This window comes from Rattus rattus, chromosome 5 (genome assembly GCF_011064425.1).
Source record: "Rattus rattus isolate New Zealand chromosome 5, Rrattus_CSIRO_v1, whole genome shotgun sequence".
Classification (NCBI taxonomy): Eukaryota; Metazoa; Chordata; class Mammalia; order Rodentia; family Muridae; genus Rattus; species Rattus rattus.
Window position 1 is genome coordinate 1985168 of NC_046158.1, and position 142988 is coordinate 2128155.

General features: G+C 52.0%; 1 protein-coding gene and 1 non-coding gene across 4 annotated transcripts; both read left to right on the plus strand.

Annotated features, from left to right (window-relative positions):
- The first annotated feature begins 9702 nt into the window (after window positions 1-9702).
- On the plus strand, window positions 9703-87854 carry Lmx1b (LIM homeobox transcription factor 1 beta). 3 transcript variants are annotated; one of them, XM_032901835.1, is made up of 8 exons: window positions 9703-9902; window positions 10667-10853; window positions 82178-82410; window positions 84122-84303; window positions 84494-84571; window positions 84732-84798; window positions 86428-86592; window positions 86869-87854. In XM_032901835.1, the coding sequence occupies exons 1-8, from the start codon at window positions 9833-9835 to the stop codon at window positions 87024-87026; spliced, it is 1140 nt and encodes a 379-aa protein (XP_032757726.1). In that variant the 5' UTR covers window positions 9703-9832; the 3' UTR covers window positions 87027-87854. The 3 variants fall into 3 exon arrangements, with proteins under 3 accessions (XP_032757726.1, XP_032757728.1, XP_032757729.1); XM_032901837.1 differs by having other exon boundaries at window positions 9818-9902; window positions 84732-84826; window positions 86411-86571; window positions 86869-87026; XM_032901838.1 differs by having other exon boundaries at window positions 9818-9902; window positions 86428-86571; window positions 86869-87026.
- An 8368-nt stretch (window positions 87855-96222) lies between these two features.
- Window positions 96223-96368, plus strand: LOC116902550. Its single transcript, XR_004388151.1, has one exon. It is a non-coding gene; the product is annotated as a small nucleolar RNA SNORA48 (small nucleolar RNA).
- The last annotated feature ends 46620 nt before the right edge of the window (window positions 96369-142988 follow it).

A 142988-nucleotide genomic window follows, 5' to 3' on the forward strand; every position in this document is an offset into this window, starting at 1 on the left:
ACATACAGGTTCAAATCTCAGGTTTTCCATCCTATCCGTGGGACCCAGGCATGTGCCGTCCCCTGCCTATGCCTCCTTTTCCCATCACTAGGGGTGAGACAGACGGGAGTAAGAACCTTCACAATTGACCTGACAGCAGGCTGTGACAGGGCAACATCTGGGGACTGTTACTGGTCTGTCAGATAACCAAATACATATAGTACCCCTCCCCTCCCCTCCACCAGTTCTTCCCCGCCATTTCTGTGTTTCCCTCAAAGCTGTAAAGAAGCAGAGAGGAGGTGAAAGAGATTTATGACTCGCTTACACAGGAAGGATCTACAAGGACACTGAGAACAAGCTGAACACAGTCTGGCCTGTCAGAATGTGAAAGAGGGCTTCCAGGAAGAGGTGACATTTACAGAGACACACAAAAGATGCATAGGACTGAGCTAAACAAACAAACAAACAAAAATAAATAAATAAAAAGGACGGAGTTCAGCTATATGCACTGAGGGAGCAGCCTAGCCAAGTCTGAGAAGCTGAAATAAGGCCAAAAGTGGTGGTGAGGTGAAGCCATGCAGAGACAGAGGGGGAGGGAGGCAGAGACCAGGCCAAGAAGAGGCCATCAGAAGACTTCTGTACTTGGAGGCTTGTCCTAGGCTTAGAGAAGCCTGACTCGCTAAGCTCTTCCAGGGAGCATACTGTGTGGGCATACTGTGTGGGATAGAAGCGGAGGTGGAACGAGGATGCACAAATGGAATTGTCTGGCTTTTCCACATGCTGTGGAACAGTTGCAGGGCTTTTGGGATCTCTGCAAGCTCAAAGACCAATCAGGCGCATGCACGAACACGCGTGTGCATACACATGCACACACACACACACACACACACACACACACACACACACACACACACACACTGATGTTGCCTGCTGCCCAGAGATGTGAAGTAGAAGCAGTGACTTCGGTCAAGGTGCTTCACTGGGTGAGCCTCATCATCTTCCTGCTGGATTCACTGGGCAACCATGACAGCTAGCTTACAAGGTCATTTCAGGCTTCCGCGAGGTCACTGATGTCAGGAGCGGAACCAGGACCATTCGGCGAGCCCCCACAGTGCTTAGTAGCAAGAACCGCACCAGACACAGCTTTGACTGTGGGGACAGACATTACAGAGCGTTCTGCATCTTGTACTCACAGGAGCCCCTCCTTCTGTGGAGGGTCCAGCAGGGGTTGCTTGGGGGCCGCATTCCAGAAAGAACAGCTCTGTGTAACATGAAACCCTGACTCTGGAAACACAACCTCTATGGGAAATTGGAGGATAAGGCCTGCTCTGCGAACTTCTTGCCCAGCCTCATTGCATACAAAGGGGATATTGAAACCCAATGCCCAGTCCCTTGGCCTCTGGCCTAGAGGGCTTGCCCTTCACTGCAGCCAGAGATTGTCCTGAGCAACACACTTGACCATGGTGTATTGAAACCCTTCCAGGCTTCCTGGCTCTCAAGTGCAAGTCCGCCCTCCTTTTCTCGACCTACGTGACTCCTTATCGTGACACAGCTTTGCTGAGACCAGCCACATGGACATCCCCCTGCTCCAGCACCTTTCTGCCTCAGGGCCTTTGCACATCCTCTAACAGGAGGAACTGACATTCCGAATTGTTACAGAGTCTAAAGATCATGGGGGGTTGGGGGAGGTTGGGAAGGTGTTTCATTCTTTTGGATCCCCAGAACCTCTGGAAAAAAAAACAAAAAACTAACAAATATAAATAACAACAAAAACAAAACAGTAATCCCAGCACTCAGGAGACAGAAATGGGGGATTCCCTGTGACAAAATGGCTAGCAAGACAAGCCAGAATCCACAGCAGCATGAGACTCAGCCTTGGTAGATTTAGTAGAGAGTGATTAAGACTCTCCCCATCAGCTTTGGGCATCTCATGAGCGCGCGCGCGCACACACACACACACACACACACACACACACACACACACACACACACGGAGGTGCATTCCCTGCACACACGTGCTCACACATATACAAACAAATGACCACAGACCTTGTTAAACTCCCCAGTAGTAAGGTAAAGCATCGAAATCCTTCGCTTCCAAATGAGAGATGCAAGGCTGGGAGAAGAGCCAAGGGCCCTTGCAGCTCAGCTCCACCCACTTACCCCCAGACTCCCAGTCCTTTGAGCTGAGCTTCAAGCAAAACAGGGAGGTGAGAGTGGATCAGATCAGAGTCGAGGACGAAATATGTTCAAGGCAAAGCAGCTGCAACCTAGTTCAGGCTCCAAGAAGCTGGTGGGCTGAGGGAGGACGGTGGACCTCTCTCTCGGGCTCAGTTTCCTCATCTGTGGGTTGGGACTGAACAACTGAGTTTCAGGAATGAAGCATTGGGTGCCAGCATTGGCTGAATGCTCAGTGAATGGCATGATGTCTCCTCCCTGGTGACATGAAGCATCTAGGGAGACTGGACCAGTCCAGACCAAACCAGCTCCATCCATTAAGCAGCTGGAGCCTGGGAAACCGTCCTGCCCTGTTTGCTGTTTGGGGTTTTGTGTTTCCCAGCGTTTCCTTTGGAAAAAGTCCAGCTTCCTCCCTGCTGGAAGAGGACTCTGTTCACGCCTAGGCCTGGATACCCAGGGGAGCCATGTGGAGAGGTGACAAGAGCCTGGGGTTTGGAGTTAGGCCAGTTGGGGTTTGAATCCAGGTTCTGACCCTTTCAAGGCTGTGTGACCTCTCACGAGGGACTTCACCTCTCTGAGGTGCTGATTTTGTTGCTAGCTGTCTCAGAGGACTCTAGATGTGGACGAGGGGCTGAGATGAAAGAAAATACCGGGTACATTTCCCCAGTATACAGGGTGTTCCTTTGGGGGAATTCTAGCTTGGGGTGGGGAGGGGGTGGTTCTAGGCCTCCAGCAAGATCATCAATGCAAATCCCGGGGGAGGGGGGTGAAACCGATTCTGAATGGACAGGATAAGATTTGAGATGTGAGTGGGTTAAACTCCAGAAAATCAGCCCCTTGAGGGGATGGGAGTCCCAAGTAGTCAATCCCCTGATGGTCCATCAGAGAGAAGCGACTTTTCCTACAAAACCCCGTGATTACGTACAGGAAGGAAAATGTGCTCTATGATGTCATTTAGATAAACGTTCAAAACCAACTAAACTGAGACTAGAACTGGAGAGAGCAAGCTGGTGGAGGGAGGCAGTGTTTTTTGGGAAACCAGAGGCATCCTCTGTCTTCATCTAGGATTACTGGCATGGGAGTGTCCCTTTATAATTTCACACTCTGTACACGCATCTATATGCACATTATAGTTCAGTAAAAGTTCTATAATCAGTTCAAAGGAACACATCAAGGTTGCAGGGCTGGGAGGAGAGAATTCTAGTGCGGGCTCCACAAAATACCTTCCAACTGTGCTCAAAGGTCATGTGAAGAACGGCAGAACCATGACGTTCCCTGTGACCGTGACTGGTGTGGAGGCTTTTTCCAAAGGGGACGAGGCAGCCAGTGTGCCTCTCTTATCTGCACTGTCTTCCAGGGGGGATCTAGTGAGCTCACACAGGCAACAATGGAACTCCCCCATTCACCCTGACTTAGCCTTCTTTTGACTTTGCCATAGCACCCTGCAGGGAGGGAAGAATGGGTGAGCCTTGATTTGTTTCCAAAAGAACCTTAAGAAAAAAGAAAGAAAGAAAGAAAGAAAAAAAAACCAGCAAGTCACCAAGACCATTCCCCAACCCTGATCATCCCCACAGAGCACCCAAAGGTTTGAGGCTCCACTGACGCGTTCTTGTTCTTCCACTGGCCCTTGAGGCCCTTGAGCCGAGGGCAGCAGAGGACCAGCCCAAGCTCCTCCCCTCCGCCTGACTGATGCAAGGGTCCCCGGTTTATTTTTATTCGCTTGTGCCTTGCTCTTTTCCCCTCCGAGGGCCAGCGCGCGATGCACACATCTCCAGCATCACGTGAAGCAGCAGAGCCAAACAAGCGCACATCGTCAGATGCATTTGTTTGCACAGACACTCATAAAAACTTTACTAGACACCAAATAATTACAGGAAGGGGCCAGCCTCCAATCCGGCTGAGCCGCGGCGTTTTGAAGTGGATTTAAGATAGAGATCAAATAAGAGAGGCACCCGCCCTGCCCTGGCTCACACCCACCCCCACCCCCACCCCCTTCCCCAGCCGTGGACCCTCAGGGTGGAGACCAATGAAGTCCCTGGCTTTTGTGAATTTGTGTCCGATTCTGTGAGTTAGTCTTAAGTTCGTAATGAGGCTTTTATAGCTCTAAATACGGTCCTTCACCCTCTCTTTGTTCTGGTTCCTGTCCTGGATTGGGGAACCCCTCATTCTTAAAGACACATCCATTTGGCAAGAAACGCAGAGATTCTTAAGGAAAGTGCTTGGTCAAAGCAAACACAACACAATACATACATCGCAAGGTGGGGTGGGGGGGACCCTTCATTCCATTGCCTCTCAAAGCCCTCACTGTCAGTGCTAGTCACTTACAGCCTCGTTTTATGGAAAAGTGAGAAGGCTGAGCTGTCCCTGCTGGGTTCCCAGGCACTGGCCATAGTCTCATATGGCCAGTCCACAGTAGCCTGTCCGGGGACTTAACCTGTCCAGGAGGGAAGAAAGAGACCAGACAGGACTGAATTTGAAACAAGTCTGTTTTCCTTCTGTCTCTAGGAAAGCAAAATGAAGGAGGGAGAGAGTCCTCTATGCCTAAGAAGCAGCTCTCCTCCCATACAATTATTCATCAAATAGAAAGTCTAGAGCCCTAGAGTGAGTGAGCCGGCCACAGCGAACACTTCCATGTGACCCTCCCAGCAACTCTGTAAGATCGGCGCTTCTTTTATGCCCACTGCACAGAGAGGGACTTTGAAGTACAAAGGGGCAGGTCTTCTACCCTGGTGTCTCCTAACCAGACCCTGAGACAAAATCAAGATGTTTCCCCAAACCTGCCATTCTCCCATCCCTCACCTTTCTATAGCCAGTAGGAGACCTCAGCTCTGGGCCACCCAGTCCTGGGAGGGTCTTCTCTGAACCTTCCTAAGGGCTACCGACAGCCTTTGGATCTGAGGGAGCAAGCCCACGACTAATGCTCCAGAGTAAAGGCCAGAGTGGGAGTTGTTGGAGGTCTGAGGGATTTGGCTGTGAACGTTCATCTCCGGCTCTGGACAGCCTAACACACACTGGCCACCAGCGAACCCTGGCACCCCTCTCTCATCAGCCTCAAAAACCTCCCAGTGCAGAATGAGAAGCACCCCAGGAGACCCTCTCCAGTCTAGCTTTCCACCAACACGGGGAGGTCTCAGACGCCCTTTCTAGGCAGTAGAAAGTGGGTCGTCCAATGCTTTGACTGTCGTGTTGGGATGAAGACCAGTTAGGATGCTTGGAAGGGTACCTGGATGCTCGGGAGTAGGATTACCAACGATCGATCGACCTCTGCTGAGCCTTGGGCGTACCCTTGCTCCATTTCTGTGGTCTTCGGGTTCTTCATCATCGAGGACCTGGGCTACACTTAGTTTCCTGGGGAGCAGCTCCCGACTTGGCCCATGGCTTGGAACAGCTTTAATTCTGTGCGGCGGAGCCTCATAGATCTTAAGGCTCCATTAGCCTGGGGCAGCATGGGGTGGGCCTAGGTTCTCCCTGGCCTCGATGCTCGGTGGTTTCAGTGCTCCATGGCCTCGGCTCTTGAGGCAAAGCAGGAAGGACGGTTTCTGGTATTTTCCTTCTTGCTCCAAGGCTGTGTCTGGTCCTCCTCCTGCTAGGACCTGATATTCCAGCCTGTGGTTCTAAACCTGGAGGGAGGGTCCCCTCTCTCTCCCCGACTCTGGTCAGAAGCACCAAACGGTTGAGTTATCGCTGGTGTAGCCCTACCCCCTCCCACCGCCCCCCAACCCCGCTCATACGCTCGCACGAGACGGGTCGGGTCGCTGCCGAGTGAGGTTGCGAGGTCCTAAAGGAGAAGAGTCAGAGACCAAGTTAGGGCTCAGGAGCTGCGTATCTCTGGGATAAGAAGAGCCCGGGTCTCTCCCGGTTTTGTTTTTTGCGATTCCAGCTGTGCCTGCAGTCCGCCTTCTCTGTCTTTGCTCAAGTGGAAACAATCCCGAGCGGATTCTGCAGCAGACGTCGGAGGCCGCAAGCATCCCGCGTTGGACGGCGTGCGCTGGAGTGATCGGTCACCAGCCAGCGTTGTGAGTCTCACAGCTGGGGATGGACATCAGCTTGTACAGAAGAGACAAGAGGCGCCAGGAACTTGAGGCCGGGAAGGAAGTGGGTTTCAGGCCTTGGCCGGTGTCCTGTCCAGTCGTATTATTCTTCCTCAGAGGCAAAGGATGGGAGACCAAGACCTCTAAGGATGCTTCGGAGACACATGAACAACTATGCGGGGCGATGTGAAGACGGGATAGTCGACTCAGGTTGAGAAAGTTAGGACAAAGAACAAGGACCAAGGCCTGCAGGTCGAAGAGAATGAACAGAGACAGGCGTGCAAAGGGATCAAGGTTGTGAACGGAGCATCCTCAATCAGTCTAGAGACAATCCTAGTTTCACTGTTCACCAAGGGAGCGCTGGACTCAGTTGCAGACGGTTCCAGCAGCCTGACCCTAGTGGGCCCGGTAACGGTAACGGGGAGGGGAGAAGCTGCGGCTCGAACAGGGGCTCAGGGAGAGACCCCAAAAACTCTGCACCTTGGAAAACACACCAGCCATGCATCAAATGGTGGGCTACAGGTGTGCCCTTGGCGCTGGGATCTGGCTTCAAGCACTGCAGAACGCGCAGAAACACAGCCAAAGATCCAGACCGGGTCTTGGTCACCAGCCAGAGGATCAAGGAAGCCTCAGAGGCCGAACCACGGGGGCCTTCATCCAGCCAAAGAGAAACGGAGAGGGATGGAGTAGAAATGGCCAGGCACAGGGAGCGTGGGAGAAATGGGACGGTGATGGGATGGGGGTGGAACACTGCGCGGATTGCTTAGAGTCCGAGGTGCGTCTTTAGGGCTTGAGACGGAGAAGATACTTAGATTCAGCCTGAAGGAGATGGCGAAGGTCCGGGCCTGGAACCAGGGCTTTCGGTGCCCAGCAGTGGTTGCAGGGGCACACGATGGCCAGCAGAGGGCAGAGTGCACCCGGTCGGCCCGCTGCCTGGGCGCGCGGTTCGGCGCCTCCCGGCTCTGCACGCCCCAGCCTTACCCGCTCGGCTTCTTCCCGCAGCGACGCGCCGGGGCCCAGATACCCAGAGAAGGCGGCCCAGGCCCAGGCCTCTGCCCAACCTCAAGGCTCAAGGCCTTAGATTTCCCACACTGGGTAAAGACAAGGGGACGAAGGGTGGGTGAAGAAAACTCTACATCCACATACCCATGCTCCCGGATACAGAAACACAAAGGCGCGGAGAAATGCTCTGAGCACAAAGCCACAAACACAAAAACCTCCGGGCGACACGGAACAATTCAGGAGCTCGGGGGCAAACAGAAACACAAAGGTAACTCGGAGACACACTTATAGAGAAAAATCTACCAGACGCGCTACAGGGGCCGAGGCGCGTACAAAGGCGTAGACATCTTCACTGTGACAGACACGAGGACACACACAAAGACGTGCAAAAACATGACATAGAAGCACGAGAAGGGTCCGCAGACGTGCGTGCAACACACAGACATTCACTGCCTGGAAAGTCGCAAGGACACACAAACACAAAATGTATGTGCACAGGAACACGGGTGCACACGAACTCAATAGCCTCTGAGCCCAGAGCGCCGACACGCACAGACACACTCGGATACCCACCGACACACACGCAGGTACTGGGGTGGGGCGGTGACCGCTAATCCTCCACAAAGCCGGGCCCCTCCGGGGGGCCCCCCCCGAAGCACAGGGGGCCACTTCTGACCAAGCCTCCCGCAGGTTCCAAATCCGATCCGCCCTCTCGCCTCCAGCGGGGTCAGGGGACCCGCCCTCCGAGCCCTCCATCCCCGCCCGGCTCCGCGCCGCTGCTCCACAGCCCGAGGGGCCAGAGCCGCCCAGCAGCGACTCAAGGGGGCAGCTAGCTCCGGCCCTGGGACCGCACCATCCCTCCTGCTATTCCACGACGAAATTCGCGCGGGAGTGGTGGGGCCGAAGGTACCCTGTGTCCGGACGCGATGTCTTCTAGTTTCCTCGGTGGCGTCTGGCCGGATGCACCCAGGAGTCGCCAGCTGCATGCCGCGGGCCTTGCGTTGCCCGCTGTCGAGGCCCACGTTGCCCAGGCTGGCCAGCGCTCAGTCTCTAACCCCAGCCAGGCCCCTTAACCACGATGAAAAGGCACGATTTCAGAGGTCACACGGAATACCTTAGAACGACCGTACGCCGTTCCAGGCCTCCACCCCTACCTAGATCTTGGGGGCCACCATTTCTTACCTACTTACCTACCTCTCGTACTCCAAACCCTGGGAGGCCCAGCCTTCGCCCACTGACCCTGCCCAGGAACTAGATTCCTTTACGAGCCCTGTTGACCCTCTTAACACTGTCTTGGTTTCAAGCCGGGCCTGACCGTCCTCGTTCACCCAATGTCTCCCATTCTGGATCTGGGAGCCCTTCAGCTCACTCCTCTTCATGACAGGCCTGTACTTTTCGGGACCTCTCACTCAAACTACAGCCCTTGCAACCCCCTGCCCCCCCCCGTTGGGGCTCTTTCTGGCGAGTTCGGGGCCAGCGGTCCTCGCTCACATATGATGTTCCTCATCCCTCTCTGCGCACCAGGCTGCCCGGTGCAGGCCCCGCCTCCCGATGGGACACCAACTCAGACCCTGCGACCTACCTTGGCTTACAAGTCCGGGTTTGGGGCAACCGCTCCCTCCTGGAGCCGTCCCCTGGAGAAGCCGCTACGTTCCCCGCCGTCCGCACAATCTGGCCTCACTCGGGGCCACTCCTCTGAGCGCTGGAGCTTAAAAAAAAAACCAAAATATTAATAATAAAAAAGGCAGGAAAGAAAAAAAAGAAAGCCTGATGATTTCCCCAACTCCCAAATCAATTTTTCAAGAGGGGTGGGGAACAGGATTTGCTCCGATGGTTATCCAAACTTCTGCCAAGGGTGGGCAGGATGGCCGGCCGGGTTCAGGGCGCGGCACGGGGTGCAGGCCGGGGGCTCAGGGAGCCCTCCCGCAGGGAGGGGGGAGGCGACGGCACTATTTGACGTGGAGCAGCCGGCTCATCCCGGCGCAGTGATACGAGGCGCACCAATGAGTTCAAATGTCAGGAAGTTTGAGGAGGGGTGAGGCGGCTCCGGGCCGGAGTATCCCTCCGCCGCCAGCCTCAGCTCTAAACCGAGCGGCTCCTCCGGCGCACCATGGCACTGGAGTAGTGCGGGAGCGCGCCTGGAGCCCTGCGGCCCGCTGCGCCCGCCCGGGACCCTGCTGCGTCGCCCGCGCCCCCCAGCCCGCGGGGGCCGCCCTGCACCCCGCCCCCCCCCCCCCCGCCGCCGCCGCCGCCGCCGCCTCCTCCTCCGGGCGGCTCCGCGTGCCGCCCGCCGCCGCAGCCGGGACCCGGGGCTGACAAGCAGGTGACAGGCGAGCAGCGGGTGCGCGTGGCTGCGAGTAGCCGGGAGAGCGCGGCGCGCGGGGCTGCCAGCCGCCGGGCCCTCCCGCACGACGCCGGGGCCAGGGGCCAGCGCGCCGCCGCTCCACGCTCGCCCTGGGCAGCGGGCGGCCCCGACCCCGCGGGCGCCGCGCCTCCCCGGCTGCAGCGGAGCGGGGCGGACGGACCGGAGGGCGAGCGGCCCAGCCGGCGGGGTCCGCAGCGCGCCTGGCGTCCCATGGATAGCAACAGGTCCTGAGTCGCTGGAGAGGTGCTTCCCTCGCGGGCAGACGGACTGCGCCAAGATGTTGGACGGCATCAAGATGGAGGAGCACGCCCTACGCCCCGGGCCCGCCACCCTGGGTGTGCTGCTGGGTGAGTGCTGGGTCGCAACGCCCGAATAGTCCAGGTCAGGGAGTAGGGCTGTCCGTGGTGCCGCTGTGGACACCGGCGTGAGGGCCAAAGAATAAAGAAAATAGGTTTTCAGGACGTGGGGATGGGGTCCGGACCCCTGGAATGACCAGCAGAGGGGCAACAAGCACACCTAGACAGCTCCCTGAGGGGACAGCGTTCAGGGACGTCACCTAGACAGGGCACTGAACAGCCTCCGCCGTCACTCACACCATCCTCTCCGGGTCTGGGTTCTAGTACTGCTACACTGGACCGGGCTGGGGTGGGAAGCGGTTGGCGGGGATGCTGGAGAACCAAGCTGTCTCCTTAGAGCTCGGGAGAGATGCCAGGTCACTTGGGGAAGGGGAGCTTCTAGAAGAGAAAAATATCCCCGGGTCTATCCAAACCGCGGGTCTTAGGGCAGAAGGTTCCATCAGCATCGTGGGGCGTGTCAGCCAGCGAGTGTCCTGGCCTCACCTCGCTGGTTGGGTTCCAGCCGGCCACCCCGCGCGGAGCTCCTTCTCGTTGGTAATAACACCATACGCTGGATCTCCGCGAGCGGGGAGAGCGCAGCACCCAGCCAAGGCTGCAGGCCCTCGGCCTCTCGGCGCCCCGGCTTACGGAAAGGAACGTGCTGTCTAGGGCTGCCGGGTATTTGGCGCGCCGGCTGGGGTCCTCAGGCGACGGGTGGCGCTCCGGGGCTGGGCCAGGCGGCGCTGACGGCCCGGCTCTCGCCCTGTGCGCTGCAGGCTCCGACTGCCCGCATCCCGCCGTCTGCGAGGGCTGCCAGCGGCCCATCTCCGACCGCTTCCTGATGCGAGTCAACGAGTCGTCCTGGCACGAGGAGTGTTTGCAGTGCGCGGCATGTCAGCAAGCCCTCACCACCAGCTGCTACTTCCGGGATCGGAAACTGTACTGCAAACAAGACTACCAACAGTAAGCGCCTCTCGCCCTCCTCTCTTTCCCCGCCACGGACCAGCACTCCAGCCCGGCCGGTCCCTGCCGGGAAGGGCCCGCGCCGCCCTGCGGCCGGCTCTGCGCTCCACTGGGCCCGGCAGCACCGAGGGCTCAAAGGGCTGCGTGTCTCCGGGCTGGGGCGAATCATCTCATTCCAGCAGACAGTGGTGGGGTGCCCCTAGGTGCCATCTGTTGTCCCGGAAACCTGCGCAGAGTGACTGAATTGGGGTACAAGACAAAGCCCTGGGCGGACTGGTGGATACGATGCTTGTCCTGGGAGAGAGGGCTTGGCCCCTCTAAGGCCTGAAGTGGGGACCAAGAATTTATTTTCCAAGAAAGGCATTGCTTTAGAGAGCCAAGCCTGACTGTGTTGCCCCAGTTCAAGAGCATCTGGGATTCCAGGAGCAGGGAGGTGGGTGCTGAGCCCTGGCTGCGGTACAGGCGGGAGATCCCCACGCTGCCTGGCTCCTTGCCGCACTTTTATTCTCTGGTAAAGAGAGATTGGTGTCCTTCTTCCTAAACCGTTCCATACGGGAAATTTGTCCTTACAATTTTTTTCTCAGCTAGAGAATCAACCTGTCTAGGAAGCTGCAGCCTAGGGATCTTAGTTGGAGTGGCTGACTGAAGGAGTCAGGCCTCCCCAGACAGCCGCCTTTCTTGCAGCGTGCTGGGAAAAGGTTGATGCTACAGATGTGGTTTGAGCCTTACCTGCTGGCTTCTATGCTAAGCGGGTGGCACTGTGGACTTGTTTGGCTGGAGGCTGGGGAGAGGTGGAGGAAGATGCAGAGTTTTCCTTATGACCTGCCGGGGTCATCTACCTGGATGTGTGTTGGGGGTGGGGGGGTGTGCCATGAGGAGCCTCAGTGGGAAGAAGGGTGTGGGGAACTTGGGAATGGAGTTGCAGAGACAAGCGTGAACCTGTGGAAGTTCTAAGTGGTGCTCTGAAAGGCTTCTTGGACGGGGCTACTCAGGTGCTTTGGGCTGGAGAGGTCTCTGAGTGCCAAAGCCCTTGGAGAAAAAAGCAGGGCTATGTGAGCCGAGCTGTGAGTGCAGCCAAAGTATTGCTTCGAAATCCAGGGTCCGGCTTGAAAAGCGGCAGCTGAACTCTTTGACTGGAGTCTGGCAACTGAGGCTGCAGGCCAGAGCCCTGCAGAGAGGGCCTTGGTGGCTGGCTGCTTTAGTGTCCCCAGGAACTGGGAATCGCTCAGGGATTGCTTTTTGCACCATGCTCTTTTGGTGGCTGGGATAGGGTGGGGCTTTCTATGGGCAAGATTTGGGGTGGGCTTCGAAGATTCTTCTTTTGTTGGTCCTATAACACAGTGTTCCCCAGGTTTAGGCACATCATTGATGTCCATCCCCGTGTCTGTGCCATGGAACTCTAGTTTCTGGGGAAAATGGCACCAGGCAAGTTTGCCCAGAGCTGTGCATACAGCAACATGAACAAAACGAGGTAGCAATGGTTGGGGACTTGGGGTGACTCAGGCAGCCCCTCTCTGGGAAGTACTCGAGACTAGGCACCAGCAGTACCCCTTACACCCGACTTAGCCACTAACCTCGGCAGCTGGGTCTTCTAAGAGGCCGGGGAAAGTAGAAATGTGCCTCCGAAAGTTTGGGGTGTTTTTTTTTTTTTAAATTAACACTGTAAAGTCTTTGCAACCTTTTGTACGTAGTTGCCGCTGGGGTCTTTAATGGAACAGAGCAAAGACACCTCCCAGGTCCTTCTGGCTCGGCTCTAAAATAGTAATAGGAGCTAGGTGAGTGACCAGCCTCCCTAGTTTACAAAACAATTAAACATTTGCAGCTGCTTTGTCCCACTGATATTTGTTTTTGAAAGAAAAGAAAAACAGCCCGGTTGAGCTGGCTTTTACCCGAGGTGCAAACTCCAGGTGCTTGGAAGGAATTTAGTCCCCTGAGCTTCCCAGGAAAAGGATGGTCAGCCTCATCCTCTCCTCTCCCCCTGCCCTCCCCCATCACTCCTTCCTAACAATAACGACAATTAAGTATCTACTATAGGCGGGCCTCCTGGTGTGCTTGGGCGGAGTAGTGGTTATCAAGACAATCTTTGGGACAAATCCCCAGGGTCTCCTGGCAGCCTTTGCAGGGAGCAGGAGATCAACCAGGCCCACAAGAACTCACACGGAAACAATGTTCTTTTACACAATAAAAAAATATTTTTTATTCATGATTTTTCCCCTTTGAGAACCCCAGATACATATTTATATCATGTGTGCACAAATGCTTTTCAGACGGGAATTAAGGCAAACGGGTTCAGAGACGTGCTTTCTTGATTTTGAGTGTGTGTCTCCTCAGGACTGGGAAATTTGCAACACACACACACACACACACACACACACACACACACACACACACTTTTATAAAAAGAACTTTTCATAAAAAGCATGGCTCACCAGCCTGAGCGGAATGGCAGAGTAGGTCCTTTTAAAGAGGTGCTATGGTTCTTGGTGTGTCTTCTTCCTTTCGGTTTGCTCCCAACGATTGCAGGCACCCAGGAGCGCGAAGTTGTTCTACGCACCACAGGGGTGATTAGTTGACTATTGGGCACATAGAGGACAATTGATAAAATCCACTCACAGGCCTGGCAGAGCAAAGAAAATGCGGGCCCTGGAACTGAGATGTTTTTGTTTGGACCCTGAAAACTCTCCTTCCCGCCCTGCCCCATCCTTATGTGGATTTCGGGGACTCCTTCAAAGGAGGGGGAGGAAAAACCCAAGACCTCGGCACTCTTTTCAATAGAAAACCGGGTTAGAAACCGGAAAGCGCTCGGTCTCCACAAAATCGCGAACACCGCTCCGTATCTTCCCCCGGAGAAACTGTGAGGGAAAGAAATTGACGACCTCCCTCCCCAATATATGCTGTTTTTCTTGGCAGTTTGGGGAAATCGAATTATGTAACTCCCCTTTCTTGCGGGCTGTCGCTCACTCGCCCCGATCGCTTGTCTGGAAAAGGTTTCTGTCTTGAGGTGGCAGATTCCTGGAGGAGGCTCCGGAAGTGAAAAGGGTAGGTGGGAGAGTCCAAAAATCTGTCACACAATGGAGTCTGATGGCTTGTAGAGCAGCTTGTGTAGGGGTCTGGGGAGCATTAGGTGAACGCGCGGGAGCCTTTGTGCTCTCGGGATGCGGGGCTCCTGCCCGGCGCTCTTCCACCCGCTTGTAAGGAGCCTGCCCAGGCGTCCAAAGCCTCGGATCCTACAACCTCTCTCGCTCTGCTGAGAACACTGGGGGTGCCTTGGTCTTGTTCCCTACCCCATCCTCCCACCCCACCCCACCCCAACCCCAGGTAGGGGAACCCTCTGAGGCAGGAGAGAGCATCCAGGCTTGACAAAAAGCTTTCTGCGTACTGGGCTGGTTTTTAAAGCATTTCTCCGTAAGTGGCTCCGCCAGGCTCTTTCCAGCACATTCGTTTCCTAGGAAGTCTTTGCCTGGGGAAAAGGCTTTCCTGGGTCAAGAGGCTCACCTTGGCCTCGGGAACAGCGACGGCTTCTGTCAGTGTAGCATCCCAGGCTCCCTGCCCTGTTTGGCGTCTGGGTTTCGTTTCCCGGCTTGGAAGGCCTTTTCTTTGGATGTTCTGGTGTCGCACTCGCTATTATCCCCCACTTAATGATGGAAACCCCAGCCTGCAAGTATCACTCCTGAATCAAACTAGTTCAGGGTTGCAGACACTGTAACCCACTGCTTGGGGTACTGGGTCTCTTCCAGGAACCTGATTAGAAAAAGAAGCCAATCTTTTGCCTTATGAAAGGGCCTGAGGGTGTTCTCTGCACTCCCTCGAGCTAAAGGGCTCCCACTGCCAGTGCCAGTCTGAGGATGGCTAGTCCCTTGGAGGGAGCCTGTATATTTAACCCCAGTATCTCCTCTGTGGGTTGGAGGTGAGGGAAAGCCTGCCTGTCGTGCAGGCGTCTGGGGCTGAAGGAAAACATTATTCAGTGCCCGACTCCTGGCTCACCCTCTATTCCCAAGGCTCCTGGCTGCTGTGGCCTTATTTGTTTGCAGTATTTTTCTCAAGTGGAGGAAAGCAGCCCCTAGGATCTGCTCTATAGTATGTGATTGGAGGGTCCATCCCTTCTTGCCCTCGTGCCAAGCTCAGGAACACACAGCTACCAGGCACCTACCTCACCTTCTGCCTACCTGGGACAGTATTCTTATACACTCTACATTAGATGCCCCAAGGATTTGGTATCTTGGCCAGTTGTGTCGTTACATTTTGTAAGCTATTGTCGTTGAGCCTGGTGTGTTGTTACATTTTGTAAGTTATTGTTGACCTCAGGGCTGTGGTTGCAGGGAACGGTCTCCTGTCTCCAAAGATACCCTTCAGACTGCAGACAGGTTTCTTGCCCATGTCGGGCTGGCCAGGAGCCTCTCTCTAAACAAACACATCAGCATCATCTCCCCCGGCCCCCCACACACACCCAGGAAAGCATCCCCCTGACAGGAGGACACTGTGCCTTTACTACCTCCTTCTGCCATAAACAGAGTTTTAGACACCAGGTTAGCCCCAGCACTTAGCTAAGCTCTGGGCTCTCCAGTGCACGGTGACATCACCTCTCACTGTAGCTTCCAGGATTCCAAGAGACACCTGGTGGGGCTTCAGTCAATGTTCCCTTCTGAAGGCATCCTTTATCCTCTGCTCCAGTGTTGGAGGAACTTCTGATTGGGAGAGCCGGTGACTGCGTTAGCATCTTGGGCTGGTGGGTGGCTCTGTTCCTCCTGGGACCATGTGTTAGCCCAAAGAAGCTGTATTTCCACTGAGGAAACAATGGGCACCCCCAGTGTCTGCATATTGCTTGGAAGAGCATACTCAATGCTGTCATCTCATAGTTGGAGAACCGTCCTAGCTTATTGTTTGACTCAAATGCCAGGCAAAAAACACTCAACCTCCATGTGCAAGGCTGATCTAGAGGGTATGGAGAAGAGATCCAGGGACTTAAAAGGAAGACAGACTTAAAGGTGGAAGAACATTCCAGAAGGTTAGAACACACACACACACACACACACACACACACACACACACACACACACACCAGTTTTGGCTCTGTGACCCTGTGAGGTTTCTATCTGGGATGGCATAACTTCCCAGGGTACTGTCTTGTGACTATGCAAGTTTTTGAGAGAGATAGACAGAGTAGGGGAGAAGGAGAGGGAGGAGGAGCAGAGGGGGAGGAGGAGGAGAGAGAGAAATATAAACTGATACAGTCCATCGCTTAGGACAGAGGATACTCAATTTGTTGGACACCACAGTCAGTCCTTGGTTGGCTTGGCCTACGGAGGCAGGGAGGATGGTCCACAGGTCCCACCCCAGGGCTGTGTGAGCTTTTAGCCAGCCCTGAGGTGACCAGGACTCCAGGTCCTTGGCTGTCTGACTGGCCCAGCCAGAAGACTTTTAGCACTCTACAGTTCCCAGATTTTGTGTTAATGGCAGCAAAGAGCAAAATCCAAATTATATATATTTATTACCGCTGCGGTCAGAAGTGAAGAGGTGGTGGTAAGAGGGGAGGGGTGAGGAGGGGAGGGCTGAAAAAGTTGATTCCGAAGGCAGGGGAAGTGAGGTGGCAGACGCTGCCTCTCCATCAGCCTCTGGTGTTCTCCATTCATATCATAAATGTCTCCTGTCATTCGATGCCAAAAGCAACATGATTTGGTTCCCTGGTGGCCTATAGGGTTTTCCTCCTCCTCTTCTTCTTTTCCCCCTGCAGTAAATGTTTATCTGTTAATAATATACTTTAAACAGCCCAGCCTTGACCTCAAGTCTCCTGAAGCATCCATCTTCTTCTAGAAAAATGTTTCAAAGTTTGTGTAATTTGGGGGGAAGGTGTAAGTGACGGGCAGTGAAGGGCCTGTGTTTGCTCTAACTACCGCTGTGGCACAGAGTGCCGGGGCACTAGGGCTGGTGTGCTCCCAGTGGTATCTTTCCTGGGTTTCAGGCCTGGCTGACAGCACTTCCTCGATGGCCTTTACCTTTTGCTTGGCCCAGACCAGTACAAATAAATTCTCCCGTGAGCCCTTCCTTTGTTATGCTCAGGGCAGTAGGTATCTCCATCTCGGTTGCTGACCCTGGGGGCCCTGAAGGAGGATTCAAGTTGTGTGGACTTATGGAGGGAACAGGACCTCAGGGAGTGCCTGGCCCCCTAGGCTCCAGTAGTGGTTGATGGCAGGGCACCTGGCTGGCCTGGTGCTTGATGTATGGAAAAGGAGGGGAAAACTCATTCCTAGAGTCTGGTTCTATAAGAAACAAAGGTGTTTGCTTCCTGTGGGGCCTGTGCTAAAAAGTCTCCTACACACACACACACACACACACACACACACACACACACACACACAACTGTAGAGAGATTGCTGGCTGAGGAGGGAAGGATGGCAGGGCTGTCCCACCAGGGCAGGAGCAAACTGTTTAAATGAACTACTATGCAGGAAAGATGAGGTTACCCCAACACTGGGCCTCCATCTCTCTGTTGCCTCGTGGGTGCTTCCGAAGCCCGGAAAGGAGGGGCAGTGCTGACCTGGAATGTGGCTGGCTGGTTGTGACTGTGTGTCCCTCTTCCATTACCTGTCAGTTGTAGAGGAGAGCCTTCTAGAGTAGCACAGAACTTGCTGCAGTTACTTGGGCCGTCGAATGTAGACCCTAGCTCGGGCCAGGGTGGAACTGTGATGTTGAAGGGTAACCTAAGCTCTGAATGGAGCACTGTGGTCTTAAACCTAAGAGAAAAGGAGAAAGGGGGGCGGGGGTGCTGGCAAGTGCAGCTTTGAGATACAGACCCTAACCATCTCCTGCTGACTGGGGCCAGAGTCTGAGCCTTGGTGTCCTCCTCTGTGAAATGGGGACGACACGACGGCTCCCCACCTTAGGTTGTGACAAAGTGAAGCAAGCTCAGAGGTGTGCCAGCCTGGATGGCGCACTCCGTGCCAGAGTGTATTTTCTTCCTTCCTGCCGGGAAGTAAGCCGGTGTCAGGAACACGTTGTCTGTCTACCCTGCGTGGGAGGCTGAAGAAGTGCAGCTACTCTTCCGCTGGATCCCTTGAGAAGGAAATATGCATGTACCCCCCACCCCAACCCCCGGTAACAACGGATGGCCGCCATGACCGGCAAGCTCGATGGGACCATTTTCTCTAAAACTCTGGGGCTTGACCAATGCGTGTAAACTTGCAAGAGCAGAGTGGGCTGGGCGCAATGGGCCTGAGGTAGCATTGCTTCTAGAAAAGAACGTTGTTTGTTGAGTGCCTGCGGAGTACGCTGACTTTATGCCCCAAGCTGGACCTGTGGGTGAGGGAACAGGCTCCGGAGGGCCTCCCTTCCTTCCTGGGATCCCTAGATCGCCTTGTCCTGACTTGCTGAAGCCCTAGATGCTAGCATCTAGAAACCTCTCTTCAGAGCTCGGGCCTGGAAGGTTGGTGCGGGGGGAGGTGGAGGGGGAGCGGCGAGTGCTCCTGAGAGGCCAACTCTGACCAGAGGACAGAAAGGTTAGAATAACTCCTCCGCAGAGGGGAGAGCCCCCTTTGCCAGCGGGACTGGCAAGGCGGCTCGTCGCAGCCTGGGTCTGCGCAGTGTTCCAGGCATTCCTCTCAGCGGTTCGAGCCGGGATTCTCTTTTCCCGGGAGTGGGGCAGCTAGGGTGTGCAGGCTCCTGGGCTCCTCCGTAGACGGAGCAGGGGCCTTGGCGGAGGTTGATGAATTTCAGTGTCACCAGGGGTTTAGCCTGGATTTGGGAACCGCGCGCTCTAATACGCGCACACGGTCCTGCCCTTTCTAACGCGCACCCCTTTCACCCGGCCGCTGATTTATGAAGGAATTCGATCCGATCCGGGACGGGCTGGGCTGGGCTAGAGCCCGGAACCCGGGGCCCCGCCACAGACCTTGGGTTCCTTCACAGTTAAGGGATCTTCGGAAGCTCGGAGGCTCGTCCGGGCTGGAGTCCGGGTGCCCGGGCGGATGGAGCACCCACACGGGAGTCCGGAAGCGGCACCCCTTGGAACCACTAAAGGGGGCAACTGCAGGGAGCAGGCTGGTGGGGAGACCAGGCTTTAAGATTCTCATCCCAGTCCTCCAGCCCACTCCTTTGGGCAAGCACGGAAGCAAGTCGGGGAGAGTTGTTGATCTAGGGAGTAGAACATTGAAGGAACGCCTGTAAGATCTTTTCCCGCCTGAGAAATGTCCCAAGGGCCTCTGCTCCTAGAGCTGGCGAAGGGGCCCGCAACAGAGTCCTCAGCACGGCTGCATGCGCAGGCAGAATCCCCCCCCCACGCCCCCGTGTACCAGCACCGTGGCTGGACGGTTTTTTCCCCTTGCAGATTTGGTTTGCAGGGGTGGGGGTGTGGTTGTATCAATCCACAAATATTTACCCTTAACAGACTTGTATCTGTGGAGATTTCGAACAAAGACAGTTTAGGGGGATTACAAAAACCCTAAACCCCGTTTTTCTCCCGGACTTGGTACTTTAAATGCCAATTACAGGCGAGCCATATCCAACAGCAACGGGGAAGGCGGGAAGGGTCTGGGAGGGTGTGGGGGACGAGTGCAGCCATTAAATGTAACTTTTCATTATGAAAAGGATTTCTCTGGTTTTATCTTCTAATAAGATTATGTCAGAAACACAAGTACCTAGCCTGGTGCTGAGTGACAGGCTCTGGCGTTTAATCAGAAGCTGACCGCTCAAACCGCGGGGCTCTTTGTCCCACCGAGTGACCGACGGAAACCTGCCGCCCTAATCCCCTTATTCATGTCAAGCAGAGAAAAGAGGCTGAACACCTTACAACCGTGTCCCCTCCACCCCTTCCGAGGGCGACCGGAGGAGGGGGGGCCTCGGAGGGCCCCAAAGTCCCCACTACTAGCTTTTCCTTTGGGAGTGGATAGGGTCTCTTGAGCCTAAGAGGGCCAGCAGAGGAAAGAAAAACCGGAAGCCTCTGCGGCAGCATCTGGTAAATGGGGACATAGTCCCACAAGCAGAAGGTCCCTTAGAGTCGGGTATTTGGGGCTTCCAGTAAGGAAGCCCATGTAACTACCACCCTGGTCAAGGCAAGTCTGGTAATAGCCAAAACAGAGTTGCAGTGGAGACTAGGGTCCTCTGAGGGGCAGATTTCGTTAGGTTCTAGGGAGTGTGCCGTAGTCCCGAAACTCCTGCAGGTCTGGAGCTGGCATTCCCAGCTGTGAGCTCAGCCCCTTTCTTCAGAGGCCAAATTCCTTTGTTCGACCCCCGCAGAAACCCGCTCCTCAGCCAGGCCACTGGCGCCTTTTATTTCTCCTTTGCAGTTTCCACTCCTTCATCTCCCCCATCAACCATTCCTGTGCAGACTCAGCCCGTCCTTGTTGCCACCGTGTAGGAGCCCCCAGATGCCTGCGTGGACTAGTCCAACCCACTGGTGTCACGGGCCAGCTAGAGTGCAGGTCACAGGACTTCCAGGCACAGTAGGGAGCCCGGAGCCTCGGAGAAGCAGTCGGGCGGGCAAGCATGATTCTGGGGCCATGCATCTATTGAAAGAAAAAAAAAATAGAAGAAGAAAGAAAAAGAAAAAAGAAAGAAGGAAAACAAAAACAAAACAAAACAAACAAACAAACAAAAAGTAAAGCTCATGCCTAGCAAGTAAAAATGCTGTGCTCCCTGAAGAAGTCTGCTTTGTCCTGCTCTAGGAACACCACCCACAGCTCCCAGGGTTTCCAGGGTTTCAGCCCCAAGGCCTCAGAGTCATAAGAGCAGGAAGAGGAATTTTGTGTCTCATACCAGGATGCCTGGTCTCTTTCCTAAGCTCCTTGGCTGTGCCAGGAACTCACGCATCCTAGCAGGGCTGGGTACTCCCGGTTCCTTCTCCTCTCCTGCCTGAGCCCAGCCTCGGGTCACTGAAAAGAACAGTGAGCGTAGGATATCAACCTCCCCCCACCCCAAAAGGGACAGTCTAGGACTGTTTTTATGGAGTGGGAGGAGGGCAGGAGTAATGCCCCCAGCTCTGGCTGCACTGGGACCCAGAGATTCATTGGAGAAGGGAGCTGGATCCCAGAGGAAGGGGACCACAGGAGTATAGGGTCTGGCCAGTAGGATATGTGGCAATTAGGGCCTGATGATAACTTAAATATCCTTTCCCTGAGCCCCTCTGCAATCCCTGGCTCAGCCGAGTGGCAGGCCCTTCTTCTTGGTAAGGGGTGGGGGCTTCGGGGGAGACTTTCTCCCTCGAAACACTTGATACCAACTTTTATTGTTTTGGCAAGAAAAAAAACTAAGGCTTGTTTGGAAAGGGAGGGGGCATCAGGCACAGAGGGAAGGAGTGAGCCTGCGGCATGGCAAACTTTGTGGATTAGGTTTCAGCGCCTCCGCCCCACCCCCAGCCCCTTCGGTGGTGATTTGTGTGCGGGGGTCTGTGACCCTGCGAGCATCAAACGGCCCGCGGGAACCGGCCGAGTTCAGAGGGACAGTGGGCAGAGGGGCAGCCTAAGACAACGCAGATGGTTCCTATCAGCCAGCCTGCCAGCCGCACCCTGTGCTCACAGTGTCTGCCCCCTGGCCCGGAGCTCCTCCACTGGAAAGGGACAAGAGGCCTTGGGTCTTGAGGGAGGCCACTGCAAGAGCTCTAATAGGGGGTCAGAAAGTAGTGGTCATCAGCCAGAGGCCTAGGACAGTGTTGCTCTACCAGGCCAGACTGGCTCAGGAAAAAGCCTGGGCTTGCTGTTTGCACTAAGTGGCTCAGGGACCATGCAGAGAGGGAAAACCTCTGACACCTCACTAGAGGCTGGATTACCCCACTATTGGCAGTGGTCAGTTCAGGTACAATACCCCTCCCAGACATGAATCTCTTCATCTTCCTCCTCCTCTCCCTTCCCTCCCCTCTTCTTCCCATTCCTCTTCCTCCTCCTCCTCCCCTTTCTCCTCCTCCTCTTCCTCTTCCTCTTCCTCTTCCTCCTCCTCCTCTTCCTCTTCCTCTTCCTCCTCTTTCTCCTCTTCTTCCTCTTTCCCTTCCTCCTCCTCTTTCCCTTCCTCCTCCTCTTTCCCCCTCCTCCCCTCCTCTCCTCTTCCTCTTCCTCCTCTTCCTTCTCTTCCTTCTCTTCCTCCTCCTCCTCTTTCCCCCTCCTCCCCTCCTCCTCCTCTTTCTTCTTTCCTCCTCCTCCTTCTCCTCCTCCTCCTCTTCCTCCTCCTCCTCCTCCTCCTCCTCCTCCTCCTCCCTCCTCCTCCTCCTCCTCCTCCTCCTCCTCCTCCTCCTCCTCCTCCTCCTCCTCCTCTTCTTCTTCTTCTTCTTCTTCTTCTTCTTCTTCTTCTTCTTCTAACAGGGTTTCTCTGTGTAGCCCTGGCTGTCCTAGAACTCGCTCCTATGAACCAGGCTGGCCTCAAACTCAGTGATCTGCCTGCCTCTGCCTCCCAAGTGCTGGGATTACAGGCACGTACCAGCCACCACTGCCTGGCTCATCCATTCACTCTTTACTGGGGCTGGACAGTCTGCCCTCCCTCCCTGCTTGATCTACCATGGCAGTAGGTTATAGCCTGGCTTGTAGTCAGGATGGGAGCTCTGAGCCCTAGCTGGGGTTCTCTACCTCAGCAGACCTAGGATCTGAAGGCCCTGATCATATGGCATATAGACCGACCATATCTTCGGGGTCTTTGGACTGCTGCGTACCGTTCCAGCTGAAATCTCTTTTAAGAGCCTTGAGAAGCCAGGTGGTGGTGGTGCACACTTTTAATATGAGCGCTTGGGAGGCAGGGGCAGGTGAGTCTTTGAGTTCAAAGCCAGCCTGGTCTATAGAGCAAGTTCCAGGACAGCCAGGTCTACACAAACAAACCCTGTCTCAACGCCCATCCCCCTCTCCCCCCCTCCCCCCTCCCCCAAAATAAAACAATCCTTGAAGCAAAAGGAGAACTGAGGCCAGGTGCAGCCAGAGCCTGGCTAAGTTTCCTGCCTTCTAATGCCTGAATGGAAGCCAGGCCTGCACAGGCCTATATAGGAGTTAGCGCTCGACAGTCCGTACAGCAGGCTCTAGCATGGATATTTAACCGATGTCTTAGTTCTCCTGGCTCCTGCGAGGGAGCTGGTGACCACGGCCTGGAGAGTAGAATGATGTTGGGAGTTGTCTGAGAAGTGGAGAAGGTTGTTAAAGGATAAGTGGCAGTTGAGCATGGTGCCTCTTTCTGCTATCCTTGTGTATGACTCCCAGACACCCTGCACTTGGCCCCTTATTCCCACAGTGGGTCACAGAGAGGCCAACAGCCTGGCTAGTAGACTGGGCCAGTACACTGCCAAGACCTCTCTAAGCTCCATCTTTCAGGGTCCCTGCCTCAGGGGAACAGCCGACTAGGTCATCTGTGCATGGAAAATACATCTGTCCTCCACATGTTGGACACCGAGCTGAGGACATGTGGTTTCAGACGTGTTATCTTAATCATATTTATTAGCCAATCCTGGAAAAAAAGAGAGAGTTTGATATTGTTACAATTTAGAAGGGATCCCCCAATCTGCCCGACGACAGATCAGGAGAGGGACAGGCAGCAAAGCCAGGCTTCAGCCGAGCTCCGGACGTAAGTCCGGAAGTCCTCTGGGCTGTTCCACGGGATGAGCCCCTCTCTGCTGTGAGATGACACTCCCCCTTTCCACTTCCCCACGCAGAGATCTGAAGCAGCATTAATTACCCCGCCCTGACTGATAGTTGGCTGCTGGAGTGTTTCTAATCCTTATTAACAGTCTCTAAAGTCAGGCATGAAATATGACTTCTGCACCACACTCTCCGGCATGTGTTTTTCTTTTCCAGGATATTTTTCAGGCTACCTCCGAGCCCCACTGTTGTTCGTGATTTTCTGCCATAGGTCCAAAGCTGCCAGCCTGAAATCCAGTCTTGCAGGGAGCTCAGTCAGGGAGGGGAGGCGGCGCGTGACACATCTCCCCGAACAACACAAATTGCTTCTGATTATTGAGCTTTTGAATATTTCCCTCCATCGTGTTTTTATTAAGAATGCCAGCATATTTACGCTTGATAGTGTCTTCAATTAGGTTAAAAAAAAAAAAAAGCAGGGGGTTCCCCTTCCATAGCAGTATGTAAAGAAAATAGTTGTCATGACCGCAAAATTACCATCCAAGCCTGGTTCGAGTCAAGCCAGCCCTGCTTTGACAAGCCCAGCAGGGCTGGGCGCTTTTTCTACACTTTCCAGCTGGTAGGGAAACCTGAGGGGAGGCTCCTCGGCAGCCTGCGATCTGCAGGGCGCTCAGGATGCCTCTCAGTAGCTGACACTTCACAAGTCTGAGAGGCAGAAGGGCGTCCAGCTGCACAGGCTTCTAGCGGGCAGGCCAGGACCTAGAGAGCCTGCTGCTGCGGCTGCAGTAATCATGGGGCAAAAACCCAGAGAACCTGCAGCAGCAACAGTAGCAGTGACCACAGGGCAAGACCCAGAGAGCCTGCAGCTGCAGCAGCAGTGACCACAGGGCAGAACGGGAAGAACTTACAGCTGCTTACAGCAGCCACAGCCACAATTGTATGCTTGCCCAGAGCTGGTGGCCCCAGAGGCACAGCTCTGAGCAATTTTCATTCTTCAATGACATTCTGACATGGGTGCTACCTTGTTTTCATTTTCAGATAAGATAGAAGACACAGAGAAGTTGAATAATTTGCCTAAGGTCACACAGCCAGCCTGTGGAACTGAAAGTGGAACCCTGGCATTGTGTCACTGGAGAATTTTTCCGAGATCCTTTGGGAAGGTGGATTTTCTGACTCCTTGCTGGGTTTGGTGCCCTGGTAGCAGCCTGGCATAGGAGTGCAGTGTATGCTGACTAGGTGGCTCCTGATAAACGTCCTGTGTTTCCTCTGTAGTGCTAGGGCCGTGACTTGGAGGGCGGTTATCTTATCCAGTCTTTCCTTTGGGGTGCACTTGAGCTAGTGGGCTCCTGGACTAAGCCTCCCTTCAGTCTCACTGGGGCTGCTATAGCAGTAGTCAGGGCATGCTTCAGCCCTAATGGAGTTTATCTGTGCCCTGTCTGCTTCCATTGGGTGTGATGTCATTCCGTCTTAGCCTTCTATGACTCTCAAGAAACAAGCTTAAGGAACTTCCAAGAGTGACTCTCCCTGGGTCATAGGGGTGGGAAGCAGCTGGTGGGAGGCATACTCAAGTGTCCTGGAGTCTGAGGTGGGGTTTCTCCTTAGCATCCTTGGGCATTCTCTGAGGATCCTTAGTATGCTCTGCAAATGAACAAGAACGGGCAGATCCAGAGCAGGAAAGCAATTCCCAGGATTATACGGCAAGACGTCTGCAGCCAGGATAGCGGAGACCCAGCAAGCATGGGCAGGGGGCACAGCCAGACCTCCCAGGGCCATCTTTACCCCTGCATCGCCTTCCTGGCTCCGGACTGCTGCTACAGCAACTGGAGGCAGGCTGTGTCTGCCCTTTGAAGGGACAGCCGCCTGAGCATGTCACTTTGAACTGCAAGGGGCCTGTGGTGAAGCTCAGCCCCCTCCCACGTGCCCCCGTCTGTCCACCCCTCCAGGTCTGGTTCCAGCCGGCAGGCCTGGAGCCGGAGGGGGCGGGCAGGGCAGCTGCCCCCTGAGGGACATCAGACTGATAAGTGAACAGTGACAGACCCCTGGAGAAGGACAGAGCTGGCCTCGCACTGGTCTGGCTGGCCTACAAGGCAAGAGTTCAGGAAGTTCACTTAGGTGCCACAAGCGTGCTCTCTTGGACGCAGAGACACCGCTCACATTCAAATGTAAATAGCAGTCCTGGTGGAGATGAAGTTAGCAAAATGGACATCTTGTCTTTGGGACTAGGGACCCAGTGCATACTCAGCCTGGCAAGCGTCCTAGAGGGAGTCTTTGCAGGAAGAGTTCAGTGAGCCTGCGGCCAGCCTAGATGGCTGGTCCTCACCAGCCCAGCGGAAGACCGCGGGCTGCTCATCTTCCTTGGCCAGAGTTTTTAGTAGGACTTCGTGGAGTCCTGTGGAAAGTTCTGCTGCTTTCTGACTGTGACCTTGGGCTAGACTTTGTCTCTGCATCTCAGTTCTGGCAAAGTCTGCTGAGACCTCTAAACGCTTGCCTCAGGGGGCAGTAATGCCCTTCAAAGAACAGGCCTCTGGGCAGGAGCCAGGCTCTTGAAGATTCCCTGATGGCTTCCCCTGAAGGTCTTTGTGTTTGGGCCCCAGCAGGTGTGTGTGGCTTGCTTCTGTGTGTCAGGCCTCAGCTGCAGCAGTAATGCTCAGTCAGTATGGGGCAGGAGCCAGACTGTTTTGGTCTGGGGTCCTGACATAAATTCTCCTCAGCCTCTCTCTGTCTTGTTGTTTCACCAAAAAATGTTAGGAATCAGAGATCCTACCCAGCCCTCGGGGTGGTCCAGAGATGTTAAACGCATGATGTGCGTGAAGAGCAGCATCAGTCAGTGCGAGCGACTTCCGTCACGGGAAGAACCTCTGGCTAGTGCTCTGATAAAACACCAAGAATCTGTGTGTCTGGAAGCTTGGGGCTGTGTGAGATGGCTCAGCAGGTAAAGGTATGGCCAGCCCCGATCACATGGGTTGAACCCTTAGAACCCACAGTGGGAGGGGAAAACTTGTGCTAATTTGTGTTGTGTTCTGACCTCCACAACGTGTTCTTACACATGCTTACACAACCTCCCCACACCGAGTAATAATAAAATAGTTTTCTAAAAAGCCCACGCAAGAGACAGGGGGTAGAGCTTCACCAGAACAGTGTTGCCCAGCATGTGAGAGGTCCGGGGTTTGATCCAGGCACTGACTAAAGAAGCTGCAGGGACACACGCCTCTGGGAAGAGCATGAGGATCTGGAGTATACAAGGGGCTCTGTGTGTCGGTGAGCAGGTTCCTGGGAGACTGAGGCTGGGCAGACTGGAGACAGTGTCTCGGGGAAGCTCTGCAAACAGAGCTATTTAGAGTTAAATCTGGATCTGTAAGGATGGTCTGGGACAGTAAGTCTGGCTGAAGAGGCTGCCTCGGGACACTGGGACAGGAGGCTGCAAAGAGGGCATTAGCCAATCGCTGGGCTTAGATTTGATCCTGCGGGCAGGAGGGAGCCATTGAAGGTTATTGGACAGGGGAGTGACAGGAACCAGGGAGGCACTTTATGAAGATGAGCCAGCGGCCTGTGAACAGGATTAGAGAGAGACTGGCAAAGGCGCCTGCCGGCCCTGGGAAGGGAGGTCATGAAGTAAATGGCAGAGGGTATGAGTGGAAACCAACATCAGGTTATGGTTCTGAGTGTAGGCAGAGGAGTCTGGAGCTGGAACCTCGGGTCCCAGCTGCCTGATTGGCATCTAGGACCTAGGTGCTCTGGCCTGCTCCAAGCAAGGCTGACCAACTTGACCATGTTTCTGGACAGATTTTAGGCTCCATGAGCATATGCAGTCACCAGGCCTCCAATATGTATGGTTGAGTTAACTATTCAGCTCCCCAATTGGTGAGCATCTGAGCTTTGACCAGACATTTGGTTTCCTGTTGGACCTATAGGCCAGCCCACATCTGAGAGTTTCCTAGCCATGTCCTCTGGCTTCTGGAAATGGCATCCACCTCCAAAAGCCTAACACATATGTCACAGTTTCATGGGGAGGGGTCTCCCAGGCTGTGTTCTGACCCACAACCAACCTGGGCACATCCTGAGGTGCTTGTTAAACCTGCAGATTCCCAGGCCTGTGGAAAGACTCAAGCTTTTAGGAGAAAGCCCAAGTATGAACATCCCAGCTTGCCCAAGGGATGCTTCTGCATACAGACATGTGGGAACCCCAGCTTGGCATCTGTGCCTGGGGATGGTGTCATTTCAGATGCATAAACGAGGTGTGGCTGACTGGCTATGCTGGTGTGCCCCTCTCCCTGGGTCTGGTCCTTTTCTTAGCCTGAAAGTGATGGTGTGGGAAAGCTGATGTGGGAAGAAGAACAGAGGTAGAGAGGCAATGGCTGGGAGAGGAAGCAAGCTAAGAGAGGGCAGAGCAAAATTAGCATCCTCCGGGAAGCAGGAAGAGGCAAAAGCCATGGAGTTCCCCAGAGTATCCTCTCTGGGTTCTCTTCATGACTACGAGGGCTGAATTCTCCCAGCCTTGATCTCCCTGCACATGGAGATGAGCTATGCTTTGTATGTATAGAATTTGCGACGTGCAGATACTGACTCCCAGCACCTCATTAAATCTCAAGGTCACCGGGGTTGTGGTAGTGTAGCTGGTTACAGGCTACACTGCCTGGTTACTGCACTACCCAGATTAGAGAAAGGCACGTGCAATTTAATCCAGGCACTCAGGGGGTAGAGGCAGACAGATCTTAGAGATCAAGAAAGCCTGGTCTACAGTGTGAGTTCCAGGACTACCAGAACTACACAGAGACCCTGTCTCAGTAAAACAAAACAAAACAAAACAAAACAAACAATAGCAACAAAAGACAAATTCTTAGGGCCTGCAAGTGACATCTGTGTGATTCCCCCATTTCAGAGATGTGCAAACTGAGGAACAGGACAGACCATCAGTCTCTAAGATAACAAAGCTCGTCACCATCTCCCATCAGCCTTCGGTGCCTGGGATGCTCCAGGAACATAGGAGATGCCCGGACAGTGTTTGAGGAAGGTGAAAAGAAGGAAGTTTAAATCCTTCGAGGAGAATCCCTGCTATGAGAAGACACCAGGGAGACAGGAGCAGCCCAGCCAGACAACCTGGGAGCAAACAGAGACAAAATAGTGATCAAGGAGGACGAGAGAGGAAGCATCAGATAGCTCCAAGAAGGAGGCTGAGGCCCAGAGGCTTCCTTGCCCAGAAGCAGCAAGAGTGCCACCGCAGGGCCATGGGTGGGCCAGTCTTCAAACACCACATCCCATTTCATGCGAGTGGCCTGGCACTGTCTCTCCCCACCCATGCCAGGCCCTGCCAGGAGGCCTGGAGGAGCTAGAGCCATGGAGACCCTACCCTAAGACAGGTAGATCCTTGGTGCTGAGTAGCACAGCTCCATGCAAGCAAGGGACAACAGATGCCGAGAGTAGGCCTGGCCTGGCATGTAGTAGGTACTCAGAGCTACAGCAGCACTGTTATCCCCTGACTACTGAGCTTTGGCCATCCTTTAATGTAGTGTCAGTCTGTAAGTTGAACTTTGACCTCCCTGAGTCCCAAGTCCTTATCTGTGAAATGGGTACAAACTGCAGGGATAACAAGAAGACCTTTAAGTCTCCTAACACAGTGCTTATCACTGCAAAAATTGAAGGGCAGTGGGCAGTTTGTGGTCGCCACTCCCGTGTGTATGTTTGTGTTTCTGTGTGCATATGTTTGTGTGTATGTATGTCTTTGTGTGTGTGTGCAAATGTTTGTGTGTGTCCAGTCAGTGCTGGGGACAGAGTCCGAGGCTTTACTCATGCTAGGTAAGTGTTCCAGCCTGAGCCCCACCCCAGTCCTTCTGTTATCAATGAATAATCAAAAAAGCCAAAGGAGTCTTGGCCACAGACTCTCCCCTTTGTTCTCTGGGTCAGCTCCCCACCCAACAGGAAGAAAGAGACAGTGGTGGTTTAACTGGTCCCAATCCTGCTGATCTCAGAAGTTCACAGGACACGAGACCACAGAGAGCAGGGATGGTGAAGACAGTCTTGGGTGGCAGCTGTGACCCCAGGGAGGGTCCTTGGTGATGGGCACCTAGAGGAAGGGAAGCTGCTGCTGTAAGAAGAACAGAAAGACCTTTCCCAGGTGCTTGTTAAACCTGCAGATTCCCAGGCCTGTGGAAAGACTCAAGCTTTTAGGAGAAAGCCCAAGTATGAACATCCTAGCTTGCCCAAGGGATGCTTCTGCACACAGACATGTGGGAACCCCAGCTTGGCATCCGTGCCTGGGGATGGTGTCTGGATCCCTCGCAAGTGACCCTGGACAGGGCCAGCAGGTGAAGAGGTGGATTGCCCAGGGGGTAATGCAGCTCTTGGGAGCAGCAAGAAGAGCATGTGTCTGCTGAGTGCCAGGCACACACACCATTTGATGCCCACCTCCTTGATAAGTGTAAGTGACTGAGACAGCACTACACAACATGGGGGTGTCAGTCCCTGAGCTCCACCTGACCAGCCCACTGTCTGTCTTCACTAGGTCACCGCCCTTCTCTGTCCCCTGCACCCCATCTCCAGCATTATCTCCCCAGCACTGCCTTCAAGACCCCAGGATTTGATCTCTCTAGGCTCCTCTGTGTTTGTCTCTGCCTGGAAGCTGCTCTTTCCCCTGCTTTTCCTTGGCTTGGATGGCTTCAGGAAGCTCCACCCCCCTCCTCCATACCCTCTGTAGGCTGGGTAAGGAGCCCTATCCTTTAATAGAGACCTTGACGCCCTAAGTGAGAGCAAGCAGGACTTCTGGGGTCTCCCATTAAGGCTGACACACTGGGGAGTTGGAACCAGCATGCAGAAGAGGCCAAGTGAACGCTTGGGAAAGCCTGTGGCCAGCAGGAGACACTTGGCCAGGGTCTGGGCTGGCAGTTCTGTGCACACAACTGATGTCACAGTCTCAGGTAGGACCTTAGTGGCTCCAAGGAGTGAGGGTGCACTTCGGAGGCTAGTAATCCACCTGGCTCTGTCACTTGCTGCCTCCAGCCTTAGCTCTCATACAAGTGTGAGTGTGTGCCCGCACTCGCACATGTGTGTGCATGTACAAGTGTGTGGTATGTGTGCATGTGCATGCGAGTGTGCGTGTGTGTGCATGTGTGCATGTGTGCATGCGTGTGTGTGTGTACATGTGTGTGGTATGTGTGCATGTGCATGCGTGTGTGTGTGTGTGTGTGTACATGTGTGCGTGTGTGTGTGTACAGGATCTTCTGCATCCCAGGTGGCTTTAAACTCACTATGTAGCCAAGAAGACTGAACCACTGGTTCCTCCCTCTCCCTCCTCAGTGCTAAGATTACAGGTGTGTTCCACAGTGCTCAGTTTATGCAGCCTTGGGAACCAAACTCAGGGCTTCATGCACGCTAAACATTCAGTCTATCAAGTGAGCCCCCGGGTTCCTAAATGGGAATTCAAAACAACCATCAGGATTTCAGCAAATAAAGAACTAACAGATGCTGCCTTACCATTGTTCCATCTCACAGATTGCTGCTGAGGAAAGAGCTTGCTCGGGTTGAGGCCGTACTAAGTCTCCCGGGGAAAGAACGTGGCTTGGGTTGGGCCTGTGAGAAGCCCTGAGGGTTGTCTGTCTCTAGCAGAAGAGAGAAAAGTAGAGCCTGAGGTCACAGGGTCTGAGTCAGTGCTGCCCTATGACCTGTCAGCCCTTCAGTGAGGACCGGGAAGCATCCCACTCCCAGGGCTCAGGAAGGGGCACTGGGGACAATGATTGACAAGAGAGGCAGCTTCCTCCTACCAAAGGGAAGCTTGATGACCCCATAGCTGCCTATGTCCTTCCTACCAGGGCCCTCTTGCAATGACCTTTCTGCCAACCTCTCTGTAGGCCTGAACTGGCTAGGACCCCTCTAGAAGCTTCCTATTCCTACCTTCCAAGTATTTGTCAAGGCCTTGAGTACCTCACCCCTGATTCTCCAGACACAGGCTACCCTACCCTAAAGAATCTCTGACCCATGGGAGACTGGAAAGCGGGCCTGGGGTAAATAGCACAGCTTGGGCTCTGGTAGACGTAACACGAGGCATTGTTGTACTTGGAGACAGGACAGGGTTCTTCACAGGGCCAAGAGGCAGGGAAGAGGGCTTCCTGGAGGAAGAACGTCCAAGCCAATGCAAATTATCCAGGGAAGACAGCAGTTCAAGGGTGGACTGGGTATTAGTTCTAGGCAGGTTTCAGCCAGGCAACAGTCATGTGCAGACGCTATGCACAGGTACAGAGAGAGCTCACCATGGCAATCTAGAAGGCACCGCTACCAAGGCAGGACTTTACTACTGGGGTCATATACCATGATTCCAAGCCATGTCAGAAAAGGTTCTGACTGCTGTGTGAGTTGCAGGGAAGATTGCTTGGGGGGTGGGTGTCACAGAGAAGAGGCCTCCCCTGGGGCATGGCAAGTACTGTGAGCATGGGAGGAAGGTCCCAGAAGGTAGTATTCACAGCTGTACCCTCATGTGGCCAGGATGTCAGCTGACTGGGGCTCTGTGAGATCCTGACCTTGACCTTGTATTCTGAGTCAGGCCTCCTACTTAACACCTAGGGCAGGACTGGGCCTATAGTGGAGACTCAGTGGATCTGTGTGTAGATATTAGTGAGCCCAGGTACTCAAAGGCGTGCCACATGCTTGAGTATTCGCGTACGAGCCCAGCTGATGGCAGCGGTGTGACCTGTGCGTCTCCAGAGAAGTGTGTACACAGGGCTTGGTGGCTTAGACTTTGAAGGACTGTGCTTCAAAAGCTGACCTTGACCTTGATGCTAGCACTCTTTGCCTTTGAACTCACTCTCTTCACCTCTATAATGGGCGTTCTTGGCAGGGAGATCCCAGCGAAGTGAGAAATTGTAATTCCTCCATTATTATTGTTCAAATCTGGATCCAAGCCAGGGAGCCTTGGGTGAGAGGGCAGACAGCTGGTAGTCTGTCTGGAGTAACCATCTTGTCTTGACACCCAGCATGCAGCCAGAAGCCACCAGTATTCCAGTCACCTAGCTGGCTAAGGGGTCCCCCCCACTGTCGCTGTCCTTGTTTAGGCTGCAGTACCTCCCCAGCCACATACGATTCCAGTACATATAGCATCTGAAGAGGCCGTCTGTGTGCCTCTGTGGGGACCCCGGCTTATGCCTGCATGCCACTGCTCACAGCCAGGCAGACAGCACAGAGGGCGGTGCCTGTCATGAGCTGGCACAGGCTCAGGGTGTCGGTACAGGCAAATATGTCTGGTGAATGTTATTCCTGAGTGAGTGGATTGATGTTTCCCATGGTATGTGTCCTCTGTGTCTGCAATGGGGACACTGTGAGTCTTGACGTCAGCATGTGGTGTTGTCCATGGAGGGTTCTGTCAGGACAGAGAAGACTTCACTTGTGTCCACGGGGCCCTGCAGAGGTGATGTGTGGACAGACACAGGTGGGCATGACGGGTGGAACAGTGACGGCCCAGGCAAAGCCTGATTGTGGATGACAAGCTCTAGGGGGTGAGAACATTATGTGTGTGTGTGGGTGTGGGTGTGTGTGGGTGTGGGTATGTGTGTGCCTTACCTACCTCTGTTCGTCCTTCCAACTCCCTTCTTTGGTTGTGGGACCAGACTAAAGTTTCTGGGCCACAGGGATAGATGGCCAGGTCTAGCACAAGTCTCGAGAGGAAGGAGGGGGTAGACACTCTATCCAGAATCTGCTCAGGCTGGGGTCTCAGGGTCTGTAGGTGCCATGGCTTTGGAGGCATGAGAAAGGAAGCCAGATGGTGGCCATGTTGGAGTTTGGAGGAGTGGGAGCCCGGGAACAAGTTCTTGGAACTCTAAGGAGTTCCCAACCAAAATGATCCTCCGCCTTGCTGGTGTCCCTGGCAGGTGGGTCATGACAGGTGTGCTCTAGTAGGGCGTGCCCTGGCTGGTATGTTCTCACAGGTGTGCCCACCGTGTCCCCCAACAGGTGTGCCCTGACAGGTGTGCCCTGACAGGAGTTTCTCTGGGAGAAGCTGGGTCTCTGGCTGCCAGCAGCCTGTGCGCCCGCCCCCAACCCAAGAGGCCAGTGCCCTCCTCTCCACTGCTGCCTCTCCTGCCCACGGCCTTGCCACCCTGGAGAGCTGACCCTGACCCCGGCCGGCCCCCCACGTCCCAGCTCAAGGGGCTCACAAAGAAAGAGGAGGGAAGAGAAAAAATCGCGGAGATTTGTCTTGTGTCGGGCTGACAGCGGAGCGAGTGATTGCCAGGCCCGCTTGGCAGTTTTTAATCATTTTATCTCTGTTCTCGGCTCTCCGGGGAGACAGCCAGTGCTTAGCAGTCTGCTCAGAAAGACCTCGGGGCGCATGGCGCAGCGGCGGCTCCGAGCTCCCATTATTAGCTGTGCTCTTCGGAGCGCGCTGCGATCTCTCCCAGGGGAGCCGGTGAAAAATTAACACGGGCCGGCGGCGCGGGCGCCCGATGTAACTGTAATTACTCCATTGATATTCCTCACACAATAGCGCTGTCATCAGTCATTTACATAAACTTTACTCCGCCAAGGCGGGCGGAGGTGCCTAATCCTATTGGTGCTTCCAGCGCATGCATTATACATGGCCGCAGCTCCTAGGTGAGCACGGAGGGGAGGGCGTAATTGGGAAGGAGAATGGGAGAGGAGAGAGAAGGGGAGGAGAGAGGAGGAAATGGGTGGAGAGCTGGGAAGGAGACTGGGTGAGGCCTGGGAGGAGAGGTGGGGAGACGGGAACGGGAAGAAGAGGAGGCGCTGGGGAGGGCCGTGTAGATAAAAATCCATTCCTAGCGAAGGGGCTCGTGTAGGTTGGGACCCAGTGGGGGCTGGGGTTCCACCTTGGTGACCAACGCCGAGCAAAACCCGGACGCCTCCAGGGCTGAGCACCGATTCCGGCCAGCCAGGCATCCATCTATCCTGAAGCAGGTGAATTCAGTCTCCAGGGACTTGGAGCCAAGCCCAGCCTCTTCTCCTGGGCCGCCCCGCTCATTTCCAGCCGGTGGGCTGACCCCAGGGCCCTTCGGGGAATCTGAGACTGAGCTGGAGGCTCTTTGGCCGCTAAGGAGTTAAAGCCTCCCTGGAAATTACCCTGTAATGACCTAATTAAAGACTTCGGAGGGCCACGCACTCCTGGGTGAGAACTAATAACACCCGCCCAGCAATAATAACCCCAGTGGAGCCCCTGTTATTACTGCCTCCCCTCCCTCCCCACCACCCTCCCGAACCCCCTCCCCTCACCCTGCCTGTGCAAGCTATGGGGACAAGAGTTAGGGGAGCGCAGGGACTGAGCCCCCAGCTGGGGCCAAGGGGAGGAAGCCTGGATAGTCAAATTTCCATAGCTGAATATTTAATGAGGCCTGCCGGTTTATTTGGTTGGCCTGTCGATTTTTATTCTTCTGTCAATAGCTCCTCATATGTGGGGCCGTGGTGATCTTTAGCAGCGCCTCTCCAGGGACGGCTGCCACTAAATGCAATTATGGATTTTATACCTCAATGTGTTTGATATTTCCACTGATCTAATTTGCAGCCTGGTAGTTTATTGTTTGGCATTTTAATGGCGTTCAAATGCTATGGGAAATTTGATTTCTCTTTATAATTCCTCCTTAACACAGTTAATGTGAGTGGCGGGATGGCCCAGATTTTAGAGTCCAATGTATAGAAAGAAGGTGGGGGGGGGAGCACACGCTTTGATATACTTAAAGATGTGTCCATTGGAGAGGAACTCCTAGCTGCTGGTGGTAGCTAAAAGCCTACTAGTGGCCTTTTGCTCTAACTATCCTAAGGTCTGTAGACCTTGTCACAGGACCTCTCCCAGTGGCTCCAGGTCATTGCCCTGCCAAAGATAGGAGCAGCTCGAGAGACAGAGAGGTCAACTTTTCCACTGTTGTGACCCGAATCCCACTGTAAGAACAGCAATCATGGGTGCTTGTCCTCTGTGACAGGTCCAGTGGGGCCTCACCACACTCACTAACTGTGCTCTCCTAAGTTCCGGGTCAGAGCATTCTCTCTGCAGTTGCCTGCCTCTCCTCTTCCCCTCTCGGTCTCTCTGGGACAGGTAAATAACAGGCAAGATCTGGGCTGAGCAGTGCCCCATGCCTAACTTCCTGGAGGCCAGAGCATCATCCCTTTAGGCTAGTATGAGAGCAGAGAAGGTGCCCTATACCTTCTTGGGGCAACATCTCCAAGCTGGGCCACCTGTTCTGGTGACAGTAGCCAGAGGTGGCTCTGCCCTTGGTTAGCAAGCATGGGTGATTCTCTGAGAGCCTCTCCTTGGAGGAGGAAATTGCCAGTCACTGTTGCTGACCCACAGAACATCTTCTCAGGGAAAGAGTCCAGAGAAGCTCAGGGGGCTCATCCAAGTGACCTACCTCGAAAAAAGACAAGGGGAACCTGGCGAGAGGCAGGTGCACTGTATCTGTCTGTCCAAGGCACTAGGGCTCCTTAGGGCAGTGCAGGCCATGGGGTCTGGGGTCTGATGAGAGAGCTCTGGTGGGCACAGTCAGGCCTCCAGGGTCCTTGTAAGCTCCTATGATCCAGGATGTCTTTTTCTTAGAGTGTGGAGAACCAGGGCCCAGGTCTTACAGAGACAAAGTGAGGCTCTGAAAGTTTTGTCACCTGTCCGAGATCACAGCTGAGGGGCTGGGCAGGATGTGAAGCCAGGCGTTCTGGGCCCAGGTACAATAGTATGGTCTTCCCAAGGCAGGTGAGGAATGATAGGATTGCCTCTACCTCCCCTTCTTCCTCTTCCCTTCCTTCTCTCCTTCCTCCTCCTCCCCTTTCTGCTCCTCCCCCCTCCCCTTCCTCCTCCTCCTCTTCCCTTTCCTCCTTTGGTCTTCAGTATCCTAGCCAGAGTTTCTGTCCTGGGTTCAGACCTATACCATACACTAACCCATGTGTGTGTAGAGCAGGGGTGGGTGTGGGGATAGAATTCTGTACTCACAGGACCAATCTCCCCATCTTCAAGGACTTTCATGTCATCAACCCTCCTAGGTTTCTCCTGTGTCCACCCAGAATGTGGTCTGATTTCCCCGTGTTTCTGCCCACACTACAGCTCCAACTGCTACTCCAACCAAGTTGGTCTGCTACTCTCTTACGTGTAGGCATGACAGCATCGGGACTCCAGCCCTGCTCCAGAGCAGACCCTGGGCAAGCACTCTACATATATTCTTTTTTTTCCATAATTTATTTTTTATTCTCATTACATCTCAATTGCAACCCTCTCCTTCCTGTCCCCCCAGTCCCGCCCTTACAAACCCCTTCCCTATTACTTCCTCATCTTCTCCTCAGAGAAGGGGAAGCCCCCTCCCCACCTCACCCTGGGACATCTAATTCCAGCAGGACTAACCATCTCCTCTCCTCCCACTGAGGCCCAACCAGGCAGGCCATGTAGGGGAAGGGGATCCAATGGCAGGGAACAGAGTCAGAAGTAGACTCTGTTCCAATTGTTAGGGGACCACGCAACAACAGCCACGCTGCACATCTGCTGCAAATGTGGAGGGGGCGCAGCCCCTGCATTCTCTTTAGTTGGTGTTTCAGTCTCTGTGAGGCCCCAGTATACATATTCTTGTTCATGCCCCACCTCAGATAAGAAACTGAGGTGCAGAGAGGACATGGCATCCCTGTGAGGAAAGAGACCAGTCACTGAGGCTCACCACATCCTTGGCTGCCTCACCCCCTCACTCTCTGTATCATGGTATCTGACACCACCTCAGTGGGGTTCAGGTATGTGTCCCAACTGGCTGAGGAGGCCAGATGGGATGGAAGTTGGGTCTGTCCACACACGGTCTCTCACACAACAGGAGTAAACAACCTTAGACCCCAGGAAGATCCCTGGGCACTGTACAGAGAGAGTGTGTAAGAGCAGATGAAGCAGAGAGAGTGGCTGGATGTGGCACAGGCTTAGGAGCCCCGAATCTCTTTGCCCTCAGCTTCCCCCATGAAAAGAGGTGCTGTCTGGACACCAGATGACCTGTCTCAGGAACCCACCATCAGCACGCAGTACCCCCTCAAGTTCCCTTCCCCTGGACCTGCCACTCCTCTCACCTCTGTGACAATCTAACACCAAAAAGGTGACTTCCTTCTTCTGGTTGAGTCAAGCTGACCCCACCTCTCTCGCACAGCCCCCACCTGCCTGGGACAGCAATGCCAGCTGGTGATAGATAGTCAGCCCTCCCCCTACTCACCCTGCCTCTAGGTGTTAAGTGGCTGCTCCACCCCCACCCCCCAATCCGGAGTGAAATCAGAGATGAGTATCTGATGTTCCACTTAGGAAAGAAAACAGGATTCCCCCGGCTGATGAGGAGCTGCCTACAGTGCAGAGGCAGCCTCCAGCCTCCAAGCCTCTGATAAAAATCTCAGCTTGTTTTTCCTGGGTCTTGACCTCTAGTGTGCACAGCTGGGGAGGGGGGAGGTGATTTGCAGGTAGCTGGCCAGCTCTCACTGACCTCCAAGTCCAGTGAAAGGATGTATGTTTTTGGAGACAGTTACAGAAGAAACAAAAACCCCTTGGCTCTGTCTGCCTGGGAGAGGCCAGAGCGCCTCAGCGAGCTGGATGGGTGGATGGGGACAGTGCAGTAAAGCCAGGATCCGTGTGACCCCAAACGTTGCCACTTTCGGCTGTGTGTTCCTAGGCAAGTCAGATACCCTTTCTGAACCCCACTTGCCTGTCTATAACTGGGGAACACATCTCTACTCTTGGATTGTTGACAAGGCTTAGAGGTAACCTATCCATCCCTGGCAGAACCGAGCAGCTCAATCATCAGTGACTACATCTTTCTTATTCAAGAGAGATGCTTGCAGAGCCAAAGAAGATGTGAATTCATGTGGGCACAGCACACCCGCACACACAATAGTCCCTGGCATTGTGGTTCCGATCTCCCTCTCAGTAAAGGGTTCCTCTACAATCCACAGACCCGGTAGATCAAGCAGTGTCAAGAATCCCTCTTCCTTTGCTTCTGATTTGCTGTATAAATGGCTCTTTGGGTGGGGAGTCCCTTGGAGATGATATTTGGGGCCCTTTTGAAGCACTTATTGTGTGTCAGGTAGTGTGTTGACATTGAAATGTCACAGTGTCCCTTGAAAGTGGACCACTGGTCCTCTAGAAACAGGGACTATAAGAGACTTGACGAATGAGTGCCCAGGAAGGGGTGAAGCCGTGGCACAGGCAGAGCTACAGACTAACCACTGTAAACTATTACCCCCTCTGTGTCCCAGCAGCTGACAGAGGGCCATCTGGAGGCCAGGTGGGAGTCATCTCACCCTGCCAGGTAACCAAGCCCGCGTGTGTCCTCCACACAGCTGTGTTCTCCCAGGCTGGAGAGTCTCTCCTATCAGCTCCACAGCTGTCAGGTTTAAAGAATGAGACAGGCAGAGAAATCTATAAGCCAGTTCTGAAAAAACCTGTTTGCAGGCTATTGATCCAATCCCCCCCACCGGGGAAGGCGCTTCTCGGGTCCCCTACACCCTTCAGCTTCATACTACAGAGATGGTGGGAGAGGAAAGGTGAACTTAACACCCTCCCCTAGGAGGTGTTCCCACCCCTTGGGGAAGCCACACTCACTCACCACTGAAGGCTCTGGTGGCTGTCTTTGAGGATCAGCTGTTCTGGAAACCAATGCTTTCTAACCCCCCCCCACAAGCCTGCGCCCCCAAATGGTGGGATGACCATGTGAATGTTGAGAGGGGCCCCTCACTAAGGCCACACAGAAAATGGCCATCCCCTCCACACTGTCCTAAGGGAGGATCCTTCTTTGTCACTTCCTACTCACGGTACTCGGTCTGTCCATCCCTGACCTTCAGCTTCCTGCCCTGTGAGCCAGGACCCATTCACTCCTCTTCCCCACGGGGTGGGAGGCTGGGTGGATGAATGCCAACGTTGTCCCTGGTTGGATCTGCCTGAGTCAGGTGTGAGGTGCGGCTGGAGGCCAGTGTGTTTCGCTGGAGTTTCTCTCAAGCAAGACAGGTCCTTTCAGCACTAATGTGGAGTTCCTCAGAACCCCTGCCAAGCGCTGACAGGGACAGAGGGCCTGGGGCTCCTCCTGCCATCAGTCTCCCTGCAAAATGGCTGTCTGCTCTCGGCTCCCCACCTGGCCAGCAGCACCCTGGGGGGGGCTGTATATGCTCATCTGACTGGCTAGGCATGTCCCGCTGGAGGGCCCTGCGAAGACTCTCAGAACAAGGAATTAACCTCCCCAAAGCGAGTAGACAGCTTTCTCCAAGCTGCACATGGCCACCACCATATTCCTCAGTATCCCCCACTGGGCCTGTTCAGCACTGTGAGAGACTCACACCTGGGCCTTGTTGCCAGGGAACACTTAGACTAATAAGGGAGACAGACAGGGATATCAATATTACCGGATCCAGCTGGTATTATATTAGTATTAGCTGCGTTGTGAGGGGTGCTCTAGAGCCCAGCAGGGTTCTGGACCATCTCTAACACCGCCCCAGGAGGGAAACACAGTTAACTGAGCTCAAAAATTTGAGTCACTTATGCTTCTGAGACTTTTATTCTGCGATCAACATCCACTAACGTATTGAATGACCCAAAGGGGGTAGGGTTCACAAAGAAGATGAAGACAGTTGCCTAGATCCTTAAAGCGGGATGGAACTGGTAATATGAAGGGCAGCAGACCTACCCTCTGCAACCCTTGAGGACACAAGGAGAGAGGATTTGGTGTTGCTGCGGAAGCACTTCCCAGGAGACCTAGAACTGGCACTTGTCCTCAGAGTCCATGTTTGAGTTCACCGTAGAGTCCCAAGGGAGTGCTGCAGAGGCTAGAATGGAGGGGGTAACAGTGGATGTCCCCATGCCTCCTGGAGGACAAGTTGTGAGGGACACTGATGAGAGGGAGACGGGAGAAACAGCCCCACTGGACCCCTGGAATAGAAGCGGGGGTGAAGCTGAGTCCGCTCAGAAACCAGCCATTCGCCCCCCTGCGATAGATAGATCATGGTATTCCAGGGCATCGTGAGTGATAGGAAGGGCGTCAGTGTGAAGAAAAGCAGAAAGGTGTGCTGACTCCTCCTGTTTTCAGTCTTCTACCTGTCCGTCCATCTATCCATCTTCACATTCTACTCCCATTCATCTGACCACACACTCATCCATCCACAGTCTAACCACCCATTTGTTCCATGTGCTCACTCCCTCAGCCAGCTTCTGTCATCCATCATCCACCTGTCCATCCATCTTCCCACCCATCCATCCAGCTGTCCCTTCATCTACCCTCTTATCCATCCACCCATCATCTGCCCACTCACCCACCCATCCATTCATCTATCCACCTACCCATCCATCCATCTTCCCATCCATCCATCCATCCATCCGTCATCTGCCCACCCATCCATTTTCCCATCCACCATCCATCCTTTCATCTATCCATCCATCCACCCACCCATCCATCCTATCCATCCATCCATCCATCCATCCATCCACCCATCCATCTACCCAGTGTTTATTGAACTCTCATGGTATACAGATATGTTAAGCTAATGAAGATAACACAATGGTAAAACCCGCAAGGAAAACCTACTCATGGCAGGCCCATGTCCACAGTGGCTGGCAAAGCATGCTATCTCCTGCACGGTCAGAGCTGATTGGCACATCTGTAAGACAAGTACCTTGGCCCCAGGGTTCATCTTCTGTCAGATGAGCAGGGCCTGGCACTTAAAGACAGGAGCGTCTCCTTGAAATAAACTCGGAGTCCAGTCACCAAATCTTTCTTGAGCTCTCCTGTGCCCAACCCTTCCTCTCTGCTAGGGCACAGCAGACAAGTCCTGCCCACCTCCGGCTCCATAGATGCCAAGGTAAGCTAAGCACCCAGTTTCTAAATTTGAGGTCATGGTCTGATGGGCACATGGTGAACACTGCAGAGCTTTGGAGGCGCTCAGCCCACGTGAAATCACTTGGCTTTATTGGATCAGGAAGGTTTTCTGTAAGAAAATGTGTGGGTGCTAACTCTTTTGGACAAACAACTTTTTAAAAACTCTGCAGAAGCAGAGCATGGTCTGGCACAGTGGCTCAGCGAGTAAAAGCGCCCACTGCCAGAGCCTGATGACCTGAGTTCAATTCCCGGGACCTCTAGCGGAAGAACTGACTCCTCCCCAAGGTTCGCCTCTGACTACCACACTCAAGCTGTGCACATGCACGTCCAAACTCATATACAATGATAATACATCAAACAAATTTAATGTAAACGCAAGTTATTAGCAAAGGAAAAACCCAAACACCAAGTATCTGAACACAGTAAAAGCCCTCCCCGCCACAAGACCAGTACCCAGAAATCAGCTCCACACCCCAATCCCTCAGCCCTGTGCTTTTCTTCTCGCAAAGCACTGTAGGAAATGGGTGGGTGGCTGTATGTCCTTTACTGCACAGTTCCTTCCACAGGCCTGCACCCCACTCTCACTCTCCACCAGCTCCCATATTTAACCTGTCCCCACCAGCTCCCATATTCAATCTAATGGGTAGTAGTGCTCTCAACTGGCTCTTTGGCCCTTTGCTTGACATTCAGATCGGCCCACTTTGGGGAGTGGATGGTGGCTCAGGCCTGCTGCAGTAATTGGGCACCCCATCATTCCTTCCCTTCAGGAAACCTTTCTGGGAGGCTATGATGGCCTTTGTCCCTTCTGTCTAGGCTGAATAGTGTCTTGGTCCATGTGTGAGACCACACTGTGCCCTTTTGTCCTGTGGAGAATTTTTAGCTCAGGAGTAGCCAAACAAGATAGCCATGATGGCACACACAGCGCTCCAAGGCCAAGACATAACCGTCTGTCTGAGACCAGCCTGGGCTACATAGCAAGACCCTGACTCAAAAAAAATTTAGCAAAATGAAAAAGCAGTTCACAGGGGCACAGACTTTCTTCCCCAGAGACTTGGCATTTGCCCCTGCCTCCTGTCCTCCTGTCCCCAGGGAGCAGCCATCATCGCCATCCCCTCCTGCTCTGCTGACCCCAGCAACTCCCTCCCTGGGTGATGGGAAGGGCTGCCCTCCAGCACATGAACTCCACACGGTTTGCATTTTTATTTTATTTTTATTTTTTTTAGCACATTGTGAAATTCATAACACCCCATAATGACTTCCTCACAGTCCTGGGTAAAGAGAAAGGGGGAACCTGGAAGAAAAATGAACCACGGCAGGCGTGGACTCCATTTGTAACAATATGGAAATTGATTGTTGAGGCGGAGGAATATTTTGTAGTTTGCTTAGCTGTGCTCAGCACTAATAGCCAGGAGCATTAGTGAACCCAGAGAATGAGTTATAGGCACATTAAGGAGGCCTCGAGCCTCCAGGGCCTCCCTTGAAGGCAGGTTCCAGCCTGTGGGTCTGCCCGCCCTGGGTAGCTACCTCCTTCCTGCCTGGGAGAGCTAGTGCAGGTTCTGCAGCTGAAGAGGTACCTGGGCCCTACCTGAGGCAGAGGTAAGCTCAGCTTCCTTTCTTCACACTCCTTCCTGTGTGCTAGTTACCTTGGGCAGGGCACTTGGCCTCTTTGGGTCTTAATGTCTTCGTTGTAAAATGGCTATGTTCATCCTTGCTACAGAGGAAGGTGGAGAGGAAGATCTCTAAGTGAGGAGTACACAGATTGGCACTAATAGTGTGCCAGCTGGATAGAGGAGAGGTGGACGATAGGTGGATACCTGAACAGCCAAGGATGGCCTGAATCAGGGACATGCTGGGCTGACAGTTGGAGATATCAAGGCTGCCTGGGACCATAGGGGTAACTGGAGTAAGAGGCTCTGGCTGAAAGGATTGCAAACTGGGATCCATCCAGTATAGTGCAGCCGACTGCACAGACTACTCATGAATGCTCAGCACCACTAGGTGGGCTTCTGACTTCAGCAACTTCTGGTTGGTTATTCAGTCGGATCTGAAGTCTCAGTTCCCAACACCACTCATCCAGAACCTGGGCCTTCCCCCCATTTTATCTATATCAGAGTTTGTCTGCATACCTTATGCCCACAAAGGTAAGAAGATGCTGGATCTCCTAAAATTGGAGTTACAGATGTTCGTAAACCTCCATGTAAGTGCTGAGAACTGAACTTAGGTCCTCTGTGAGACCAACCAGTGCTCTTAACCAACGAGCCATCCTTCTAGCCCCTATTTCAGAACCACGTGTGTCTTCCAGTACCTTCTGTCCCTCACCACCTCTATCCTTCCTCTTGACCTTTATACTCTCCCTCAAGGGGCCTTTCTCTGGTCCTTTGGCATCCCCATGACCCTGCTTTGTGCCTCATCTCCATCCTAAAGTCCCATCCCAGTAAGTTTTTAGGCTATGACTCTTTCATTCATTAGTTTAATTATTCACTTTATATCCCAATATCATTCCCCCTCCTCCCATCCCCCTCCTCATACAACCCCTTTCCCTCTACGATCTGATTTTGTCACTCCCATGAGTTCCGGCAGCCCTCCAGAGAGGTTCAACACCTCTGGAACTGTCCTAGGCACCCCTCCTATGATCGTTCCCTCCCTGTGCCAGCACATCCTCCCTCTGGCGTAATTCTCACCACCAAGCCAGGATCCAGTTCTCAAACTTGTGCAGCCACTATATCTGTTACCATGAGTGCCCAGACTCTCCAGACAGTTAGTCCAGGCTGGGGGCTGAGAATCCTCAATCCTCCAAGATCCCCAGAGATGCACCAGTTAGGAAAACTCCCTGGGGACATTGTTCCCAACACACAGAACTTGGTGCTAGTCTCAGACATCTACCTTGTGCCTATGCTGGGCATTTTTGCACCTGCTGAAACCCATTGCTCAAAATGACCCTCTGCCCTATCCTAGCCAAGGGAGCTCCTGCCATACCCTCCCACATCCCCAGAGACGGGTCAGCAGGAAGGCCCTCTGAAATAGTCCCTTTTGAACCTGTCAGTCCCTATGGCTGAGTTCTCTGAGGAGAAGTTAGATACAGATGACTTCAGAAAATGCACACCCTGCTCTGCCAGGTTGGCTCCTGCTCCTAGCATCTTAAGTAAAGAATCTGGGTGCTGAGAGAGGGAACCGTTTTAGGAGTACAGCCCCTGGCCAACCCTCAGAGTAGCTAGAGGGAACAGAGAGGCCTCTGGGAAGCCAAGGCCAGAGTCAGCCACAGCTCTGACCAGTCAGCTGACAGATGACAGGGAATGGGGTAGCTCTAAGGCGCAGCCCGTGTTTTGTTTTAATCATGGTTGAGATGCTGATGTGTCCCTCCCTGGGGATGGTGAGAGGAGGGCCAGTGGTGGAGGCACCTCTGCAAACACCAAGGGAACTCAAGTCAGCATCACTGGGGTGGGAGGAACAGCAGTCCTGGACAGAGGCCATTCATTATGTCAGGAGGGCACGAGAGAGCCCCGAGAGAACAGATGGCTGCCTTCCTCTATGGCTTCTCCATGTTGCCCACTTCTCCAGCCATGCCTGAGGACAGCAATGCCAGGTCCTCACAGGAGCCACCCGGAGCAGCTGGAAGTTGTTGGTCGCAGCAAAACTTCCAGTTGCATCCTTTCTGTGGGTGCCCTGGGCAGCGCTCATGGCCAGGGAAAGTGCTCACCATACCTATTTTAAACACCAGTGTAATGGTTTATGGCCCATAGAGGGATAATTACGGAGTGCAGAACCCGGCTTTTATGGCCCCTCCTCCCCTGGGCACACTTAGAGAACAGTATGTGTCATGTAGCCAATTTAGATAATGATTCTGATAAAGATAAACGGAATTGTTTATTATAAGTAATTGGGTCCTCCACGGCCCAGATGAAGCAATGATGTGAAAGGTTCCTTAGGATATGGGGACCTGAAGACAGGGGCCTAGATGGGGCTCCTAGGTGGAGGAGACAGGCCTGCCTCTCCCTTCCCCCTCCCTGTTTCTCTCCTTCCCTCCCTTTTCTCCCCCTCTCCTCCCTCTCTGCGACTGAATGGATCCTCCTCCTTCCTGCAGCCTGGGCAGAGGCTGCTCCTGGGTATAAATAAATCATAGGGTTTTCTGTTGAGTCAGCTGGGCGGGGGAGGCACCTGGAAGAAAGGGTAAGAGAAGGGGCCCAGCCTGGCCTATGGTCCCCATGTGGTCCAGGGACAGCCCCCACCCCCTCCCCAAGTGCTGCAGGCCTTCTCACCAGGCAGCTGGCAGGTGCAAGGGGCTGGGGTCAGCCTAGAACAGAGGCCTCAGGGAGATAGCGGCCCCCTACAGGGGGTCTTTGTGAAGGATAAACAGAATGCAGGCCTTGCCTGTCAGTCGGCCCCTCAGCACACACACCTGAGACCTTACGCCTTGTAATTATGCCTTTGCCCCAAGGCAGGACCTTGGGAATGTGGTCCTTTCACCTGCCTGACCCCTCTTCCCCAGGTCCTGTCACCTCCTGAGACTTCCCCAGTTCTAGTACTAGACTTGGGTTCAGATGAGCGTCTCTGACAACAGGACTTGAGTCACAAGGTCTAGGAGGTGAGGACCCCCATAGATCAAGGCCTCCCAGCTGATGTCTCATCAAGCTGGGGTCTACTCCAAGAATCCCACAGACTAGGACTCAGGAAGGGGTAACCTCCAGGCCTTACTGAAGTAGCTCGTGATCTAATTTAAGAGAGAAAGTAAGAGCCATTAAAACAAAAATACAAACCAAACAAAACTTCAGGCCAGGGTACCTGAGGTGCAAGGGTTGGGGTCTTAGAGGTGGGACACCCAACAAGGCTCAGGCATCCCTATAACCAGGACCCTTGAGAAGCGGTCCCAACAACAGAGGCTCTGTAGTCAGTCAGACTCGGTGTAGAGTCCTCACTGGACTGCCTGAGGCTGCGGCTCCCTGGATTGAAACCCAAACCGGAGGAGCTGCCTGTCAGGAGGCCTGTGATCCACTTGATTGAGAAGGGGTGCGGTGGGGAGGGGGCTCAGGCCTGGGGCAACCCCTGCATGGAGTTTCAGGAGCTGAAGGAGGAGGAAGAGGGGGTTTTCTCTTTCTTCCCTGTGTATCTGATGGCAGAGGAGGAAGGGCTTTCTGTTCAAAGGCTCCGTGTATCAGCCAGGGATTTGTTTGGGGTGCAGTGGAAGGGGGCCCACACCCAGCAGAGCTGCCTTCCTGCAGGCAGGGAGTCCAGCGGGGCAGCCTGAGCAGGCCTGCATTCTAGAGTGTGTGACCAGGGGAATGTGGCCATGACACAGGCACATGCATGCCTGCAGTCTTTTCTCTACATACCTCCAGGTCAGTTTGTGCAACCACCTGCATGCATGTCAGGTACAGGACAGACTGACTCTGGGCAGCGGGTAATCTAGAGTTCAGACCTGGGCCTGAAGCCGGACAGGCGACCTCCTGGCTTCTATCCTGATATTTGGTCCTTGTTCTCTCCCTCAGGGCCTGTGGGAAGGGGATGGGGGTGGGGATGGTGACGTCTGCAGTGCCTGTGTGAAAGCAGGAGTTCTGCAGGGAGATAGTGACCCGAACTGCTGGAGGAGTCTGTGGAAGTGGCTGGGCCAGGGCCAGAGCCAGGACCGGGCAAGGTGGAAGAGAGCCTCTGCACAGAGGCAGGGGTGGGGTGTCCATTTTGTACTGGGAGTTCATCAGATTCATCCCCACGCCCATCCCAAACCCCTGCTCTCTGTTACATTTTTGGAAACATTTTATACTTAACCTTTCTCTTTTTAGGTAATTGTGAATTCATATACAGAAATGTGTATGCCAGAAACGTACCCTTTACCCTACTTCTCTGGACGCTAACATGTATCAGTGTCACCTTGGATGTTGACACCAGCCTAAAGTTCCAGTTTTACTTAGTTATGTGATTGTGTGTGTGTGATTGTGTGTGTGTGTGTGTGTGTCTGTGTGCACGTGCACGTGCCCAGGGCATGTGTGGGTGTGCAACTGATTACACGTGTAATCCACACAAGGCACAGAGCCAGTCCATAGGCACAAGGATCCCTGCATTTAGTTCTAAGCACCCCCTTCCCCTCCCTTCCCCTTTCTCTCCCCCTCCCTTTCCCTTCCCCTCCCTCTCTCCCCCTCCCCCTCCCGCTTTCCTGACCTCAGGCCATTCTGTGCTGTTTGTTTTGTGATCTTGGTTCCCTTCCATCTTCAAGGCTCCTGTGGTGAGAATGAGCCTATTACTCACCTCTGGCCTTCACTCCCTGCATCCCATCCTCCCACCCATCCAGGTCCGGCCACTCTGAAATTCTCCATTTCTCTGCACCTCTCTCTTTCTGTTTCTTCTCCTTTGTACCTGGACTCTCTGCCTTGGGCTTGGCCCCACCAGTTCAGCCTCTGTGTTGTACCCAAAGCTGGCTCAGATGCAACAAGAGACACAACCCTGTCTTGTCCCATCTCCCCAACCCCACGGTCTAAAGATCAGAACCAGTAGCTGGGCCCAATACCTCCCTAGTGGCTGCAGGTGGACGGCCTCAGCTCTGGGGATGCTGTGTGGTCCTGACTACAGTGCCTGCCTAAGCATCCTGTCCAGAGAGCCGTCCCTGACCCTGGGCTCTCACAGCCTCTGGTCACCTCCATCTCAGTCCCGAGTCCACTGATCCTTAGCCTCTGTGTCTACTCCAGCTTTTCCTGCAGACAGGACTAGCCAAAAGCATGGATCTTGTTGGCAAAGACTGTGTTTTGGGGTGTTGGGGTAATGTGCACCCCATCTAGATCATGATGGGAAGGCAGGTAAGAAATGGGTAGTAGGTAGGCAGGTCAGCCTTTTGTGCCGGTGCAGAATGAGGGCAGACTGGGCAAGAGGGAAGGAATGCTTGCTAGCCTCTGGTACAGAGAGTAAGCACTTGTCCCAGGTTGCTGCAGGGCAGGGGTGGGGGGAGCACGGGGAGTATTATGTCTCTTCATCATGACCCTGTAGACAAGATATAAGTGCCCAGTTCTGGAGAAGGAAACGGCTGAGCTCCTGTCAGACGCTGGACCCTGAGCAGTCCACAAGGATCAGGACTAGCTGAAGAAGAGGAAGGAGAGAGACTTGTGACACCAGCCCTGAAGCTGCGGGAGCCTGGATGGGTTCCTTAGCTACAAAGAAGGCAGCAGCACTAATGTGTCCAGGGGCTCTAGGGGGACAGGAGCACAGCAGTGGCAGGAGCCCAGGAAGAGCGATCTTACAGCAGCTCCCAGTCCCGATTCAACAGAGGCAGAAGATCCTGAGAGGGCCTGAGGGAATTGGGTAGGAGCACCTGCTGGCAAGGGTAATTCTGTCCCAAGAGGACAGACAGGTTAGACAGGAAGTGAGCTTCAGGATGCTTAAGCCCATAGACTGAAATCCTGCCTTCGCTCCCCTTCCCTCAACACAGCCAAGTCCCCCACAAGACAGCAGCAAGGCAGCGACATCTGCTCTTTTGCTCACCTGGAGCCCAAAACTGTGCCAGGGCACAGGGATCAATCCAAACACCCCTGTGGAGCTCGCCCTGGGCTGTGCAGCTCTGTGGGCTGCGTATCACTCCAGGCCAGAGTGAGCAGGCCACAGAGTGAGACCCTACCTCAAAAAGCTAAACAAAGGAAAGAAAGTATTTGCCAAATGGATGAATAATTTGTCTTCTTTCATTTTTCATTTCATTCGTATAATGTCAAATCCCCCTTTCTTTTTTTCTTAATTTGTGTATGTGTGCACCTGCACACCATGGTACATGGAGAGAGGTGAGAAGGATCAGCCCTCTCCTTACACTCTGTGGATCCCTAGGATCAAACTCATGATTTGCTGACCTAGCTGCAAGCTTCTTTGCCCATGGAGGAGGCCCACTGGCCATAACTTAATGTTGAAGGCCCCTCCTCCCTTCTGAAGCTGGAATCTAGGGTTGTGCACACGCCAGGCAAGTCTTCTCCCACTGAGCTCCTCAGGCCCTGGCTCACTGTTTTAAAGAGCACAGCTTGGTGGGGTCCAGTGAGACCACACATTGGATGCTGGCCTTTTGACAATGAATGTAGTCTAGACATGAGCAGTGCACAGCAGCCCAGCTCTCTGTGGATGACAGTTTCTTCCCTGCTTTATGGTGCACTTCCTCTATGGTACGTCCTCTTAATCCCAGCTCTCAGGAGGCAGAGGCAGGCGGATCTCTGAGTTCAAGGCCAGCCAGGTCTACAGAGAAAAACCCTGTTTCAAAAAAAATTTTTTTACAGGCCTACTGCCCTGTCTTATAGAAACATTTTGGGTTGGAGAGGCGGCTCAGTGGTTAAGAGAACTGACTGCTCTTCTAGAGGTCCTGAGTTCAATTCCCAACAACCGCGTGGTGGCTCACAACCATCTGTAATGGGATCCCAGGCCCTCTTCTGGTGTGTCTGAAGACAGCGACAGTGGACTCACATACATAAAACAATGCTCCTTCCCAAAAGGGAAGCCAGGAGGCTACAGAGGCAGACATTTAGAAAACGCTCCCAAGTCAGGCTCTCGGGAAGACAGAGGATAAAGTTGAGCCCTGAGTGTCCTAGCAGCCAAGGCAGAAAGGGAAACAGGATGGGAAGCATACCCCCCCCCACCCCCAGCTGGGGACGAACCCAGGGCCTAGCGCTCTACCACTAGGCAAGCGCTCTACAGCTGAGCTAAATCCCCAACCCCGGGAAGCATTCTTTATCTGGCTTGTGAGTGCCCTGGGAAACTTTTCTTTCCTCCTATTAGCAAACTGCCTCCTCCCACCCCTCCCCCCATGCCCATCCCTTCCCCCATGCCCATCCCCCACAAGATGCTGTTGGGGCTGGTGCGGAGAGAGAAAGGGCTGTGATGAGCCAGGGAGTCCCAGGAAGGATGGTGGCTCTCTCCTCAGTCTCCATGACCTCAGTGGGTCAGTTGCTGTTTCCTCCGGTGAGATCAGCACAATTAGACTTCAAGGAGGCTGCTCAGTTGCAGTGGAGGATCACCACAAGGGGGCGCTGTCCTGGGTGGCTCTACATTTGTAGAGAGCTCCATTTTCTGTGTCATTAATACCTCTCCCTATTATAACCATCAAAGATGATTCCGGAAGTTGCTATGTATCCCCTGTGGACACCATGGAGAGCACCTAGCCCTCTGAACTTGCTCTCTCGTGTGTTCACAAAGAGCCCCCTACCCAGATCAGCTGTCTGCCTTCAGCTGCTGGGAGGCAGAGACTCACTCGGGTGTGAGCGCTGACTGGCTCCTGCACCTCTTAGTCCAACTGCACCTTTGAAACAGCATGGTGTGAGGCTTGAATATTTCATGTGTCATCCTGGGACTTTGAATAAGTAAAGTGAGCTGGGGAGATAGATGCATGGACAAATTCCAGAACCCACGTTTAAAAAGAAAAGTGGATGTGGTACCAGGTCTGGTACTGATAATCCAAGCAATGAGGTGGACATAGACTCCCAGGGCTCTCTGGCCAGCCCAGACTAACTGGTACATTCTAGTCCAGATGAGAGATCATCTTAATAAACAAGATAGACAGCACCTACACTCATCTGGTCTCATTCACACCTGCGAGCTCACACCTGCAACTTCACACCTGTAAGCTCACATCTGCAAGCTCACACCTGCAAGCTCACACCTGCCGCACACTTACAAAGGAAGCAGGCAAAAGGAAGGTGAGTAGTATAAATTAGAAGCCCATAGGACCTTCTAGTTGTGAAGAGAAAAATTTTGGCCATGCATGAAGTTGCCAGAGCGTGTTTAATGGTGAGGTAGGTAAATCCGGTGACTAGGCAGGCACAGTGCACAGCCACTTTCCATTCTCAGCAAATAGAACTCAGGAACTCTGTCTTATTTTCCATGACCGTGATGCAGGGCAGTTCCTATCCAGGGTCATCTGATTTATGTGTAGGAGAGCCTGCCAGCCACGGAGCCAGGGTTAGATCAGAGGGATCCCTATGGGCATTAGAACCCATCAGCCTCATGAGGGAGAACGGGAGTGCGTCCTGACTAAAGAGCCCTTGTCTCAACAAGGGTGTGGATGCTCCAATCCTGCAGCTCCTGGGCCACCGTTTTGGGAGGGTTTTGATTAGCAGGCACCGACAGACAGTAAGAGGATGTGCCATGGCTTGGCATGAGCCCACCAGGAATGGGCTACACAAAGTTAAGTAAGAGGTCATCAGAGCTGGGCGTGGTGAAACACACCTTTAATCCCAGCACTCGGGAGAGGCTGGCAGCTCTCAGTCTGGTCTGAAGAGCAAGATGGGGACGGATGTCCACCATGCTTACCTGTCACAGCCCCGTGTCTGTTCAGAAGGGGTGGGGAGAGGTTCCAGAGAAGAACTAACCAGAAGCCTTGGGTCTTCACTTGGAGTATGGGATGGACAGTAAAAGTGGACTTGAAGAAGACACAAAAGATGAAATGAGAGGTCTGAGGCCAGCCAGCCAAGGTGGCGATCAGTGGGTACAAAAGCAAATGCCCATGGAAACCTAGGTCTGGAAGCCATAGAGGAGAGAGAGGGAGAGAGAGGGAGACATTGAGATGTGAGGACCGGCTTGCAGAGAATACAGAATGGCAGTCTCCAGGATGGGAGTAGGGTAGATTGGAAGCCCTGGCTTCTGCAGCCAGGTATGGTAGTGGGCAAACAGCTGCCCAACCCCCTCCCTCAGGGCTCAGGGCACCCCGCCTGCTGACCCCTCTGCCCTCCCTGCCACCTGCCAGCCCCCTCCCTCCGGGTACCACATCCCTACCCCCTGATTAGATTTGGGAAAGACTAATTAGATATAATTCATTATCCTCAAAAAATGAGATCAGAAATCAGGAGCTCTCCTCAGAAGAAGGTGGCCTCGCCCCTCATCCATCACGCAGCTAAGTAACCAATTTAAAGTCAGGCGGACGCACGCGGCAGCGTTATTACCTTGTCACAAATATTTAGGGGAAGGCCCCCGAACGAGGCAGCTTTATAAATGGTTTTTATCACATTAGTTCGCAGTCCTTTGTCACCCAGTTTGCTTAAGATAAATGCTGAACAAATAATGCAATTATCAAGCCAAAACCTCCCTAAGTCATTTGCATAAGTTGCAGCCAGAGAGGCCTTGGTGTCCAAATCTGGGAAGGCCCAGCCACTGAAAAGGCCACAGCTTTTGGCAAGGAGGAAAGGAGGGTTTCTTACTGAGAGCGGGAGGTCCATCCTGGAAGCAGGAGGCATCCTGAGGTGCTGCATGGCGTAGGTGAACCAGTCAGGGTTGAAATATGGCCTGGGAGGACCTGGCATCTGGACCTGGGCCTGGGGCTGAGCATCTGAGAATAGGGTCTGTAAAGGATCCCTGTCTACACACACACACACACACACACACACACACACACACACACACACACACACACACACCCTGTACACATATGCCCACAGAGAGAGATACAAACACAAATAGACATTTATATTTTATTTTATTTTCTTCCTCCTCTCCTCTCCTCTCCTCCTCCTCCTCCTCCTCCTCCTCCTCCTCCTCTTCCTTCTTCTCTCTCTCTCTCTCTCTCTCTCCCTCTCTCTCTCCGTCCTTTCTGCTGCAACCAGAGCCAAGGCCTTTTGTCTGGCCCCAGAAGGGCTCTGTCACAGCCCTGAATGGAACCCCTACCCCTACAGAGCATGACAGCTTCAAGTAACTCCTGCCCCAGGCCTGTCTGGCTCCTCTCCTGCCACCAGCACAGGGCAGGTGGTGAGGAACGTCCCAGGCTTGGGTGGAACATGTCCAGGGGCACCCGCTGACCCTCTCCCAGCTGAGCCCAGAAGGCTTCCTCTAGCAGCAGCCCCCGAGTGGAGAATGGCAATTTCACGCTGTCCCCTGGAGGTCCTTCTGAGCCCCAGCTGGGCCAGAGCTGGGCTGGCTCTGTGGGGACTCACCCCAGCCCATGCGGCCACCTTCACACAGGGCAGGGTATGGTCCAGCCAATTTCTCTAGATGCAGACACAAGCCCAGCTTCCCAGATGGTTCCAAGGGAAGATGTTTATGAGAGCTTCAGCCATTGCCTTGAGGGAAGCAGAGGTGTCTACACTGGTCTAACCATTATCCTCTCTCTCTCTCTCCCCCTCTCTCTCTCTGTCTGTCTGTGTGTGTGTGTGTGTGTGTGTGTGTGTGTGTGTGTGTGTGTGTGTGTGTGTGTGTGGTGTGTGTCTGGTGTGTGTGTGTGTGTGTGGTGTGTGTGTGTGTGTGTGGTGTGTGTGTGTGTGTGTGTGTGTGTGTGTGTGTGTGGTGTGTGTGTGTGTGGTGTGTGTGTGTGTGTGTGTGTGTGTGTGTGTGTGTGTGTGTGTGTGTGTGTGTGTGTGTGTGTGTGTGTGTGTGTGTGTGTGTGGATGTGTGTGTGTGGTGTGTGTGTGTGTGTGTGTGTGTGTGTGTGTGTGTGTGTGTGTTGTGTGAGTGGAACAGGGTTGCTCTGGGGTTCTAGGGTTCAGTGTAGCTGTAACTTTTGACACCAGCATAAAACTCATGAGGACAGAGGATATGGCTCAGTTGGTAAAGTGCTTGCCACACAACTATGAGAACCTGATTTTGATCCTTAAAACCGATGTAAAAAGCCACATGTGGTAATACAAGCTTGTAGTCCCAGCCCTGGAGAATCAAGGCTAGCAGGCCCCTGAGGATCACTGGTCAACTAGCCTAGTCTAATTGGGAAGTCTCAGGCCAGTAAGAGACTTTCAAAAAGTCAAGGTACTGAGGAATAGCACCAAAGTTGTTAGGTTAACCTCTGGCTTCTACATATTCTCTCTTCCTCTCCTCCTCCCTCCTCCTCCCTCCCTCCTCTCTCTCTCTCCCTCACACGCACGCACTTGCACCACGCACACACACACATACACGCACATGTACATGTCTGCATACACTCACATACCTACACACATAGACACACACACCTGTACACATATACACACACATACACATGTCCTGCATACACTCACATACCTGCACACATAGACACACACACACACACATACACACACCTGTACACATATATGGACATGTGTCCCTGCACACACTCACATACCTGTACACACACACACACACACCTGCACACACATCCACACCCGCACACAAATAGACAAAGCATATATATATGCAGATAGCATTGTGTTTATATTGAATGCTTGGAACCAGGTAGCTTAGAATCACATTCTAGGCTGACAACCATGAAACTGGCCATACTACGTCTCTCTTTTCCCCATTTTCCCTTCTGTAAACTAGGGAGGTAGCAATTCCTACTTCCAAGTGTCTCTGAGGGGTGACATTTGCAAAACGTTGACTTGAAGCCTAAGGATATGCTGAGCTCCATGCAAGAGCTGCACATGCCACAGGTCAGGGCACTACAGAGGCTGGCGGGAACACTTGAGGTGTACTTCATGTGCAAGTTTTACTAGTCAGTCCTCTCTCTCTCTCTCTCTCTCTCTCTCTCTCTCTCTCTCTCTCTCTCTTTGTGTGTGTGTGTGTGTGTGTGTGTGTGTGTGTACACGCACTTGCATGTGCACACACATGTGAAGGCCAGAGGCCAGCATCAGAGATCTTCCTTAAACACGTCTCTGCCTTATATTTCAGGGGAGGGTATCTCTCTGAACCTAGAGCTTGCCATTTGACCTGGACCACCTGGCCAACGAGCCCCAGGGACCCTCCTGCCTGTCTCCCAGCACCAGGGACCCTGGCCTGAACTGGGGATCCAAACTCAGGTTCCTCACATTTGCACAGCCCTTCACCCACCCCTCTGGCTTTCTCCGTCCTCCAATCCTCTTCCCTAGGCAGATCAGCGAGATAGGACAGCAGCCATAACCGAGCCAGCCGTGGTTTCCAGGGCGTACCAAGGTCTCACAACATACAAGCAGTGACAGTGTACTTCGGGGACACAGGTAGATCACAGAAAGTCAGAGCAGGAGGACCTAATGGTCAAAGATCCACAGAATCCTGTACAGTGTCCCTGTAACAGCAATGTTGACACTGGCGAGAGGCACCAAGTCCCCAAGGAAAGGTCTGAAAAATTGGCACACCCCAGACAGCTTCTCTGGTTGTATGGGAAGCCTCATGCCTCGCTACCTGTAACCCATGTGTGCAGCCTCTGAGGCTGGGTGACCTGGGAGCCTCTACACACCCTCCCCCTTCCCCCTAGGGTGATAAAGAACTCTGGGCCGGGTGCTAAAGTGCATCAGTCCAGACCAGGAGCTGGGACAAGGAGGCTGCTCCCACAGCTGCTCCGGGCGTGGCTGGTAGAAGCTGTCAAGGGGAGCCTAGAATTTGACCTGAAGCACATGGTTGCTGTCTATTTACTGGGCAGTGAAGCAGGTTTAATGGGCTAGCCCTCAGGCGGCCTCAGCAGAAGAGACTTAGATGAGGGCGGTCCCTCCTTCCCCAACTGCTTCTGCTCAGCTGGGCCTACGGAGCCTGGGGCTCTCTCTATTCCCTTCCTCCTCTCACAGCCAGCCTGTGTGCAGGCTGTGGCCTCCCATTGAGCAGGCACCTGGGAATTCGAGGCCCTGGTGGGCAGGGTCAGACCTTCCCCTCACTGTCCTTAAAGGCCCAGGGGTTCCCTCGGGGTATGGTCATGGCAACAGTGACAGGGTCGGGACACCTGGCCCAGTGTGACCTCTGCCCCACTAGGGCAGAGCAAAGCACCTCTGGGCCAGTGGTCCCTGCTGCTCGAACCACCTCTATCAGTCATCTCCCTACCCTCCAAACAGCTGGTGCTTCTGGGGAAATTACCTAATGAATCAACAATGCAGGGGTTGTGGAAGCAGAGCAGCAAGGGGAGGGGCCTTGTTCCCAGTAGGCCCACAGGGCACAACACCTGCAGGACAGCAGAGCCCTGACCCCCACCCTAGTCAGGGCTTTACCGGCAAAAAGAAAAAAAAACGAGTCAGGGCAACCTGGACACTCCCTTATCCCATGCTGTGTCACCTGTCTGCTGTGTGGTGCTTGTGCAAATGACTTAACCTCTCTGGGCTTCAGGTTTCAAGTCTGAAGGGGATTCAGTTCTTAGCACGAGCCTGGCCAATAGATACTGACCGGATAACTAGGTCATGTTATCATTATCTACCGTACTGGCCTAGGAAATACTCATGCAAATTCTTTGCAAACCTCAGTTTCCTTAGCTGAGAAGTAGGAGTCTTGTTGCCAGAGGGCAGTGCCAGGGACTGGCTGCTGCCCTAAGTCCTCTTGGCCTCTGCCCAGTCTAAGCACTGGCGGCCCAGAAAATTCTGCAGAACCAGTTCCCTGGCTGGCCTGGTGAGCTCCCACGCTCTGATCTTGGGAAGAGGGGTGCCTGCTCCTAGGGTGGGCACGGGGGCCTGAGGAAGTGTGTGAGTCTGGGTTGGGAGCCGGTGGGCGGCCTGTTGGAGCAGGCCCCAACCTGGGCACAGAGGGCTCATTGTTGCTGAGCCCAGCCTGGCTAAGTATCCTTAAGAATGGCTACCCTTGCTGAGTTTCACAAGCATCTAAGACGAGGCAGCCCCAGGTCCTGTGCCGGGCTGCACCACCCCAGGCAGTAAGAGGGCTTGTCCCCTCAGCTCAGGAGGGACCCCAGAGATAGACAGAGGAGGAAGCTGCGGCAGACACAGGACTTGCCAGCCAGTGGGGTTTTAGCCATGGATGTGCGTGATGCCTGAAGGGGTATTGAATTTGGGAGCCAGAAAACCCTCTCCAATCTTGGTCCTTGCTGGGTAATCTGAGTCAAATGAATGGCCCTCTCTGAACTTTACCAGACTTGGGTTCTAGTTACAGCTCAGTCATTCTCAACAGACTGAGAACTTGAACTCGGTGAGTCTGAATTTCATCTTTAAAACTGGCAACAAGAATCCTTTTTTCCTTACCAAAAGGAGGGGAAGCACACGGGGAACGCACAGCAGTGTTGGGCCTGTAGGACTAGAACAGTAAGCTCGAGCCACCATTGCTGTTGTTTTTGTCTTTGTTTTTGTTTTTTTTTTTTAATTTGTTTGCATGGAACCTCGCTTACCAGTAACTCGCTCACTGGGCCGCACCTGGTACGACTACGCCCCCCCCCTCCCCAGGGTGCTCACTAGAGAGCAGGCTCTGGCCTTGGCCTTGGTGGTCCTTACCGAGAAATAGGTTCTCCCTAGAGCTGGCCACCCACAGGGGAGGCACAGAAAACCAAGCCTTCAGGGAACCCCCGCCCCTGTCAGCCTCCTGAATGTGGGTATTTTTAGCCAGGCGGGTAGGAGTTGCTGTTCTTATCTCTGTCATATATTTTCGGCACATGTGACTCAGAAGGATCTTCTGCCCTCTACACCAGGCACCACACCTACAGAGCCCAGGCCTGAGGTCTACACTAGGACCTCACCTCCCACGCCCAGCCCAGGAGAACACCAGGGAGATAGGATGCCTATCCGGTTACCCCTGGCTCCGGCAGCCTGCTGGCCACCCATGGCCTAGCCTGTCAGAGGCTGTAGGGGTCTCACATCTGTAAAGGCAGCCGCGGGCCCCCGTCCCCTCCCCCCATGCTCCCTCGTTTCCATGGCAACGAGCACAAATCCCCAGCCCTTCACAGAGGGGCCTTGTTTGTTTTGCCTGCATAACATTGGAGACCAAGTTTCAGCCCCATGCTCCCTCAAGTCCCCTATCCGGTCTAACCCGATGACCTAATAATCAGATGGATAACCCCATGATTTTTCTTTTCTTTTTTTATTTTTTTTTGGAGCGGGTGGGCGATATATCCCTTTCCTGATGAGGTCCTTTATCCCCGCTGAGGCCAAGAGGCAGGAGCAAGAGGTGTGACCTCATGCAGAGTCTCTGCTCCCTTGTCTAAAGGACACAACATGGAGACAGCACGTGGCTCTACTCCATGCTTAGTAAGTAGATCAAAAAGCTGTACAAGGCTTACACTGGAGTGGCTTACCTTCCTCAGCTCAGTAGGGGTAAAGGGTTCTACTTCATCAGAAGGGTTGATACACTGAATAAATGACATTGGCACTGAGCTTGGCACCGGCAGATTCCACTAGGTGGGCCCTGTCTTCCTCCTGCTCATATTGAGGCTACATGTTCTCCAGATAGGGTGTGGGGATCCACCATGGCTCCCCGGAGCTGCTGGCCTGCCCCCTCCCCATAGTCTGAATTGGAGACAAAAGTGGTGCACCCTGGCATGGCCTATGACCATTCCTCATCCGCCCCTGCTTGGACTGGGTTGGTGGGGACGGGGCTGCCAGTCACACAGGGACACTCTACAGCCCTGCTAAATGCTGTTCCTGACTCTGGCAGTTTAAATTGAGTCTCAGTTTTCTTTAAATTAGTGTTTACTGCAGTATTGAGTAGTCACAGAGTGTTAAGAGAGAATACTCACCTTGTGAGGGGGGCCTCAGTGCCTGTCATCATAGCGAGCGGGGACCTGAGGAAGGGGCAGCCTCTTGCTAGGAAAACAAAGGCCCCCACCCATGGTGCTGGGCTTTGGCTACACTTTCTCCTGGGTGGCACGTATACAGCAGGAGGGGAGCCTTCGGGGCACCCCCTCTCGCCTCTCACCAGCCATGGAGAATCGTTGGCCTCTGAATAGAGCAGGCACCAGCTGCCCCACCCCCACCCCCAGCAGCCCCTGGGTAGCCCGCCTCCTCGGTGGTGGGGCCAGCCCATGCCAGCCTGGGGCATCTCAGCTGTGTCCCCCTGATGAGCAAGGGGGGCTTGGGCACTCCCTAAAGACTGCGCCACTGTCCCCAGGGCAAATGCAAATGAAGACCCAAACACAGAAGGCACAGAGTGCAGGAGGCTGCACACACACCTGCCATGAGACAAAGGTAGGAGAAGGGATCCTGACGTCCCGGCCACCTACTGCTCACGGGTTGCCTAAGACCCACATCTGCACCTCAGCTGTCCTCCGAAAGCTCTGCTGGTTGGCTGTGGAGATACTTAATGGGAGAGACTGGCCTTGAACTCAGATCTGTGGGGAACATGGCTCCTCTCCTAGAGGCTCAGCCAGAGCCCAGCAGCTTCCCCGGAGGAAACGCTTTCAGAATCTAGCGCTGGGAACGAATGAACGAAAATATTTACGGAGAGTCTTGGAGAGACAGTGGAGAGGGGACGGTGAGGGGACAGTGAGGGTGAAGAACAGAGGTGTTGGGGGGAGGTGGGGAGCAGGGCCAGGTCAGGAACAGTGAGCGTGAGCCTTTGTGTGGCTGGAGAGCCACGGAGCCTGTTTCCAGGAAGAGGCAGGGAAGGCCGTTAGTAGGAGCAGAGGCAGCGGGAACAGGCAGAGGCGATGCGAAGGGCAGATGTCAGAGTCCTGGCAAAAGTGGCGGGAGAGGCAGAGACCTGTGTGCCCTTTATCTCAGTGCCAGCCAAAATACTTTGTGCATAAAAAATTAATTAGTTAATTAATTAATTAACAAGAAGGCAAGCTGAAGCCAGCCTGTGGAGGCCGTGCTGAGACGTTGAGGCTTTCTACCTTGTTTGCTACGAACGCGTGCTGGATATTTTTTTCTTGTATGTGTGTGCGTGTGTGTATGTGTGTGTCTCTGCGTTTCTGTGTCTGTGTGTTGTGTGTACGTATGTAAACATGTATATGTGAGTACATGTGGAGGCCAGAGGTTGACATCAGCTGTCTGCCTATAGCACTTTCCAACTTATATTTTGAGACCGAGTCTCCTCTCATGAAATTTGGAATCAGCAGATTAGGCTAGGCTGGTGGGCCAGCAAGTCCCAGGAATCCCCATCGCTGCCTCCCAAACCCAAGAGCCTGAGTTTGATTCCCCAGAACCCCACATGAAGGTGAATGGAGAGGAAGAACTCTATGGAGTTGTTCTCTGACCTCTTTGTTTATCTGATGGTGCACCCAACCACACCCAGTGTTTACACAGGCACAGGGATAGCAACTTAAGCTTCTGTTCTCTCTCTTCCTCTGCATCGCTCTGTGCCTGTCCTGAAAAATCACAGTGTAGACCAGGCTGGCCTTAAACTCTGAAACCCGCCTGCCTCTGCCTCCCGAGTGCTGGGATTAAAGTTGTGCGCCACCACGCACAGCCCCAACTTAGGTTCTTAGGCACTTTACCTGCAGAGCCATCTCCCCAGCCTACAGCTGGATTTCGCTCCGAAAGCATTGGAGATGGCAGAAAAAGCTGACATTGAGGAGGTCAGGAGAGGACCTGGGCAGGTGGGTTTCTGAGACTTTAGCCCTGGAAAGTACACAGTGGTCATTTTCTCTCTTCTTTATACTCTTGTTTTTTAAAAAAAATCTTTCTTATATCCCTTTATTTTATGATCTAAAGACCATTGCTGCAAAGCAGAAGTTAAACAAGATGGGACCACCTCCCATTTTCCCATCTTTCCCCCAGAAGTCAGATGATCAAGGTGAAGTTCCAGATCCTTCTCACAACCTCCCTCCCTCCCTCCCTCCCTCCCTCCCTCCGTCCCTTCTTTCATGTGTGGCATGGGTGTGAGTACGTGTGTTCCCACGTGTAGGCCAATACAGGTACAGGTGCACATGCCTGTGTGTGCACACATGTGGACACCAGAGGCTGAGGTCAGGTTTTCTGAATCACTCTGCACATTAATTTACCAAGACAGAGTCTCATACAGAAACCAGAACTCGATGCTTTGAGTTAGACCGGCTAGCCAGCTTGCCCCCAGAATCCCCTGTGTCTGCCTCCAGAGTGCTGGGATTAAAGATGGCTATCACATTTTCATGGGCTCTGCAGACCTTACACTCACGAAGCAAGTTCTTTACCCCCTGAGCTCCACAAACACATTTCTCAGGAGCATGTTCTGAGCGCGCTGAGTGTATCCAGTGAACTGTCCAGTTCTTGGGGCCTGTATCTCTGCCATCCTCTTGCCTGTCCTGCTCAGTAAGACGCTGAGACCATTACACAGATTAACCTGTATTGGCAGGGAGAGCCCTCCAGGGAATGGGTAAGCCTTGATTTATTAACCATTTCCCTGCCAGGGCCTTGCTGTCACCCCCCCCACATCAGCAGGCATCCTGGTGCATCTGTCATTGTGCACATATGCTAACTGACAGGAGGCGGGGTGTGAACACCGGGTTGTGCTGCCCTGAGGCGTCCACAGAGATGCTGAGGAGATGGGGTAGTGAGCAAACTGCGGGACAGCCTTCAGGAACCCGTGCACCCAAGAACATGCTAGCCGGTGACTGAGCAAGAGACACGGTTTTACCCTCTGTGAGATGGTGTCGTGGTCATGGTGTGAGGTCATGGAGTTGACTGGAGGAGCGGCCAGTGCTGTAGAAATGAAAGCAGAGCTTTAGGGGCTTTGGGTACTGAAGTGACAGCAGAAACCACAAGAGGGCCAAACCCTGATTGAGGCTCTTGGCATTGAAGAGAGGACTGTGCTGCCAGCACCTCAGGAGGCACCGACCAGGAACCTGCAATGGGGGGAGGACAGGCTGAGAGTCTCTGGAGTTCCCAGTTTCCAGTAGAATGGGATGGCTCATGAGGCTGGTGAGATGGACCAGAGGGTAGAGGCACTTGCCATACAAGCCCAGAGTCCTGAGTTCAATCCCCGGAACCCAATGTGAAGGGGAATGGAGAGAACTGACTTCCCAAAGATGTCTTCTGAAAGTTGGCATGCTCGTGTGTGTGTGTGTGTGTGTGTGTGTGTGTGTGTGTGTGTCTGTGTATATCTGTGTGTCTGTGTGTGTGTCTCTCTCTGTGTGTGTGTCTGTGTGTGTGTGTCTGTGTGTGTGTCAGTGTGTATGTGTCTATCTGTGTGTGTTTGTGTGTCTGTGTGTGTGTGTGTGTGTGTGTCTGTGTGTGTGTGTGTGTCTGTGTGTGTGTCAGTGTGTCTTGTGTGTGTGTGTGTGTCTGTGTGTGTCTGTGTGTCTATGTGTGTGTATGTGTGTCTGTGTGTGTGTCAGTGTGTCTATCTGTGTCTGTGTTTGTGTGTCTGTGTGTGTCTCTGTGTGTGTTTGTGTGTCTGTGTGTTTATGTGTGTCTCTCTGTATGTGTCTCTGTGTGTGTGTTTGTGTGTCTGTGTGTCTCTGTGTGTGTGTGTCTCTGTGTGTGTGTATGTATTGTGTGTGTGTGTGTGTGTATGAGTGTGTGTGTCTGTGTGTGTCTCTCTGTGTGTGTCTGTGTGTGTGTGTGTCTGTGTGTCTGTGTGTGTCTCTGTGTGTGTGTGTCTGTGTGTGTGTCTGTGTGTATCTGTGTGTGTCTGTGTGTGTGTCTGTGTGTGTCTGTGTGTGTCAGTGTGGGTCTGTATGCGTCTGTGTGTGTGTGTCTGTGTGTGTCTGTGTGTGTCAGTGTGGGTCTGTATGCGTGGGTGTGGGTGTGTCTGTGTGTCTCTGTGTGTGTGTGGGGTGTCTGTGTGTCACATTTTAAATGAAAGGAAACAGACAGAAAGTGGGCAGTGGCTGAGAAGGGCTGGGGTGAGCTTTGTGTCTGCCCCTTGTCCTCTGCCTGTTTCACAGCAGCTGCTTAGTAGTCCTGGCCAGCTGTCTCTGAGTGGGCCTTGGGACCACGAGGGATGCTTCCATGTGGGGCATGGTGTGTGGCAGAGCAGAGAGACTGAAGCTGTGTCCTTGGGCAAGGAAGTGCAGGTGGGGACACAGTGCCCATGGGCCTGGACAGTTTTGTCCACATACCGACTGAGAGCTTAGAGGTGGATAGAGAAGGGAGCTGAGAGCTCACAGGCCAAGGGAAGATGGAGGAAGAGACATCAGGAAGTACCATAAAGTCCATGGCTTGGGACAGAAACTTTTCCTGGGACGGTGGAGGTCCCTGAGCTCTGCAAGGATCTTGCCGTGGATGTGAGGGTCTCTGTAGGTGGTAATGGCAACTGAAGCAGATTTGGAGGGGATTCTGGAGCCCCCTCTGAGTCTGTGTTGAGCATTTACCATCCCGCAGCCTCATTGCAACTTTGCAGGAGCAGGTTCAAACCTCCCAGAAATAAAGGGGAAACTGAGGCTCTGAATGAGTGCCAGAGGCCCAGGCCACAAAGCCAAACGGTGGCAGGATTGGACTGCGCATCTTCCAGACCCCAGAAAGGCTACCACCTCATCCTGCTGTCCCGCACTTTCATACCTTGGGCACGCCCCACTCCCACCCCGTGGGTGGTGCTGAACTAGGATGGGGATAAGGTAGCCACCAGGGAGCAGCCTCCCTCGCTCAGGTCTGAGAAAATGTCCTTCACAAGGCTCTTTTGGGAAGCCATCTGGAGGTTTTATAAGACACAGGGGTCCGTCAACCTTGTGGGCCATTAAGAAATGCATTCAAAGACTGCAGCAGGCTTGGGGTTTAGCCTGGGCTATACTCCCCAGGGTGTGGAGCAGAGATGTGGAATGAAGACAGGGAGGGTGTGGCTTATGAAACTGGACAGGTGCAAGGCAATGCCCGAAAGCCAGCGTTGTGGAGGTGCAGGACTGGGGGCGAGGGCTCAGGGGGCAGAGGGCATCAGCTGAGGGGCTCACATGATGTCTACGAGGGGAGCAGACTTGGAGAAGTCTGAAGAAGGACCCATCAGCCCCAAAGCAAAGGGGGATGATGTAAGAGCTGGGGATGGGGGTCAGCAGCAAGTCAGGGTCCTGCCTGGTCACCAGCCAGTCTTGGGTAGGGGTAATTCAACAGTAATGAACCAGAAACCGTGTTCCGGTCAGCACTGGAACATCCAAGACTCATTCTCTTGAGATCAGTTTCCTTCAGGTCTGTGGTGTGTGTGTATGTGTGTGTGTGTGTATGTGCACATGCTAGTGCACATGTGCCTGTTACTTGCAGAGGCTCCTGTGTGGGCCAGTGTCCACTGTGTCCTTGTTTATACGACCACTCCAGTGTATCTGTATGTGCCTGTGTCTCTTAGTGCAAGTAGACGGTATTCTGGAGGTTCACGTAGGTGTGACTCTGAATGTGTGAGTGTTCACAGTCATGCAGATGTTATGGGGAGGTTCCTGTAAGGCCATGGGGCTCTGGAATAGGGCCAGAGCTATTTATTCCTACAGCAGGGCAGAACAGGCCGCCCCGCTCCGCACCATTATACCTAGAGTCTTTCTGTGTCCAGCCATTTGCTTCTCTGTTCCTGATCTCCAGGTGACCCTGAAGCGTTCCAAGCCACAGCAGGACAGAGGCCTCAGTGGCCATGGCAAAGGTGGGAGATCAGGCAAGAGCCCAGAAGTCTTCAGAGGAGGCTAAGGACAGGCTGTTCAGAGATTGGTGGTAACTGGGAAAAGGCCTGCCGTCTAAATGGCAGGCAGACCCCCAGATCTGCCTTGTGGTCTGACCCGGCAGTTTTCCTGACCAGGCAGGTCCTAACCCCTACTAGAACTATCTTAGCAAGGCATGGGTGACTCACACCTGTAATCCCACTCTAGAGGCAGAGGCCGGTGGATCTCTATGAGTTCAGGTCCTGCTAGGCTATATAGGGAGTTCCAATCCACCCAGGGCTATGTAGTGAGACCCTGTCAGTAGGTAATGAATACACAACACAAAACGCAAAGTATCTCTAAGCCACAACTGACTCTGAGCTACAAACCATCCCTGAAGCCTTCCAGACAGCTGGCACACGTGTATATATGTGTGAACAGACACCGTGTATGAATGTGTGAACATGCTTGGAGTTATGTTTGTCACTGGCTGATCACATGTGCAGCTCTTGGTTCAATGGCCTGTGTCAACATGTGGGGGTCCATGTGTAGAGCATGTGTGCATAGGGTGGGGCACCCGAGACTTGCAGGCATGTATAGATGTAGACACATCTAAACTGTGGCTATATAGCAGAAACTGAACAGCTATAGACAGATGTGAGTCTAGTATGCATGCATGTATGCATTGGTAAGCAGATGTATGTAGGAGGAGAGGGCACATAGACTACATACATGTACACACATTGTACTGCTCTTCCCAGTAGCAGTTGGGCTGGGAAGGCTCCCATGGTATGGGTGTAAGCCAGAGAAATCAGATGTTGCGTGCACCAACTCACTTCCCAAGGCAAAGGAGCTGTCACATATGTGTGATTACAGACGTCCACACGCTTATGAGTTTGGGACACCTGAGGAGGCAGACTGGGGGCCAGCGCAGCCGCTGGGCATAGGCTCCCTACCATCCTCCTGAAGGAATTCAGTCCCACCTCAGCAAACTAGTTCTGCCTGACCACGGCCACCGAGCCACGAGCTGGTGGGGAGGAGGGGCCACTCGGAAGTCGGCCATAAATTTCTTGAGATGCTTTAATTTTTTAAAAGCCCCATGTAGAATGCTTTGCCTCGCGAAAACCCACAAATATTGAGTAAATGAGGTGTGCCGGCAGAAGGCCTGGCTGGGCCTGCAGCTCTCCCTGGCCGCCCAGCAGCTGGGTCCAAGCTCAGCTGGGGCCCCTGGCCTGGCCAGCCCAGGGCTGAGGGGCCCATCTTTGTTCGAGTAGGGCTCAGACTGCTGAGTGCCTAAGTAAATAGTAGCCACGGTAATCACAGACTGATTCCAACTAATTAAATCCTGCGCCAAGAACCCACTCCAGCCAGTATCCCGTGAGGCCAGGAAAACACAGACACCCCAGACGGGCTTTGCTCAGGGTCGGGCCTGCTGCTCTAATCCTGTATCTTTTGAAAGATAGGCCCGTCCTGGGATGAGGGGTCAGCAGGCCTGCCCTGTGCAGAGCGGTGGAATTTTTCAATAACCAGCAGCTGGGTCACCAGGCACACAAAGGCTGTGTAATATCCTGTGAGCTTACTCTGGTAGAAGAGCCAGCTCCCTCCAGGCCCAGGGCAGCCACCCCCCACCGCCCAGGCCCCCAGCGGCCAGCGACAGGCCACTGGGCCAGGCCTCCCCTCCCTGCCTACAGAAAGACAGGAGAACCAAGGTCAGCTGCCTGGCCGCCCCTCCCTCCTGGAATACGGCTGGCTTCCGAGAAGATTCATCCTCCTTATTAAAAACCAGCTTTGATGCTTCCAGGCCCCAGCTGTGGCGATGGCAGAGCCTGCCTGGGCCAGGACTGGTGGGACCAGGCCCCAAACAAGGGCAGCGCATGGCCCTCACACAGGGAGACCACTCAGTGCAGGGCAGCTCCCAGGAGTCCTGTGCCTCTAATAAGATCCTGGCTGTTGACCTTGACTGAGAGACTCAGTTGTACCCTCTGTGAAATGGGACCATCAGTCATTGTGAGGTAATGGGGTAGAATAAATAAGACGGGGCCTAGGGGCTCTGCCCTCTGCCTCAGTCTCTTCCATAGTGACCTCCCTCACAGGCTCTTGAGGGGAAACCAGGCTTGCGCCCCAGGGGCTCTCACACTGTAAAGGGTTGTCCACGCTGGGAACCCCACAGCACATATGCGAGTGATTAGACTCTGCAGAGATCCGGTTTATTTTATTTTATTTTATTTTCCCCCCCAAAGAAACAATAGTTGCCCCCTCTCTGGAGTCTGGAATGCTTTACGCCCAAGGTCTGGGACCCCTCATTTAAATTGGCTGCGAAGGGACAGGCGCTGTGGCCATGGGAGGAGGTTGTTAGGGATGGAAAGCCAGGGGCCCAGGAATTTACAATCCGTTACTTGAGAGGTGTCCTGCCTCCCCCTCACCCCACCCAGGCCTTAGCAGGCAGGGCATGTGCTGTAAAGATGTCATACTGGATAGAGGCACTGAGGGGCCATCCGGAGCCTGGCCTTGGGGAGAGGCTATGCACGTGTCCCTGCGAGGGGAGTCTAAACCAGAGCTCATGGGAGTGAACCCTGGTAAGGGGGAGCATCCTTCCCTGAGCCATGGCCCAGTCATTATGAGGTCCATAGACCTAATGCACCTTGGTCAGATTGGGCGTCTCTCCCTGCTAGCCTATGCTACCAAATACTAGGACTTGACACATGAGCTGTGGACTCTTTGTTCTTCCCCCCAAATTGTGCCCACCTTGCTGCTGCTGCTGCTCTTCCCCCTTCCCCCCCTCCTTCTAGTGTGAGTGTGTACATTCGTGCACGCGCGTGCATGTGCCTGTGTGCGCCTATGAATGTCAAAAGAGGGTGCCAGGTTGCCTGAAGCACAACTGGGCAATTGTGAGCCACTTAACCCAGGTGTCAGGAACTGAGTTCCAGTCCTCAGCAAGTGCAGCAAGCGCTCCATGAGCCCCTCCCCAGCCCTGGTCTTGCTGCTTCTGCGGGGCACTGTGCTGTAGCTGTAGGGGCTTGGCACAGGCATACCACCCCTCTGAGCCTTGGTTAGCAGTCTCTTGCCTTCTGCAATGGAAGTGAGACACCCAGGCTCTGGGTAGGAGGAAGGGGCTGAGCTGAGCAGGTGTAGAGCTAAGGTGTATTAGGAGCCTTACCGCTGCAGGGAGCACCCCCTTCCCCACGGAAAGAGCACGGAGAAGAACTTGCAGAGTGCACCGGGAAGCCACCAGCAGAGGGAGAGGGGGGCACCTGATACTCCAGGCCTGAGAACTAGCGGAGAGGGGGGAAGCAGCCCACTACTAAGGAGGAGGGTCAGACCTGGGAACCCTGTATGAAGGATTCGGTGATGATGGGCAGGTGTGATGGGAGGGCTTCCCGAGCCTCTCAACAGAAGTGAGTGGTAGCCAGTGCCATTTTGTTAGAACCTCAGTGGGGACTGGTCAGAGAGGCATAAGGGAAGGAGAGGAAGACCTGGGGAGTCTCCAGAGTGTCTAAGATGCTTCCTTAGGTTTCCAGGCTCCAGTGTCCGTTTCTGCTCTGAGAGCACAGTTTTGTGCTGTTTCTTAGCTCATGGGTGACCGTGGCAAGATCTGAGCTGGACCAGTCAGTACTATCACCCAAGAGCCAATTCAGACCAAGGACATTCAGCATTGTGAGCCATTGAACCTTCAGCACAAACCCGAGGGAGGGAGACTGCATGAATACGCCCGTGTGTGTGTGTGTGTGTGTGTGTGTGTGTGTGTGTGTGTGTGTGTGTGTGTGTGTGTGTGTGTGTGTGTGTGAGAGAGAGAGAGAGAGAGAGAGAGAGAGAGAGAGGGAGAGTGTGTGTGTGTGTGTGTGTGTGTGTGTGTGTGTGTGTGTGGAGAGAGAGAGAGAGAGAGAGAGAGAGAGAGAGAGAGAGAGAGCATGTGTGTGTGGTGAGGCCGGAGCTGAGTAAACAGCACTGCCCTGTCCCCTCTGTGGCTGTGGCCAGGTACACAGGCCTGTTTGGACAGCTGCCTTGTCTGTCTGTCTGTTTGGGAGATGTTAGCTGATAGATGGGGGTGGGTCGGCTGTTAACCCCTGGCTGCCTGCAAGGCCTTCGTGTTTCCTGCCTCTGTCCAGGGGACAAGGCAGCTGCTGGGTGGCCCTGACTGGTCCTACCCCAGCTCCTCTCAAGTAGCCCCCACTCAGCTGAGTCATAGGCAGAGTGAGGGGGGGCTACAGGGTGCTGACAGCCTATCCCAATCCACTCCTGAGCCAGGGACAGAAAAAATAGCAGACCAGGACCAAGTGCGCCTCTGTCAAATCAAATTTCCCTCTTGCACCCCACACTGTGGGGACAGAGAACTCTGAGAAGGAAAGACACAGCCACTGCCAGACTTCCTCAGCTTAGCCTGTGGTAAAGACAAAGTGAGGTGAGGGGCAAAGATAGAGGCTTGGGACACTGTTGGGGGCTAGCTAGGCTCACCCCCATCTCCTCCTGGGTGTCTGTGCAGCCTATGTGCCCTGAGATGAGATGAACGTTGTCCCAACGTCCTACATCCACCATCCTGTGCTCCTACCTCAGCTCTGGGATGGGGGCAGGGCACCCTCCATCCATCCCGGAACCCAGGGCTCGCCACACTCTCCAACGCTCTCTCTAAACCACCGGCTCCCAGTCCGGTACCCCCAGCCTGGAGCTGCCCGGCCTCCTACCTCCAGCCTCCTGCTGGACTCCTACTGCAATTCTTAGAGGACTCCAGCTAAGAGCCAAAGTGGTCTTTTAAAAATGTAAATCACCCAAAGCCACTCCCCATTTAAAACCCTTCAATGGCTTCCTATGGTTCTTGAGATTAAGACAAAATCCTTTAAATGGCCCACAAGGCCGTCCGCAGGATGCGGGTTAAGTAAATCAGGGTTTGAGCCTAGCATGAAGGACCAGGCAGCTGTAAGTCAGGTGCTCTGGGGAACAGTGGTAGGTGTGTGTGTGTGTGTGTGTGTGTGTGTGTGTGTGTGTGTGTGTGTGTGTGTGTGTGTGTGAGAGAGAGAGAGAGAGAGAGAGAGAGAGAGAGAGAGAGAGAGAGAGAGAGAGAGCGCCAACCAGTCCTCATTAGGAAAGGCCAAGCTTGTGGGGGGTGGGGCGTGTAAGGGTCTACACACTCACCTATCTCATTCTCAGGAAGGAGACCCCAGCCATGGCACAGGTTGTCTCTGGGGAGGGTACCCGAAGACTCGGGAAAGGGTGGAGGAGGTGGCTGCCTTTTGGACGTTTCAGTAGTAAATCATGGGAGGCATTACCCAAACGTAGGTGCAGCTGTTTGTGAAGTCTGTAAGACCCGCCCCTTGGCTGGCTCCCGCTCTGCCAGGCTCCTTGGGTTCCATTCGTCCCTCCTCTTCAGCTTTTCTTTCTAGGTCATGCCGGAGGTGCCTCTGGGTCTTTGCACACACCGCAGCCTTCTCCCAGAACAGCCCCCCCCCAACTCGGCAGGGCGTGAGGGGCTTCTCTGGCCGCCTCTCCCTGGAGGGGCTGGACCTGGAGCTGTGGTGCCTGTCTTAGAATATGCCGGTCCCACCTGGGCAGAGCACACGCCTGTCTTCTCGGGGATCCAGGCGCCCCAACCTCGTGCCTGCACAAAGGGATGGGTGAGGGGAGGGAGAGGAGGCCTGAGAATTTCATTCCACAGGCGTTAGGAGATGCCCACAAGGGCTTAGAAGAGCGAGAAAATTTTCGCCAGACTCGTTAAATGGGAAGGTGTTCTCAGAGGGCACTGCAAAGCGTCAAGGCTGGGCGCTGGATCTCCATAGTAACCTGTCTGTCAAACTCTTGTCTCCCACGCCCAAACTGTGTGCCTCGGGCAAGTTACCTCCCTACTCTGTGCCTCAGTTTGCCCCTCATCAAAATGGGGGTGTTGACAAGGACCTCTCTGAGTTGCTAGGGGACCGATGCCTGGATCCCAGTCGAAAGCGTGCGCACGCACAGCCGGTGCTAAACGCTAGAGGGGTACTGCTGCGGGCGCAGGGAAAGGGTTAAAGCTAGGCGCTTTTTAATTGTCAAATGACTGCGGGCGATTAGCGCTGGCAGCTTCCTCAATAATCGCTCTTCTCTGTACCTGCTGGGAGCTTAATTAAAAAACAAAGAGGCTCAATTTAAAGGCCATTACTATGCTAATGCAGCCGGGCGGGCGGTGATTAAGCGGCTCGCGCGGGCAGCGGGCGGCTGGGGCGGGGCGTGGGGCGATCAGTTACCCACTAAACAGGCCAACAGTAGAGGGGTGTCCCCAGGAGTGGCCTTGTTTGCCCTGCCCAGCAGGGGCATCAGGCTTAACCTGCCATAGCTACACCCAGCCTGCAGGAGAGCCCACTGGCTTTTGAGAGCTCTAACCCTCCTGCCTCCAAGCCAGTAGAATCACTCTCAGCCCGACCACTCCTGTGCCCGCCTCTCAGAATCCTGTTGGGGAGTGGTCATCTCGGAGACTTGTTCTACCCACTGACTATAACCGTGTCACCTCAAAAAAGCATACCAAGAGCAACCCTCAGGGTCCCATATCTCTGGCACCTCTTTCTTTCCTACTCCTCCCTAACCACCTTCCCAAGCCTGCAACCATGTGATGCCAGTCCATAGGCTAGCCTGGGTCAGGCCCTGGCTTTGTATTGAGAAAGGGATCCTACCTTTCTAGAGGTGATCCTGGGACCTTTGAAGGAAGACTTCCTGTGTGGCTGGGAGCTCCGGGCTGGCCAGGTTTCATCAGTGTGGCATTTGGTTGGACCTTATACATGCTTCGTGATGTGCCAGAGCAGGGCCAGAGCAGGGCCAGATTCGTGTGCACACAAAAATGCATGGTGGAGGAGAGCCTTGAGCCAGATCCCACAGTAGCTGGAGCGCCCGGGCTAAGAAAGCTTATGCTGTGTCTATGGGTGCGCAAGGGAAGCGTGGGGCAGAAAGTAAGCGAGGAGAAACCCAGGCTCGCCTGCAGAGAATGAACCGCTCCACTCTGTGCCTTCAGGGCTCTCTGGAGAGACTCAGACTTCCTCGGTAAGGGACCAGACTGTGAGAAACAAGTCACAGGAACCTGGATCGTGGACTAAGAAAAGAAGGTAGTGCTGGGTCCCCAAAGGAAAGAAGGAACACACTTAGGTTCTGGGGACACTTGCAGTCCACACAAGACACCCCGAACTCCGTCTTGACCTCGTGTCTTGGTCCCTGGGTGAGTGTTTTCATTGGCTGCCCGGTAAGATTTGTAAAAATAAACGCCAGTGACTTAGCTGGCAGCATTGAGAAACACCCTCCTGAGCCTAGGGGAGGTTTACCTTGGTAAATAAAGAAAAGTCAGTATGAAGTCCAGCTGCTGGCAGGGAGGCAGAGCGGGTTTAATGTGTCGCCACTGGCCATCGGCAACAAGCCCCGCTGCAGAGCAAGCACTCGAAAAACGTCGGCGGAAAAAAATCATTTATCTCAATAAAAATAATTTTAGTAAAACAAAAAAAAACTGAAAGGGGAAAAAGTTGTAAATTATTTAACTCCACTAGAAAGAAAATTGATCAAAAAATTAAATTGCCTTAATGGAGTTTCTTCTAGGACTTGCTCAAAGGAAGTTTCTCAACGTTGATAGAACCCTAATTAAACCTTGCTACGGTTTACATACAAAGAAGGCAAAGTCTTTGGGGTTGGAATGGTGGACCACAATACCAGTTTGGGACAGTGCTCTACCCCACCGTGGGGTCTGGACCCCTCCCTTTGAGTGTCTTGCTGCTGTGACATGTGTATGCCGGATTCTAGGCATAGCAATTGGCCATAGGTAGATGTTAACACTTCACATTGCAGTGAAAGGTTGGGTTGAATGGATGGACAGGCAGTACGGGTGGATGAGTAGATGGCTGAGGGGAGAAGTAGGCATGGAGTGTAAACTGGATGGATGGATGGATGGATGCAGGTGTGGATAGATGGTCGATGGATGAGTGATGGGTGGATGTAAGGATGGATAGGGAGGTAGATGAATGGTGATGGGGGAATACATGGGAGGTAGCTAGACCGATGGATTGCTGTACGGATGGTGGATACTTGGGTGTGTGGATGGATAAATGATGGGTGGGTGAGCACATGGATGAATAGACGGTAGGTGGATCAATGATGGATGCAGACACGAGTGGATCACACACACACTCCCTCACTGGAATCCTATGCAGTCTTTTGAAGTGTGCCTGAGTGTGTGTGTGTGTGTGTGTGTGTGTGTGCATGCGCGCGTGCGTGTGTGCCACTATGCACATGTCTGCAGACAACTTTGTGGAATTGGTCCTCTCCTTCCACATTTATGTGAGTTCCTGGGATTGAACTCAGGTCCTCAGATTGTGCAGCAAACACCTTTCCCCAATAAGCCATCTTAACCTTCCTCCTCTGAAATATTTTCTGTAATATTTATTTGAGACAGGAACTTACTATGTAGTACTGGCTAGCCTGGAACCCACTATGTAGATGGGCTGGCTTGGAACTTGGGGCAACCCTCAATTACACCATCCCCAGCCCTTCCAAGGTCCTTGAAGCCACAAGCAGGCGCCAGCACTGCCTTCTCCTTGGCTTTGAATATACCTGCTCAGGTTTTGCCATAGTCCCACAGCCCTTTCTGGACATATGGCTCTGAATCCAGTCCACTTTGGCCATGGAGGACCCCAAGACAAAGCCCATGGCTCTACATCTCACGGCGTAGGCTTTCTCATCTTCTGCCTGGGCTGTGGGGCCATGTAATCCTTAGCACCTGCAGTCTAGGTCGATGGACCTGGCCCCCCTGAGTTGACAGAGTGAGACAAAGTAATCACTAGGTGGGCAAGAGGGAAGCCACCAAGGGCTACTAGAACAAGGACCTCACAGTAAGGCCAGGAGAGCAGCAGCCTGACGCCTTCTCTAACACCATTTTCCTCTTTTGTAATGAGGCTGGAAGTGCCTCTAGTTAGAGGAACAATCCATGTGCAAAGAATGCTTGGGGCCTGCTTTGTAGGAAACACTCAATAAATCTTAGAGTGTAGTAGCCACAATACTGAGGGCTGTTGGATCCAGAGACAGGAGCTGGTGACCTCAGTGAAGATGGGGGAGGGGAAGACCTGGCTCAGCTCCTGGGGCTGGGGTGCACAGTAAGAGGAAAGGAAGGGGCAGTCCCCGGCCTGGTTCTTAGGTGCTCATCAATGTGGTGAGTGAGGACAACACTCTCTGCGTAGTTTAGGATAACAGTAAACTATTGATCTTCCTGCCGCTACCTCCCAAGTGCTGGGATTGCTATCCTGTGCTACTCTGCCTGCCTTTGTGCGCTGCCAGGGATCAAACCCAGGTCTTCTGGTTATGCCAGGCAAACTCTCTATCACCCAAGCTCCGCTAGTCCTGCGGGACCAGACAAGAACCCACAGCCAGGCTTTTCAGACACAAACAAAGCCTTCAGCCTGGTCCTTCACGTGCTTGGCTGCTTTAGATGGCTTTCCCGAGGCTAGGCTCTTCTGCCTGGACCAGCATCCTGAGATGGACCGTGGGGCTTCATGGGAAGATGCTCAGATGGGGAGGGGGCGGGCCCTGATCCACGTTCCCTCTGTCCCGGACTCTGTCATCACTCACTGTCTATTACACGGGAAGGTGTGGTTTCAGAGCAGTGTCCCACTCCACTCCATAACGTGTTCCTCTGAAGATGGGAAACACATTGTCATGTGGGAAGCCACATGGTATAAGCTCATTCTATAGGGCCACATGGGTGTGCCCGTGTGTATGAATACATGTTTGTGCTCATGTCCATCTCTGTGTGTGTGTGTGTGTGTGTGTGTGTGTGTGTGTGTGTGTCCCTAAGCTTCTCCAGAGCCTCAGATGGCAGATGAGTGAAGAAGGTTCCTTGGGGTGAGGCTACTTCAGGGTGCCTTCCCTGATCGTACCTAGCAGGAGCTAGCCTCACCTTTACCCAGGTTACTCTGCAGATGTCCCCAAACCTGTCCCAGCTTCTCATCTATCATAGCTACACAGCTGCCAGAGAGAGCTTGTTAAGCTACCAGCCCAGGGGGGCACAGAGATGGCCACCAAAACTGTGATCTGAGTTCAAGTCCCAAACCCCACGTGGTAGAAGGAGAGAACCGACTCAAACAGATGTTGCTCCTCCCATTACACACACACACACACACACACACACACACCGTACAAACTATTAAATAAATGGTTTTTTTTAAAAAAACTTTCAAGTGCTAGTCCATTATCTCAAAGCCTTTCCAAGTCACATAATCAATCCGCCCTCCCCAAGTTCTGCCTACAACTGGGTTCCCCCTCACTCACTCACCTGCTCTGGCCAGCCACCGTGCTCTGTGTCACTTCCTGGCATCCCGTGTGCACTCCGACCTCGGGGTCTTTACAGTGCTATTCCCACAGCTGGATCCCCTTCCCTAGATGCCCCGGCTGTCTCTGATTCCCCCTATGAAACTGCAGCCCTCTGGACCCTCCGTTGTCGCCTGTGTTACTTTACTGTCTCTTTTTGTACCTTGTGTGTGTGTGTGTGTGTGTGTGTGTGTGTGTGTGTGTGTGTGTGTGTGTGTGTGGTGCTCTGTTTGCTCAGATAGACACATTGTTCTCACCTTAGAATGTCCCTTCTGATGTGAGAATGGAAGTTAAGGTGGGACCTGGGGTGAACTGCCTCTTCTGCTCCCAGGTCCATCCCCATTTTGTGCCTAGCATGGAGAAGGTTCCAGAGTCTGTGGGATCACTGTATGTGTGGAGACAGTACCTCAGGCTCCATGCTGGGCTGGTCCCTGCCTGCCTATGGCTTGTGACCTCCAGGCCTGGCTGGGGCCTCCCCACTGTGCCCCGGAGGTGGATCAAAGGGCTAAGGGAAGCCCAGGGGCGGCCCTCATGCAGGCTGGGCAGGCGGCAGGTCAGCAAGGCCCTGCCAAGCCCTGGCAGGCCAGGAGGTACCACAACCGGCAGCCAGCAAGCATGGCCAGCCACGCAGCGCATTCCAGCCGCCTGATTGACACGCACTCCGGGCCTGCCTGCGGCTCCTGCCGTATCAAAGCAGATGCTTGCAGCTGGTTTGAGTTGGATCCCATCAACAGGCCCTTTTTTGTCTCCAAATAAAAAACAGCTAAGCGGGGAATGATAAGGACGCACAGGCACACGGGGGAGATGTCAGTAAGTCTCAGTCATGGGCTGACGCCACAATCCCTGCCACCCCTACTGTCCAGGGCCCTGTCCCCAGGCTCGGGAGACCTGCCCCTCACCCCTGCACCTAGATCATAAGGTACCACAGCCCCCACTGTTAGAAGCTCACACCCCACCGTAAGGAGCTCTTAGTATCTTGATCCCACCAATGGAACCTAGGGTCCTGCTACCACCTGGGTGTGGCCTGGAGAAGAGGCTACTGGACCTGCTAGACGGGTGTCCAGTCTCCATTTTCTAACAGAACCAGGCTCTCAGGTCCCCAAATCGGGAAGCTAGCAGGGCAGGATGGGATTTAAAACCATTCTTGTCACCCCCCCCAGAACCAACTTCCTAAGCCTGTGCCATGTCTCCACCCCGAGGAGGACCCCCCTCCCCTGACATTGTCCCCCACATTTGGCCATTCAACTTCCTGTGGTGAACACAGCCTGGCAGATCACCTGCCACACTGTGGCCATCCCTATGGGACCAGGCAGCCTGGTTGTATGTCCAGACATCCTCGGAGATGGCTTCAGAATAATGGATGAGGCTGAGGAAGGTGCCACCAGGCCAGTAGCACCCATTCACAAGGTCTCCGTTGGGCTCTGGGGAAGCATCTGCCCCAGCCATCCCGGGTGACATCCTGGCAGACGTCTAGACATAGAGAGAGACAAACAGATGTGTAAGTTGTGTGCATGGGGAGGGGGTCAGAGAGAACAGATCTGTTTGTATTGTCAGTTAGGCAGTTTGTTTTTTAAGACAGGGATCCTCTGTGAGGCCCGGGCTGCCCTGCAGCTCACTTTGTAGACCAGGCTGGCCTCGAACTCAGAGGTCCCAACATCTGCCTCTGCCTCCCAAGTGCTGGGATTAGAGGTGTGGGCCACCACGCCTGGCACCTAGCAGTATTCTTAGAGCCCCTTAAAGAAACATAATTTTTTTTCTCACTCAACCTGGCTGCAACGTCATCTTTGATGAAAAGGTCGTTCATCCTTTCGATGAACACTAATAACCGTGAGACCGCGGTGAGGTAGACTGGAGCCCATCCCTAGCGGAGTGGAGACTTTGGACACATAGGTAGTGGCCGAGAATCTGCACCAGGGAAGCCCCTCTGGAGGAGGGGCCCTGAAAGATGGGCTTTCTAGAAGCAGAGGGGAGAGTGAGAGACGACAAACCTTGGAAGCAGATGGGAATTGCTGTTTCAAGAGCCTCGAAAATCATGGTGGCTAGGGACAGGCCTGGGTGTGGCTTTAGGGCCGTCATTTGGTCTCCAGCTAACTTTGAGATTATCATGTGCTCTCAAGTGTTCTGAACCATACTTTAGTCTCATTTGACAGAGGACTGCGCCAGCTTTCTGTCACTGTCACAAAATCCCCATGTCAATCAACTGTGTGTGCGTGCGTGTGTGTGTGTGTGTGTGTGTGTGTGTGTAAAGATTTACTTATTTACTTATTTGTTTTATATATGTGAGTACACTGTAGCTGTCTTCAGACACACCAGAAGAGGGCATCAGATCCCATTACAGATGGTTGTGAGCCACCATGTGGTTGCTGGGATTTGAACTCAGGTCCTCTGGAAGAGCAGTCAGTGCTCTTAACCACTGAGCCACCTCTCCAGCCCTCAATCAATTTCTAAGCAGAAGACATTTATTCTGGCTCATGGTCTCAGAGACTTAGTTCCACGGTCACTTGGTCTAGTGGCAGGGCAGACCCTCATGTCAGTTGCCAGGACCTCGGAATCCTTTTCAAGGCTACAGCTCAGGGATTTAACCTTCCCCTGGGTCCCACCTTCCAAAGAAACACGGCTGCTAATGGGACCACAGGCTAACCACATATGCAAATGTCTTTGTGAGACATTTCTCTTCGAACTACAGCAAGGAAGTAAAACTAAGTTCTTGAGTGTCCCCAATTCTGAATCCATCCGTGTCCACTGGGGAGGTAGGTGTGTGGTGGTTACAAGGCCCAAGATGCTGGGTCTTAACATCGGAGCTGCCTTACCCTAGAGGGGTTAAGGAGGTCCCACATGAGAGCCGCACATGTGGAGTAGATGTTATCCTCAGAGCCCAGTGAAGGACGCCACAAACTGTAAGGCACACCGGTGGGGGCATGCATATGCTGTACGGTGAGGAGGAGGAAGGGAGCCTCCACCCAACGAGAATGCTGCGCCAGTGCTGGGAACCTTGGAGAGACAACAGCAGCAATCATGACCCCCATTTACCCATTCAACCCCAGGAGCCTCGCCCCAGCCTGCTCTGTCAGAGGGAGGTGGGTAAGTGCACAGGGCCAGGGCTTGGGCCCAGCATGTGCCATCTGGGCTCTGGGGGCTAAAGAGAGCTGGGGTGAGGACATCTCGGGGAGGCCAAGTATGTGTGCCACAGAAGAGCTGTGCTCCTCGGTGCTCACGGGCCAGGGAGTCAGTCAGTCTTGTGACCCACATTCAGATCCTCTGCAGAATACTGCGTTTTCAGACTTTTTGTTTAAAATTAGTCTCTTGTGAGCTTAATAATTTGTGCTTCAGACAAACCAAATGAATTGCTGGCGAAGACAGGTTCTCACAGCCTGGGACTCTTGAAGAGAGGGAATGCCTCACTACAGGCTGTTTTACCCAGTGATCGCCGGAAAATGTGCAGATAGAGTGATGTTCGATTTGGGTTTTTTTTTTTATTTATTTTATTATTATTTTTAGAATGGGTCTCATGTATCCGGAGCCTAAAGTCACTCTTTGGTCCAAGATGACTTTGAGGTTACTGATCCATCACCGGAGTGTCGGGATTACAAGTTTAGGTCACCACGTCTGGGTTTATGCGATGCAGGGGATCAAACCCAGCTTCCTGCGCGCTCTGCAAACATGCCGAGCCATAGTCCCAGCCCTCGGTTTGGTTTGTAAAGAACCCAGACCCATTGCGGACAGGAAGAATCACGGGATGTGACATGGACTGGGCCTCCAGGAAGCTCATCCCCTTGGGGGCAGACACGCAGGCTCAGCAAACAGAGACAAGGCTGGCTGGACCCATAAAGTTAGAGCAGGACGAGTGTCTGCCTCTGCCCTTCAGGTCTGTGAGGACTCAGAGAGATGATTCACATCTTCTTAGTGCTCAGAGCTGCCCTGAGATAGATGGTCTCTGAGTCGAGAAAGCAGGGCCCTTGGGGGCAGATGAGAGCAAGAGGGTCCAGCCAGAGCCCAGGGGGTTCTGCAAGGCATGCTGGGACTCATACACACAGTCAGTGTCAGGAACCTGCTCCCAGAAGGAAGTCGTGGAGGTCCCAATAAGCATGGACCACAAAGCCATTGTGAGCATAGCAGACAGTACAGGGCAGAGAGGGCAGGTCGAAGTGGAAGGCTCCCTGGACCAGCATAGTGACAAGAGCCTCACAGGGACCTAACCCTCCCTGTCACTCTGCAGTAAGTTAGGAACAGGCTCCCCGTCAACCTTTTCAAAACAGGGATCTCCTGTGTAGCTGTCCTGAAATTAGATCTTTAGACCAGGCTGTCCTTGAACTCATAGATCTGCCTGCTTCTGCCTCTCAAATGCTGGGATCAAAGGCGTGTACCTTTATAGCCGCCTGGCTTTTTTTGTTTGTTTTGTTTTTCTTTTTTTTTGTTTGTTTGTTTTTTGTTTTGTTTTGTTTTGTTTTTTGTTTTTGTTTTTGTTTTGAGACAGGGTCTCATGTAGCCCAGAACTCTGCGCAATCAGAGATGACCTTGAACTTTTACATTTCTTTTTTAATCTGTGTATGTGTGTAATGGGAGGGCACACATGCTACAGCATGCACATGGAGGTCTGTTCTCTTCTTCCGACTTTATGTGTGTTTGAGGGATTGAGCAAGGGTTCAGACTTGTGCAGCAAGCCCCAGTGAGCCACATCACTGGACCCAACTTTGAACGCCTGATCCTCCTGCCTCCACCCCCAGTGCTGAGATGGCAAGTGTTTGCTTCAGTGCCTGGTTTAACATGGAACCCAGGTCTTCATGCGTGGTAGGCCAGCTCCCTACCGACTGAGCAACATGCCCAGCCTAAACGTTCCTGTGTGGTAGATAGAGCACTGGAGGCTCAGGGCTAAATGTCTTTATGGAGCTAGGGGCCGGGGCATTCAACCAGGACGAGCAAAGACCTAGGTTTATCTCTTGAAGTTGTGGAGCCAAGGTGTGCCCCAGCCCCGTCCGCTTGCAGCTTTAAGCTGACAGCTCCTGCCTTCGGTGCTGAGATGGACCACCCGTTGAACAGATGAACAGACCTTCGGCGCCGAGCCTGTTACACACAAAGCAAGCTGAGGGTGGGAGAGAGACGCTGCCTATGAAGCTTCCAAGCTTGCACGATGGCGGTACCCTCCCTGCGGCTGACCTGCTTCTCCTCCTTGGCTCTCTGCGGCTTCTGTTTCCAGCCCTGTGCCCATGGTGACTGAGGGAGAGCAGGGGATTTGGAGAGAGGAGGGAACCCACACTTACACACATGCACATGCACCCGCGAGTAGCTCTCACTCTGTCCCTGAATGGCAGACAAAGCCTGCCCCATAATTGGGAGTGAGTATTTCATGCGTGCCCCCCGATGTTTTATTGGGCGGAGAGATGCTTGGAGACCGAACGGATGGCACATTCGGTTTATAAAGTGCACGCCGTTTGTTTTATTTCCCAGGCTCTTGCAATCTAGATAACAGATGACACCCCGAGTGGCTGTGCTGCCTGGAAATGGCTGCTGGAGCCTTTGGAGGGGTATTAATAATAGATTGTGTTGATGAGCATGGAGAAAGTCGCAATCCACCCCCTGCTGCCAAGGCATTAGTGCGGCTGTTGAATGCAGGAGCACCAGCTTTGTGGCAGTCACTGAATGCAGGTCACCCCCAACACACACCCGGTTTGCTTCCTCCTGCAGCCTAGGGAGCCCTTGCATCTTGGAGCCCCACGCAATGTGCTGACTCTGGCCTGGGGCCTGGCCGGTGCCCATCTGTTTAGACCCCTGTAGCCCTTACTGGGCACCTCGGTCCGTCGTAGAGCAGCAGTGAGGGGCAGGCATCTGACGCTGCATAGGGATCCATGGCCAGCCAAGTTCCCAGGAGCCTCTGCCTACCTAAGGTTGCCGATGGGGCAGGTTGGACCTCCCTGAATAAAACCACCCGGCCTGTACCTTTCTTGCAAAGCCACAAGCTGGCATGGGCCTAGAGGGTACCCACTTGCCTCAAGCACCTGGTTTGACCTTCATATCAAGACTTTGCACACCCAACCACAAACCCACACAGAGTCCCCCTGAGAACTAGGAGCCATAACGTGCCTGGAGGTATCCCCACTAGAGTTGGGACCCCTTGGAGAACTGCATGGTGACTTCTTGCTGATCCACATGTTCAGTGTCATCAAATCCTCAGGAAAGTCCTCTGGCTTCCTCATTTTGCAACAGAGCAACCTGAGGCAATGAGGAAGCTCAGAGGTAAGGTAGGGGAAGTCACCTCCCCTAGACCACAGCATCATCAAAAAAGCCTCTTGGAAGGCTTCCCGGAGGAGGTGGTGTTGGACTTGGGTGTTGCAGGTTGAATAGGAGTCTGCCAGACCGAATAGAGGTGGGTACTGGGCTTGCCCCCACACCGAGTGCTCTGGCCAGCGCTAGGGCAGTAATCAGAACCCGAGGAATCCCTGTCCACTGTGAAACAGCATTTTGTGGTGGGCGGTGCTGATAGCAGCCCCAGCAAAGGAGGCAGGGTGTGAGCCTGGCTTTTACGGCTGTCCCTGCTCCAGAACCGATTAGCAGAGAATTGCAGCTGTAATCTGTGCCCGTGATGGCGGGCCATAAAGAGGGATGGGATGCGCAGCGCTCCCAAGGTGGCGCCCGCAGACGTGGCCCGGGGATGCAGGGAATGAAAAATGGTTTTAATTCCCTCCCAGCAGCAATAATTTGATTCTTCATAAATTTTTCCATCAAAGTGTTGTTGAAGCTGAGTTCCCACAGAGCAGGCATGTGACAGGGTGTAGGGTGTGGGCAGGAGCGGTCAGCAGAACAGCAGGACCCTGCAGGGCAAGCCAGCCAGGGCACAGAGACTGTCCCGGCTGGCTCCTCGGATGGGACAAAGTCAGCCGCGATGAGAGCCTGGATCAGCCCCCACTGGGAACTGTTTGCTGCATCGAACACGCTCTGAGCACAAACTTATACCTGCACTTTCACTTCCTCATCCCTAAAATGGGGCCAGGTCTGTCTGGTCTCAAGGGCCATTGCAGGACCAGGTGACACGCACGGGCGCGTCGCACGCTGAGTGCAGCAGCTACCTATGTTTCAGCCAGCCATGCCTAGGCTGAAATGAAGGGACAAGAAGGTGGCACCAAGCCAAGAGGCAGGGACAGAACGTGTCCGGAGGCCACTGTGAGGGTGCCCTGGAGACACTGTGGCTGTTTGAGAGATCACAGCTGGGAAGCAGGAGGCGGTGAGATGGGATGTTTATGCGCACTGGGGAACTGTGGCTGAGTATGGGGCAGGAAAGAACAAGATCAACCTGCATTCTAGAAAAGGCTTTCTGTGTCCTGTGTCTCGCACAGGGCGAGAGGGTTGAAGGGTTTGAGGATCCGGGGACCCAGGGAGGGGGAAAAGGGCCCAGGCTGGAGGGCAGAGCAAAGTTAGAATTGTTTGGCTATGGGTGGGAAGGAGGCTGGTGGTCAGGGTGTGAGGCTGACCCTGCACACTGCCCTCTAGTGGCTCCCATGCCTGAGCAGGGAGATGCAGAAGCAGAGCTGACCACCCAAGAGAGTCACCTCATGCCCACCCTGGCTCCCCTTGGGACATGCAGGAGAGGAGGGCGCATCCCTCTCCCCACGCCCATCAGGGTGGCAGAGGGAGGTGTCCTGGGTGAACCCCTTTAGCCCAGCCCGTGCCTCCTCTGTGCCCCCGCAGGCTCTTCGCGGCAAAGTGCAGCGGCTGCATGGAGAAGATCGCACCGACCGAGTTCGTCATGCGGGCGCTCGAGTGTGTGTACCACCTGGGCTGTTTCTGCTGCTGTGTGTGTGAGCGGCAGCTGCGGAAGGGCGATGAGTTCGTGCTCAAGGAAGGCCAGCTGCTGTGCAAGGGTGACTACGAGAAGGAGAAAGACCTCCTCAGCTCCGTGAGCCCGGACGAGTCTGACTCTGGTGAGCCTGGGCTGGGACAGCTGCAGGTCATGGCTCAGGGGAACGCTGGAGCAGGGCTTCTGAGGTCCACAGACCTGCACGTCCATGCACATCCAGCCAGCACCAATGTGCCACCTCCACCCTATCACTTATCTGGATGCCAGTCCTGAGGTACACACATCTGTGTACCACACATATACCCAGTGCCACAAAGACACCACCTCGTGTGCCCATACGTGAGGACATGTGCTTACACATCCAAACATGCAAAGCTCTTCCTATGAGCACACACATATATGTATATTCTTCATACTGCCACACCTGACCAGCACACTCATGGGCTGCACATGCATGATTTTATACACACTCACATGTGCTATACTCATGCATACGCTTGTTCTCTAGCAAAATCCTGAAGGGGGATTCCTTGTCACTCCTGAGTCTTGGGCAGGGAACATGTCAAGATGACCGGTCTGCCCTTTGAGGTACCCTAGACCCACACACATATCCTCTGCTCATGTTGGGAGTGTCTGCAGTTTCCAGGGCCCCAGTGTTTGGGCTTCAGTGTGACAGAGTCCTTGTGTATCTGCTGTTGGCCATCCCTGGGTTAGACCCTGTGATAGTGTCCCTGTGGCCACCTGCACTCTCATGGAATGGAAGGCCACTGGCCCAGCTTACAGACATTGTAAAGTCACAGCTCTCCACAGGGCTAACCTCCAAAGAAAGTAAGACTCGGGAGGGGACAAGTTCCAGTGAGGGGTGTCAGAGCTCATGCTTGTTGGGAAACTTGGCCATGTACCTAGGTCTCTAAGGCCCGAAACCCTGGGGTCATAGAAGTGCTGTGTATGTTGCTGACTGATGTGCACACATGCTTCTTCACGCCACATGTGTCTTGGAATGTGAGTGTCCCTGCCTCTGGGTGTAGGCCGCTGTGAGTCTGCAGTAGTAAATGTCTCTACGTAGCAGATTCAGGTGCGGGCACCCGTGCCTGCATGTCCTGGTCCTAAGTCCTCCTGTGAGGATGTCTGGTCCTTCTGTCTTTGCCAGTTGTTAGTCCCTGGAGGCCTCAAGAAAAAAGGCCCCAGCCATTCCTCTCTTTTTCACCCTGGTCCCCAGGTAGCATGACACATGGACCCTCAGTGGCCAGCAGGAGAAGGTGGCTTTCAAATTAGATGAGGCAGGGAAGCCCAGGGCCAGTCTGGGCCATAGCCATCATATTACCTGTTGCGGGAGGCTGCTGGCCTTCAGAGTCACACAAGAGCACATCTGCCCTTGTGTGCGAGCGCCGGAACGCTGCACACGCTCTAGTGTGTGCCTCTTCTGCTTATGGTGGGTCTGGTGCTCCTCCCCAACCCACTGCTATCACCAGGGGTTGAAGTGTCCCTCCCACCCCTCAACCCGAGCCTTGTCACAGCCATGCATGTGGACCTGGGTACTGAGTCATGGGCTCCCTGAACCTGTGAGCACCTGAGCGTGTGTGTGTGTGTGTGTGTGTGTGTGTGTGTGTGTGTGTGTGTGTGTTATACAGGAACCTGTGTGTCAGCAGCATTAGACCAGCCCAGGGAAATGAGTGTTTGCTGGGGTCAGGGAACATGGCAAGGAAGCTCTATGGGCCTAGGGAAGGCTCCATTTATCCTGCGGTCATTAGGGAGCTGTAATTATCAGCAGAGGGTGAGGGAAGTCTCAGCTACAGGTAAGCTCCCGCTGACTGGTTGGCTTGTGTCTTTCACAGTGAAGAGTGAGGATGAAGATGGAGACATGAAGCCAGCCAAAGGGCAGGGCAGCCAGAATAAGGGCAGTGGGGATGACGGGAAGGACCCGAGAAGGCCCAAACGGCCCCGGACCATCCTCACCACACAGCAGCGAAGAGCTTTCAAGGCTTCGTTTGAGGTCTCCTCCAAGCCCTGTCGGAAGGTGAGGAGTTCTGGGTGGAGGGTCTGGGGCCAACGCCCCTCTTTTGCTTATTGAGGACCCGTTCCTCCACGACCTACTTCCATCACTGGGGTTGGGGGGTAGGAGTGCCCCTCTCACCGCTCAACCCCATTGCCGCCTTCCAGCTGCCACCGACACAGACTTGACTTGTCTCTCTCTTCCCCCGGGTCAGGTCCGAGAGACACTAGCCGCAGAGACAGGCCTCAGTGTGCGTGTGGTCCAGGTCTGGTTTCAGAACCAAAGAGCAAAGGTGAGAGGTCACTGCTAATCCAGTGCTCCAGGGCAGACCTGGGAGATGGGGAGAGTAAGAGAGAGGGGGTGGGGGGAGGTTCCAGATGGGGTGAGGAGGCAGAGAGCAGGCCTTGCATTTGGACTGAAACTGACTGGGCGCCCGGACTGTCCCTCTGCAGATGAAGAAGCTGGCCCGGAGGCACCAGCAACAGCAAGAACAGCAGAACTCCCAGCGGCTGGGCCAAGGTGAGCCTCAGGGACATGGGGAGCAGAGGTTGTAGTGGAAGAGATGTCAGGGTGCGTACTGTGAAAGTCGCCGCTGGCCCCTTTGCTCGGCCTGGCCAAGCTCTTTCCCCCCACATCCTACCCACCCCGTCTTACTCAGCTCATGGGCTCCCACCAGGACAGGGCGGTCAGGCATGCCTCATGAGGAAACTGAGGGTTGGGACATTCAAATGACCTCTGGGGACACACCACAACCAAGGGGCAGAGCTGCCCTGTGTATAGGGCTCCAACCACACTGTTAGCGGTGATGTATACTGGCTGCTCACTCATTCTGTGAAAGCACCTCAGAAGCTGGGAGGTATGGGAAGCTTGAACTGGGGGGGCTGCCTGCCACTCAAAGAAGCTGGGAGGTATGGGGAAGCCTGGGGGTGGGACTGACACTAGTAGTAAGGGCCAGTCCATTGAGCATAAGCCACGCTCCCCAAAGCTGGACTTCGCTCAGAAATCTGTTTCAGCACCAACATCTCGGGGCAGGGCTGGTCTCCTAGGCTACACAGGGAAATGGAGACTTTGATAGAGTCAAAGCCCCTTTGATAGGGACATGGTAGAGGGGGGTGCAGAGAGCTCCAGAGACTATTAGTGAAGAGGTAGTGGGAGACCCCCAGGAAGGTGTGGCATCTACAGACAGCTCTGCCACTTAAGGTTGGAGCCAGGCCAGCATCCCAGCCTGGACTTGGAGATCTTCTGACAATGTTCCAAAGCCCCTGTATTTCTTGTTTTCCCTTAAAGGCCCTCCTGGGGCCACAGTCTTCTGCCTCCAGACCGCAGGCAGCCTGTATTTGTTCTTGGAGAAAAACATGCCTTATTCTCTAGTGTCCCCGGCTCCCTCATGGATGCCACCAGGAATCCTCCCTGTTCACCAGAGCCCATTTGGTGCCACCGCACTGCCCATGACCCCTCTGACTCCTGCCTTTCCCTACGTTCTGTCATCATCTGGGGAGTGGTTGTCCCTTACTCGTTTTGCCTTTCCTTACAGAGACCTTGACAGGGTCCCCAGGACCTCCCCCATTTCTTCTGCCCCCAAACAAACCAAGCCTCTGTGCTCTGCCGTGCACCCAACATTTCTCCACAGTGCCTTCCTTCTTCAGACAGCCCCAGAGGGAATCCTAACACATCCCATTGCCTCCCATCCATCCTGTGACCGTTTGTCCCTGTTGACCCCCCTCACTCCCCGATGGCCTGGAGGCAGCTGCTGGACTTTCCAGTCTCACCTGGAAGACCATCCCCTCCCCTTCCTGCCGGTTCTTCAGGTCCTGTTGGGATAAGGGCTTTTCCTCCAGGAAGCCCTCCTGGACTTGGGTTCTATCTTAGCGCTCCCACATGGTGAGCTGTGGAACACAGCTCCTGCCAGCACAGCCCGCCACCTCTGTAGCACAGCCCTTACAGATGGAGCAGGTGGAAGAGAGAGCAAATGGGAAGTCTCCGGGGAAGAAATGTCGAGAGCAGAGGCAGAGCACAGGAAAACCTGGAGCGAGAAGATGGAAGTCGTGTCTGGGAGGGGAGCCATAGGGGCCCCGGGGGGAGCATCTGCAGGGACTACCAGAACAGGGTAAGACAGGACCGGTTGGTGAAGACATTCACTGTCCTCAGAGGTTCTGTCAAGCCGCATGGAGGGCATGATGGCCTCCTACACGCCGCTGGCCCCTCCGCAGCAGCAGATCGTGGCCATGGAGCAGAGCCCCTACGGAAGCAGCGACCCCTTCCAGCAGGGCCTCACGCCGCCCCAAATGCCAGGTGACCACATGAACCCCTATGGTAAGCCGCCCCACCCCCATCTGCCCCAGCATTGCCCTCTGTCCCTGCCTAGCCAGGCAGACAGAGGCTATGACAGTCCTTGCTGCCCAGAACCAAGGGCCCAGGGCCCAGGGCAGTCCATCCAGCGCTGCCAGCAAGCCTCCCCCTGACGGGAAGGGCCTAGCTCTAGCCAGCTGGCCTGCCCACAACCCCTGGCCACAGAGCCTGCAGGGCTGCCAGGACCCCCTGGAGCCCTGGCCCACACCCAGCTCCTGACGTCCCTTCTGCATCCTACAGGGAATGACTCCATTTTCCACGATATCGATAGTGATACCTCCCTCACCAGCCTCAGCGACTGCTTCCTCGGCTCTTCCGACGTGGGCTCCCTGCAGGCCCGTGTGGGGAACCCCATCGACCGGCTCTACTCCATGCAGAGCTCCTACTTTGCCTCCTGAGAGCCAGCTGGGCCGCGTGGACGCTTGGGCCTGGGCCTAGGGTGGGACCACAGGCCTCTGCAGCCAGCCGGCCCCCCAGCCCGCCACCCGCTCAGACTCTACAGACAGCCATACGGTGCCCTCCCCTCGGCCAGCCAGACCTGGCTCAAGTGCCCGCTGGGCACAGCCAGACAAGGCAGATGGGTGCAGCCTGGGCAGGGACTGTGTCCTGCCCACAGAGACCTTGTGACCCCTGGGGACCCAGAGCTCTTGGACAGCCACTTGCCTCCCAGCCCTGTGACTTCATCACTACCTTCCCCGTCCCCAACTCTTTTTTGGGGAAGCTTAAATTTGTTCTTTCGTTGTTTTTTTAAACATTCTGTTTTCAGCCAACCTCCATTGTCCCTGCAAGGCCAGCCCTGGGACAGTGCCTGGTACCTGAGAAACAGTTATACGGGTGTCCTGCGCTGGAGACCACTTCCCCTTCTGGTCAGCGCAGGGGATGGTTTCTGGGTCCTAGGAGGCCCAGGGTCACTGTTTCCAGCTCTAAGCTGGAGCACGGGAGAGGAGGGCCCATGCAGGTGTGGCAGGCTCTTTGGCCCTGCCTGAACTAGGAGTCTCCACAAGAGGAGGGATGTGGACAGAGCCCAGAGAGACCCAGAGGGACAGAGATGCACACGTAAAGCCACACACACCTGAAGGCACGCCTGTGCAAGCATGCATGTACACCTGGGTGCACGGGCACACGCAGTGGAAGAGGTTGCCATTCCTTCCAGGAAGCAGAGCGAGGTCAGTGGGCAGGGCCTACCTCTGAGAGCAATTGGAGAGGGAGGAGGGAAGGGAGGCCTGGGGGAGGCAGGGGGACCTAGGTGGGTCCCAGGCTCTGACTGTACAGGTCATGACTGCCAGGGCAGGAGGGTAGTCACAGATCTCCCAGGTCCCAGGCCACAGCAGACACTCCAGATGGAAAGGACCTCAAGAGTCTGCCTCTTGACACCATCTGATACATATTCCCTCTGGTCCTTCTCCTTACACAGGGCCAGCAATAGAAGCCCAGGCCAGCTGCCCTTCTTGCGGGCTCCCCTGACCCCCAGTCTCCTCTTGTGTGTACGCCGAGGCTGTGTATTGATTGGCAGGGCTCCTGCCTGCTCTGCTAGGGTGGGACAGCTGTAACCAACTTCCCTCTTGACATTAGCCAGCTCACGCTGAACAGGCCCAGCACCTCCTCCGCTTTTGGTACCTTAGCTCTGCTGATGTGACTTATGTCTCATGACTTTGGAGCCCCACCCTTGTTCTATAATGACGCCCGCCCGTCCCCCGGGCCTCACATAGGCACAGTGACAAGCTACAGCTCCCTCAGTCTGTGTGGGTGGGAGGCCGATTGCTTAGAGCCCATGGAAGACCATGGCTTGTACCTGGTTGCCTTTCCTTTGGTTGACTCAGTCAGCTTGGGGCATTGCTCTGAAGCCACTGTATCCCCTCCATCTGCCTCAGCTGGGTAAGGTCAGCCCTGTGGGCCCCCTCCCTGCGGCAACCTCACACAGTATAGAGCCCACCAGCATTTCACCCTCACTGTCACCCCAGCCCCCAGTCTCCAGACTTTTCTTGCCCAAAGCTGAAGCCATGATGGGTCTTTCCTTGGCAACGCCCCCGCCCCTTACTGGCCTCTGGCAGGCACTGTGTCCATGGCCAGATGCCCGGGAGATGCTGCCATCCATTTAATGCAGAATCTTAACCACCCCTCACCCGCCCACCCATCCTGATGTAGGCTGAGCTCTAGCCGTGGGCAGTAGGGATGAGGATCTCTCTGTCACCACTTTGGGCCCTTGTGCCTGGCAAGTTAAGCTATGTGGGCTTATTTCCTGTCTCTGGAGACCTCAGACCCCTTAACCCCACCCAGATGTCACGATATGGAGTCAGCAGGGAGGGCAGCCAGCACAGCCCCACTGTGTCCCTCGTTTTATAAAAGGGACATCACTAATCTCCATGCTGAAGTCGTGGTCCTGAGCCAGCTGCTCTCCTGGGATGCACCCTTTCTTCTTCTGGCACAGACCCCTGTGTGTGCCCTGGCTGAACCGTACAGGGCACACTCGAGGGAGACGCAGGGTAGACAGATATGAGCTCCCAGGAGACCCGGTCTGCTCTTACCCACTTTGTAAGTTGGAAGACGCAATACCAATAGGCTGTGTGGCTGTTGAGAAATCAGAGACAGGAGCTCAAGGCTTTACAGCAACAAAGTGGCAGAGCTGCAGCTGAGGAGAGGACAGTAGGTCTGTCCCCATCTCTGTCGCACGAATGCCGCCACCCCTACCCCCACCAGGGACCAATGTGTTCTATCCACACCTGTTGGTCCCAGGGGTCCTCCCTTCCTCTTTTGGGGTCTCCAAACCCCAAGTCCAGCCCTTGGCCTCTGCTGTCCCCATGCTGGTGTCCCCAGCTAGAAGACATCATCAGGACACTTCTAAGTTGCTAGAGGAGGGACCCCAGCCATCACAGAGGAGATGCCCGGGCAGCCATTCTCAGGATTCTTTCACCATGGCTGTGGCCTGCTGCCCTGCTGAGACAACATGCCAGCCCTGACCTGCTGCAGGGACGAGGGCTTCTGTCCTGTGGGAAGAGACAGCCTTCGATCCAGCCCTGCCCAGACCTTGTTAGCACAGACAGGTTTCAGAGCTGAGGTTGTAAGAAGTGGTGTAGGGCTGGGGGGGTGGGAGGAGCAGAAGGATGTGGGAGTATGAGGTAGAAATTGAGAGATGGGTAGGGGTTTCAGAGAAAAATCAAGTCCCACCTCCTGGCTATGGGTGTGGCATGTTGAGGCTCAGTCCGAGAGGAAGGAACCTGTCCAGGTGTCACAGAGGAGTGACAAGAACCTGAGCTTTGTCCCAGCAAGGGTCCTATCTGTGGATTCATTCCATGAGGCTTCCCACACTCTGCTGTCCTCAGAGACGCAGAGGGGGCCACACACAGATACTGCACCAGGTGTGAGAGTCAGACCAAGCAGTGGCAAAGGTAGCCTGCTGTCATGGAGGCTTCCTGGGGGGATGGGGTGTGGACATAGAGGAACTGCCCTCCCATGAAGCCCAGCTGAGGGCAATCTCTCCTTTAGGGACATCCCTTTGAAGTGAGACCACCTCCTGGTCTGTCTGGATGTCCCCCCTGCTCAGCGGGGGAAGATGGACTCAGAGCTCTGGGCACCCCTAGGACCAGGGGGACGCTGCAGCCCAGGGCTGACCACTGTGTGGAAGGGGCAGCACACTCACGTATGTGCACACACACTCACACCCGACACAAGGAGGCTCACACGTGGCCTGGGAGCAGGGAAGCAGGAAGGACCCTTCAACATGTGGCCCTTGACAGGGGCAATGGCCAATGGTCACTGGGTCCCACTTAGAGGGGGATTTTTGCAGCTTGGGCTGGGGCCAGGCCACCCATCGTATTCTTTCCGTTTACCTTGTACAGACTGCCCGCCCGCCATCCCCACACACATTTTATTTAATAACTTGTCATTGTTAAATTATTTATTAGCGTTTCCACATCACCACCCCCGCCTTCCACTCACCTTCTGCCTCTTCCCACAAAAGCAGAAAATGGAAACAGCGAGGAAAAAAAAAAAAAAAGACGAGATGTTGGTATATTTGTAAATAAAGAACCTGTACACTCCTGTGTGGCCTCTCCTTGGGGATGGGGGATGGGCCTGAGAGGGAGCTGCCTGTGACACTAGAGGACAAGAAGTCATTGACACGGGGTTTAGGTCTTGCCCAATTCCGCCTCATAATCAACCCCTTCTCCTTCCCTCCTGGCCTCAGCCCTGGCCATCCCATCCTTCTCAGGGATCCATCTCCAGTCCCCTCTGTCCAATTACTCAACACACCCATCCCTCCATTAGGGCAGCCATTGCTTATGGAGGGTCCTTTGAGGGTCAACCAGGAGAAGCAAGAAAGGGATGTAGAAAGCCTGACATAGTTCAGGTGAGATGAAATGGAGCGTTGGTCCTTATGGGGGTGGAATCAGGGAAGGCTTCCTGGAAGAAGCCATTCAGCTGAGATCTGAAGTTACCTAGCTGGGTTGAGAGCTGAGGTGAGAGGGGTGTCTGGGGATGGTCCAGGCTTATAAACCTTGGAGGAGGCAGAATCTGGCCAGAATGGTAGCTGAGGTGGGACCAGGAGAAGGATTCTGCTGAGCAGAAAGCATACATGATTGGCTTAGGCGAATCGAGTGGGGGCAGGTTCATCTGGGTCTCTGAGGTGAGAGGTGAGAGCGGTCTTGACCAGGGAGGTACCTGTGGAGAGCAGAAGTCCAGACTCTCTATTTTTTTTTTTTCGGAGCTGGGGATCGAACCCAGGGCCTTGCGCTTGCTAGGCAAGCGCTCTACCACTGAGCCAAATCCCCAACCCCAGAAGTCCAGACTCTCAAGGCGTTCAGGTAATATCCAGGTCCCTGGTTCTTGCTATTGGGGTATACAAAAGGAGAAGTCAGATGGGGCAGTCTTTAGTCTGAGCAAGCCAGAGATGACCCCGAATGAGGTGACACGGACCACAGCTGGTCCCTGAGGATCCAGAAGCCAAGCACGGGATCTCCTCCCTGGGGTACTGATGGGTGTTAGCCAGGGAACCAAACACAGCGAATAGAGCCGCTCCCGTGGTTGTCAGGGCCACCTGAGATCCACCCCGAGACCTCTCACTCTGCCGGTGAGCACCAGCGCCCCCTAGGGGCCTGCCTCTCCACAACCTCTGCTGGGTAACTGGCTCTGTAAGGGACCTTGGAAATACCTTTTCCTCATTTGTACCCTGAAAAGCAGGATCCCGGGCTTCAGAAGGGACATTGAGACCCAGTGGGAGGAGGTGATAGCTGCTCCTTCTAGGCCCACTGTTTCTGGTCGTAGGACAAGATCGTCCAAGGTCAGTCCAGACACCTGGAGGTAGGGAATTCTCGTACCTTCAGCGTGCCTCACAGGACTCCAGGGAAGCTAAGTCACGTGGTCCAAACTGCACAGCTCCGGAGGCAGGACTAAACAGAGCCTTGGTGGCTGGGCTCCAAGCTGGAACTGGAGGAGGAACGGTGGAGGGAGAAGTGGGGGCTGGGGGGGGTGCGTCCATGTTCAAGAGCAGTGGGCTGCCAACCCTGTAGCCTAGAGCAATGTCTAAAATCCTGTCACTAAAAAATGTGGGGGTGGGGGCTGAGCTAATCCACTGCCTCATTGTCACCTGGCTCCCCTGACCCCTCCCTTCCACCGGGTCCAGGTGAAGACATGGACTAGGGGGTGAGAGGGGGAGGGGGAGTGCCCTCCTCCAAGGCCCCAGTCCTGCAGACTGATGGCTGCTCAGCGTCCCCAGGCAGACGTTGACCCCAGTCACAGCTTTGACTTGGCTGGAGCTGGGGGAAGAGGAGCTGAGCATTCATTCCCAGGTCTCCTGGGCAAGCATGAGCAGTTCTCAAAAAGCGTAAGTGACTCAAAGTGGGGAGGGATTGCCTCAGTGCTTGGGACCCCAGGGAAACCCTCCTGGAGGAGGAAATGTTTGGGTTGAAGCAACCCAAAGTGGTCAGAGTGGGATGGACGAGACAGAGACCATCAGGGACATCTGGGAAGACGGAAAAGCAAGAAGCAGGAGCCACAAGAGTTATGACAATAGGGCAAACCCCAATGACCTTGAAGTCCGAGAGTCAAAAATGGAGACCTTGAGTGGTGCTGGGGTCAGACAGGGAAGGAGGGACAACTTACATGTCTCTGTCTCCATATAGCAGAGTAATTAGGTCAGCACACTGTGAGCTACTGTATAGATAGAACCAAGAAACGTTTACATTCTCAAATGGAACAGAGAAGAAGAAACGAAATCGTGCCCGTTCCCTAGATGAAGCATATGTGTTGTCCATGCCTTGATCTGGCAGAGCACCCTGGTGGCTCTCTGTGGACACCATGGCACTCTCTTTCTTCTCCCTCTATTTCCCTACCTTCTAAATCCCCAAGACTGACCAGTGAGGATTTCTACACTGAACATGCAGTCACACAGCAGGCCACAGGGTGGCACTTGAGAGTCAGGCAGGCCATGGTCCACAGACAAGCCAGCTGGGCTGTGCTTGCAGAAGGGACAACTAGGGTCCTGAAGATGGCCAGAGGGGAGAATGGGTGCCAGGCATTCAGGGCCCATGATATGTATGACACTGGCAATTCCCTGCCCAGCGGTAAGAATGGCATATCACAGTATCTGGAAAATCAGACTGGCCTTACAATGACCCCCTCCCATTCAGGGCCCCTGGAGAACTATAGGAAGGCAGTGCTCCCCAAGACCTCAGTACTTCTCCCAAGATCACACTTCCTAAAGGTCCCATCACCTCCCAACACTGCCACAGGGGAACAGAGTACCCACTCATGCATCCTTAGGGGACACACTCCATCTAGTATAGAAAGCCCCAAATTTCCAATGCCACCCTATTCGGTACAGGACAGATTTTGAACTGGTGTTTAAGAATGGAAATTGGAGGTGTTCCTTTGTCAGACATTCCTGGAGAGCAAATAAAGCGGTAAGTGTGAGCTGGGGTGTGGCTTGGTGACAGACAGCACCAGTCAAGCACGCAGAGGCCCCGAGTTGCATGCATAGCACACTTAAGCAAAACGTGCTGCATACATACACACCTTGCTCACACACACAGTGCTGGCCTGTGCACACATCTGTGCGTGCATGTGCATGCAAGGGCCACAGGACAACCTCCGAGGCCACGCCTCATTATTCATTCAACTTTTTAAAAAATCCTATGTATATGAGCACACTGTCGCTCTCTTCAGAAGCCATTGGATCCCATTACAGATGGTTGTGAGCCACCATGTGGTTGCTGGGAATTGAACTCAGGACCTCTGGAAGAGCAGTCAGTGCTCTTAACCACTGAGCCATCTCTCTACCCACATCCAATTTGTTTTGTTGTTGGTTTTATTTGTTTGTCTGTGACAGGGTCTCATTATTTAGTCACAACTGGCCCTCCAACTTACAGAGTTCCACCTGCCTCTGCCTCCCGAGTGCTGGGACTTAAGGTGTGCACCACTAATCCCAGCTGTCTTGTTTTTTCCAGACTGAGTCTCTTTTTACCCTGGGGCTCGCCCGATTACGCAAAAAAGCCGCCTGGAGAGAAACTCCCAGGGATCCACCTGTCTCTGCCTCTCCAGGGCTGGGTTCACGAGCACACACCGCCACACCCAGCTTTGAGTGTGTGGAGGGGGGAGGGTCAACCCCAGGTCCTCACGCCAATGCACAAGCACTTTACCAATTGAGCTACACCTCCCCAGCTTCAGCTAGGAGCCCTGATTTTTTTTTTTTTAAGTTGTATGTCACACTCCTGTAATCCCAGAACTCAGAAACCTGAGGCAGGAAGATTGTGCCTCTGAGATACAATTGAACTGTATAGTAAGTTCAAAGCCATCCTGGACTACATAATGAGACACCCCCCCTCTCAAAAATCCAAAAACAGCAAAAAAGAAATGGGTGGTGGGCATGTACAGTGGACCATATACAGCATCCCTACAAGAGGTTCCTGCATCTCGGCTCTCACGGCCATGAGCATCTGTATGGAACAGAGTCCTTGCTCCTGCGTCTATGGAGGGCGCTTCTTATGCAACCTGTGTCAAGAGAAGATGTCTTGCTTTATAATATGCCTGACCAAACACCAAGGAACAATAATGCCTGTGACCACGGCAATAACAGTAGTGACGGTTCCCCTGCTCACGAGTCAGTTTCCAGGTATTATCTCATTTAAGTCCCATTCAGTGTGGCATTGAGACGCCCATGGTATAGATGAAGATACGGACATTCTGAGGGGCGAAGGAGCCTCTTCAAGGTCACAGTGCTAGCTAGGGAGGCAGTTCCTGGGGGCACCCACATGATCAAGCAGAGCCAAGAGTGAAAGACAGACAGCACCCCACGTTTTCTACAACTCTGCATTCCTGAGGACCAAGGCAGCTTCTATAGTCCAGATGCCGAGTTGAAGAGCACTCTGGAGGGCACTGGGAGTCAGGTAAGAGTCCCAGGGGACCAAGGGTGAGGATGCAGCCGTGGCTGAGAGGTGTGACCCTGTCCTAAGCTGTTCAGTGGGCACTGGCACTATGTCTGAACGTTCACAGAGGAGGAAAGTGGGTAGAGAAGCCTGATGGTCAGAGCCCCGCCCTCCCTGTCTCAGTCCAGCCCAGGCTGCCCCCAGGCACCAGCTGTGCATCTTCTTGTGAAGAGTGGCTTGCAAACACGGGGCAGCTTCCATGTTGGGAGAAGGTCAGACACGGGTTCATCCTTATGGATAAATCTCCCCATTGCCCCACCAGAAAGGCAAGGAGTCAATCAAGAGCCTCCAAAATTAGTGAACATCAGACAGGGGAAGAGGGAGCAGGAAAAGGGGGGACCTTCTACGAGAAACCATATTTGGGTAGAGGAAGGAGTAGGGACTCCTGGGGACCTGCCTGTGCTTCTGAGTCATCGATGTTGCTGGAGAAGGCCAGAGTGTGCTGCTGAGGCGTGGCCTGGAGCACGTGGGGTTAGAAAGGGCATCAGATCTCCTGGAACTGGTGCTGTGGATGTTGGGAGCTTCCGTTTGGATGCTGAGAACTGAACACAGGTCCTCTGGAAGAGCAGCATGTGCCTTTAGCCTCTGGGTCACCTCCCCAGCCCATCCTGTACATTAAAGGAGGCCATTGTAAGCCTCTCACTTTCTATACAGGATCAGTTTTGTCTCAGTCAGCTCTCTGTGTGGAAGGGGGAGCAAGAGCACTGGGTGTTTAGATCACCTCTGTGCCTGCCTCTCCACCAGTTGTCTGTGTCTCCTCCATCCCCCAGTACCATATATAAACATTGGCCATACTCATGAACTCTGTCCCAAAGCGAGGCCATTTCACACGAATCCACTCATCCAGGTTGGTCAAATGCGGTCGGAATTCTCCTCTACCGTATTGGCCATTTGGTGTGTGTTACCATGTTTCAAACCCTGGTTTGTTGCTGTTGGTTTGTATTTTTTGCTCGCCTGCATGCATGCATGCGTGTGTGTGTGTGTGCATATGTGTTTGTGCATGTTGCATGTGTGTTTGTGCATGTTGCATGTGTGCATGTGTATGTGCATGTAAATTCATCATCTTGTGCTATGTTTATCATTAACTTGCCTTTGATTGTTCATATTGCTGGCTAAACCAACAATCTACTTAAACTTCCCAACCCCCCCCATCTCCCCACCTCCCTACCCCCAGCCCCACCCCTGGCGATGGGCAAAGAAACACCTTGGTGGTGTAGTGATGTTCTTATATCAGTCAAGGGCAAAGCAACTGACAGTCCTTTATTCATCCCAGCTTGAGGCTTGGCTCGGTGGCCAAAGCTGTCTTGTGCCTAGGACACATGAAAATCAAATAAAATACAGGTGACACAGTGCAGGAGGAGGAAGACGGACAGAGACCTGTGGACCACCATGCCCCACAGACCTGCCCTCTAGTGCCCAGCACAGGAAGGACATAGAGACCCACTTACTGCTGTGCCACTCGGCACCAATGGAGGCTGTCACCCAGGGCCCTACCAGCCACATGGCCATCCTGCAGCAGAAGCCACCACACTGTGCGAGTACGTGGTGGTCAGAAGGGAGAGAAAGAGAAGTGGAGTGTCTAGAGCATTATGGAGAGAGATGGAATTGGAGGCCCGAGGGTAGAGAGGAAAAGCCTGATGGGTTGAACCCTGCCACCTGGGCCATGGTGAAGCCCAAGCTTCCTCTGAGGGCCATGGATACCCAGAGGCAGTGGTTGGTGTCAGCATGCATGGCTCATATCAGCACTAGAGAACATAGGGATGTCCCTGGTCACGGCAGCCCCTGGACGACCAGGAGCTGTGTGTAACTGTCCCGCCCCTTACTGGATGTGGCACTGTGAAGAGTTGGTGCCATCTCTCACAGCTGGCAACACTAGGCAGAGTGGGCCCTGTGCCTCACCCGGGCAGCACAGTGGATGTTGGCCTGCTGGGGAGGGGTGTGGGTGAACCAGCCCCAAAAGCATGAGTGTGGGAGAACTGACCCCACCACTCATCTGCCATGGGGTGGCCCTGCCACAGAGGTGATGCCCCTACCCACCCATTGCCACCTCTGGCTGGCAGGAAAGCTGCCCACAGAGGTCATGAGGTCAGGAGATAGCCCCGCCCCTCACCAGCTGCAGCACTGGATGAACAGGCCCTGTACCTCACCTGGACAGCAGAGCAGAGCAGACTTTGATGGCGAGGGTGCAGCCCTGAGGGCAAGAGCATGTGAAAACTGGCCCTGCCACTCTTTTGGTGTGAGGTGGTGTGAGTGTGGGGGTGATGCCCTCTCTCTCTCACCCTCTTTCTACCTGCAATAACAGGGAGAGCTGGCCCTGGGGTCATGAGACCAGGAGAGTCCTGCACTTCTACTGGGGAGCAAGTGGAGCTGGCCCTGATAGCGAAGATGTTGGTGAGCCAGCCTTGAGTGTGTCAGAGTGGGAGAGCTGGCCCTGCCCCTCACAGGCTGCAGCACTCGGGAGAGTGGACCCCACACCTTGACTGGGCAGCACTGAAACTGGCTCTGGAGGCCTGGATGTAGATGAGCTGGCCCCAAGGTCGTGAGAGCAGGAGAGCTGACCCTGCCTGTGGCAGCATTGGTGGGCTCGCCAGAGCAGCGCTGGAGAACTAGCCTTGGCGGTGCAGATAAGGGAGAGACGGGGGGGGCTGAGCAGCTCAGCTACCCCCAGGCCCAGGTCCAGGGCTCTGAGTTGGCCCGCCCTAAAATCTGTATCATCTGCAAACGTTGGGGTGCATGAAAGGGCCAGTCCTGCTGATCCAGAGCTGCAGGATCTCCATGACACAGGGCAGCAACAGGATAACTGGGAGGAGTCCCGATGAGGATCCAATCTTGATGGTGTCACAGAAGCCAGAGATCTGGGACCACACCAGTGACTCACTGCAGTGCACAGAGGGCTACACTGGGACACATTGTGACACGCCACCGCTTCCATGATAAGATGTCTATTCTCTCTCTCTCTCTCTCTCTCTCTCTCTCTCTCCCCGTGTGTGTGTGTGTGTGTGTGTGTGTGTGTGTGTGTGTGTGTGTGTGTGTGTGTGTTATTTTGGGGGAGGTTGCAAGGGTGAAGGGTGGGTATGAGAGGTCAGAGAGATGAGTGGGACTGGGGTGTATGATGTGAAACTCACAAAGAATTAATATAAAGATTTAAAAAAAACTATGAACAAAAAAAAAAAAGAGAGAAGATGAAGAAAAAGAAAAAAGGAAGAAAAAAGAAGAAGAGGAAGAAGAGGAGGAGGAAGAGGAAAGGAGGAGGGGGAGGAGGAAGAGGAGGAGGGGGAGGAGGAGGAGGAGAAAATTTCCTGATCACTTAAAATGATGCAGACCCAGTCGTAGTTGGTTTTGAGTTTTGTATAAATGATGTTATACTAAGAAGACTCCAGATACTTCTTTGGTTTTGTTTGGTTGTTTAAGACAGATTCTGACAACTTAGTCCAGGATGGTCTTAAATTCAAAAGCCTCTTGCCTCAGCCTCCAGAGTGCTACCGTTAGCTACGAACCAGCACGTCGGGCACTCAGTTTCCTCATGTGTATATTCCATGTTCGTGTTTATTTTGTGTGCACCTGTTTGTGCCTGTGTGTGCCACCGTGCAGCTGTGGAGGTCAGGGGACAGCTTTCAGGAGATGAAGGAGTTGGCTGTCCTTCTACCACCTGGGGTCCAGGGATCAAACGCAGCCACCCCTTTACCCAGTGAGCCATGTCACTGGGCCTCAGAGGACGTTAAAGAAGGAATCCATTTTTACCGGGACATGGCAATAGGTGTCTATAACCCTGATCTTAGGAGGCAGAAGCGGGATGATAAGTGATGGGTTCAGGGTCATGCTTGGCTACACTCGACCCTTACGGCTCCCAAAACCCACCAGCAATGGCGGTGGCCTGGCTGGTTACTTGTTAGCTGTGCGACGTTGGTGCTGCAATGCGTCTCCCCATCTACACAGGTTCTCAGGTGAGTGTCAGATCCTCCCTGCACACCACCTGGAAGGCTGCTGCTGGGTTACCATCCGGGGCTGGCAGCCTTGATGAAGTAAGTGGATTTTTCTTTATTTATTTTTATCTTTTAATTGTACACATCATGTGCACTTGTGAGTGCAGGTGCCCACAGAGTCCAGAACATGTCAGATCCTTGGATGTAGAGTCACCAGAGGTGGTGAGGTACCCGATGTGGGTCCTGGCAATGGTAGTCAGGTCCCCCAGGAGCAGCAGGGACTGTCAACGCTGAGCCATCATGACCCAGCCTCCGACATTTTAAAACTGACTTGTCCTAAATAATGTGAGTGACTCACACCTGAGTTTGAGCAGCTTCACACACGTGTATTCTCCATTAGTGTTCTTTCCTGTGAAACGTTCGTGACTTTTGTTACACTTTCTTCTGTTTGTCTTTTCTCATTTATTTCTAACACACCACACCACATGCACAAACACACCACACATACTCATACACGCAGACACACACACTACATACACCGACACACATACCACACACACTCACACACACACACTACACACAGAGACACACACTCCACACACATACCACACACATTCACGCACATGACACATACACAGACACACACATCACACATACACACATACCACATACCTCCACAAACCACACACACTACACATACACACCTCACACACCACACACACTACACATATACATACAGAGACACACACCACACACTCACACACATGAAACATACAGACACACACATCACACAGACACACACACACACCACACACAGACACACACAGACACACACACACTACACATACAGAGACACACACCACACACTCACACACATGACACATACACAGACACACACATCACACATACACACATACCACATACCTCCACATACCACACACACTACACATATACATACAGAGACACACACCACATACTCACACACATGACACATACAGACACACAGAGCACACACACACCACGCACAGACACACACACTACACACACTCATACACACATGACACATACACAGACACACACACAGGCACACACACTATCCCACACCACACACAGAGACACACACACACTACACACAGACACACACACAGAGACACACACACTACACACACTCACATACACAGACACACACATACACTAAATACACAGAGACATACATTCCACACACACATACCACACACACTCACACACATACACCATACACACACAGACACACACAGACACAGACACTACACATACACCCACAATCAACCAATCAATAAGCAAATAAATATAAAAAAATCTTAAAATACACCAGGCGGTGGTGGCGCACACCCTTAATCCCAGCACTTGGGGGAACAGAGGCAGGTGGCTCTCAGAGTTCAAAGCCAGCCTGGACTACAGAGTGAGTTGCAAGATAGCTAGGGATACACAGAGAAACCCTATTTTGGGGGGAATAAAACTTAAAAACAGATTGTTTTCAAGGCCACACAGGTGAAGTAAAGAGCTAATTTTCATTTTTTTCTTAAGGGTACAACTACCCCAGCACCCTGACCTGAAATCTCAGACATCTTCTGCCAGGTTTCCATGCGTGGGCGTGTGTTGTGGTTGCATTATTCTGTATCTCTGACCTCATGACAACGACCTTATGACCTTACGACCTTATGACAGTTGCTCATTTGTCTGTCTGCTCTGTGGGGATGGAACCGGGACTTGCTCACTCTAGGCCACTGAGTGGCATCACAGCTGTGTACCGCCCCAATCACTGACACTTCTTAATGTGAAGAGCACATGCAGCGGGTCTTCCCCTCCCCCAGGGGGAGCACCTCTCGTCTGGTCTTGAGCTTCCGGTTTTCTATGTGGGTTTTATAACTCATTATAAAATAATTTTAAAGTTTCAGTTGGAATTGCGATTATCTTATGTACTCCGTGGAGAGCTGAGAAATCATAATTAATATCCCTGTGTCTCCTTTGCCGTTTTTCAGTAAGATCGAGTCACTTTCTACCCTTCTCTAACTGGACAGATATTTAGATTTCTGACCACTATTCTCAAATTACCTTTTTTGGACTGAATACTTTTTGTAAGCAGCCATGGAGAAAAGCAACTTAAGTTTGAATGCTGGGGCCTGGAGAGAGGGCACAGGGTCTAAGAATGCTTGCCGCTCTGTTTGGGCCCCAGCATTCCGATCAGATGACTCGCTTGGAGCTCTCGTTCCAGGAGATCCGACGCCCTCTTCTGGCCTCTTCAGGTACTTGCATGCACATGCAGTGCACGTACACAGGCTCAGGCACAGCTGTATACACATAAAATAATCAATTTTTAAAGTCTGAATAGTGATCTGATACTGGTCACCTTGATAAACTAATTCATTCAGATGGGCCAGCCTGTTAGATTATTTTGGATTTTTATATGTAGGCAATTTTACAGCCTGGAGCCATAGTGAGTTTTTATACTTTTCTCTTTCTTAATACTTTTCTATTCTTCTTTTTCTTTTTTAGATTTATTCATTTATTATATATAAGTACACTGTAGCTGTCTTCAGACACACCAGAAGAGGGCATCGGATCTCTTTACAGATGGTTGCGAGCCACCATGTGGTTGCTGGGAATTGAACTCAGGACCTCTGGAAGAGCAGCCAGTGCTCTTAACCACTGAGCCATCTCTCCAGCCCACTTTTTTATTCTTAACACCCTAGCCAGAACTGCAGTGAGGTGTTGACATAGAGACCACTGACCAGGACCCTGGTCTGGTTCTGGTAGGAAGGATGAATATTTTTTACTGATTATTGCCTAAGTGGTGAATTTTGCAAGTTAAATTTTCCTTTTATTCCTAGCAAAATGAGAACTTTAAAAAAACAAAAAAAAATGCGGTGACTAACAGCATCATTGCTATGATTTCGTAGTTCTAGGGCACGGACATTTCAGATCATCTAAGCTCAGCCTGTTCTCTGGGAGATGATGTCTCGAGAGAAGTTATGGGGTAGCAGAGTTTGGTTCTTCTTCAGCCAAACCTTTAAGTGTCTGCTTCTTTCTTGAATAAGTTGTATATTTCGAGGAATTTTTCCATTTTACCTGTTCGTAAAGCCATTAATACAAAGATATGCATTTTCTTATTATATTTAATTTCTACCATAATATTTACACTTAAAATTATATTGCTTATTCCTTTTTCCTCTATAATCTATATGCACTCTGCCACATGCTTACCTATTTTATTCAACTTTTAAAAGACAAACTGTTTGGATTTATGGATTTTTTTTTTTTTAGGCAAGGTATCACTCTTTAGCCCTGGCTAGTCTGAAACAATGCTATAGAGACCAGGCTGGTCTTAAACTCACCTAGACCTGCTTGCTTTTGCCTCCAGAGCAACGAGATCAAAGTCCTTCACCACCACACTTAGCTCCTATTTTTATATCTTTATTTTTAAAATCAATTTCTGAGGCCTTCTTCTTCTGTAGGTGTTGTTGCTGCTGGGTTTTATCTGTCTTTCATCTAGCAACGTCTTTCTTAAGCTCCAGGGGTAGCATGTCAGGCTCCTCAGCCTGAGCCCCAGCATCGAAGGCTCTCGGTTTCTCTCAAACTACTGCTTTTGCTTCATTACAATCATTCTGACACACGGGGCGCTCTCTCAGTTCCAAGTACTTTGAAATGTTCCATGATGACATTCTTCTCATTTGCAGATATATAAATTGGATTTTCTTTTACATTTATGCATTTGTGGGTTTGTGGGTGTATGCGTGGGTGCACACGTCCTGTGTGGGAACGTGGAGGTCAGAGGATGTTTTGGAGTTGGTCCAAACAACCACTTTTGGTTTTGATTCCTTCCACGATGGACTCTAGGGACTGAGTCTAGGCCATGGGCTTTGGCAGCAAGTGTTTTCACCCGCTCAGTCGCGTCACTGGGTCCACATGACATTTCGATATGTAAAACACAAGTCCACTGTGTTCTTGTGTGCTTACACTGTCCCTTACATGTACCTTCAAAGACTTAGTTCCCCAACTCTTGCATTTAAGCCTTTAGAACTCCTAACAAATTTGCCTTTGCAAGTGGAAGTTTATGGTGTAACCCAAAACTTCCATGTTTCCATTTCTTCTCTGCCCAAAGTAGAATCAATGGGAAGACACAGATTGAGACCTGTGATGACCTTGGTTCTATCCATCTCGATACCCATTAGCGCTTTGCAGGTTTTGAGGTTATTTTATTGGCTACGTTGTTGTGTCTTCCCGGTCCTAAAACTTTTACCTTTGTTAGGAATTTCTTTATTTTGATAATAATGTTTAAATTAACAACCGTTTCCTTTTCCTTTTAAACTTAACTTAATTTTCTGCTGTACCGGGGGAGGAGGATCAGACCCAGGACCTCCTGAACTTAATCTGGGTGAGCATTCTACTGCTGGCAAGTTCCACTTTCAGTCCCCGTGAAGACACTGGTTTGTTGTTTTTTGTTGTTGTTTTTAAAGAATTATTTATTTTATGTTTATGAGTACACCGTAGCTGTCTTCAGACACACCAGAAGAGGGCACCATGTCCCATTACAGATGATTGTGAGCCACCAAGTGGTTGCTTGGAATTTACATTTCTGGAAGAGCAGCCAGTGCCTTACCCACTGATCCATCTCTCCAGCCCCTGAAGACACTATTTTGTTCTCATCCTTGAAAGATTTGTGCCAAGAACAACCGTCTCCATTAGTAATCATTTCATGTTGCTAATTGTCTTATTCCCATTATTTTAATAGTTGAGATGCCTTTAAAGATAACCTCTGGTTTCTTTTTTCAAAGACTGTTTTTATCTTAAATTCTGTGTCTATGCATATGTCCCTGTGTTTGGGTGTGTGCACTCGACTGCAGTGCCTCTAGAGGCCATGGAATCCCATGGAGCTGGAGTTGCAGGGGGCAGGTGAGCTGCCTGGTGTCTGCTGAGGACTGAGCTCTGGATGTCTGGAGCAGCAAGTGTTCTTAAGCACCGACGCATCTCTCCAGCCTGGGCTTCCCTGCAGAATCCTGTGGTAGCTGTGGGTGCCTCTTCTGTCATTCCACATGTCTTTGTTTTGTCCTCAACTTCTTCTTTTCGCTGGTTGTTTTTGAGTGTCAGGGCAGAGAGGGGAGACAGATTTCATAGCCTCATGTGTCTGAGGCTGGTCTTGAACTTGCTCTGTAGCCAAGGGTAACCTTGAACTCCTGATCCTCCTGCCTTCAACCCCCGACTGAAGAGATTACCGATGCACACCAGCAGGCCCAGCTCCCTGGTTCATGCTTGCTCATGCTTGGGGTGCTAGTGTGCACGTACTGCTGCACCCGTGTGGAGGCTGAGGACATTGTTCAGGTATCGGTTCTAACTTCTCTTTGCCATGCCTAACTCTGGTCAGTGAGTTTCGGGAGATACCTCGTGTCTTCCCACAGGAGTATGGCGCTGGCACAAAATGCTTGTATTGCTGGCACAAAATGCTTGTATTGCTGTGTCCAACTTCTGCTTTTGTTCTCCATTTTCATGTGCGATATGTGATGTGTCTGCATGTATGTACATGTTTATATGGATGTGGTCACATGTGTATGGATTTGCAGGGCACATGAGAGGTGCAAAATTGGTGTCAAAATCAACCTGATCCTCTTTATTCAATGAAGCACGCTGACAGTATGACCCGTCTCACTAGTGGCTTGCTTGGGGTGGGGATAGGGGGTCTGTCTTAAGTTTGTTTTGTGTTGCTGTAATAAATATCATGACCAAAAGCAATTTGGGGAAGAACAGGTTTATTTGATTTTTTTCTTTTTTCTTTGATTTATATTCTTTTTTATTTTTTTAATTTATTTTTTCTTCATGTATATTGGTTTTGCCTGCATTTATGTCTATATGACAGTATTGGATCCCTTGGAACAGGAGTTACAGACAGCTGTGAGCTGCTACATGGTTGCTGGGGATTGAACTTGGGTCCTCTGGAAGAGCAGCCAGTGCTCTTAACAGCTGTGCCATCTCTCCAGTCCGGTTTTATTTGATCTTACAGCTTACATTTCATCATGAAGGGAAGTCAGAGCAGGAAATTGAAGGCAGGAACCGAAGCAGAAACTATAGAGGATGGCTGCTTACTGGTTTATGCACCGAGGCTTGCTCAGCCTGCTTTCTTAGGCAATCCTGGACCACCTGCCCAGGGTGGCCCCACCCCACAGGAGGCTGGGCCCGCCCACATCAATCATCCAACAAACACCCTCAGACGCGCTTCCATGCCTGTGTGATGAGGACCTTTTCTCAACTGAAATTTCCTCCTCCCAGATGACCCTAGCTCGTGTCGAATTTGAAAACAAACGAACCAAAAATCTAACCATCACTTTTTCCTGTTAGAATTACAGGGGGGGTTGCCACACCCACGCAGCACTGAGATAGGCCCTAGGGGGCCGAGCCCCCTCCCCCATCCTCAGGCTTTCAAGGCAATTCCTTCACCTCCGAGGCACTGAGTCCAGCTTTCAGGTGGGTTCTGGGATTCTGAACTCAGGCAGTCGGGCTTGTGTACCGACTGTTTTACCCACTGAGTTGCCACCTCAGCTCTGAAGAGATCTTTACACCATCAGTGACAAAGTTCATTTGCACAGGTTATATGTAAGGTATTTTCCAGTATTCTCACTGACTCGTACTTGGGTGCATTTTCTAAATCGTGTGTGTGTGTGTGTGTGTGTGTGTGTGTGTGTGTGTGTGTGTGTCCACATTTTATTCTTTTTTTTTTTTTGGAACTGAGGACCGAACCCAGGGCCTTGTGCTTCCTAAGCAAGTGCTCTACCACTGAGCTAAATCCCCAACCCCCAAACATTTTATTCTTAGTCTTATATTCTAGATTTGGCAATTCCAGCTGCTGAAGCATTGAGGGAGCGCCTAACTAAATTACTGCCTAGCTCCCGCACTCCATGGTTTCTTTCTTGTAGTTTGGCAGTTACTGACTGTGTATGCTCTTCTTTTGTGGACAGTCAGGCTGTGGGCATTGTGAAAGTTTATACTCAAAGCACATTCTGAGGCGTTTCTAGCTGCTCCTGCTGGGGCTGGGATAACTATCGACCTGGATGACTTAAGCCACCTTTAAGAGACTCTGGCTCAGTGCAGAAGTTTCAAGTCCACCCCTCTCACCCAGCCTCTAGACTACGTTCAAATAGTCCATCTTAGAGCTCAATTGCAACCTTTAGCTTGACTTTCCTGACTAGCGGTCTGCCACTACTCCATGCTTACGTTTAAATTCTACATCGCATCGCCATGTGCCTTACTTTGGTTTCTGTTGCTGTGATAAAATTCAGTGACAAAAATCAGTTAAGGGAGGTAAGGATTTACTTGAGTTTTAATTCCAGGTTACATTCCATTGTTGAGGGTAAATCCAAGTAGGAACTCTGAGTGCTACACCCACAGTCAGGAACAGAGAAAGAATAGCCACATCAAACACATGGACCTGCACTGCCAGCTTGCTCTCATCTGGCCTCCAGCCTCATAGAGTTCAGGACCACCTGAGTAAGGAATGGTGCTGCCCACGATGGAGCTTGGTCTTCCTACATCAATTTACAATTAAGACAAGTCTCCCAATGTCAATTCCTCAAATGAGGATCCTAGGTTATAGCCAACTGACAGTTGAAAACCAACCATCCCACGGAGGTTTGTAGGGTTGTTTTGGCTGGTGGGTGGGTGGGTGGGTAGGTGGGTTGGTTGGTGGTTGGTTAGGCTGCTGACGGTCAGTCTTTAAAGATTCCCTTCCCTTTCTAGCAGGCTCCAGAGTTCATTAAGAGTGCCTCACCCTGCTCTGCCTTTGTCACTCATGCACCATGCCATCATTGTATTTTGGTCACAGAGCCATCATCTCCTCAAAAAGAGGCTATTTCGGCTGCATCTGCTAATCCCATTTTAGAGAGAAGCAAACTGATCAAAGCTTTCACTGCAGCCGACCAACCGGAAGCCTAGTGAGCACTGGAGCCCAGGCTCTGCAGAGCCTGAGAGGTTCAGAGCGGGTGGGGGATGTGGGGGGGGCTGCAGCTTGGTCAGGGGTGGGCCCTCACATTCCTGTGGGGATGGAATGAGGAGTCTCAGCTCAGCCAAAAGTCATTCAGCACCAGGTGCCCTCCACACGGGCTCAGCCAGTCTGCCGTGCAGTCTGCTCAGCATGAGCCTCCCACCCTGGGAAGAAGCCAGCTGGCACTTCTTGCACCCCCCGTTTCCATGACAACCAGTCCTCCTCTGAGATGAGATGCAAAAGCCACAAGCAGTAAGTGGAACATTCCTGAATCTTGAGTCCTCATTTCCAGGTGGCTGTCCCACAGATCTTAAAGACAGCATCGGGTCACTCAGAAGAGCAGGCAAAAGCCACAACGCCCACACCCACCACGAGCTCACCTAGGGACACAGGTGCAGGAGAGGCCAGAAGCAGGCTACGGTCTCCCTGGCGCTGTGTCCGCTGGGCACCGGGTTCCCTTTTTCATTCAGCAAATTTCCTTACCACTCTATCTAGATCCTAAGGTTCTCATTAGGGGCATTGCCCGACTTCAGCCATTGGGTAACAACCCGTCTAGTGCAAGACAAAACCTAACAGAGATAAGGGGCCACTGAGGCCACAGTAGAACTAGTGCCATCAGCAAGCAGGGCCATTTGAACAGGACCTAGATGGTAATGAGGAGTTAGCCTGTCAGAGAGGGAGGAGGAACCCTTGAGGCAGCGGTTTAGAACCACAGTGAGGTAGTCGCAGGAGGCATGAACTAGCCTATTCTCTGTAGGATGGTGAGCACGCAGAAGACAGCCCTGAATAAGCTGTGAGCTGCAGCTTTAGCCTAGGCACAAGGGGGCAACATTTCAATTGTTCTAGGGAGCTGACCAGGCTCTGTTGTCATCAGAGCAGGACGTTAGAGACCCAGGGGGTGGGGGTAGGGAGTACTATACAGTAATTCAAAGGACCGCAGGAATCAGGAGGACAGAAGAGAGGATGTGACAGATGCAGGGGACACACAGGGGACGGGTAGATAGGACTTGGCGAAAGATGGTCTCCTGTAATAAAGACTGCGGCATCAGTCCAACAGGATTCCAAAGGCCAGAGCGGGAAGTGCCAGGGACTCTGACTCTTGCTGGACCATGAAGATGTGACCATTGCTCCCAACAAGATGGCTCCCTGGAGAGTGACAGCCGGAGAGCATTTTCTTTCAACTCGATAGACACACACACACACACACACACACACACACACACACATACACACACACACACACACACACGAGAAAAAGAGGGGGGATGTTCCAGAGCCTATTCAACCTCCAACCAAGTAGCCATTTCCAGCCGTGGCCTGCTTCTACACCCCACACCTCAGCCTCCACACCCTGTATGCCATAGCTTCTGCATAGCACATCTCAGCCACTGACTCCCCCATCCCCTGGACTGAGGGTCTGGTTTCCTGGTTCTGGTTCTGGTTCCATGCATGTTACAAGCTGTGACCTTGACTGCTCAGCTGCGTGCATCGCTGAGCTGGTACAAATTGTGTAGGAGTCAAGACGGATCTGCAGATCTAAGAACTGTTCTGATCCCAACCCTCCTGGAATGGCGCGGGGCGGAGGCCTGGAGGGAGGGCAGGGAGGCAAGTCCTGAAACTGCACCGCCCCACCACCCCCACCCCGGGGTGCACAAATTTGATAGTCCAGTCCTTCCAGACACTCAGCGAAGGACACCCCGCACCCCCATGCACCCTCTTCTCTGCTTCACATACCTGTGCCCCAAACCCCTGTACTGCCCACACCCTTCATCTTCTAGCCCTCTCTACTCCACACCCCTCCCCTCGGGTCTTTCTTTTCCTCCTACTCCTTTCCCCTCTGCTCTTCACTCCCCTCCATTCATACCCCTCCCCCATCCTCCCCCTACTCTTCTTAACCCTCCCCCTCAAGCCCCCTCAACTATTCACAGTTTTCTCCCCCCTGCCCCCTCGGCACTCCACACCCCCTTCCCCGTCAATCCCCGTCTTCTGTTCACACTTTCCCCCTTCAAACCGCTCCGCTGTTCACACGTGTCTTCTGTTTTCCCTAGCTCTCGGTCGTCAGAGCACCTCTAAGGCTACACAGCACCCTGCCCACACCTCCGACAGATTTCCCTTATACATCTATCTGGGGCGGGAGTCACCACAGACTGTTCAGGGAATAGCTGAGGCCTAGGGACTCACTCCTAGTCCTTGATCCCCAGTCTCCTGGTCTCCAGTCAGGTACCACCCTGAATACCCACAGCCGCTGTGCTGCCTGGCTGGCCCGGTGATGTTGACAGTGGTTTAGACCTTAGGTCACCACCCTACCAGCAGAAGCCTGCAAGAGGCTAGTGTCCCCTGGGACTCTAAGACTGGCTTCCCCTTGGCCCCACCTGCTCCCTCTTCCATGATCCGGGTCCCATCGCACACCCCAACACTCCCTGAGAGCAGGAGGAAGGGGTGAGGTGGGGAAGGACCCCAGGGAGAGGGGCGTGTCCTGGCCAAGGAGCTCAGAGAAGCCTCGCCTTGGGGTCCAGACAACGGGGAGGGCCTGGGACCCGCTCCTGACCCGCGCCCTGCCTGGCGGGCCACCCCTCGGCCTGCCGAGCCTCTCCGCCCCGGCACCCGCTTCCTCCCCGGGGCGGAGCCCGGCGGCCACGGGCCAAGCGCCATAAAATTTAAAGAGGTGAGAGAGACACTTCGCAGAAACCTCAGCAGCGCGGGGAAATGAAATAAGGCCTCCCTCCGGGGCAGCGGGCAAGGTCACCCCGCGGGGCCCGCAGCCGTGCCCTAAGCTCCGCACGCGTCTCCAGGGCCCTGTCGCCAGCGCCCGACGTGTCGTCCCGTGCTTTTCTCAGGTGTCCGCCCCGCGGCTCCGCATCCCGCCACCCCTCTCCCCGCGCCCCCCCGTACCCCCTCCCCCAGTGATGGATGGAGCCTTCAGGGAGCCGGCGCGGGCGGGCTCGGCTCGGGCGGAAATGAAGAGGATAAGATCTGCGAGCCGGGGCGCCCGTGACACCGCCATATCCGCCCGGCTCAATGCGCTCTGGGTGATGGATGGGACAGAGCACCCCTCCTCCAAGCCCCCTGCACCGACAGCCGGGGGCGGGAACGCACACACACACACACACACACACACACACACACACACACACACTCCAGAGAGAGCGATAGAGAGACCCCGCACAGCGACCACACACGCCGCCCCCCTCCCGCATCACACACACACCCTGCCTCCCATACGTCTGACCGTAAGGCTTGCACACGCATGGGACTGACCCTCTGCGCATAACGTACCCACGCACCCGCTGCACGCCCACCTCTCTGACAGTCCCCAACCTCTGCGAAAGTCACACCCCACCCATTCGCCCTCCACCCTGCTTCTTTTCCCGCCACACGGGCTCACATCCAGGCAGGCTCCCAGCTGCAGGAGTTACTGAGTCTCATGGGCCACACAAGACAGTGTGGCCCGGTGTGTTGGAACAGTGGCTGCTAATTGTGGTCATTATCTTGTCAGGAGAGTAAACAGGTCAGACTTGGCATGGATAAGGGCAGCTGAGGGCCTGTCTGTCTAAACAACACCTCAACACCAGGGTTACCATGGTTACCATCTTGCTAGCACTATCACTCAGCAGCATCGCCGTTGCTATGGTTACAGGCGCCGCATCCTTCCCGACTTCAAGGCTTACTTTCCTATCTCTGTTGCCATTACCATTCATTCATTCATCCTGTATGTGTTCAGTGTATTCACCAGCTGGGTAGAGCACGTTGGTCAAGCCTGGGCCCATCTCTAGGAGCGCATCTCTAAAGCCTCAAGACTGGCAAGCAAACAACAGCTCAGGCTCTGTTGGATCTTACAAACATGGATGGTTTGACAGAAAGGAAACACCATGAAAAATACCAGGGAAGGCAGCAGAAAGGCCTGGCGCCATCCCTTGGTCAACATGGCTTTGTGTGCCTGGTGAAAGGTCACGTCTCAGAGTGTCATGGGTGGCAGTACGTAGAGGAGGCCGGTTTGAATCACTTTGAAGGATTTTTAATGACACATTTTCCCCTAGCATATAGTTGAGAGCAGGGAGTGGACAGACCTGGGCTTGAAGTACAACTTTGCCAATACTTAGCCTGTGGATTTTGAACGTGTCATTTCTGCACATTGTCTGCCTTTATGAAGCCTCTGGAAGCCACGGTTTTTCTTGCTAATATTAATGAAGCTTTGAAGAGCCAGCTGCATTAACTGTTTTGGCCTATAGAGGCCGCTCACGTTCCTCTCCCTAACCCACCTGGTAACAACACCAGGGAGGAATGAGGTTTGCTCAAAAAGTTTCCACTAACGAAACTTTTCTCATGACCCCGGGCATGTCAGTCTATAAAACACACCTACAATCAGACATTTCCTAATAATAAGTCATGAAGGAATTCATTTAAAAACATTTCTAAAGTTATATATGACATTTTAAATAAGTAGATTTGCATACTCAATGAGTTGAATTGTTTCTTTATTTTTACATAAAGAATTCGATCTTGACTGAATATTTGATATCACAGGATATAGAACAACAAAGTTTTTCAGAGTTGATTGATTTTTTTTTAAAAAAAAGATTTATTTTATGTATATATGATTACACTGTCACTGTTTTCAGACACACCAGAAGAGGGCACTGGATCTCATTACAGATGGTTGTGAGCCACCATATGGTTGCTGGAAATTGAACTCTGGACCTCTGGAAGAGCAGTCGGTGTTCTTAACCGCTGAGCCATCTCTCCAGCCCTTGATTGATATTTTGATTTTATAATAATGACCACTGCCTCACATAAATATGTAGTTGTACCATGAGGGCCACTTGACAAAGTGCTGGGAGTTCTGTCCTAATGCCAAGCCCCATACCCATCGAATAATTCCTTTATAGAACTCATCAGCAAGTTGAACAGCACATTTTAAAATCAAAAATATTCCAGCACAATACAACCCCAAAACATACCAAGTTGGCATGAGCTGAGTTGGGAGAGTAGGAAAATATTAGGTTTTGTTTTCTACGGTTAAGCCATCGTGTTTCTGTGAGAGCAGAAAAATTTAAATATGCAGCAAACACATACTGCTGTTTATAACATGCAGTGGTCTGAAGTCTGAGGCTAGGTGGCTGGGCAGTGGCTTCTGGCTCTGTGTGCCGTGACCCCATTAGCAGATTCAGGTTTGTGTACTCAGAACCCAGGCTTCAGTGACATCTCCTGATGCATGCACACAGATGGCACTGCCCCGTTCCACATTTAATGTTGAGTTAACTTCTGGTTATTGCAAGTTCAGAAACTAAGTACTGTTCTCCAGTTTTTCATGAACATTATATTGTTAAGAACTCCAACTTGGGGCTGGAGAGATGGCTCGGTGGTTAAGGACACTGACTGCTCTTCCAGAGGTCCCGAGTTCAAATCCCAGCAACCACATGGTGGCTCACAACCATCTGTAATGGGATCCGATGCCCTCTTCTGGTGTCTGAAGACAGCTACGGTGTACTTATATATAATAAATAAATCCTAAACAAAAAAACAACTTGGATTGTGTGTGGTTAATCACAACTGTCAAGCTAATGAGGTCTAGAATCACCTAAGAGAGAGGCTGCTGGAGGATTGCCTTGATTGGATTTACTGAGATGATTAACTTGATTAGGTTAAGTCAGTGTGGGCGGCACCATTCCCTGAGCTGGGATCCTGAACTGTATGCAAAAGAGAAAACAAACTGAGCTGAAGTTCTTTGCTCTGTCTGACTCCTGACTGGAGATACAATGTTACCAAACTTTCTCAAGCTCCGGCTGTGGCCTCCACAAAATGCTGGGCTGTCGCCTTGAGCTGGGAGGCTTGTCAGGAAATTTTAAAGATTTTTTTTTTGGGTGGGTGTGTGCATGTGTGTGTGTGTGTGTGTGTGTGTGTGTGTGTGTGTGTGTGTGTGTGTGTGTGTGTGTGTGTGTTTATGCCTGGCTGCATGAGTTTACATGCACTGTGTGTGCAAGTACCCATGAGGACAAGATGAAGGCTTCAGATCATCTGGAAGTAGAGTTACAGGAAGTTGTTCTTCTCGGAAAGAGCAGTAAACACTTTCAACCAGAGAGCTATCTCTTTCTTCATCCTCCCGTCAGGCTTTTGTTTGTTTCTTTGTTTTGTCTGTATCACACCAGAAAAGGTAACTAAAACAGATTGTGACCTGCGGTTTAAGCTGTGGATTAGACCAGGACTGAGACAGGAGAGTCCACAGGAAGCTTTAGCAGCAGTGTACAGCACAGCATCAGAAACGAGAGACCCTGCCTCAAACCCAGCTTCTGCATGTCCTCCAACCTCCACACTCTCGCCATGGCAGGCATGTCTGTGTTCACACACACGCTCACACAATAAATAAATTAATTTAATTAAAACACTACACGATGTCCTATAAATTCATAGCATATAACATATACTTTAAAATAAACTTTGAACTATTATCGCTTCAATTTTAAAAGTCAAAGTGCCAGAAGGCGTTTTTGGAGCTTAAGAAAAAAACAAGTTAATATTCAGATTACATAAAGATATTCAGCACAGTAATATCAAAGGCAAACAACTAATAGGAAAGTGAGCATAAGATATGAACAGCTAATATGGAGAGGAGAAAATGAGAATTTCCCATAAGAAAATGAAAACATCCTCAGCTTCACTAATAAGTGGAAAAGAAAAAAAAATAGACTAGCAAAACTGTCCCTTCTTATAGCCCGCAAATGCGGCATCTGACATCCAGTGGTACCGAGTGTTACTGAGGATGGGGGAAATGGGGATTCTTGCTGATGGGAGAGTAAATCAGAGATTTGTAGAGAAGACCACATGGCACCCTATACATGCGTGGCCCAGCGACTTCCCTCCTTGGCAGATACACCTGAGATAGTTGGCTGTTACGCTCATAATAGTTCATACCAGGATCATTTGCAGTTCCAACAAATAAGAAACCTATTAGTTGGAGTGCATGTGGCCTGAGGTCTTGTCATTTCCAATATGGGCTACTGTTCTCCAGATGAAATGAATGAACCAGGGCTACACCTATCAACACGGGCAAACCATCTCACGATTGCTGCACGCCAGCAGACTGAGGAGGACCGTGCACATGAACACACACATAATAGTTCAGCTGGCTCTGGGTGTCATGCGGTGTCCCACTCAGGGATACCACAAAGTGCTCTAACCTTCATGGGGAGGGGAGAGGGAGAGAGGAGGAGGGATAGCTGGGGGGAGAGAGAGTTAGCGCACCCCACAGATCTCCACACCCACAGATGAAGAACCAGACCATCAGCTCTTCACCTCACCTGTCCACTTTTGTTTGAGGGTCTCACCCGGGCCCTTTCTCGAAGCCTTCACTGTAAGCAAGTGTAGCCATGGAAGTGCATTGTGACCAGCAAAGGAGATGGAGGCCATGAGCACTCGATTCTAAAGCCGCCCACCCTGAGCCTTCTTCCCCTTCTTTCCTCCATCATCTCGATGCAAACAAACCAGGTCTCCAAATAGCTACTCCAAGGCGAGCTCCCACTGGCTCGTGCAAGAACAGCTACCCACTGGTCAGAAACTTCTCTTTTGGGTTGTGAGCCGGCAGAGACGACCGTGGGTCTCATTGACTCTTAAAGGCCTTGAGGTTTGCATGGCGAACATGATGCTCCCTTCTTCCTTGCTGCTCCTTGATGCTGTCTTGGCTGCTTGGCTCTGGGGGTTCAGGAGCAAAGACTGGCCTAGCACATGGGGTCAGCTTCCAGCATCACCAAAATACATAAGAAAATGGCATTGTTGTGGCTCTTCTTGCTTTGCGTGGATTGGGAGGGGGTGAGTATGGGCTCATGTGCATGTGACAGCTTTGGGTGTCTCAATCCTTCTCCATCTTTTTGTTTCTTTTGTTTTCTTTTTTTTAAGGATTTATTTATTTATTTCATGTATGTGAGTACTCTGTCGCTGTTTTCAGACACACCAGAAGAGAGCATCAGATCTCATTACAGATGGCTGTGAGCCACCATGTGGTTGCTGGAAATTGAACTCAGGACCTCTGGAAGAGCAGCCAGTGATCTTAACCGCTGAGCCATCTCTCCAGCCCTTCTTTCGTTTTCTTTTAAGATGGTGTTTCTCACTGAACTTAGAACCTAGAGCATGCTGACTTGGCATTGCTAGCTAAAGAACCCCAGGGATCCGCCCATCTTCACCTTCTGAATACTGGGGTACAGGCATGCACCAGCATGTGGGTGCTAGAGATCAAACTCTAGCCCTACACGTGTGGCAAGCACTTCACCACCGAGCCACTACCTAGCCCCTTGGTTTTTATCCTGCAGGGATGGTCATCATGGTCGGCTGACTTCCTGCAAAAACCGTTGCTGTGACTTTGGTTGGAACTCCATCTGACGTCACTATTCACGTCTGCGGCCTCTCTGTCCGCAACAATGCGCCTCTCCAATCGGATCCACAGCCCACTTGTTTGGGCGCCATTATTAGGTTTTATTGGGGCTTGTTTTTATTAGACCTCATTAAATCAACAAAAGAATCTGTTTTGTAGATTGAGCTTGGTGTCTTCTGTGAACATTCAGTTGGTTTTGCCTCCACTGTAAATGAAATGTTAATTCCCCCGCCCCACTATTGCTAATGTATATGTGTGTGTGGTGTCGAGGGTTACAATGCCACAGAGCACAAACGAAGGTCACAGGCCGACCTCGTGGAATCCGTTCTCTCCTGCCACCTTTACCTGGGTCAAACGCGTCAGTGGCTTTTGTTTTACATGGACTTTTTGATTTCTTCCCAAAGATAGTTCTTTTCATATTTCTAAAGGAGGTGTCTATTCCATACACGTTTATAACAACTTCATAGCATCCCTTGAAGGATCTCTCGAGCTCCTTCCACACCTACTGTCTCTGAACTTGAACTCGTATCCTCTCAGAATATTAAGAATCTCAGCCCTGCGAGGAGCTATTTTAACGGAAGTAACCTGTCGCTTGCCAGATAATGGCTGCTTCTTTTGGTTTCCTGACTCATTTATGTCTTGTTGTTTATCCTCTGTCACTTTGATTATTCTGAAAAAGGCCTTTGAAGTCTGTCGTATGCTAATATCTGCTGTGATGGAGACTCTGACGCGTCTCAGTAGCACTTGGTTGCCTGAAGTAGGATCTGTGGTTCGTGCACAGCCCTCTCTTTGATGCAATTGATCTACCAGTTTCCCCAGACTCATCTGTGCTTCCGTTGCTTTTAACGTTATATGAAAAGCACGTGCTCCCCACTATCTACCAGAATTTTGCATTAGTTTGTACAGTCTATTTTTTTTAATATTTACTTATTATGTATACGTCATACAGCTTTCTGCCTACATGTATGTCTGCAGGCCAGAAGAGGGCATCAGATCCCATTACAGATGGTTGTGAGCCACCATGGTTGCTGGGAATTGAACTCAGGACCTCTGGAAGAGCAGTCAGTGCTCTTAACCTCTGAGCCATCTCTCCAGCCCGTTTGTACAGTCTATTGTGAGGACGTTTGTTTGTTTGTTTGTTTGTTTGTTTTTGTTTGCTTGTTTGTTTAGAAACAGAGTCTCTCTATATAGCTGTGGCTGACCAGGAACCCTTCATATCAGGCTGGCTTTGACCTCAAGGTGCCTCAGCCTCCTCGGTGCTGGGATTAAAGATGTTGCACCGTGCCAGGCTGTATCTTCTGAAAGTGTCACAGACATCCAGGTTTTTTTTTAATCTAGGCTCTCAAGCCTACTACATAGTCAAGGAAGGAGGACCCAGACCTCTTGCTTCCACTTCCCAAGTGCTGGAATTGAAGGCATGCACCACCATCAAGCCTGACATCTTCCTTGTTTCCTACTGAATCCGCTATCTGTGAGAGCCTGGGCACCTGAGTTGGATCCCAAGATCCCATGTGGAGGGAGGGTGACTCTGGGAATTGTCCCCTATCTTCTGCCCTTGGGCTGTGGCCTGCACTCACACACGTGTGCTCACACACAGGCAATAACTCTTTTTAAAGTTACATATCCTGTTTATATTGTTCTGAGTAGCTCTCCATAAGTATTGACACAAATGATTGACACAGCAAAGTCAAAAGCTAATCAGTACCGCTAACATTTTCCTATAATAAACACAAAGATGGAAATATTAATTTATATCGGTCTCTTTTAACATTTTTGCCTATCTTCCTGTTGACTCTCCCATTAGCTACATTGTACCACTGAAGCTTGCCGTATTTCATCTAATCTAAGATGTCATCAACATTTACAAAAACAAACCTATTACTTTACGTACCCCTAAGAAGAAAGAGGTTACATCACCAAAAATGGCAGAGAAAATTCCTTCCTCCATAAAAGCAATGAAAACATTACCGGAGGTGGGGAGGTCAGAAAAAACCTTTTCAGATGTCTGGAAATTAACCAAAGGATTGTAACAATCTGTGGAGTGTTTGTTTAAGCTGGAAAAGAATTGCAATAGCCAGTTCCCCGGCAAGAGCAGAAAGCTTATTTTAGTTTCCACCTTCTCTGCTCCCATCTGTGACCCTCAGGTCCTCAGCAGCCTCTCCTGCAACTTCAGAGCAGACCCACAGCCGGGGTAGCCATCAGGGAAGAACCAATCTGAGCGTCTTCGAAGCCCTCTTCCCAGAGAACAGTCCATACTGATCCTGTCGGGGTTTTCCATTGACGACCCCACTTACTGGTGTTTGTTTCTTGTCTCTCATGAGAGCATGAAAAAAGCTCAGGCATGTGCCAGGAAGTGAAAACGGCTTCATGTGTGCAGTACTCATGATCAAGAGAGATGCAAGGACTTAGGCTCTTGCTTCCAGTCACCGAGGAAGTTCTTTGCCACCAGGATATTGACCATCTGAGAATTGAAGGCACGGCCAACGTGCACGTGGACGTAACCCTTCCGAAAGACTCAGAGACCTTGGGGCTGGCTCAATGGCTCAGCAGGTAAAGGTGCTTTCCCCCAAACCAGACAGCCTGAGTTTGATCCTTGGGACATATGTGGTGGAAGGGGAAAACAAACTCCTGCAAACTGTCTTCCAGACTTCTACACGTGTTCTGCGATGTGCTGTACATACACATACACGCCACCACATGCATGTATACACATTAAATGAATGAATGAATAGATAGATAGATAGATAAATAAATAAATAAATAAATAAATAAATAAATAAATGTTTAAAAAGGACTTGAAGACTTTTAATGGTTCCAGGTATCTCAAAATACTTTTGTTCAATTATTGGTTGACCACTAAGCTAACCATAAGAGATATCAGCGGCCACATGTGATGAAGAATGTATAGACTTCCCAGAGGTAGCGCACCAAACTCTAAACAGATAACAACCAAAGCCAATCACAATTTAATCAATAGAGAAAGGAAGGAGGTACCGAATTTCCTGAGTTGCCACATTAAATTTTTTGGAAATATCCAGTTCCTATGACAAAATTGAGACACGCGAAGAAACGGGAAAATGTGGCTACAAACAGGAAGCTCTCAGTCCACTGAGGCTGATCCTATGAAAGCACAGATGTCAGGCTTATGGGGAAAGGCTGCACATCAGCTATTTCAAATATGTTCAAAGGACTAAGAGAAACCACATCTAAAAACTGGAGGGAGCATGAGAATCGTGCCAAATAGAGAAAACCAACAGAGATAGAGTTTATAGGAAATGCCCAAGCAGGAATGCTGGAGTCAAAAAAGTCAAAGAACCACATTGAAGAATTCGCTGGAGACGCCGATGTTAATGAAGACGGACAGAAGCACAGTCAGCTGAGCGTCTCTACAGGAGGAGCACAGGAGGAAGAATGGAGAAAAACACAGTCTAGACCTCTGAGACATGACCAAGTGTGCCGTATACGCAAGTGGGAGTCCTGGAAGGAGGTGGGCAGAGAGGGAGGAAGGGAAGGGAGGAAGGGGAGAGAGAGAGAGACTGAGAGACAGAGACTTAGAAAAACAATGGCCTTAAACCACCCAAACTTGATGGCAAACATAGTCTACACATCAGAGAAAAATCAGCAATCCTCAAATTACTGTGTATCAAAGAGATCCATCCCATATACAGCATCGACTGTTGGAAGGTAAAAGTAGGGAATATGAAGGCATCAGAGGGATGATACTCACCACACACAAGGGAGCTGAAGTATGGTGGACAGTTGACCTCTTGTCAGCCACCATGGAGGCCAGTGAAATGAAGGCTCCCAGTGGTGATTCCGGTTCATGTGTGGAAATAAAGACTGGGGTTGGCAGGAAGGCTCAGGGGGAGAGGTGCTTCACAGGCCTGACCATCTGGGCTTGATCCTTGGATCAGACAATGTGACAAGAGAGAACTAACTCCCAAGAATTGTTCTCTGATGCACACACATAGATATGCACATATACACATATGCACACACACACATATGTACACATGCACACATACACATACATCCATGTGCATGACTGCACACACATATACATATACACATGGACACACACATACACCACACACACAGCACATACATGAACACACCACACACTCACATAAGCACACACCATACACACTATACACACACAGTAAATATAATAATAAAAAAAAAGAGATCAGGGCAGGCATGGTAGCATACCTTTAATCCCAGTATTCAAAAGGTAGATGCAGAGGTAGGCAGAGGTCTGTGAGTTCAAGGCCAACCTGGTCTACATAGTGAGTTCCAGAGCAGCTAGGGCTACACAGAGAAACTCTGTCTCAAACCCCAAATAATAAATAGATGATAGATTATAGATGTATAGATAGACAGATAGAATATAAAAGATCACAAGTACGTAAACATAGAAAAGTACAAGTAGATTTTCTATAGCTTTTCTCCTATTTTAAATCCTAACGGAGTAAAGCAACAATGAAGTCTGTGCTGATGGCCAGCGGTGGAGGAGGAACACCATGCGTAGGGCAGTCATACCACAGTCAATAGGGAGGGGAGGGGGCCTTGCGGGCTGGAAATTTCATACTGTTGTAATTAAACTGATATTAAAATGAACTATATTATGATAAGTTGTTCGTTCAAATCCCCAGAGTGACCACAGGAGAAATGACTCCAACAAATAAGTGAAAAGGATGACAAGGGGACGCAAATGCGCACTAGAGAAGCAGGTTTAAGAGGAAGGGAAGCCGCAGCAGAGGGGTGGACGACCCAAAGGTGACACAGAGCACAGAGCCAACATGCGGCAGCACTTACGGTATAGCATCGCCATGTCAGTAGCCTCGGTAAATGGAAGCGGATAGAATGTTCTCATCAAAAGTAGAAACTGAGAGAATGGGGAAAAAATCACGTGATTAGGGCCAGGGATGTGGCTCAGCAAGGAAAGGTGCTTGCTGCCAAGCCTGAGGACCCGAGTTCTATCCCGGCGACCCACACAATGGACAGAGAGAAACAACACTTGCATCACAGCACAGGCACTCACACTGCACACACACACATGCACAGACATGTATGTGCACACGCATGTGTACACACACACACTAGATAGATAGATAGATAGATAGATAGATAGATAGATAGATAGATAATAGATGTAGATAATGGATGGAGAGATAGATGATGGATGGATAGACAGGTAGATAAGCTCAAATATACATACATACAATAATTATTTTAAAGACAACATGATCTAACTACATACCATCTATGAAAGTCAGGCTTCAGAGTCACACATATGAGTAAGTTGAAAGTTAAAAGATGGGAACAGGATCTGGGGTTCCTGTTGGCTCAGCAGTTACTACTGGTTGCTCTTGTGAGAGGGCCTAGGTTCAGTTCCCAGCACCCACATGATGGCTCACAACTGTCCACTATTCCAGTCTCAAGGAGTCCAATATTCACTTCTGGCCCAAGGGTATTATATCCACATGGTGCACAAACATACATGCAAGCAGAACACAATAGATGGATGGATGGATGGATGGATGGTTGGATGGATGGATAGAAAGATGGTTGATAGATAGATGATAGAGAGATAGATAGATAGAGATAGATGATAGAGATAGATAGATAGATAGATAGATAGATAGATAGATAGATAGATAGATAGATAGATAGATGATAGATGATAGATAGAATATAGATGTTTGGATGGAAGACAGACAGACAGACAGACAGATAGAGATAGATAGATGACAGATGACAGATCCAACTATATACCATCTATGAAAGCCAAATTTTCATCGAGCTATGCACTAATAAATGCTGTATGATACAAATAGCAAAGAAAAGAGGGCTGGAAGTGACTGTTGTAAGATGACACAGAACAGCCTTAAAAGACAAAAATTCTTACGAGACACAAGAAAAGAAGAAAACAGTATTTTTTGTTTGTTTGAGACAGAATCTTGTGTAGATCAAATTGACCTCAAACTCACGGCGTAGCTGAGGATGACCTTCATGATTCTCCTATCTTCAGTCCCCAGGGTTGAGATTACAGGTGAGGGCCACACGGCCACTCTAAGAAGGCTACTTTAGGGCAGGAGAGACAGCTCAGCAGTCAGGGCGTGTGGATGCTCTTGCAGAGAACCTGTGTTCAGTGCTGGCTCCCACATCAGGCGGGGTTACAACCGTGTGTAACTTCAGTTCCAGAGGATGCTACACCCTTTTCCAGGCTCTGCACATATCTGCACATGCGTGGTGCACACACACACACACACACACTGAGGCACACATACATAAAATACACACATCTTTTATAACAATAAAAGTGGCAATCCTCAAAGGAAATATAAGAGCTGTGAACACGTGCAAACTTAATCGCAAGATCTCCCCCTAAAAGAAGCAAAACGTAAGAATTAAAGGGGAATACAGACACTCCAACAAACAGAACTGTCTTAATATGGCTGCATCATCCACAAAATTCAACAGAGAAATGAGGTGAGAAATGAGTCAGAGTCTGATCTAACCCGCATAGGTCCACGTCCTCCCTCCAAGGAGCTGGGAGCACATTCTTGTCAAGTGACCGCATAGCATTCCCCAGGTTGGGCCTCAAACAAGTCTCAACAACAAATTAAAACTATTTGGGTCAAAGTATTTTCTCCAGTCTCAAGGCACACAACAACTCACAACCAACACCAGAAGGAAATGTGGGGACTCACAAATGTGTGGAAATCCAACAACACATTGTACCGAGATAACTAGTGGATCAGAGGAAAGAATCACAAGGGGGATTAGGAAATACTTCAAGAGGAAATGAGGCACAGTTGGGTAGTCAGGAGACTGAGGAAGGAGGATTGCTGTGAATTCAAGGCCAGTCTAATCTACTTGGCAATTTTGAAACTAGCTTAGGGTAAATAGTAAGACCATGCCCAGAGATGGGGGTGGGGAGAGGAAGGAAAAGAGGGAGGGAGAAAGGGAGAAAGAAGAGGCAGAAGGAAGGAGAGAAAAAATATATTATGGCAAATGTGGTGGTTTGAATATTCTTGGCCCAGGGAGTGACACTATTAGGAGGTGTGGCCTTGTTGGAGGAAGTGTGTCCCTGTAGGCATGGGCTTTAAGACCCTTTTCCTAGCTGCCCGGAAGCCAGTCTTCTGCCTTGGTCATGGCATCTGTTCAGAGCAGTAAAACCCTGACTAAGACAGCAAACTTAGATAAAGAAATGCTATGAGGGAAGGCTAGCTATCGATGCACATATTGACAGAAAGAAGGAGCCCCGGTCAATAATTCAATCTTTGACCTTGGGAAAATAGGGGGGGAATAAAAACCAAACCCCAAGTAGTAAGGGGGAAAATAGCCACTAAGGTGGAAATCAACTCAGTAGCCAGCGGAAAGACAAAAGAGAAAACTCAAAGCCAAAACCCAGGTCTTTGGGAAGGTTGACAAAATTAACGAGTCACGGAGCCTGACTGGGAGTCTAGAGAAACTCAAGTTACTAAATTCAGAAATGAAAGCGAGGGTGCGACTGGCTTTCCAGAAATTAAAAGGCTTTTAAGGGAACACGATGAACAAAGTCACCTGTGGGGAACGAATCCGTTCCTAGAAAGACACAGATGACTGGAAGTGAATTTAAATTTAAATTTCATATCTGAACAGACACAAAGCTGAAGTGTGGAGGGGGAGCTCATGGGTAAAGTGCTTGCTTTGCAAGCAGAGGGACCTGAGTTTGGTGCCCAGGAGCAAACTGTTTTTTGTTTTGTTTTGCTTTCCTTTAAGCGAGGCTTGCCAGTGTGGTATTATGACCCCAGCCCTGGGGACACAGAAATGGGTGGATCCCGGTCTTGCTGGCTGGCATCCCTAGCTTACTTGTGTGTTCTAGGCCAATAAAAGACAGCGAAAAATGACCCCTGAGATTGTCCTCTGGGCTATAGACTCTTGCTTTCTAAGCCTGGCTCTCCAGTGACCTAAGATCTTCCTCTAGACTCAAGCTCTTGAAGGTTTCACCCCTCCAAACTTCCAAGCACCAGGGATCCTTGGGGGGGACGGGGCACAATTGTACCAAATACAAATTATAGAAGTTTTAGGGGATGTTGTCCTCTTTCCATTAACTTTAATTTGGGGATACAGGAGCAAGACAAGTTATCCCCCAAATATTTCTGTATCCCAAATATTCTCTGCCCTGACCCCCTTGTAAGAGCCCAGATTCCTGGTTGGTTCTAACGTCCATCTACCCAGCATGGTAAACCCTCCCTTGTCCGTTGGTTCACAGGCCTGAGGAACTCACGAAATCAAGAGGCAGGCTCAGCTCCCAGTTCAGTGGCATCACAATCATGGCCACCAGTGGGAGCCCTTTGGATCCAAGATTTTTAAACCTGGCAGAGGCCAAACTGTCAGGGACACCAACTACTTAGCAAGTAACATTGTTCTTAAAGATTTATTTATTTATCATTATATATAAGTACACTGTAGCTGTCTTCAGATACACCAGAAGAGGGCATCGGATCTCTTTACAGATGGTTGTGAGCCACCATGTGGTTGCTGGAATTGAACTCATGACCTCTGGAAGAGCAGTCAGGTGCTTTTAACGCTGAGCCATCTCTCAGCCCGTAACATTGTTCTTAATATGCCATTGGGGCATTAGTGAGAAACAGCCATTTCCATGTCCACCCCTTAATTCTAGAGCCTTGGGTGGTGTTTGTGGAATAAATATGATAACCAGTCGGTGTAAGAGATCACATTATGGGAAGAAAAGATACATTTTGGTGATGATGATTCAGAATATATCCCCATCTGGGAAGACTCTGCATTAGCCCTACAGGGGACTGCTACACCTCTGGTGTCACTACTGAGTCTTTAAAAGGCCACTGATGGGGTTGGGGACTTAGCTCAGAGGTAGCATGCAAGGCCCTGGGTTTGGTCCTCAACTCCGTGGGTGGGGGGACTGCTATAAGATATACCCAAGTGTGCCAGAATCAGTGGGTTCCCTGGGACATGGCCTTCTGCACACGGAGTCAGTTTGCCACGAAGTGAGTTCTCTGGTCAGAAGCAATGTGGTGTGGAACACCAGTAGGGCTGTGACTTGGAACAGCGACTCCATATCATGGTGAGTGCCATGCCAATGAAGGCGAATCAAGAAAGATTTTAATAAGTTCCAGGAACAGAGCCAACCAGCTAACACTAAAACCTGCTCTGAACACTGCTTCGGTTTGCATCAAGGACTGATATGCACCCTGTCTTTCTCTGCAAAGTACCACTCTCGGCCCCTGCCACCCTGGGATCCTGTGTGCCCTTGAAAGTCAGGGAGCCCAGTGCAATGACTTCCCGATGGCTCTACAGCACAGCCCTCTGAGAAGAACACCCACCATCTTCATGAGACCATCTGTGTCTGCTCGAAGACCACCAATGGTTTGTAGACCATTGACCTTCATTCCTAGAAGGAGAGACGACAGGGTCACTGAACCCTCACCTGAGTATCCAGCCACTCCTCCCAGCCACGAGTGAGCAATCCCGTCTTAACTGCATGAGGACTCAGAGGTCTAGGGGAGGGGCTAGAGTATATGGGCTGGGGAAGGCTACGAGAAAGGGGCTCCATCTACTCAGCTTAGGAGCCGTCATTCCAGTGTGACTGCTTCGGGGTTACTATGCTCTCTGTGAGTAGCCCCAATACACTCATTGGCTCCCCAGAGGAGACCTTCGTGGGATCAAACTTTGGTTGGCTATTGGACTTTAGAAGGAAGCAGGTATATGTCACCTAACTCCGCCCCCACCGCAGAGGAAAACCTCGAAACACCGTTGGAACAGCTCTATGGCTGTCTTACAGAGAAGGTGGAGCTTCTCAGTGTGGCTGGCATGCCCTCACCAAGGCTTTGTCTTTCATTTTGTTTGGTTTTGTTTTTGTGCAGTGTGTGTATGTGTGTGTGCGTGTTTTAGAGGTCAACCTTAGGTAGTCCTCAGGAGCAACCCGCCTTGTTTTCTGAGACGAAGTCTCTCATTGGCCTAGAGTTTATCAATAAGGCTAGGTTGACTGGCCGGTAAGCCCCAGGAATCCTCCTGTCTCCTCTCCAGGGCTGGAGCTGCAAACACACACCACCACACCCGTTAAGATTTTTGAATGGGTCCTGGGGGTTATACTCAGATCCTCAGACCTGCAAGGCAAGCCCTTTGCCAGCAGAGCCATCTCTCCAGCCCTGGACATATTTCGTTAGTTTCCCACAATGGCCTCATACTCTGGGCTCAAGCAATCCTCCTCCTTAGATTCCCGAGTAGCTGGGACTTAGTGTATCTGACCACATCTATCTTACCGATGTATTTCCTAAAGCCTTGGCTAGTTTGTCATCTGGGGCCTCCTGGGAGACAGAGCGAGAGAGAAAATGAATGAGTTTTAAATAATACATTCATTAGAGATTCCAATTTCCCTTTTCTTAGACATCATACCCAGCCCTACTTCTTCTGCCGTAGTAGAAGGATGTCATGAAACTAAAACCTTGTTCCATGCGAGCCATACTGAGTATTGACTGCGCCAGCTACTGAAACCGTTGCAATAAATCTGGAGTCTTCGCTTCCACTCTCTGTCATAGTATCAGCTGTCAACGTGACACTTCTGGGAAAAGGGAACCCTCCCCAATTATGGGATTACCTCCGTCGGGTTGGTCTGTGGAGCAACTTTTTCCTTGATTTCTGATGGATGTGGGTGGTGTCATCTCTAAGTGGCGGACCTGAGCTAGATAGGAAAGGTAGCAGATGGCAGTTGTGGAGGCAAGCCAGTCAGCAGCAGTTCTTCTGCTCCTGCCTTGGCTTCCCTCAAAGACAGACTGCAGCAGCCTGTAAGCCTAATAACCCTCTTCCTCCCCAAGTTGGTTTGGTCAGTGCTTTATCACAGGAACAACGAAGCAAACTGGGACACATTCATACAATCAAGTTAGCTAGCTCCCGTGTTACATTCTTCTGCTGTGATCTGACCCCTTAGAATATGCTCCCAAGTCAGAGTAAGTCTGAGACGTCTTGCATTTCCTTTTCTCTGTGCAATGCCTCCTTTGTGTTTGGTTCTCTGAAGCTTGCTGTGCCTTGAGTCAAGAAACAACGAGGGGCATGGATGGGGACTCTGTAAGAGGTTAGCCTTTCCCTTGCAAGAATAAGACTCAGTTTCTGAAGTCCTTAATGTACAAGTGGAAGGACCTGACTTTGGAACCCCAGAACCTGTAAAAAGCTGAGACTGCCAGTGCACCCCTTTAATCTCAGTGCTAGGGAAACGGGGTTAGGGGGATCACTGGAGTTTACGGTGGGCAAGTCTAGCCCCATTGATGAGCTCCAGTTCAGCAAGAGATGTCTCCAAAAATAAGATGGAGAGCAATTGAAGACACATGATGTCCAACCTCCGGCTTCCAGACACACACATACACATGAGCATACACATGAGCATACACATACACACACATATATACCCCCCTCAGGGAAAAGTCATTATAGATTCTCCAGGCAGAGGGTAGGTAATCTCAGAATGTGCAAGGGATATTTTGACAGACAAATGAGTTGATGGGATTTGGGCTCCAAGTTGTGCCTTCTGTCAGTCTTCCCAGAAATCCCTACTCCAAGTTCCGAGCCCCACTCCCTCTCAGCCTGAACTGCATTTAACATGAGTCCCTCAAGGCTGGGAAATGAACTAGCATTGCTATTTAACTTCCTACAGAATCAGATTTTGGATTTGATTTTCAGAACTCTCAACCTCCAGACGCAAGACGACATAGAGTCGTTGAGGGTGGGCATGCTTAGGAAACTCATAAATATTTTTTTGTCTCTTCATCCATTTCTTTTGTGGACATTCTTTTTATTATTATCAGCATATCATGTGGGTATATGTACTTGTGTGTATTTGTGCACAAACATGCAAATATGGGTCAGAAGCAAAGTCATTAAGTAAGCCTACTAATGCATTGGCTCAAATAGCATCTCAGAAGCTAAGCCCTGGAAGTTACTGAAGCGGGACCACAAGGAGAGCCTTGTAGAGAAGCCCATAGGATGCTGCTGCCTCTTGGTGGCTACCTCCTCTGTGCGTCCTTTGCTGAGCATCTTGCAGTGGGTCTGAGATGCTCCTGGTCAGAAGGCAGGTGACTGCCTGTGGAGCAGAGAAGCAGCAGAGACTGGGGCCCACTCAGAACCTCAGCGTCAGGTTCTGATCACCCAAGACCACAACAACATTGAAGGATAGTGGTGGTGGGGTGTGGAGATGTTTTGATCAGTAGAGTGTTGTTAGCATGAGGAACTGAGTTCAGATCCTCAGCACCCACTGAGAAAAGAAGGCAGGCAAGCCCATAACCCCAGGACGGGAAGCAGAGACAGGGAGATCCTTAGGGTTCACTTCCCAGGCGGGCTAGCCAAATGACCTCCATGTTCCATAAGAGAATCTTCCTTTTAAAAAAGGTGAAAAGTGGTAAGATACCGTCTGTCAACCTGTAGTCTCTACACACACGTATACACACACACACACACACACACACATACACACACACACCACACATACCACACACACACACACATACACACACCACACATATACCACACACACATATACCACACACACATATACACACTACACACAGGTACACATACACTTGTATACACACAACACACATACATACCACACACACAAAATACACATGTACACATGACATACAGAGATGCAATTGTATACACACCACACCACACACACACATATACACAACACACAGGGACAGATACAGATAACACGCAGAAAGAGATGCATTTGTATACATAACACACACACACACACACACACACACACACACACACACACAGGGTCTACTGGTGCCCAGAACATAAGTCATTTTCACCTTATAAGGTCCAGTTACCACCTTCATGCACTCATCACTGGGGTGACCTTGGCACCTACACTGTCCCTGATCTCCAAGAGGCCATTTTTGGCTGTGAATGGACCCCAGCGTCCATTCAGAAAAGACTTCTTAAATGGCACCTGTGGCCACAAGACTCTCCCATGTTCTTTAAGAAGATGAGGTCAGGTGTGGCCACAGACGGAGGGGCCCGGGCAAGCGAAGGAGCCAGATGGATGCAGTGCAAAATGAGGCGTTCACAGGGACCAAACCAAGGATGGTGGGTAAGTTCCTGTTCACGAGTCAAGGGGAATTCTCAAGAAAAGCTCCAAGGGATTGGTCAGTCAGGGGAGGATGGGGAGGGAATTTGTGGCAGGGGCCATCGTATCATGGGACATCGTATCATGGGCCATGTCTGTTTCCCTGGCAGGGTGCTCACAGCCTGCAGGGTAAACTGAAGTATAAGAGGAAAGGAAAACAATTCTCATTTCATTGTTGCTGCTGCTGCTCTATTGTTGTTGTTGTTGTTGTTGTTGTTGTTGTTGTTGTTTGAGACAGTTTTCTCTGTGTAGCCCTGGACGTCCTGGAACTCATGCTGTAAACCAGGCTGGCCTTGAACTCAGAGATCCACGTGCCTCTGCCTCGGGAATGCTGGGACCAAAGCTGTGTGCCACCACCACCACCCAGCGGAAAACAATTGCTTTAAAAAAAAATTAAGATTTAGGGGGCTGGGGATTTAGCTCAGCGGTAGAGCGCTTACCTAGGAAGCGCAAGGCCCTGGGTTCGGTCCCCAGCTCCAAAAAAAAGAACCAAAAAAAAAAAAAAATTAAGATTTATGAACCAGACGTGATTTAATCCCAGCACTGAGGTGGCAGAGGCAGGAGGATCTCTGCGAGTACAAAGCCAGCCTCATTTGCATAGTGACACAGGTACCTAGACCCTGTCTCAAACAAAGAAAATTAAGATTTATTTACTTTTGTTTTATGTGCATGAGTGCTCTGCCTGGATGTGTGTCTGCGTACCACGTGTGTGCAGTGCCTGCGGAGGCCGGAAGATGGTGTCATATTCCCTGGGACTAGAATTGCAGACAGTCGTGAGCTACCGTGTGGGTGCTGACAACTGTACCTGGGTCCTGTGGAAAAACAGCCAGGGCCCCTAACCACTGAACCACCTCTCCAGCTCCGGGGTTGGGGTGGGGGAATGTAAATGTATGATACAGAGAAGAATTTTCAGGACAGAGACAGAAGCAGGAGTGCCCTCTCCCCTCCCCCTCCCCTTCTCCTCTCCCTCTCCCTCCCCCTCTCCCCCCCCTTCCCTCCCCCCCACACTTTTTTTCTTCCCTTCCTTCCTGCCTCCCAGCTCGCTCCCTGCTGCAGGGGAGCTGCGATGGCTGGGCCAGCCTGTGGCTCAGTGGTTAGCTGCTGTATATTACTAGCCACATATTTTACACTCCGCAGCATGAAAAAGGGGGCACAGAACTGCAATTAAGTGTCTGAACTGTTGCTATCTTGGAAATTAAAACGGCCTACATTACCCTCCGTGCAACTTCCATACTGACTCAGGGCTGAGAAGCAGTTATTCCCACCCCTTTAACCAACTTCTTTCCCATAAAAACCCGTTGTTAATGGGTCCCCAGGGACCTCTGAAAATAAGATCTGTAATAAAGAAATTAATAACATGCAGAGCAGGCCACAGCTAAAAGGCTTTTTAGGAAACATTAATGGTTCTGTTCTGAGTGAGGAATCTGTGGGCCCAGTTCCTCCCTCGTAGCTGATGGCTGGCGGTGCCAGGGTGGGGGGCGGAGACGGATGAATGAGCTTCTCGCCCATGGAGGCAGCAGGGGGGTCATCCTCTAAGTGGGATGATGGCCACCCTGGAGTGTCAGGAGCCCCCAGCTCTGCCTCAGCTGCCTCCCTCCAGCCTCCCTCCCCAGCCCTCAGCTCCTATCTCTCTTCCCACCTCTCCTGCACTAGGCTTCTCTTCTACTCTCTGCACAGCCCTCTGTCTCTGCCTCTCTCTCTGTAGCTGAGTCACTTCCTGTCTTCATCTCTGTCTCTCCCTCTCCCTGTCTCTCTGTCTCTCTGTCACCTGTCTGTCTCTCTGCCTCTATCTCTCTATCCGTCTCTGTGTCTCTTGGTGTCTATCTATGTCAGTGTCTTTCTCTCTGTGTGTCTGTCTATCTCTTTGTCTTCCACTGTTTCTGTTTCTCCCTGCCTTTCCTTCTGTCTGTCTGTCACTCTCCCTTATCCCTCCTGTCACCTCCCAGCCCCACCCCTGCCTCTGTCTCCATGGACCACCGTCCTTCCTCATCTCTGTCCCTTAATGCCATCTGCTCCTTTCCATTCCTGCCTCTGTCTCTGCCTCTGCCTCTGGGTCTCCACCTCCCCTGGAGTGTCTCTGGGCTGTCCTTCGTCGTCCTCGCCCTCTCCATCTCTGTCGGACAGACTTGTACAGTCATGTGTGGCTTAGCAAGGGGACACCATCTGAGAAATGCCTTCTGGAGAAGTTCACCACCGACTGTGTGCTCAGTGAATTCACTGGCTGGTGTACTCTTCCAGGGCAAGCATATACGCTGTCTCTAGCTAAGCGACCTCACTGCTTGGTGTGTGAGCATGTGTGCCGGTATTGGTGTTCCAACGTTGAGAGTTATACATGTCACACATGTGCACATGTGGTAACTAGTCTGCAAGGCCAGCGTGGCTCGATTTCACATCACCTATATTGGCATGCCACTGGGGAGTTCTGTGAGGACTTTCCAGAGAGGATTAAGTGAGCAAGAGAACCCCTTTGATTGCAGGTAGCACGGTCCAGTGCTCTGGGGGCTCAGACTGCATCGGTGTCAGGGAAGAGGGAGGCATGTGCACCCGTGTGCCTCTCCTCTTGCTTTGCTTCCTGGCCTGTCACATGTGGCTTGTGCTGTCCCACCATGCCCTCCTGGCCTTGATGGATTGAGCCTCTGCAACAATGGACCCAAATCAGTAATTCTTTTTCGTAGGGTGATTCTGCCCCGCGTTTGGTCCCAGTAACCCAATATGCGGCCTCTCTGTTAGGTCTCAGCCACCCTCCTCCATCTTGGCTTCTCTGCCGCTTGTCCACCAGTCTGTCTCCAGCTCTCCTGGTCTTTCTGCTTCTCTCATCCTTTGTATCCCTTAAGTCTCCCTTACCCTCAGTGTAAATCCAAAGCAAAGTTGGGATTTTTCTAGATTTGATTTGGAAATTGAGATCATGAAGACATCTCTCTGAGAATGTGTTTCTATTTTCCATGTGGGGACCAGGAAGACTTGAAGCAATCAGCCACAAGAAGGAGACAGCCAGCCATTCACCACAGCGACCCCCAACCCTGGCTTGAGGACAGAGCTTTGAAGTCAGACAAACCCCATTCCATGGCTTCCCTTACTTCTCACCGTCCCTTCCCACCACACCTGAGGTGGCCTCTGTACGCCTTCAGAACCTGGCCCCTTGGGAAGCACTCCCTAAGATGGCTTTTTTGGAGCAGAGAACCCTTTAGTAGAATTCTCCGTTCCTTTTCCTCTTAACTGAATTTATGTTGTTGCAAGCTAGAGCCTCCCATGTGTGGGGCCCAGCCCTCAGGGCACCTCTGTGATTATCCAAGTGCTGAGGACAAGGTGTTCCAGAAGGTGCATTAAGACACAGACAGTTTACAACCACGCTGTGGGCACCCTCCTTGCCTCTGCAACTTTGCAACTATAAATAAACTCTCTCACACTCTTTTCTTTCCTTCTTTTTCTTGGTTGGTATGGGGGAGGGAGACAGTTTCCAGACAGGGTTTCTTTGTGTAGCCCTGGCTGTCCTGAAACTCACTCACTCTGTAGATCAGGCTAACCTCAGACTTGGAGAGCCACCTGCCTCTGCCTCCTGAGTGCTGAGGTTAAAGGTGTATGTGACCACAGGCTAAACCTTCACATTTTTATAATCTCTCTGTTCCTCTGCTCTCTCTCTCTCTCTCTCTCTCTCTCTCTCTCTCTCTCTCTCTCTCTCTCTCTCTTTCTCTCTGTAGACCTGGATGAGATTGGTGAACTGTCGCTATGTCCTAACCTGAAAACTCTCCAGTCTTGCAATTTCTTCCATCTACCAAAGAATCTAATGCTTTAAAATTCAGCCTTCCTCAAGTTTTCAAGACACAAGTGGCATGAAGCCAGACTATATATATATATATATATATATATATATATATATATATATATATATATTCTATGACCATGAATAGCCTATAGCCCAGACCTCATAGAATTCTGTTCCCCTTGAAACATCGTGAGCTGGCCCTCCACCATCTGTATTTCTCTTAACATTTTGGTCTTCCAAATCCCCACCACAGTGATGTTTTATTAAGCTCTGTTTATTACAGACTAGGGCTTCTGTAGCCCACAACTTCAAACTCTCCCAAATCCCTCCTTCAAATCACGAGGAGGCCTGTCAGTCACAGCAAAGCCTCACAGCCGGGCCTGTTGTAGCAACTGCCCAGTTCCTGGCCCCTGATTTCTGTATCAGTCACTGTCCTGTTGCTATAACTGTGATGACAGATGTAAGTTAGGGAGGGAGAAACAAACTGAAGGTTCAGCAGATGGTGGCAGAGCAGGCAGGGCAGGAGCGGGAGACAGCCGGTCAAGAGTCAGCAGTCAGAGAGCAGGAGAAGAAAACGTCTGTGCTCAACGTGTTGTTGTTGTTTTGCTTTGCTTTGTGTTTGTCTGTCTGTCTGTTTTCCCATTCTGTCTGGGCCTACAGTGCAAATGCTACCCACATTTGGAGTGACACTTCCCCAGTCAAACCTTCTGGGGAACACCCGATAGACACGCCCACAGCTGAGTTTCCATGGCAACTCCAGTGAAACTGACAGCGATGGAAGACTACTTATCACAGTGGCACCCTTTCTGTTTTCCTGCCGTCCTTTTGCTTCTTAATGAATGAGCACCTTGAGGGCATCCTTACACGCTGTTCCTGTGTCCAGTGGAGATGACACGGCATCTTTGCAGGTCTTAATGTTTTCTAATTATTTTTACTTGGATCGTTATAAAAATCCACATACCAACACGGAGTGCATTGCTCTTGTGCCATATTGTCATTGTGCAATACACTGCAGATGACAAATACATCCACCACCATCCCTCTCCAGAACCCGTTCTAGTTCTAGTTTCATCTGTTGCTCTTGATCACCGACTCTGACCAAATGCAACTAGGAAAGTATTTATTTGGCTTACACTTCCAGGTCACAGCCCACCATGGAGGATAGTTGGACAGGAATCCAAACAGAAACACGAAGCAGAAATCATAGAGGGATGTGGTTGGCTACCTGGCTCCCACGGGTTCATGTTCATCTAGCTTTTTTATGTGGCTCAGACCATCTGCCCAGGGAATGGAACCGCCCATAGTGGGCTGAGCCCTCCCAGATCAATGGACAGTCAAGACAATCCCCCACAGATATCCCCACAGGCCAGGCTGATCTGGACAGTCCCAAATGAAACTCCCAGGTGATCTGGCTGTGTCAAGGTGACAGTCAAAACTAAGACACCCGCAACACTAGTACTCTTCAGCTATTAAACACTAACTCTCTAGTCCCTCCTCTGCCAGCACCTCTATACCATTTTCTCTATGAGCTTGACTTCCTTCGCTAAGGGCCCTGTGCATCAGACTCCACAACATCTGGCCTTTTATGCTTGGCTTATTTCACTTAACATGGTGTCTTCGTTTCATTCACAATACAGCTTGTGTCACAATGTCCTTCCATATATATATGATGAGTGTCTCTGATGAGTGTGTGACACACATGCATGTATGCGTGTGGATGCTGGTACATGTGTGTCGAGGCATGTGTGTGAGGTCAGAGAACAGCCATGGTTTTCCCTTCTCCTCGACTTCCTTTGAGAGCAGATCTCTTGTTGTTGAGCTAACTGGCACAGAAATTCTTCTGTCTTCTGTCTCCCAGCACGTCGCAGTAGCATCAGGACTACAGATGCAGGCTACAATACCCAGCTCTACGATCCCCTTCCTCTCTGAGTCGAAACAACACTCTACTGTATGTATGTACCACCCCGTATTTATCTATGCATCTATTGATGCTTCTAACCCTTGGCTCTTGTGCTAATGCTGCTATAAAGACATATATATATACACACACACACACAAACACACACACACAAACACACACACACAAACACACACACACAAACAAACACACACACACACACACACACAGCTTGACCTGAGTCCTTATTTTAGTCCACTGGGGTCTACACCCAGAAGAAAAATATTACCAAATCACATGCTAATACTATTTCTAATGTTTTGCCAGACTGTTGTACATGCCTGTGGCAAATACATCCCCATTCACCATATCCCTGTGTACTGGATCCCACGGAATCATGACTTATGTGTTGTGACAATGGTAAAACTTGCCTTAACCTTATTGGTCACGATTTCTTCAATATCCATCAACGCCAGCCTGCCCCACAGGTTTATTTGTTTGCCTCTTTACTCCTTTTTGGGAAGGAGTCATCTAAATGGGAGTACGGAATTGTCCTGGGATGTAGGCCCAGCCATCCCCTTAGACGGGTTGAGTGGGATGTGTGTCCGGCCATCCTTTCGACAGTAGTGGGCAGGAGTAGCAGTAGAGGCCGGGATAAAGAAATCAGGACCTTTCTCAGGACACAGGTAGCCACTACCTCAGCTGCCAGAAGTGCTCTCTACTGAAATCTTGCAGTGAAAGTCCTCCCTCTCCCAGGACTGCCTTCTGCTAAAGGGACATGTTTCCCATGGTTCTGCTCGCATACCTCCAAGTCTGGCTGGTACAGAAGCAACAGATCCAGGGTCTTTGCCTCTACTCCAAGCTACACCGGGGCCCATTCCTCTTTAGCCCTGGAGTTCAGATGAACTCAGCTCTTTGCCGTTATTACAGGACTGCTAACCTTCACTCTTCATTCCTGCCCAGCAAAGCAGGAAGAACCAGATAAAGACATACGTCTACACCCTCAGACTCCTCGTCCTGAAGGTGGGGCTAAGAAACCCCACACTGCACACTAGGGTGACACCGTCTGACTTGTGGAAGGAAGGAAAAGGCCATTGGCACACGGCTGAAGTGTCCAACTGCAAAAGGTTGGGCTTGGAGCTCTGCATGGAGACCCTCTCCCTTCAATGGACACCCCTCCTACCAGTGTCCCCAGGAACTAGACAGCTCAGGACTCAGGAGCTACTGACTGCCCCTAGCCACCCAGAGAACCCATACCTCGACCTTGACCTGTTCCAGTAGATACTGATATGCAAGTAGTCTTGGTGTAGCAAGCCAGCCCACTGGTGCCCAGGCACTTGCTGGTCAATAGGAAAACCCTTCCCACTTGGCAGCCTCCTACTTGTCTTTCCTGATTCCCCTTAAATGATGCCGTTCCTGATACCTTCACTGTCCAATCCCCCTTTCTGTCCCTACTTTGTTGTCCCCCTAACTAGACTGGGTGCCTCCTGAGGCCAGAGACTGTGATTCTCGTGATCTCCACGCCCAGTGAGTGCCCTGCCCAGAGCTGGCATCCGTGCGTATGACCTGCAGGGGATGAGCATGGCCTGGCCCTGGGGCCATGGGAGGGCTCTGTCCTCTCTTGTCCCTATGCTGCTTAGCTTAAGATTCAGATGCTGTGGGGTTGGGGATTTAGCTCAGGGGGAGAGGGCTTGCCTAGGAAGCGCAAGGCCCTGGGTTCCATCCCCAGCTCCGAAAAAAAAAAAAAAAAAAAAAAAACAAAAAAAAGAACCAAGATTCAGATGCTGTTCCCAGGGCCCAAACCCAGGGGCTGCATCTGCCCAGGTATGTCAACGTACCAGGCAAACTTGGAAAAGTCCCAGAGAGCGGAGCCAGGCCCAGGGTATAGCCACAGAACACACAGGATAGCCAGGGCTAGGAGCTCTCGCGCACTCACCCAGCCTGCTCTTCTGGCTGAGATCAAGGAGCCTCCCTACTATTTATTCCCAGATGCTGCTCTTCCCTCTCCCTGATTCCAGCCATGCTTTCTAATAATGACATATGACATAGATAGTACTAATGACACCTGACATTTAGGATGAGGATACAATGGTACAGGGAAAAGAGCCAACCATGTGACCAGCATTGAGTCCCGTAATTCATACCAACAAATTACGGGATGGGAGCCGTGACATCTCCACTTGGTGAGGACACAGAGGTGAGTGTCTGCCAGGCTCTGCAGAGCTTTACCTGCAGCCTCTCCTGGCCCTGGATGTTATCTTGACCCTGCAGAGGAAACCACTCTGACCCAGGGATTTTCACCAGCTCTGCCTCCCCGTGCTCCCCACCTCGGAACCTCTGCACACACACAAGCCTCCTGGAAGCAGTCCCAGGCACTGAGTACCGGAAGAGGGAGAAACTGAGTCAGGGGAGGAATGGAGTGTGGCCCATGGCCACCCAGGGACTGCAAAGCAGAGAAGGCTTCTCTTCTCCCATCTCCCCTGAGCCCCTCCAGGAGACCGTCCACCAACCCTCACCTCATCAGGTATTTATGGTTTTGCCCATAAAAGGACAAGCCGTCCGATAAGATAGAAACATTTTATGGGGCAACAAAAATATAGATAAAATTTTATAGTGTGAATCAGGAGGAGGGAAGTGTTAAGTTCCACAAACACCTTTAAAATTTAAACAGCCCCCATTGTAGGGTCCCTGGAGCCGAACTTAAATAATGGATCAGAAAAGGGATAAATCTCCCAGGTCCCCTGTGTGATGGGGAAGAGTTCTGATCGACAAGCAGACAGGAAGGGGGAGGGCACTTGCCGGCCGGTGCAGCGCTGGGCCCTGGCGGGCCGCAATGCGGGCACACAGCCTCCGTCTTTATTGTACTTATAAAATATACATGGCCCTTTATTGAATTGCCTGCTGTCGAAATCTGCAAGAACGTTATTGCCTTTTACTGTCCTGGAGAGAAGCAGAGCGGCAACATCTGTGTAATTTCATAAGATGCAGGAGCCATAAATCGGATTGTGCCGGATATAAGATCGATCGTAAAAAATCACGCATTGAACAGAGATCGGGGAAGCTGGGAAGCAGTAGGGGTTAGAGCGGCTCAGGGCGGGGGATGCTGCTCGGCACCCCGTGTGCGGCCCCGTAGTGCCAGGTGAGGCTCCTGTCAGCAAGTACTTTGAAAGGAACGGGGCCTTCTCTGGGCTTCTGAGGGAAGGGCCTGATGGACTCTTAAGAGTCCAAAATCTTGCCCGGGCTCTGAGGGACTAGCCCATAGTAAGGAAGCTAGAGGGAGACCCGGGATGAGAGGTCCTAGGTTCATGGAAAGGACAGAAGGCTGTAGGGGCACCCATCGTCAGGGCCCCTCACTCACTGGCAGCCATGGCCACCACTAAGGATGCACTGAGGAACACAGAGGCCCAAAGTGAGACTACATACCCATCCACCCCCTCAGACCTCTCTCGGGGGAGCATACACCCGGTCCGATTTTCCCTTCCGTAAGATTTTCTTTGCTTCTTCACAAGTAGGAATCAAACTCGGTGCTTTTGAAACGTGAGTTGATGCTTGGGAGGGAGCTAACAAATAAAACCTTGGCTCCAAACTCGGCAGCCATAAGAAGTCAAAGAGACAAGTCCAACTTTCCCTGAAGGAGGCTGGGGGGACCGCTCGGACTGTAAAACGCTTGCTGTGCAAGAGCGAGGACCTGAGTTCAGCTCTCCAGCGCTGCTGTTACCAAAGGCTGAGGAAGGCAGCGGGAGGGGGCATTTCACTGCCGGAAGCCAGAGCGAGGGCCGAGGAGGCTTGCTGGCCAGCCAGACTCGCTGAATCCTGAGTTCAGGTTCAGAGAGAGACTGTCAAAAAAAAAGTGGAAAACGATTGAGGAAGACAGCCAGTATCACCTCTGACCTCTGCATTCATGTGCACATGTGCACGCACGCGAGCGAAAACACACACACACACACAAACATATGTGCACATGAACACACACATATTATTTGTTACATATATACTATGCGGAGAAAGTGTTAGGATAGCCTGGGCTACACAACTAGACCTATTTGAAACAAGGCTGAGGACCCAGGACCTTCCCTGAGATGTCCTAAGGCTGGTTAGGGTAGTGTCCTAAGACATCTATACTACCTGGCACGAGCAGTCACCGGGGACCATTCCTCTGACCATCAGCAGGCTCTGCTCCCCTTAAAAGCACTGTGCAAGTTTTCAGTTCCCTGGACTCAGGAAGCACCAGGGGTGCAGAGGGAGGCATTCGTCATAGAGAGACCAATCTTCGGCACAACGACAGCCCACTTGCCCTCCCCTCCCCATGAGATGAAGTCCCCAGTGCAGCAGACAATGGAAAAAGAGAAACCAGGGAGACTCAGCCAGTGACTTGCTACACAGCAGGAGGACCCAAGTTTCATCACCAGGAATCCACAGGGAATCTGGGGAGGAAAATGGGTGTGTGGTGGTGTCGATTTGTAATCCCGGTGCTGAGAAGACAGAGCAAGATCCTGGGCCCCCTGGCCACTGGTCCAACTGAGTCAGTGAGCTCATTGGTCAGTAAGATGTCTCAAAGAATAAAGTGGTGTGACTGCGGAAGACACCCAAGGCAGAGCTCTAGCGTCTGCATGCATGTGCACACATGTGCATGTACATACCCATGCAAACACATACAAACACACACATACATACACACAGATGCACACACAGATACGCAGACACACAAACACACAAACACACACACAGACACACACAAACACACACATAAACACACACACACAGACACACACACACACACACACACACACAGACACACACACACACACACACATACACACACACACACACACACATACACACACACACACACACACACACACACACACAGACACACAAACACACAAACACACACCACACAAACACAGATACACACATACACAGACACACACACAGAGACACACAAACACACACAAACACACACTCACACAAGCACACACACACACACACACACACACACACGTGCACTTTTTAGTATAAACAAAGAGAGCTACAGAAAACACTCCAGGAAAAGGGGTCGAAGGAACTTAAGAGCCAGCGGATGGGGGAAATTGCTGTCACAACCCTGAACGCACAGCAACCGTGGTGACCTGCACAAGACTGGCCCTTCCCCTCCCTCCGCACCCTGCACCCTGTCATGAGTAGAGAAGGTGTCCACAAGGCACCATCCCTCCCTGAGGAGCCAATGGCAGTACTCGATGTAGGAGAGGGAGTCGTTTTCTCTAATGATGTAATCACTTGAGACCAGGGTGAAGAACACCAAGCAGTAAAGGAGTGTGAGAACAAGCACAAAACACTGTGTGTGTGTGTGTGTGTGTGTGTGTGTGTGTGTGTGTGTACGAGCACGTGCGTGTGCACGCATGCAGAAATGCTTGAAACTCAAAAAACTGTGCAAAAACTCCTCAAATACCAAAACAGAAGGGCAGAGAAGGAAGTTCCGCCCAGGACTGGTGACATTCACACTCTTCTTAGTCACAGGCTCTTGCCCTCTAGACGTGTGAAGAGGTGACATTCAGAAGGAATAAAGGTGGTGCTGATGCATGTGCTGGACCTAGGCCCGCAGTACACATGTGGCAGATGTGTGGTTTGGTCTCCATGCGTGTTCCCCAACAACTGGAGCAGGGCCTGTGGCTCCCGCTCCCCTAGCTGGGCTGCCCTGTCTGGTTTCAGTGGGAGAGGATGTACTTAAGGTGACTTGAGGTGCCAGGGTGAGTTCTGGGGTGGGGGGAGCTCCCCCTTCTCAGAAAAGAGGAGAGGGTATGGGGGAGGTGTGAGGGGGGACTGGGATCAGGATTTAAAGTGAATAAATAAATGGAAAAAAAGTAGTGCTGAGATAGGAATTTCCACTACTCTGTAGCAAAGTATCCCAACACGCAAGCCATTCAGCAAGATTTATTCTGGCAGCTCACACTTCTCCCAGATTTAGATCATTCGAGGTGTAGCTGGATGAGGTGAGTCTCCCTCCTGGGAGCCTGGGGAAGATCACGGCAGGAGTCCTCTGGGGAGGATCTGCTTCCGTGTAGTTCCAGGCAGGGTCTGACACTTGTGGGACTGTGGCCACGCCAATGGAAGCCTCTCCAACATGGCAGCTTGCTTCAGCAAAGTTCACAAGCTGAGGGAAAGAATACAGAAAAAATCCTAGCGAGAGAAACAGGAAATCCCTCTGTAACTTACTGTAACTTACTGACGCTTAGCTCTGGAGCCCCCGGAGCAGCATCTCTTCCTTTTGCCATATTTTCGTCATTAGAAGCCACACTCAGGTTGAGGCAGGCACCCGGTCAGGAGCTGCCTATTATAAGCACTCGTTCTAGAAGGCTCTCTAGATATCCCAGCCTCATTCAGGACCCAGAAGAGGTCTCTCCAAGGTCTCCAAGCTGTCATAATGAGGCCATGCTGATGTGAGAAGCCAGAGGCAGGACGGTCAAGTCGAGAAGGAGGCATCCCGGTTCAAGAGTACGAGTGTCTGCATTAAAGCCTAGGGTCACCTTGGGTCCATGGCATCTGGCCATCACCAATGTCATTTTTCTTTGTCCTCTTCAACTGTGGGTCAAAAAATTGTTGTCCTGTTCCCCAGACTCCTTTGCAACTAGGATAATGGTGTGTTGACTTTCCTCATTGCCGTGACAAAATACACGGCAGAAGGAACTTCAGGAGCCGCTGCGGCCAAGCCTGATGACCTAAACTCGATGCCCCTCTCACATGGGGAGGGAGAGAACCATCTCCCACAAGTTTCCCTCTGACCTCCACGTGTCTGTACAGTGGCACACACATTCATTCCCATGAGTATGCTCATGCAGAGAGAGGCCAGGACTATGCATTCCTCATGTAAACACACACACACACACACGCACACACGCACGCACGCACGCACACACTAAGTTTATGAAACAAAACTTAAAAAGCAACTTTAGAAAAGGAAGGTTGGGTTCCTTGGGCTCACAGTTTGAGGGAATACAGTCCTTCATGGCGGGAATGCGTCACATTTTGTCCTCGGTCCAAGAGCAGAGCTAAATGAAAGCTAGCACTCAGCCTGCCTTTTCCTTCTTCTCTCTTTATTCCCTTCAGAACTCCAGACCATGGGACAGTGTTGCTCACGCCTGAGACGGGTCTACCCTCCTCACCCTTCCACACACATGCAGAGATGCGTCTCCCAGGTGAGTCTACATTCAGTCAAGCTGACAGTGAACTCAACCCATCACTGCATGTGACCTAGTTCTGCTGGTGAAATGTTGGCGCTCATGGTGGGATCTGGATAAGAAAGGGCTTAGTGCCATTTACTTCTCTCTCCTTCCTGGTTGGAGCACAGATGCTGTCTGTGGTGATGGAAGTCACTTTGTGGTCATAAACGAACAACGACAAAGAGAGAAAGGCAGCTAAGAATGAGACACACAGGGGTTGGGGATTTAGCTCAGTGGTAGAGCGCTTGCCTAGCAAGCGCAAGGCCCTGGGTTTGGTCACCAGCTCCGAAAAAAAGAAAAAAGAAAAAAAAAAAAGAGAATGGGACACACAGAAAGTACTTTAAAGGTACGGTAAGGTGGATTGACACTTTTCCTTAGTTGTTTTACATGAGAAAATAAACGATTGCTTGAGCTATTTTTCCTGGGTTTTTCTTTACTTATATAGCCAAGCGCATCCTCTATTTAGTGGTTAATGATAACCAGTGGAGGGCAAGGATTTACTCTGAAATGATGTCCGAGTCAGGCAGTGATGGTGTGCACCTTTTATCTTGGCACCTGGAAGGCGGAGGCAGATGAATCTCTGTGAGTTCAAGGCCAGCCTGGTCTACAGAGCGAGCTCTGGGACAGCCATGGCTACACAGAGAAACCCTGTCTTGAAAACTAAAAACCAAAACCAAAGAGAAAAGATGTCTGCAGTGTACAATGATAAAAGTACAGCAGACTGTTGGAAAACTTTTAAAAGAATCTTAAGCACAGAACTTGAGAGTGGAATGCAGAGCAGTGAGGTCAAGACCAACATAGACAGCATAGTGAGACCCTGCCTCATAAAAGTAGGCAAGCTGTTCATGGTGGTTTGAATAAGAGTGGCCCCCAGGCTCACAGATTTGAATGCTTGGTCTCCAAGAAGTGGTTCTATTAGGAAGTGTGGCCTTGTTAGAGCAGGCGTGGTTTTTATTGGAGTGGGCATACTCTTTTTAGGGGTGGGTGTGACCTTGCTGGGATGGGTGTGGCTTATTGGAGTGGGCATGACTTTGTCGAGGTGAGTGTGGCCTTGTTGGGGTGGGTGTTTTGCTGAGGGTGAGCTCTGGAGTTTCAGGAGCTCAAGCCAGACCTAGTGTCTCCCTCTTCCTGCTGCCTGCTGATCCAGATGTGTAACTGTCAGCTGTTTCTCCAGCACATTATCTGCCTTGGTACCACTCTGCTTCCCTCCATGACAACAATGGACTAAGCCTCTAAATATAAGCAAGTTCCAATAAATTCTTTCTTTTATAAGAGCCGCCGGGGTCATGGTGTCTCTTCACAACAATAGAATAGTCACTAAGACATAAGTTGGAAGCAGGAGTCTGGTATTGCTGTGATAAGTCTGACCATGTTTCTTGTTGGTGGAGCATGACTTTGGGACTTTGGATTAAGAAAGCAGCTGAATGCCTGAAGTGGAGCTTAATGGCCCATCCTAGTAGGAACAGGGAACACGGTGGTGTTGAAAGCAATATAGACTATAATGGCCCAGCTCATGAAGTCTCAGAGAAGAAGAATATTAGTATGTGGCCTAGAGATCATTCTTATGAGATTTTTGGCAAAGAATGTGGCTGGTTTTTGCCCTTGTCTGAAAAGCCC

Coding starts and splice junctions, on each gene's coding strand:
- Lmx1b (XM_032901837.1), top strand. CDS start 9,833: ATGTTGGACGGCATCAAGATGGAGGAGCACGCCCTACGCCCCGGGCCC. Junction 10,854..82,177: donor TGCAAACAAGACTACCAACA/GTAAGCGCCTCT, acceptor GTGCCCCCGCAG/GCTCTTCGCGGCAAAGTGCA. Junction 84,827..86,410: donor CAGGGACATGGGGAGCAGAG/GTTGTAGTGGAA, acceptor CGGTTGGTGAAG/ACATTCACTGTCCTCAGAGG.